Source organism: Sinohyriopsis cumingii, unplaced genomic scaffold (assembly GCF_028554795.1).
Source record: "Sinohyriopsis cumingii isolate HCF-2022 unplaced genomic scaffold, ASM2855479v2 utg000741l, whole genome shotgun sequence".
Lineage (NCBI taxonomy): Eukaryota > Metazoa > Mollusca > Bivalvia > Unionida > Unionidae > Sinohyriopsis > Sinohyriopsis cumingii.
The window spans coordinates 1547129-1668759 of NW_028315927.1; the positions used below are offsets into that span (position 1 = coordinate 1547129).

At 36.5% G+C, this 121631-nt stretch overlaps 1 protein-coding gene across 1 annotated transcript; it reads right to left on the reverse strand.

Annotated features, from left to right (window-relative positions):
• Nucleotides 1–27906: 27906 nt before the first annotated feature.
• Nucleotides 27907–86032, reverse strand: LOC149773256 (uncharacterized). The gene is made up of 17 exons (XM_089946550.1): nt 85936–86032; nt 83809–83944; nt 82358–82680; nt 79893–80027; nt 77569–77707; nt 62362–62499; nt 60934–61067; nt 55380–55556; nt 54547–54590; nt 49862–49899; nt 48171–48271; nt 46837–47004; nt 45352–45395; nt 40615–40731; nt 40013–40126; nt 28490–28588; nt 27907–28157 (listed from the first exon to the last, which is right to left on the reverse strand). Coding segments are annotated over exons 1-17 (1914 nt in total). The 5' UTR covers nt 85938–86032; the 3' UTR covers nt 27907–28152.
• Nucleotides 86033–121631: the final 35599 nt, after the last annotated feature.

Here is a 121631-nt window from a genome sequence, read left to right on the forward strand (position 1 = left end):
ATCAGAGACAAACTAGACCCTGTTCTTGATGCCAAGGGGGTTCGTGGAAAAACCGTTCTGTTAAGTAAAGACTCAAACCCGGGAGTACTTGTTGGGATTGATATACCATATTATGCCAGAGCGTATCCTGTGACCGCAGTCATTTATGGAATTTATCCGATGAAGAAACCAAGCGTTGATAAACTCAAACCGATGAAGGTGTCAGAGTCAAAGATGAATTGTGTAGCTGAGCGAGTAATGGAACATTTTAAAAATGCAATGCGAGGAAACGGCCTAACACCGCTAAGACAAACTAAAATAACAGCGTGGGCGACACACGTAGCGGATAAAGGAGCGTCAATAAATGATGTTGCTGAGCTAGAGCGATTACTAAAATTTCCTATAACGGTTTCATCGTTAACCGGTACGGTATTGTATGAGTGTAAATACAATTCCCGTGGAACACCAATAACTATTATCGATCATAACAGTCACGCCTGGACTGACTCGGTTAGGATCTTCCCGCGAGACCGTGTTGTGAAGTATTATCCGGAATTGCAAAGCAAGGGAACCGCTAGCGGGGAGAGTGCGAGGCACTCCATGTTTGATTTTATTTATCAGATAAGTAAAACCGATCCGGTGTCTGTGTGGTTATTCAGAAGTAGCGAAGATGGAGAATATGATCAGTTTGTGAGACCCGACGGAGAAATATACAGAACAATGGCGTTACAGCACGAAATGAAAAAACTCGCAGAAAAATATCATGCGACGGACATTGATACGTTACTGACACACTGTTTTACTGTCCCCGGTGTTGCCGCACATGTAGCCCGGGAACGAAATTCATGGAGACCAACTCCGAAAAGTTTTCTTGCGGATATCCAACAGAGCTGTGTTGAATACGGACACGGCGGTTTGTGGAATACTCGATATGATCACCGCGGTATGATATCCGTCGACATGACGGCGTGTTATCCAGGAAGTTTCCTTGGGCGTGGAGAATGCAGCGAATATTTTAAACGGTTTGGCCACGTTACAAACTCGATGACAAGAGTTGCTGTAAACGGACCATTGCCTGATTTTGACTTGACCGGATTTGCTTGTGTGTCGTCGTTTAAATTCGCTAAGGATTTACATGTTGTGTGTTATGTTTGGTTTGGCAGACATTTCGTTGAGAAGCGATGGGCACCGATAGTGTTATTGCGATACATGCTTGACAGTCGAATACTGTTGTCGCTGACGGTCAGCGAAGCGATTATATGTTATTGTCGTCAAACCGAAGTTTGGTTGCCAACTCCAACGCCGGTTACGTTAGAAGAAGTCATCGAAGATTGGTCACGAGAACATCCGGAAACTTCTATCGACGCTATCATCAAGAAAGCTCCTGAAGTACTTGAAAATAAACTTAAAAATGACGAAAGCACAGCAAAAGATCTAGGACGAAGAATAATAGGGAAATTCACTCAAGGTGGAGCGTATGATCATAAACAACATCACAGTCGATTAATCATGGACAAGACTGAATTGGATCTTGTTGTCGCTGATGCAGCCACGAACAACATGTTCTGTAACCGCGAAGATGTGTTTCTGTCAAACGGGGAAAAACTAGGGACTGTTTTTAGTTATATCGACGGAGAATCATCTCAGTACACACATTTGAGATCTTCGATGCTAGCTTATGTATCCATAAATTTGTTGTCGATGATTAATAGATTCCCTGTTGTCGCAGTGAGAGTTGCAACGGATTCATTTTATATCGATAAAAAACACTCAGCGCTGTTGGATAATGTTATATCGGATGATCCATCGTGGGGCTCGTGGAGAATAAAGAATGAAATGTTACAAGGATATTGTGAATCAGCTGACGTTGAAATCAAGGATGAGTATCGCAGCGCAGAAATGTCTTCGTCGGGGACAACTTCGTTGTTGCCGCCGGTGCACGATCCTGTTACAAGACACAAAACAGTTTATCTGAACGGGCCTGGTGGTTCTGGTAAGACAACTCGGGCGATTGAATTATTTCGCGGTTCTGACTTGGTCGTGCTGACTCCCACACACAGACTTGCCAGGGAGATGAGGCAACGGGATGTTAACGCGTGCACGTATCACAGTTTTTTCAAATACAGCGGCGGCACGTGGACACCTGAACGAATGGGTACGAAATATATCCCTGAGAAAATAATCTGGGATGAGATAGACACTGTGCCGTTAGATATATTAAAACAGTTTCTGGATTGGTTGCTAAAGAAAAATACCGCAGTGGTGATGTGCGGCGATCATGGTCAACCACCCCCATTTACAGGTGAATCTCCACACGAGTGGCTGAAAACTTTTGTAGATTATTATGAGGAAATAACTAACGATCACAGATCACTCGATGAAACGCTGAAAGAGTTTAAGGCGTTGATCAGGCTACAAACTAATAAAGTCCAGTGTGAGATAATGCGTAAAATAATTCCAGAGACTTCGCTGAGCGACTTTTGGGAAACGTGGAAACCAGGTGATTTAATTGTGGCAAGTAGAAAGATAGTCAGGGACACGCTTCAGCAGCAGTTATTTCAGTTACATCAGAAGAAATTTCCCATGTTGCCAGTGCCGTTGTGTTATAGACCAGCTGATACGCGATTGCAGAATATTGATGTTGATATTCCAGGAAAATCGGAAAAACAAAATTTAGTATTAAATGATATTGTTATCGTTGATGTTGATGCTGTTGAACAGGCACTGAAAATGAGCAAATCCCCGTGGACGCTAGGATACGCTATGACCATCCACAGTTCGCAGGGACTAACTATTTCAGATACAACAGTTTGGATTGTTGATGATCGCATCGAGTGGTCAAATTTAGTTTATTTAGCCGTGTCAAGAGTAAGAAGGATAGCTCAGTTACAAAGAATTGTATTAGATGATGTTATCAACGACAGCATCAACAGATCAATCGCTGATGATACAATAAGAAAGAAATTAGCCGGTTACAAACAGAGCGACAAAAAAAATGGCAGAGAGTTTGATCTCGACGAAACATTTATTATACAATTACAACAACAGCAGAATAATCACTGTGCGAGTTGTAATTGTTTATTGCTGTGGCAGTATTCGAAAAACGACCCAAGGCAATTCACCGTAGATAGAATAGATAGCAGTCGCGGTCATACGCGTGAAAATGTAATGCTGACCTGTCTTGAGTGTAATCGACGCAGAGGTGCTGCTGCAGTTATTTAAGTGATCGAGGTGGTAATTGTGTATCCGTGGGAATCACCTGAAGTTGCTCGCGTTTAAATCCACGCTGAGGAGCAGTCGAATCTAATCTGTAGATTGCGTTTCTCCCAGTTGATCTTGTTATGCTGGATATCTTATGTGTAGTAACACTCCATGTGGGATCGGTTGCTCTTTTTTTTCCTCCTTCTAGTTCGCCTGGTTCGTATAAATACCTAACGGTGACATTACCCAGCAGTGGGGACGCTAGCGTCACTGGCTGCGTTGAAATATGTCCACGTTCGACGCCGGGTATATATTTTTTTGTGATTGCATTTACAGGTCTCATGTTTGTTGTTCTGGTAATTTCATTATTCAGCGCGGCTATCACGTTTGGCAGTCTTGCAACCCATTCACGAGATCTCGTATCGTAAATGAATTCCCTCGCGTACTGGTATCCGAATAATCTCTCAGCGAGTGTTCTATTAAATCGCTCAACAATTGCCTGATCCCGATGAATTTCAGTATGTTCTCGTCGTATGGTAACGTTATGCTGCTTTGTCAGTGATGACACCGCGCCCTGAAATTCCTTGCCAGGATCAACTTGTAATAATCGTGGCCAGTTTAGAGGTCCTCGTTGATAAATTCGTTTAAACGCAGAGGCGACTTCGGACGCTGTTTTAGTCGCTAACGGTTCTGCTTCTTTGTATCTACTAGCAACATCAACTACTGTTAGCGCGTATTTGTATGTTTTTCTACGGACAGTATCATGAGGCAGGAATAGTATGTCAGCCTGATGAACTTCATTGGGGGTACTAACATCAAAATGTGCAAAATTGATTTGTCGAGGTGGTGGTAGGTAGATTTGCCATATTGCTTGTTTTGACAGCCATTTTTTGGCAACCTTGCGTGTTACTTTTGCTGCGCTGGCGAGTTTATTAATTGCTGAGTTACCTCTCCAGTATCCGATTGGGGAATAATAAATCGCTTGCATTTTTATTTAATTATCCAGCGCCTAATACTAATTTAGATTTCATCGCTGATCTTATTAACCAATTAGCGAGTGACTCCTTAAATGATTTATTTTTTATGGCGCTTAGTGCATGAATTAATTTCACATCCGCGATATGCCTGTCTTGTAGATCTTTACTTCGATAAGCAACATCATGTATGTGACACGCTGCGTCGATAGCGTTTATCGGATACTCTCCCGGTTTTGGTTTAGACTGTTCATCAAGTCTGATATCTAGTCGGGTCCCTGGACCGCAGTAATTGTATCCTGGGAGATGCTTTTCTCCGGGATACTTTGCCCAAGGGGTACCTGGAAGTCGTCCGAGGGTGGCTGCGATGTCACCTCCGCTAAGCTTTTTTTTTGAAATCTAAATTTTTTTGTGCCACATCGCGTACACGTACCAGAAAGTGCTTGTCTGTTATTTTTTGTTGTAATGGTTGTTATGTCGTTTGTAGGGGTTCGTGCCTTACACTTCACACAATATAGATCCATAATTATTATTCCTTATATACAAATGGAAATTACAGATTTTTCTGCGACGCGAAGAAAGGAGCCAATCAAGCATAATTCAGTGCTACCAAACTCTATCAGAATGATCATCATAGGACCGTCAGGATCGGGTAAAACGCAACTGCTGTTGAACATGATAATGAAGTGGATGAAGTGGGATAAGCTGTATTTGGTAGCACCATCTGTAGATGATCAGCGATGCTATAATGTTATAAAAGATTTTAATGAGAGTGCAAAAGCGCTGAGTGAAGACGGCGAGGAAGTAGTTGAATTTATCACTGATATCGAAGAAGCTCCCAGCGTTGAAGACCTTAACGGGGAAATAAATAACCTAGTAGTGCATGATGATGTGATGCTGGAAGCAAAAAAATCCTGCAAGAATATTTTCCCGGGGTCGTCATAAAAACACCGATGTCATTTATGTTACTCAACGTTACACACAAATACCAAAAGTAATCAGGGATAACTGTAATCTTCTTGCGATATTCAATGGAGTTGATGTTCATACGCTGAGAAATATTCATCAAACCTGGTGTGGTGGCGATATGGATTTAAATAAATTTAAAAATTTCTTCAGTCATGCTCAAAGAAAACCTCACGGATTTGTGACAATAAATTTACACGATCCCAGAACAAGATACCGTATTGGACTTGATACACTATTTGCAACATAAAAATGTTTTTCCTTGGAAACTCATTTCGTAGAGCAGCAGAGGGGGCTGGACCGACCATGGATTTTTCAATAACGACCCCGCCACGGAAACTGTTTCAGATTTATTGAAGTAACCCAAGTTGTCAGTGCAAACTCAACGAGTTTGTCCCTGGAAACTCGAAGAGTTTTCGAGGGACATTTTTTTTTTGTTTTGTATTCTGAATAGAAGGGTTTATTTCGTCAAAATCGAAGAATAGTTTCATAAAGGGTTTTTGTTTAAAAAGTTAGTTTCGGTCTGTTCTCCCCCTCTGCTGCTGGATATCATATATATTACATACAACTGCTGTAGGTGATGACATAAAAGTAAGTGTTTAGAGTAAACGTTCACTGCTTTCAGGAATTCTATAATACAAGTGATGTTTATTGTATCAAAAAGTTCCTTCATGTCATGAACCTTGTAATACTGATCGCGCGTAGGTTTCAGGTCGAAACACTCTATCATAGAGTGCTTAACAGTGAACGGTTCATTGCAAGAAACGCACTCTGGTGGTTCTTCACATTTTAGTATGTGGGAGTGGGTTATATAAGTATGACCAATTCCGATTCTTGTAATGACTACCTCCTCCCTATGCATGGTTCTGTAGGAAGCAATCTATTCTCCTAGGGTTGGCTTGATGGCGTGAAGTTTATTTTTCACTGCACCATTCCATGATACCTGCCACTTCCGACATAAAGCCTCTTTGATACTAGGTTTAAAATCAGTATATGGTATTTTAAAATCAGTTGGTTCTTGAGATATGGCTATTTTAGTAGCGCGATCTGCTTTTTCATTACCTTTAATACCAACATGGCTAGGTAGCCAGCAGTATACGATATTGGTAGGTACTCAGCTTAGTATTTTTGACGAGAACATTGGTCAACAATGGGTTCTCCAGTTTTCTATTGTGTAGTGACTGAAGTACTGAGAGGGAGTCAGAGAAGATGATGCTGTTTAAAATACGTTTGTTTTCGATATATTGCAGAGCAAGGTATATTTCTCTGATCTCGGCTGAAAATATTGATGTGCCATTTAGTAAGCGAACTTGTGTAATTTCCACAAACGAAGGATGCAGCAGCCTTTTCCTCATCCCTTGATCCGTCGGTATAAATTCTTGTGTAGTTTTTAAATTTGGTCAGGAGTTCAGGATAAGAGTTGCGGAAGACGGAAGGGTTTGTCTCAGATTTTTGTCCATCGTGTAGCGTAAAAAGTACTTTTGGTTGTTTAAGTAGCGAGGATGTTGTTTCGGAGATGGATTATTTCAGAATTTTAGAAAGATCAATTTTTTTACTGTCAAGGCTGGATGATATTCTAATGCCAAAGGAAGGTATGGAATTTGGTTTATTTTCGTATAAGGCTTTGTATTTGGGTTGAAAAACAGCCAAAAAAGCAGGGTTCAGAGGGTTCGATTTTAATTTGAGAGCATACTGTGCGGAGAGCATTTCTCTACGATGTGATAAAGGTGGTTCGTTTTCTTCAGCTAGAAGGCTTTCACACGGGATGTCTTAAATGCTTCCAAAGCGAGTCTTATTCCTTGATGATGAATTAGATCAAGCATTTTCGAATATGACTTTCTGGCTGAACCATAAACAACGCAACCATAGTCCAGTTTGGAGCGAATAAACGTTCTATGTAATTGAGGATGACTTTCCTATAAGCGCCGTAGTCAGTGCGCACTACTACTTTAAGTAGATCTAGAGATTGTAGGCACTTAGCTTTCAAGTTCTTTAGGTGTGGAATAAAAGTCAGTTTTCTGTCGAAGATTATACCTAAATTCTTTGTTTCCTCAACAATTGGAATAGATGTTCCACACAGCGTGAGTTTAGGTTCGTCGTGATGTCTTCGAAACTGACAGAAATGCATGCATACCGTTTCGGATTTCGAGAATTTGAAACCGTTATTACTGGCCCAATTTTGAATCTTGTTTATATTTTGATGTATTTGTCTTTTGATTGTATGCATGTGCTTTGATCGATTACACATTAGAAAATCGTCAAATTATAGCGATCAATCGACACCAGGAGTCAAACAATTGGTGATGCTATTAATTTTGATGTTGAAAATCGTCACAGATAGAATACTGCCCTATGGCACACCCATCTCTTGCTCTTCCAGTCTCACCAGATGATCATTCGTGCTCTGGTGATATTGAAAGCCACTTTGGAAAGGAGATATTAAATTGTTAGTTTCCATGTACCTTTCAACCCGAGAATTGATCATTCGTTCCACTGTTTTGCACACACAGCTTGTGACTGCAATTGGTCGATAGCTGTTAGTATGTGCGCTATCTTTACCTGATTTGGGAATTGGCATTACTGTTGCTTCTTTCCAAATTTTTGGTACATTACCATTAATCCATAAATTATTAAAGATTTCAAGAAGAACTGTTAACGTGGAAGGTGTTTTCAAAAACTGGTAATGTATTTCGTCAGACCCAGTGGATGTATCGTGGGCCTTATTTAGAGATTCCATCAGCTCAAACAGTGTAAACGGTTGATTATAACTTTCTGTGTTATTCGATGTGAATTTCAACCACGTCTTTTCTTTTTTAGTTTTAATCTTCTGAATGCTTCTGAATACTTAGACGATGAGGAATTTTTAGAGAAACTCTTAGCAAGTATATTGTGTTTTCCCTATCAGTTTATTTTGTGGATCGTGTCCCAAACTTTCTTTATAGAGGGACGAGAAGTTAAAGTTGAAACTTGTTTTCGATGATGCTCTTTTACTTTCTTTAATCGTGCGGTGGGCTTTGGCCAGAACAATACAGTACTTAGTTAAACTTTCGGGCGTTGGACAATAATTAAATTTGTTCAGTGCTTCTCGGCGTTGTCTAATGGCCTCTTTACATTCTTTTGTGAACCATGGTTTTTTGGTTCTTTTACAGTTTGGTGAGGACTTGGCCCAAGACTCGAACCCAAGCAGACAGAGGCGAGATGGCAGTGATCCGTAACAGAGAGCGCTTTAGACCACTCGGCCACTCGGGGCCCCGATTTGGGAATGGATTCTTCTGCAATGTCGGTTAAAACAGAAATAAAATATTTAAAAGGGTTATTGTCGTTTAAAACGGTACCCCTGTTGAGCCTAGCTGTGCAAAGTGTTTCAAATTTGGCCCAGTCGGCCTTCTTAAAATTCCATTGCTGATTGCTTCGACAATTGTAGCGACGGTGTTCTTAAGAGAGATTGCAAAGTGACCATTCATAGTCCAAAAGCAGCGATGAGGAACAAATTGTCAAATCTATACACGTGTATGTACCTGTTCCTGGGTGTAAGTATGTTGGTGATTTGTTGTTATATAGATATAAATCGTGTCTAGAAATGAAGTCTTCTACTTTGTGGCATCGGTCACTTATGTGATTTGATCCCCATAAAATGTTATGGGCATAAAAATCCCCGAGTAAAACAAATGGTGCGGAACGTTGATGAACAAGTTTGTCTAGAGTGTTTGGTGGTAAGTAAATAGAACAAAAGGTAATCACTCGATGTAGGGTGACGCTTACAGCAATGACTTGCAGATTTGTATTTAAAGGGATGACGCTATGAGGGGCTCTTTTGTTGACAGCAACAGAAACTCCTACTGAGGCCCTGTCAACATTTTGAGAGTATGTGTTAAACAGGAAGTAGTTTTTAAGTGTAATGTTATCCGTATCTTTCAAGAATAATTCCTGAAGGCATAGTACTGCAGGACCATGTTCGTTTAAAAGGAGGATAATATCATTATAATTGGCTTTAAGTCCTCGACAGGTCTATTGTATAATGGTGTTCTTCATTATAAATTTAAATTGATGATTGTGGAGCTAGGTTAGACCTTTTGCGGAGGCAATTTGTGTGGTTATTTCTCTGGAGGAAGTATGGGTATGATTTCTTTTGTTTGTAGGTCTGGGTTAACATTGAGCGCATGGAGCAGTTTCTTCTGCATCCATGCTCTCAATGTCTCCAAACCTGTTATAGAGTTTAATGGGGTTATCCGACCCCTTTTGTTGCCTGTTTCATTGGCTATTTCGGTGGTGGCGTATTATTAAAGGTTGTCTGAGTAGATGCCGTGTTTTTCTGTGCTTGGTAATGGGGGTGTTAAAGCTGGGTGTTGAATCGTGTGTATCTTGTTGTGTTTGAGCGTCCTTTGTTGTTTTCGGATTGTTCTTCACTATAGTGGAGAAGGATGAGCATGGATGGGCTGTTGTGGCCTGTACGAGTTTTCTGGTTTCTGGATAAGGAATGTTAAATGTGTACTTTACCTTCTGTATTTCCTTCTCCTGTTTCCAGGTATTACAATCCTTGGAATTGGCGTCGTGCTCCTTTCCACAGCTGACACAATGCGGAGTTGCTCTGTAATCAGATTCCTGATGAGAATGGTCTCCGCATCGGCCACATATTTGGCTTTTTGAGCAACGGTCTTCGTGATGGCCGTATTTCTGACACTTATAGCAGCAAAGGGGGTTTGGAAAGTAGATCTCAACCCTCACTTGCATAAAGCCAACTTTGACCACCATGGGTACAGTTGATTTGTTGAAGGTGAGTACATTGGTGTTGGTGTCCTGCAGATTGTTATTACGTTCAATACGTATTCTATTGACTGCAGTGACACCTTCGGTTTTCATCCCTTCAATGATATCCGTGTCGCTTACTCCAACCAAGTGAAGACATCGAATTACGCCTTTGGACGTGTTGAGTGTGGTGTGAACGAATGAGGTCACTGGGATGTCAAAGAATGTTTTCATTTTCTTGATATGTTCTGTTTGACCACGTCGCTGACACTCAACAAGAAGGCAACCCGATTTCAATTTTTTCACACGTTTTTTGTGTTCCGATTGTTCTCGTAATAGTCTTTTCAATAACAAAGGCAGAGAGTGCGGAAAGTGGTTTTGCGGCATATTTTGATTGTATAATCATGAAGAGTGGAAACCACTCCACACTACATGGTTCGTCATCCGAGTCAGATAGAGTTTTGGTTCGTTTGTTTTGATTTATTTTGGAAATATCCATGTTGGTTTATTTAAAATTCAGCACGCGTGCTCCCTGCCCACCATGGAGCCCAACAAGGTGACACTTTTCTAGTAACAGGGATACACAGATGCTATACTCAGTTGATAAAATTACATATGATTCACCAGTGAAGCCAAAGCCTTCTATGCTCGGTAAAATTACCTCCAGATTGACCCGTTAAACAAGCGCTTTCTAGGAAGTCTTCTAAGACATGGGAAAGGACAAGCTAAAGGAATAGACTGTAGGGGTAACGGTAGTATCAAGAGAGATTCAAGAAGAAAGATAAAGACGGTGAGCGAGTAAATAAAGACTTCCTAGGGTTCGGCGGGACCAGTCGATTTGTCGAGACCGGGCCCATCCCTACCACCCGTCTAGAAGAAGTAAAGGCCAAAGTAGTGTATTGCATCGGAAAGCCTCTGCTCAATTGCCGGGATCTTTTCCTCCCGCGACAGGTTGCCCCTACTTAGTCGCCTATTAAGACACGTAGTGAGGACACGTTGAGCCAATTCTACAACCCCAGACCCGCAACAAATATGAATTAAGCAGCAGGGAGAGTGAACAGACCCATTTTGGAGCAAGTCTTTTCTTGAAAATAAAGCTTCATACGAAAATGCATTAAAATACAAAATGAACCCGAAGCCTCTAACTGACCTAGATTTTCTCTAATTGGTCTAGCTCATTTTGTTACTGTATCGTTTGCAGTTCGTGTGTTTCAAATTGTAATTGTGTTTGTTTACCGACCCGGACACTCATTTTTGGTCGCCCTCTCCCTGCTGATGTAGTGTGCGATTAATTAAATCATTAATATATCAATAATAGAATCTCAAACAGATAGATTATTTCGAGAGCAACTAGAGTCAATTAAGAATCATATTCCTGTTCGTGATGTTGTCAAAGAGCAACTACAAGCGCGTCAGGAGTCTCATGTGGAATTTGCAGAAGGTACAGAACAATTATTAAAACCAATTCTCGAACCAACAAAAACATATTGTTGCAGCAGCTGAGGGGGATCAAAAAGCTCTTGAGACATTACCTGTTGATATTGTTGGCCGTCTTCAAACAGCTCAACCACCACCCCAGCAACCTCCTCAACCACAACCTAAAGTTCAACCACAACCTCTGCGAAGAGTCAAAATGAACATCACAGATAAATTCACGCCTAAAGGTATTGCCGCAATCAAAGACTCAAACCAAGTATTTAATATTGCCGTGTTTGGATATCATGATAGAGATAAATATGTTGAACCCGACTTTCTTAAAACTCCAAAAGCTGCCGATTGGGTCAGGGATATATATATATATATATATATATATATATATATATATATATATATATATATATATATATATATATATATATATATATATATATATATATATATATATATATATATATATATATATATATATATATATATATATATATATATATATATATATATATATATATATATATATATATATATATATATATATATATATATATATATATATATATCCACAAATCAGATATGAGCAAGATACCCATAGTTTTGACCTCTTTAACAATACAGTATATGTAAATATTGAAATGGTAAGAAAGAAACGAGACTAAGAGAAGACGAAATGAAGCAGCAACTTGGTGAAAGGAACTAAGCCTCAAAAGCATGGAAGAGAAAAAAGCAGACAAAACAACAAGTGAGCAAGAAGGAGCAACTGAAAGTGGTCTTGTTACTCGAGATGTGGATTACTCCATGTCCCAATAATGTCCTTGCCGATGTTGAGCGAGTAGAAATTCTGATTGGCGGAAGACGAGCCGGTAATAATTTCCCAGAAATTATTAATGAAGCAGCTGATATTTGTCAACGATTATTTACAGGCGGTATCATGGACATTAATCTTTATCGGTTTCTCATCGATGAAATCGTTGATGATTACCACTGTGATTGTGGGTAAGCAATTATATACACGGACTAAAATAAGATGATCATACATAGTGCTCAACGTGGAGAGATCATGGTCAGGGTGATAAATTCGCGATCTGCGGTGATTGACTCGGTGTTGTTGTTCGAAGTTCATTTAGAAGGATAGCCCCAAAAGCAATACCGATTGCAAAACAATTATCAATGAAAGCTATTGACGTTGTTCATAATAAAGCTATTGGTGCTGTTGGTGATGCTGCTAGTAAAGCATTCGCAGCAATCAAGGATAGACTATCACGATTAATACGACGAAAACAGCAGCAAATACAATTACCCAGCACCGACGTTATGCCTTCAAATGTTAGTAAAATAATAAATCAAGCTGTAATTCAAAAACTAGCAGAGTCGGCTGGTGTACCACTATCAGAAAAAGAAACAAAATATAACTGCAAGTTTAATAGCAGGAAGTGGTCTTCGTGTTAAACGATAGCAATTATAATGAAATGTTTAAACTTCTATCTGATCCAGCATTATGACCTGGATGCACCATTTCTCAAAGATGATTCTGTGCGCGATTATCAGTGTTATTCTTATGACGCACTTGAGCCAAATCAGCGTGGACGAATCGAACTTCGAGTTCAGAATACGAGTAGATATTTCTTACCCGCTGAAGCATTTATTGAAGTAGAAGGTAGACTTCTACAAGCAGATGATGCAGGAATCAGAATTGGTTATCAACCTGCTTTTGTTAACAACTGTATTATGGCGTTATTTAAAAGTGACATATGGATGACTGACGGAAGACCCACTGGATCATGCCTGGAAAATGTCGATATTGTCACGACGATACTTGGCCTTGCAAGATACTGCGACGGTAACTCGAGATCAGCTGGTACGTCAATGATGTTTGCAAAGGATACAACTGACCATCCATAAGGCAGAAACGTAAATATAGGCACCGTAAGAAACGCTTATGGGGATGGACCTACCGATGTATTAATATCAATGAACGATGAATTCAACTTTGAATTGGCGGCACGTAGATTAATGTTAAATGATGAAGAAGAATTTTCATGTCTGATTCCATTATCACATACATTTGGATTTTGTAGACATCTCAGAAAGGTTATTTTTGGAGACAAGCGTACAGTTGTACTTGTTAGAAAAGACAACGACAATGTTGCAATTTGGCAACCCGACGCAGTTGGTGAGAGACGAGTAAGACTATAACAAATTTCGTTGTGGATGCCAGTAATAGCTTCAACAATAGATGAAGAAGAACGTCTACTCTCTTTTATGAGTTAAGGTGGTAACTCAACATTGTCATGATTGACAATGTCAACAGACAGTATTGCAAGTGAAGTTGTTGGCTGATTTACATGGTAGATAACATCACAGCAGGGTGTTGCTGCACCGTTACATATAGTTATCGCATTTCAGGAAAATGCACGAAAAAAACACAAACACGAAATCCAATGGCATCTGACACGCTTGGAGTTAGTGAAGTTTCTTTAAGGATAAATGGGTATCAGGAATCATCCGAAGAAGAATTATTGAGTTTTAATTGCAATCATGTAGCACGTGCGTATCATCGGTTGATGACATTTATGGGGCGTGATCAGAATCTTGATTCTGGTTTGCATATATCTCAGCGTGATTTTATAACGCTGTATCTAATCTATTACTTTTCGTCGGAACATCTAGACTTACTCGGGCAATCTGTCGTTGATATACACTTCAGAATTCCTGCAGCATAATAAACACCAATAATACCTGGTCCACAAGTTATTCCTGGTGGTTTCAGAGCAATCACTGTTATACTCACAAACAAAACAATGTTTCTTAAAGGTGTTGATGGACGAATGAGAGTTATTGATGCCCCAGAGGAAAACATGTAATAAAATCGCTCATGATATTATAATGTCATTTGATCATGTTAGTGTTAATCTGACCCCTGGCCAGATTAAAAAGCTTCAATCGAAAACAGCAATGAGCTGTGGAATAAATATATCACTTAAAAAGATCATATCGAAGGTGGTCAAAATAATATATTATTGTCAGAACGTCAATTAGGCACTTCCATAAAGCTAAATATTCAAAACCTGGTGTTAGACTTAATCTTTCTTTGGGTGCCATTAAAGACGCAGTCAAGACGGGTGGTATATTTCCACTTCTTGCAGCTATACCAACGTTAATAGGCGCAGCAGCCATACTTTCTGCAAACGAAGCTGCACTTGGTGCTGTTGGAACTGCTGTTGGGATGGCACTAAAGAAATTAACAGGTCACGCAATAAAGACTTCCAAAAAAAGGTTAAAGGTCTAAGACTACGAGGGAACCCCAACTCGTGGTACGAAAAATGGCTGAGGCTTCCCGGGACACTTCGTTAGACGCTAAGCGTGTCCTTCCTATGTCCAATTTTTATTTAAATGATGCTGACACAAAATTAAACATAAAAACTTCAGCGGTGTTTTTTATGCGTGAATAATTACTAAAACAACCAAACCGTGTTGAAACCGGTATCGTTAATCACGATGGAAGTTCTGGTCCAGGTACTCAAAGAAAGAGTCTCATTCGCGATTGATCCCCGCGAAATTATTTATTTTGATTTGCATGGGTTGGCGCCACCAAAAGAATTTTTAAAATATGTCGGCAGAGTCCAAAGCACTCATCTTCAAAACATTCCCGTCTGGTATTCAACATGACCAACACATACAATAACCGATCCTCCAATATGTGGTCGTGAAGTAATTGCTGTAGTCGACGCTGCGTCAAGATAGCTGACACCACCTCATAAAGTCGTGTACGAGTATACAAGTAGACGGTATAACCGTCTACCGTCGTTGTAAACAGATCTTAAAGTATAATGGTAGATATTTACGTTAGATCTTCTCACCTGATTAAAACTCAGCACAGCGACTTAATATGCAACACTTGACGAGGTAAAGGATGAACTGTCTAATCTTTTGAATATTGCAAATATGGACCGAAATGAATTCGTTGCTTTTCAGGATAAACAAGGACGATTAAAGGTGAGTAATGAATGTTTACAGATTTTATTCTGCGGGTTCCAGATGAAACCGAAGATAACATAGCGCTGTTTGCTAAAAACGGTAAAATTAAAACCTCGGAGGAATCAGTATAACACTCATGGAAGAGATTACTGGACGCATCAGAAGAACTGGAAATATTATGTATTATAATCTCAATATGAGCAAAAATACAATTGTTAATGTGGTAGAGAACCCAAATCAGATGATGATGTGGTTACAAAAAGATGCGTAGACAGCAACAACAACACAATCAGAACTGAGATCAATGATAGTTTACTAACCGCAGGTGATACGATGACTGCTTCTCTCAATATGGCTAATAATACAATTACTGGTCTTGGAGAACCAGAATCAAGCGATGACGCTGCAACGAAGAAATAAGTCGACAATAGCAACATCCCGATGATGACAATCAATGATGGAATGACCACATTTAGATCTGAATACTCTAATCATTTACAATCGTTTATAAACTTTTACACACAAAAAATTAACTGGGTTGTTGCGATTTCTTTGGAAAGCCAACATTTATCGGTATTAAACTCTCTGACATCAAAAAGATTACCAACAGTGTAGCGTCTGAACAAGCAATGTGGACAAGCTTAATAAATCCATCGACCATCGCGCTGAGATTAACGGTATGTATAGGTTTTCATTACTCGGCACTACGACATTTACGAGATCTTCCACAATTTAACGGCGGTATCCACTAACTGGTTCCTCTGGATCTATGTAAGTGACACTGGAGCAAAACGACGACGAAACATTTGTGGTGGAACCCGAAGAAAAAAATTAGATTCGTTCTACTATTGGTGTCTTTAATTAGTCGCTAAACTACAGCCTACTTAAACTATAATGAGCTCCCCAATCAGTATTCAACATTACAGATACAATTAAGTATGGGAGAGGCAAACCAAACTGAAAAATATAGTTGACGAGTATACAGTAAAAGTTAAAAAAGTATCGCAGTCGTGTAGTTGTTGTCATAAATGTGTGTTCGGCGTCCGCTGTTATCGCTTGAACCGTGGTATTGCTATCAACAATAACAATGACAACACCAGCAGTTAAAACAATTTGTGTTTCATGTGCAGCAACTATTGCTGGTATTCTTAATATTATCACCCAAAAAATATTTGCGTGTAGCGAAATAAACTATATAAATATACAATAAAGTTGCATGCAGTTAGGCTAGCATACTCCAAATTATCTTCGTTGATATCATACTTCCCAGTTTCGCACATTACAGAAATGATATAAAGCAACACATCATTGAGCCAATACAACATCTAAACCAGGTTGCATCAGACCTCGAGTTTATCAATAAACAAATCCTTGTACTTGTGATTGACTAAGGTGATCATTAACATATCATAAGTTTCCATAACCCAACGTAAAAACATTAAAACAGTTGTTTCTACGACACTACACGATCATAGAAGAACAATTACCAAATTTTATAGTGCCGGGATTTAATACGGACGAAGTTTTAAAAAATCACTCAACGATGTCATCGATGAATATTGTCCTAAAATTTTCGAGTCATGGAGAAACGTACACCCCCACCCACCCCTACCCCCGAGCAGGTATCCTCAAGTATATCAATGGTCCATACGGTGGCGGCAGGCATATTTTAAGAGGAATTGTAAACATAACATCAACGATCGCAGTCAATCCTGTATGTGATGCAATTAATGGCAGCTATCAATTAGATCTTGAAAAATCCAGTCAGGCCCAGCAAAGATACATTTTATATACATTTACACCTCAAGTACTTCCAGGATATTTGATCGTACAAGGACCCATTAATCCGGTTTATCTGCGATATCAAAATCTGCTGTTTTCTAGGATACATTTGAAGCTTACTAACCATAAAACGGACACACTCTTGATTTGAGACATGGAGTTTTGAATTTGAATCTTTATGAAAGATCACAAAATTATAACGTTCGTGATTGATTTTCGATCCTGATTCCTAATTAGGACAAATACAATAGATGATAACATAATTTGTTACTGATTCTCGTTCAGATACAAGATAAAAGTTACTCAAAATAACGAAAATTAGTCAGATTTTATAATTTGATTTGGTAAATGATACTCAGAATAACGAAAATTAGTTAGATTTATAATTTGATGGGGACAATGTTACTCAAAATTGTGAAAACCCTCATGAAACCAACAAAAAATGCTATTTCATAAATATCTTATAAAAAAAATTCTTCCAATGATCATCAGTCAGATTTCAGATAAATGTTACTTAAAATTGTGAAAATCAGTTATATTTTATAGTTTGATGGGATATATGGTACTCAAAATTGTAAACATCAGTCAGAATGTATCATTTGATAGGGTAAATAGTACTCAAAATGAAGAAAATTCAATTGAAAAAAAGAAAATTGCATAAACAATATTACAACCTGAATTCTAAAAAAATCTGAATCAGAATAAATAGTATAATATGAATAAATACTATAATCCCTATAAATAGTATTATTAGAATAAATATTATTATCATAATAAATATAATTTGAATAAAATCAAAAATTTATTATTTACAGCTTATCGAATTTTACGGGTTGAATGTTACTCAAAATTGTGAAATTCAGTATGATTTTATAATTTGATGGGGTAGATGGAACTTAATTACTTGATGTATTTCTCTACTTGACTTCATTAGTATCGCTGACAAAATTTAGAGAAAGCAAGAAACCAGACAGATTCAGAACAATCACGATTATGTTTCTTCAAAAACCAACCAAAAAGCATTATTCATAGGTATTAAAATTATATATAAGATACAGGCTCTACCTTTATCAGAGTTATATCCCTTAACTTTGTCAGATGATAACGTCATTGACGTTGACCTTCTCTGTCTCACAATAGAGTTATACTCTGAATTAAGATACCGTTGTTTGTATCTCTTTGAAAATGCATATTTGGTTATTATATTGGCAACACGATGGCAAAAAATTAACAAAAAAATAACTTTTTATCCTACGATCGATTCAGCTCTGTGTATTTTGTTACCACCACATTGCACACACAACTGCGTTTCTCTTCTAGTCCCAACACCACACTTCAAACAAGGTTTTGGTCATAGGGAGTCTCTTCGTACCCTTTGGAGGTGAAGTCCTCAAAATTCGTTTACGCAGGCTTTGTTACAGGGAGTTGCAGAACCTATCATTAACCATTTACAGTTATTCTTTGCTTGAAACATTTTAAAATATGGAACAGTTTGAGGGATTATCTACAATCGAACCTTCTAAACATATTTTCGATCTTGACCGAAGAACGCCTGACTAGCGGTGGCGAGCTCCGGTTGAACATTCTGATTAAAAGTTTTCATGACGCCAAGAAAAAATTTTGGGACGATGGTGCTTCTTACGTGTCATCAACATTCAGAATTATACGCGACACCGGGGTGTTGTGGGTGCTAAATTGAATGACCAACGAGCGGCGACGATTATTAATTATCTCGACAGTAAGAGATATTTTCTGAGAAAAAGTTTTTTTATGGAGTTAGACGATACTTGGATTATCCGTGACAAACATGACACTGTCCGTCTTCACATTGGAAATATTGTCACGTGAAATAAAAATTCCAAACCAGGAATGTTGACTAGTATTGGCAAACCGTATTATGAACGAGAGTACCCTATGACCGCATATATTTCTGCCATATATCCGCTGATTAATAAACATAGCGTTCATGATCTCAAAACAATGCAATTTTCATCACTGAATTGTGTAGCCGATCGAAATAGAGAACATTTCACAAACGCGACACGTGGAAACAGAGTAACGGATCTAAGACGTAAAACAGATAAATGAGTGGGCAGAAATAGTTAAAGATGTTGCTGAACTGGGAAAGAAACTAAAATTGCAATAATAGTAAAAACAATAACGGAGGTCCAATTGATATTATTGATTTTAATGCGAATGCGTGGACTTCGGCTATAAAATATACCCACGAAATTTAACTGTTAAGTTCTATAACGGTGATATAATTGATTTTATTAGAAATATCAGTAAAAGCGATCCTGTATCCGTGTGCCTGTTTCAAAGTTCTGATGATGGAAACTAGTATCAATTTGTACGACCTAATACAAATATATATGATACGGAATCTCTCCATGAAGAAATGAAAAATCTTGCGCTTAAATGTAACCATGGCGATGCTAAACAATTACTGAGTAGTTTTTTGACCGTTACATCAGTTGCTGATCATTTTTCACAGAAGAATAATTCATGGAAACCTACACCTTTGGAATTTCTTGAAGAAATACAACACTGTTGTGTGGAATACGGACACGGTGGATTGTGAAATACCAGATACGACTATAAGATATTATCTCGGTTGATATGGTTGCATGTTATCCTGGAAGTCTTTTTCGACTGGGAGAGTGTTCTGTATATTTTTAAAAGATTTGGACATCCAACACACGAGATGACCAGAGTTACGATAAACGGACCTTCACCAGATTTTGACTTGACTGGATTTGGTAGTATTGGGTCATTCTAATTTGCACCGAAGAAACCTTCATCCGAATGTTGATGTTTGGTTTGGTAAACATTTTAGCGAACGCGGATAGGTTCCAATAATTTTATTACGATATATGATTGATGATAAAATGCTAGTATTGTTAATAGTAAGTGAAGCAATTATATCATAAAGTCCGCAGAAACAAGTTTGAATACCACAACAAAATAAATATTATGATGATGAAAATCCTGATATAACTGGTTTTGAGAACAAAATCGCAAAAGATCTTGGCAGAAAAATAATTGGCAAATTTAGCCAAGAAGGATCATTTGATCATAATAGACATTGTACAAAATTAAGTATAGATGATGCTGAACTCGATTTTATAATTACTGATACAACGGAGAGAAACACATTTATCAGTCGAAGTAATGTTAATTAATCGGACGGAACTAAATTAGGTACAGGTGTGAGTTACACTGATGGTGATTCACCACAGTTTACTCATTAAAGATTTGCAATGCTCGCATACGTTTCGATAAATGTATTATCGATGATCAATTGATTTCATGATGCCATTGTTAGAGTCGCCACAGATTCAATTAATATCAATAAAAAAATAGTATTGCTAAAACAACTACTTATCGGCTCTGATACATCATGGGGCGAATGGATAATAAACCAAGAAAAGGAACTTAGTTACTATGAATCTGCCGACGTTGAAATTAAGAATATTTATTATAAAAATAATGAAATATCAAAATTGTCATCAGCACCATCGGTATATGATAATGTGACCAGATATAAGATTGTTTGTGTTAATAGACCGTGATAACTGCTGATCATAGAGAGCTTGATAAAGAATTAAGAGACCTTAAGAAAGTAATCAGACTACAACCTAATAGAATTCAGTGTGAAATAATGCGTGAAATAATTTCAGAAACTCCTATTAAGAATTTAGGGAATTTATGTAGAACAGATGATTTGATAGTTGCAAGTAAAAATATAGTTCTTGATAAACATCAACAACAATAATTTCTGTTGCATAAAGTAAAGAAGTAAAGTTTTCAAATCTACATGTACAACTGTGTTATTGCCCAGCAGATACTCGACGGCAAAATATCGAAGTTGAAATTCAAGGTTGAGGTAGTAAAGAAAATGTTGTGTTAAATGATACAGATTTAGTTCCTGTCAGTGTCGCTGACAGCGCGTTAACGATGGACAAAACTCCATGGACGCTAGGACATGCTATAAGGATTCATTTTTCACAAGGAATAGCTATTTCGGATACTAATATTTGGATTGTTGATGATCGTATTGACTGGTCAAACTTAGTTTATCTTGAAGAATATCTCAGCTGCAGAGGGTTATCATAGACTCACTCCACACAAAATAATAATCAAACTCTGGAAATCAGCGATGATGTAGTAAGAAACCAATTAGCTAGTAATAAGCAGTCTGATAAAAAATAAGCGCGACTTTTGATCTCGATGCTGAATTCATCATGATATTAAAACAAAGACAGAATAATCACAGTAATAATCCAAGACAGTTTACAGTACAAAAAATTAACAGTAGTCTTGGTCAGACACGCGAAAATGTGATGCCGAACTGTCTTCACTGTAATCACAAAAGTGATCGCGGTTGTAATTGAATATCATCACGAATTACTTGTAATTGTTCACGCACAAAACACGTTGTAGAGCAGTTGAATCTAATCTGTAGATTGCAGATCTACCCGTTGATCTTATCACGCTGAAAAGTTGATGTGTAGTCACACTCCAAATAGGGTCATTTGCTCTTTTTATAGCACCTTCAAGTTCACAAGGTTGATATAAATATCTGACAGTCACATTACCTGGTACCGGTTGTTTTGAGAAAGAGTCGTATTGTATATGTTTTTGTGATTGCATTGTTGGGTTTTATAGAAGTTGCACGGGTAATTTTATTATTTAACACAGCTATTACACTTGGTAGTCTTGCAACCAATTCACGAGATCTCATATATTTCTGACTTATTTCCTTCTTATACTGATATCCCAATAACCGCTCAACAAGTGTTTGATTAAATCGTAAAACGATTGTCTGATCACAATGAATTGCGGTGTGCCCTCGTCCGATTTTGACGTTATGTTTTTTCACCAGATATGATACTGCACCAAGACGTTCCTTGCCAGGATCAACCTGTAGCAACTGTTGCAATCGTATACCTCCTTGTGGTCCGGATCTTCGTTGATAAATTCGTTCAAACGCAGAGGCAATTTCAGTTGCTGCTTTTGTTGATAATGGTTCTGCTTCTTTATATCTACTTGCAACGTCAAGGACAGTCAACGCGTATTTATGTGTGAGTGGTTGACGTCTACCAATTTTAATAGTATCGTGTGGTAAAAACAAAATATATGCTTGATGACTTCATTGGGAGTGTTCACATCAAAATGTGCGTATTGAATTTGTTTAGGTGGTGGTAGTTAAATTTGCATATTGCCTGTCGTGCAAACAATTTTGCAGCAACACAACGTGTGACATTTTCTGCATCAGCAAGTGTACTAATCGCTGATCTAACCCTCCAATATCCTTTTGGGCTATAATAAATCGATTCCATAATAATAATAATAATCGGTTGAATTACCGGCTCCTAGCACTAGTTTACCTTTCATCGCAGATTTTGCTAAGAAGCTAGGAGGTTTTCTCTGATATTTTTTAATGGAATTTAACGAGTGAATCCATGTAACATCTGCAATATATCGATCCTTATTTTTATATGCTACATCATACGCTTGATCAATCGCATTTAATGTATACTCCCCGGGTCTTGGTTGATCTCGCTCGTCAAGTCGAATATCAAGTCGGGTTCAAGGACCACAATAATTATATCCAGGAAGATGTTTTTCTCCTGGGTATTTAGCCCATGGAGCTACTTGTAATTTTCCAAATGAAGCAGCGATATTACCACCAGACAGTTTATGTGCAGAGATACATATATATTTGCTTCTAGTACATTTTACACACTCACATGTAAGTGTATGCTTTTTATTTTTTATTATTGTTGTTAATCCACTGGTGGGGGTGGATGCTCTGCATTGAACACAATATGAATCCATATTTATTTATTATATTTCTACAACATGTTATATCATTGATTTCTCAGCGACATCATCCAGAAGTACAAAATTATATCAGAAAAAGTATTATAGGTCCATTTGGTTCTGGTAAGACACAATTATTATTTAATATGATAATGAGATGGCTCAGATGGGATACCTTATATATAGTAGCACCATCTGTAGGTGATCAGCGATGATACGATGTACTTAGAGATTTTAATGAAAATGCAAAATTGTTGGATGAGGATAGTAATGATATTATTGATTTTATCACCGATATTGATGAAGCCCCATCTGCAGATGTCCTCGGTGAATTTATTAATAATCTCGTAGTATACGAAGATTTAATGCTCGATAAACAATCAAATCCAGCTCAAATATTTTCTCAATTCAGACACAAAAACACAGACGTGATTTATGTTACTCAGCGATGTACATAAATGCATAAAGTGATCAGAGATAACTGTAATATTTTAGTTGTGTTTTAATGGAGTCGAAACACATACTCGGCGAAATATTTATCAGACTTGGTATTCAGGGGATATGAATATGATTAAATTCAAAAAAGTCTTTTCACGTGAGCAAGCTATCCAACACGGATTTATCAAATAAATTTACTTGACCCTCTCTCGCGATATCGTGTAGGCTTTGATAAAATTGTTGGTTCAGAAACAGTAGCAGGGAGGGTGCGACCAAAAATGAGTGCCCGAATGGTTAAGCAAACACACATACATATACAAATTTGAAAACACGAGCGGCAAGCGATAAAGTAACAAAATGAGCTAACCCAATTAGAGAAAATCTCGGTCAGTTAGAGGCTTCGGCTTGACGTTATTGACCATGTATTTTAATTTTTCTTATGTAGCTTTATTTTCAAAAACGACTTGCTCCAAAATTGGTCTATTCACCCTCCCTGTTGCTACTTACGAGATAATACTGTTCACAAATAGGTAAAAACTGAATTGTGCTGTTCACGTAACAACGACCACCCCACCGCCCTATTAATTCTCGAAAGGACTGTTATCCAGCTCGCATCTGCGACCATTTCAAGACTTTTTGATAGACGAGGAGTTTTAACATCCTACAAATGGCAGTAAAGAGTTTTCCTCACTTCGAATTGTCAGGACTTGAATAAAGATATCCACAAATAACCCTTTGACTGTTTCTGACAGATAGCTATCTTGACAACCGAAGTGTGATAAAGTGTCTAATTCAGTAAGCTGCGAATTTAAATCAAGCATTGGTATTCATTCACGCTAGACCGTCTTATTACCATTCTAGTACATCCGGCGTTGTGCAAAACCACAACATCATGCCGGTTAGCGATACCTTTTGATGAATGATGCCAATCAACTGTATTACGCCTCGGTCGATCTGAGCATGCACCGTAGTCTCGTCTTCCATTTTTATGGTACTCGTTCTGTTGTTACCATGCGACCAAAACCATCTTAGTTATTGTATATGTATCGCTCTATCCTTCGATAGAAAACGTCTCCTTGTGAACAATTGCTACATGTTTCGGACAGTTATTCGAAGTATGTTCCCCTTCTTTACACGTAACACGTTGCTTACTGGCCAGCTATAGCTACTTCCTTTCCCTAGTACTGAGCTATTACTCCAGTGTCTAGCGGTGACTTTCTCTATTTGGGGTCCCCTCAGAGCGCTCAGAAATAAAATTCTTGGGCAGAGACATTCACTGGGATTTAAAATGAATTCAAAAGTGGAATTATATTAATTTGTTTCACCAAAAGACTGTTGGTACAACAAGCTACAGACCGCCACAGGCACATTCACACCTTCCATCAGCGATTGACTTAATTTGGATATTCACTAAAGTTTTTCAGAACTTTTATTATAAAGAATTGTGTCTGTAATTCTATGATTGTTTGGGGATTTAATTCGCAATGCCTAAAAAACCACTTTTAATTTTCTCGAAAGAAATTATTTGATGAATTTTACAAAGCTTGCTGCTTTTTGATATTTTCTGTTTCTTATTTTAAGAGCATAGACTCGTAACGAATCGGCACATTCAAGACTATTGATACATTAGAACATTCAATATAAGAATTCGTTATGGAGATTCCATTTTTTTTAACATTATGATTAGACTTAACTTTATTCACAATGCCTCCTTTTTCTCTTAACTTTTTACTTTGTAACTTAGAGAAAATAATTTTTTAAATAATTTTAAAGAGTGGTTGGTTTCGCTATTTTCTGTTACTTAGTGAAAGACGAAAAAATGGATGCGGTATCGGTGTCTTGATTTGTTCTATTGGCAAAGACAAAACTCTATCACACTTAGACGGTCAGAAAAGACAAAACTCCATCACACTTAGACGGTCAGAAAATAGCGAGTTGGATAGACAATTTCGGGTGTTGAATAACAATCATGCGGTATTTGAAGTGGCTGACTGAGTGATGGTCACTCAATCCTTTTCGTTGGTTAGCACCTTTGGGTGACGGTCACTGAAAAAGGCGTGAAATATATGTTGATTTTGTATGCTTATCTTTCATAATGTGCAAACTTTTAGACTTTTGTTTGATAATTTCTAATTATAGGACAATGTTCAGTCTTCGTTGAATCCTGTCTAGCATGTTTTCTTTCTAGTTATTTAATCAAGGAGCACATCTGGAAATGTTATACCATAAAGCATTTTTGACTATCTGTAATTATTACTTTTACAATTTTGCATTTTTTGAAAAGTTCCTTTTAATCTCCTCTAAATTCCGTATTAGTGTTACTTTTAACCTCGACCATATTTAGAACTTTGTCCAGGATTTTTTTCTGTCCCCGCTAACGTTCGTATAAGTTGTGGAATTTTAGTACTAAATAACATTCTGGCGATCTAATTTTCTTGTGTCTTTTTTCACTCTCCGCTAATATGCGGCACACTTTTGGAATACTATTACCTCTTTTCGTCTTAGTAGTATTTTTTTTTTATTTTTTCTAAATTATTTCACTCGTCGCTTATGTCCTTTATAATTTCAGAAAAGAAACAAATCCGGACCTTTTTCAGTCCATTTCAGATTCGAAATATTAGAATTACATTTAATAACGTCCAATTTAGTGCTATTGAGATGGTGCCGTTGAGGATAGCTAATCATAACATCAGTATATTATATGCACATTTACTGACACCGACAAAATGATAAATTATATAGGTAATACTTTATATATAAATCTCAAACATGTACATATAGCCACTAGGCAGTATGTCTTTACACACAGTGTTGTTGATAGTATAATCCGGGGTGCTGGATGTTGGCAAAACAGCGTTTGGAATATAACGCGTGTGTGTGTTATCGATAGGAAGAGTGTCACTGAAAACGGAGTTTGGATAATAGAAAAGAGTGAAAAGCAACACGCTTTGTCAAATTCAACAAATAGAATAGAAAGCAAAGTAAAAAATGTAAAACGAAGTTACGATGTTACGAAATAAATCCGAAATAATCCATGAATTTCGATCACGATTTCTAATGACTAAAGTGGTAATACAAAATAAATAATCCAACTCTGGAAGCATTGATGTGCCTTTAGTGGCCTGTGTCGTAGTGATGTGCCAACAGGCTTCTGTTGAATCACAATAATACAGTCCAAGAATGTGTCCTTAATTGAGTTTTATAATGAATACAACTCTTATTTCCAAGAATGTTCCTTTTTATCACTTTGTATTTCCAGAGAAAAATCACTTGAATTAAACAAATTAAATAACAAAAATTCCAGCCCAAATAAGATAGTGGACACAACAATTATATGACTAAGATATTAATTACGAATAAATATTTTTTCTAGTAGAAAGATTATGTAGTTATCAATCTGACCTAAGTTCTCAATGAGAATTTTCTGATACAAAAATTATGTAATGGAAGGTCCCTGATTCTTACAAGATATAATCTTAGTTGTAATTGGAAGACTATGACAAATTATAACATAACATGTACTAAACAACAGGCTGATGCGGCATTTCTTGCGGAATTTGCAAAGTTCAAGACTCAGCTTGAGATAAGCATGGTGTATACGAAACCAAAATCAATTATTCAGGTCAGGTAGAAAATGAAATTGAATTTGGACAAGGTCAAGAATACAATTATGCATAGCATATAATGAAAATGAAATAATAAGAAGCCTAACAAACAAACAGTGCAAATTAAATATCAATGGCAGTATAAGGTGGTGTGTTGGATAGCATAAGACTGGCTATTTGTGTGTTGGACAATAGATGTGGGGTACTGGTCATTATACACGGAGTGTTCATGGTACAATAAGGTTGTTGGCTAGTGTATGAATGGGTGTTTGTCACTACACACGAAGTATTGATATGGGTTTTGGATAGTAGGTAAAGGAATGTTGGTCACTACACCCATCATGTTTGAAACTATAGGTAAGATATAGATCACTGCAGACTCCATATAGAAATAATGTTGGCATATAGTAACCCCAAAGATGTTAACATTGCATTTTTCATAGGGTGCTTTTAGAGCTTCTAAATATTAGGCGCTATACAAAGTCCTCATTATTATTATTATTATTATTATTATTATTATTATTATTATTATTATTATTATTATTTATTATTATTATTATTATACAACTAAACTTTTCTTGTGTATGAGAATATGTATATTTCATCCATATTGTTTTATATGCTACCCTCTCTTGTATGAAAGTATGTTTGTATCTTTGCAAAGATAATTCATTATACAAACTTCGATCCGTTTAGGATTATAGTTATGTGTGTTTGAATTCTTTCTTTAAAGAAAACCATTACTATTCCCGTAGAGGTTATAAATAGTACATCATGCAAACGGACTGGCAGACTCGCCAACTTCTCAATACATTTCCCCGTAGAAGGCTATAATGCATCCCACCCCACTAGATGTCAAGCCTATTATTAACATATGATTTCCGGTGGAGAGCTATAACTAATTCAATGAATGTTGGTCAACCACATCTAGCAATGCTACCATTTAACCTGAATGTTAAATATATGGACATTTATTGTGTTTGCGCTTTTGTATGTGTGCTCGTGTGCGTGGGTGTCCTAGTGTGTGTTTTAATGTGGATGTGTGTTAGTGTATGTGTGTGTGTGAAAAATATATGCAAAACTATGCATTTTCAGAGAAACAAGAATTGACATAAATATTTAATGTTGGCAACACCGATATCTAACTCAAATGATCCTGTTTTGGAAACCATATGAAAATGAGAGTCTGCGCTATCCAGACATGTACATTTTTCTATCCTGACTTAACCTGAAAGTAAACAAATAAATAAAGGGAAAGGTAAAAATCATGAATATATCATTTAAGACAATTCGTTGAATGAAACTTCGATAAGCCAAGTAGCTTTTTTAATTTAAGTTTTAGTTTGCGAACGAAATAATTGTTTCAAAATCATTTTATAATAAAATATATTTTCAACTGATTCTTTCAAAAATGTAAACAGTTGTTCCTAATTTTACTATATTAGTTGGCTTTTGTTTCTAAATATACTATAAACAGACGCAGATTTGTAATTTACTAATTTAGAATTTATTTTACCAAGAAACTCTTAGATATCGCATATTTTTCAAAAATGTACATACCAACAATCGGCGGTGGCGAGTTTGCTCCCCACAGGCCACTTTGTTCGGTGGTGTGTTGGACATGGAGACTGCTTCCAATACTTGTATGCCCATCCAAAACTGAATGAGAATCATATAGAACAACTAAGCAGCTTAAATGATTCATATCAGTTTCTATAATCAATATCAAATGTTGAGGATTGTTTTAGTCGTTCACTTGATCCATACTCTGTCAATAATGCAGACTCCTCTACCAATGTAACCGTCATGGTGATAGTTTGTACTGATTGAAACTTAAGGATTTATATCTGTGTGAGAGCGAGAAAATTGGATTTTGAACGTAGCTTTAACAATTGTTCAGTCATACCACTACAATGTCTATTGCGTTGCCGTTTATAGTGATATCTAGCACTAGGGCATCATGCCACAGACATGAAACCTCATGTCCCACCCAGTTCCTTTCTCCTGACACCAGTCCGACCAGTACTAACACTAATCTCTTAATGCTGAGCGCCAAATGAGTCAGCTGTTAGTACCATTTTTTTACGTATTTGGTATGACTCGTCCGGGAAAAGAACCCAAGACCACCCGCAAATGTATCGATCTGCATTAGCTCACAGGTCGTTAGATTAATAATTAGCTTTAAAAATAAATGTATTTCCTGCGGCAACTCACAGACAGAAATTGGTTAATACGACACACCTATTGGTAAATATGACACATCTATAGGTTAATACGAAATTTATCAACGATGATTTCTCGATTATAACCTCTAAAATTGAACAATACTCGTCAAAGAACAACCAGATTTTGTCGTGTTTATTATTAATATTTGGTTACAAATACTCGCGAATTTGAAAACGTACAAGACAAATGCAATATAACAATCATTAACTTCCGTTTTGGCTAATATGTGCAATATAATTCTTTTTCTTTTTTTTTTTTTCGTCAGAACGAAAAATGTTTTCCTCTATACATGGGTTTCAAACTCACCATTCATTTTAAAGACATTATAAGTTTATCCGAACAAATCAAAACCAAATATATTTACCAACCTTATTCATATTTTCTCCGTACACATGGCACGACTCAGGAATAGGTCCTGTCCTAATTGCCGGTAGCTTCGATACTTTAGACATACTGGTATCAATATTTAATTTGCATTGTTTGTCACTTAGCATTTTTTAGTTTTTTCTCATTATATGCTATTGTAATGTAGCATTGTATGTTGGACGTAACCTTTTCCAGAATCAAGTTTGTTTTCTACTTAAACTGAATTATTTACTTTTTTCTGTAAACAACTAAAACATAACGAAAAATTCTCTACGTGTATGGGTTTAATATCAGAATTAGTATTAACAGAAGGAAATCTGTTCATTTGGATCTTGATCTAGGTTATTGGAATATCCCTACAGTTTATTCAGTGTACCCAACATAGTCTATGTTATTTATCATACTTTTATTAACATATTTTCTAATTATAACTAACATTTTACTTTGTAAAATTTAAGACGTTTCCTAGTGATTATTTTCCATTAGATAACAGTTTTGTTTAGAAGGTGCTAATTGCATCCTCACGTCAAGTAGATGACTGTATAATACTGTAAGTGGAAAAATTATTCATTCGCGATTTAAGAGCAAGCAGAGTCAATTTTGCATTATTGTTGTGCCCAGAACTTCATTTGGGCTGGAACTTATCTTTTCAAATTATTTAATTGAGTCATTTGTTTCCCTAGAAATACAGCGCATTCATAAAATATGATTCTTGGAGAGAGATATTCACTGGGATTTATAGTGAATTCAAACCTGGAATTATATTACTTTGTTTGAACAAAATACTGTTGCAAAAAGTATACTATACTGACCGCCAAAGGTATATCAACAGCTTAAGCGTTGTATTTAATTTGGAGTGCGAGCGCAAAGCACATACTGAAAATATCCATAAAATTAAAACCTTTCACGATGCTCCAGTAACCTGTTTCGCCCACTCTACACTTAATACATCAAAAGGCGTCATTCGTTGCCGTGACTTAGCTGGAGTCAGCGACAAAGAAATCGTCGAGCGAGGGGATGAAAAATGAAACTGTCAATGCAATCCGCAGAATTCGTATCAAACGAAACAACAATCTGCAGGACACCAACACCATTATACTCACCTTCAACAAGCCAACAGTACAAGCTAGAATATCCCTCCCCGGCCCGTCTTTCTCAATTATAGTGAAAAGCAACCGAAAAGCAACGAAAGATGCATCAACCCAAACAAACCCACCTGAATCCCCTTCCGGCTGGAACATTCCGCATTACAAACCCCCCAAAAACTCAATATCTACTCTACCAATATTCAAGAACAGTCCACCAACAAGATCACCAAACAGTAGAAAAAGGCTGAAACAAATGGGCAGCAAAAGGTATTTGATGACCCCATAAAGTTGCACAATAGGTTTGGAGACTTTGAGGATATGGATGCAGAAAAAACTCCTCCATGTTCTCAAGGTGGCTACAGACCTAACAACAAAAAATACAACCCTGTACCTCCTCCAGATAAATAACCAAACAGATTGTCTCCGCAAAAGGTCTCAGCTAACTCCAGAATCTTCAATATAAACTTGTAATGAAGAACACCATCATACAATGGAACTGTAGAGGACTTAAACCCAACTACCATGATATTCTTCTGATTTTAAACGAACATGATCTTGCAGTAATATGCCTTCAGGAAACGTTTTTGAAAGATACGGAAAAAATCACACTTAAAAAGTACTCCCTGTTTAATACCTACTCTCAAAATGTTGACAGGGCCTCAGGAGGAGTCTCTGTTATTGTGAACAACAGAGCCCCTCATAGTGTCATCCATTTAAACACAAATTTACAAGCCATTGCTGTAAACGTCACTCCACATCGAGTGATTACATTTTGTTATATTAACATACCACCAAACACCAACCTAGTACCAAACATTTTACGGGGATCAAATCACATAAGTGACAGAGGCCACTAAAATAGAGGCCTTCATTTCTAGACACGAGTTGCGTCTATATAACACCAAATCACCGACATATGTACACCCAGGAACGGGTACATACACATGTATCGATTTGACAATATGTTCTTCTTTGCTGCTTTTGGGCTATGAATGGAAGGTCGTTGATGATCTTCACAGCAGTGATCACTTTCCAATATTCCTTGAAAATATTAACTCTACAATTGATGACGTAATTCCACAATGGAATATGAAGAAGGCCGACTGGGCTAAGTTTGAAACTCTGTAAAACTAGGCTGAATGAGGATACAGTTTTCAATGTTAATGACCCTATTCAACATTTTACATATATTTTAACCGAGATTGCAGAAGAATATATCACCAAGTCCTCACCAAATTGTAAAAGAACCCCAAAACCTTGCTTTACAAAGAAATGTAAGGAAGCCATTAGACAACGCCGAGAAGCATTGAAAAAATGTAACCATCGTCCGACGCCCCAAAACTTGAAGTAAATATCGTATTCTCCGGGGCAAAGCTCGCCACACAATCAAAAGAAAGTAAACGAGCATCATGGAAGGATTGTTTCTACTTTATATTGTCGTTCCTCCGTTAAGAAAGTTTATCACACGATCCGCAAAATAAAAGGAAAGAGAAAACACAATTCTCTCTGACATCTGAAACTGAACAATAACAATGTTAGTTCAAAACGTGACATAGTAAATGTTCTTGCTGCCACATTCTCCAAAATTCCTCATCATCTAATTATTCAGAAGCCTTCCAAAAATTGAAAACTCAGAAAGAAAAATCACGTTTAAAATTCACATCCAACAACTCGGAAAGTTATAACCAACTGTTCTCACTATTAGAGCTTATGGAGGCTTTTGACAAGGCCCATAATACGTCCGCTGGGCCTGACGAAATACATTACCAGTTTTTAAAACATCTTACAGGACCATTATTAACATCTCTTTTGAAACTCTTCAATGATTTATAGATTATTGGTAATCTACCCTTACTAAAGAACCAACTGATTTTAAAATACCGTATACTGATTTTAAACCTAGTGTCAAAACGTCCTTTCGTCAGAAGTGGCACGTATCATTGAATGATGCAGTGAATAACAAACTTCATGCAATCAAGCCAATTCTAGGAGAATGGACTCCTTCCTACACAATCATGCGTAGGGAGGAGGTAGTCATTGCAAGAATCCGAATTGGTCATACTTACATCACCCACTCCCACATGCTAAAAGGTGAAGACCCACCAGAGTCCATTTTTTGCAATGAACCATTCACTGTTAAGCACTTTATGATAGAGTGTTTTGACCTGCAACCTACGCGCGATCAGTATTACAATGTGCATGACATGAAGGAACTTTCTGATACAATAAACGTAAGTAAATATTTATTCTAAACTTTAACGTTGGGAAGTTTTAAGTAATGTATAAACCGTCCTTTCCATTCAACACCTTTTCATCTGTTATCATTAAGATACACCGTTTACATTCCCCGTTGATCGGGAAGCTTTATTTATTTCCTTTTCCATCTTGTCCTGTTACATTCAACTCTTTGGTTGTATATCGCTGGTCGATACGAAACCTTTTATCACTTTTAAATAACCCTACATATGAACCTTTGTTTGGCGCTAAATAGCCAAATCGTGCTGATGTGCCGTAAAAATATAAACAATCAATCAATCAATCCATAGAAATACAGAGCATTCATTAAATATAATTCTTCACTGGGATTTATAGTGAATTCAAACCTGGAATTATATTACTTTGTTTGAACAAAATAATGTTGCTAAAAGAATACGATACTGACTGCCAAAGGTATATTAACAGCTTCAGCGTTGTATTTAATTTGGATTTCTACTAAAGTTTATTCATAAATATGAAAAATGGGGACTTGTGTCTGTTATTATATGATTATTTTGGGATGAAATTCGCAATCCCGTAAGGTCTATTTTTAATATCATTTTCACTTTGTCTCTATGGAAATAATTGTTTTTCGGAATTTTACAAACCTTGCTGCTTTTCATTCTATCCTGATACTTATTTTAAGAGCTTCCACTCGAAACAGAAAAGTAGGGGATCGTCCCGAAAACGAATATCCCTACAATATTTCATGAAACATTTTTTTAAAATTAAAAACCATATTGTTTTAGAATTTCCTGTGTCCCAGATATTATTTCGCATTTTATAATTTGTTGGTGAAACCAACAAGCTTTTACGGTCTCTATAAACTGAAGATCTTACTTTAAATCCTGCCCAGAAACATTTACATTGCCAATTAATGTGATCTTTCTGAGGCAAAGGCTTCTTTAACAAAGCGAGAAATAAAAACTTTTTTGGTCCAGTATTTGGTCGAAAAGTATATTTTGGATAAAAATACTTTGGATTTGATAGGTAATTCCATATTTGTCTCTAAGTTGCAAATTATCAAATTGAAATTAAAATACAAGAATGAAATAGAGTTAAGAAAGCGTGAGCTTCACTAAAGACAAACGCAATTAGATAACCAGGACAGGGAGAGGTAATTGCAGTTGCTGAAAGAGGAGAGAGAAACAAAAGCAGTTACAGAAAGAAGAAAAATAAATATAATTAGACAAACGAAGAGAGAAAAAATACAAAGACAAAGAGAAATGGAAGAAAGGGAATTCTAATTAAGGTTAAAAGAATCTGAGCAGACAAGTATAATGCACTCCGCCACTTTACACACAAATTCAGGTTTGATTGTATCATAAATATCAAGTTAGTACCCCCGTTTCAGAAGTCAATATTTTCAGGAGCTTCTCAGAATATTTTATTACTAGGTACTTTGCCATTTTCTGATAGGTCTTCTTCCAATGAAAGTTTTCTTATTTGGAGAGTATAGTGCGGCTTTGTTAATGTTACTCTTCAATGTGTACATCTGTCATTAGAAAGTCTCCGAACCAGTGACAGTAGGAATACTATGCCTTTACCCATCCAGGGTATTCATTTTTACTAAGCAATGATCTAGATGGAGATACGGTTGTGGTTCATCACTTTGTAACTTACAAATCTTTTTTGAATCAGAAAGTCAACCCTGTTAAAATAGGAAACCCCTGATTTATACCCAACTTGTGCAGTTAGTAAAGCTATGACAAGAAAGCCCTTGAAAATGATATTGCTCAGACAATCATTTCTTTAGTTCACATCTGTGTTGGTCAGGCGTTTCACGGGGTCACTTTTGCTCTTCCTTTGGATCAATCAGAAGGTATTGATCACAGTGTTCCTTTTTTAAGTACTATTTATCTTTATTCCATTCAGAGTGTCAAAACACAATTACTTGTCTAAAGAAAATACGATCCTGAGATCTTCTGTTTGCTGCAGAGGGCAGTAATGAACCTGTATCAACACAAGTACCTGTTGGCTATTATCTTAAAATTGGGTCCTTGTCAGAAAATGGAGACCATCTTAAGTACCTGCTGGTGACAGGTGGTCGGTGAACTATCAAACTGCGTTCCAAAATCATAGAGACAGAGAATTCTTAGTAGTGTAGATCTTCTCATACTTGTCAAATGGTTAGAAAATCCAATCAGATGATACCTAAGTCTCATCTATAACCTATTTCTGCATTTGACGAAGCAGTTAGCAGAATAATGATAGACTTTAACGCTCCATTACCTACGACCTGGTCAAGCATCCAATACTTGTTGACCATAATGTGCGAATCCAACAAGGTAAATTTCAAGAACATTAACACTAAAACAATAGTAATGGTTTTTATAAAGTTTTATTTTGCACCATTTGGACTGCCCAAATCTGTTCAATCTGATCAAGGGTACGATTTTGTGTCTCGAATTTTCCAGCAGGTTAGGCATGAAAATGACATCCAGCGATTTAAATCAAAATGTGAAAATAACGAACAACAGAATCACAATGGAACATTTCATACCGTTGATTGGGTTCTGTCTCTTTTGCGTATTCATTACAAAATTCTTCACCTTAGGTATTATGATTTTTACGAAGTCAGGAAGCAAATGAGTGAGTTAAATAACAATAATAGTAGTCCTGGGATGTAAATACATTAACGTAATAACGGTATGTTGATATAGATAGCCCATTTAATCATGCGATCAAGCAAGTTGTATCTGTCCCACACTTAATGGATTTAAACAATAAAATGCAGTTGGACTGTAACGCGTTCGGAGTAACCAATCTTGGCTTTCAGAAATTATGAACAATATGGACCAGAAACGTTAACATCTGCAGCAACAACAAAACAAAAAAACTAAAACAGCTGTTACTTGAATATAATCACATGTTTCCAGATGTTTCTAAATGAAAAAATACATTCTACCATGACGCTGAAATCCTAGATTCGCAACCTGTGAAACAACATCCGCAGAGGATGAACCCTCTCAAACAGGAATGTTCGTAAAAAGAATGTCAGTATTTGCTGGAGAATCATTTAATTGAAACGAGTAAACGTGACCGGAGTTCACTATATATACATCTATATATACATGTACCGAAACCAGACAATACTTTCCACATGTGTGAGGACTATGGAAAGGTGAAAGGATCCCTCTGATAAATTCTATTGACAGACAGGATAAAGGTATTTTCGGCATTCGTAACTTCTGATGAATATTATCAATAAAAGGTACTGGGATGAAAGGTTATTCTTGTACATTTCAATGTTTAATGAACTTGGTTACATCTGGTCTATAGAATTGTGATGCTTACATCGATGATGTCATGATCTACACGGACATCGATGACGATCAATAAAAACAATTCGGTAATTTTTTGATAGGCTCACAGATGCAAATTTGACAATTAATTTATACCAAAGTGAGTTTTGTCGTAATTGTATTACATTTTTATGACATATTCCTGGGCATTGGGCACGTTATACCTATAGATACTAATGCCAAGGCTATCTCTGAATTCACTGTGCCTATCAGCAAAAAGCAACTGATGCGATTTTTGGGTATGTATGGATACTATACGAAAGTTTGTTGCAAGTTTTCCATAATTACTGAACCCTTGACAAATGTATTTAGTTTCATAGCTCCGAAAAATGTCAGTAGACTTTTGCTAAGTTAAAGGCCATATTAAAGAGTGCACCAGTTCATTCAGCTGCAAAACTTAGTCAATCATTTAAACTGTCTGTTGATACAAGTGATGTTCGGGTTCGTGCAGAATTGATTCAAGAAGAAAGGAATGGTGTGGATCATCCAGTGTGTTATTTTTCAAAGAATTTAAATAAGCACCAGATAAATGACTCCACATTCGAGAAGGAATGTTTGGTTTTGATGTTGGCATTTCAACACTTTGAAATCCATATTAGTTCAGCTTCTTCTCCGAGTATTGATTTCAGTGATCACAACCCCCTTACTTTTATTGGCAAGATGAAAACAAAATCAAGGATTATACGGGTCAAACTTACTATTGCAGGAATACATTATTGACATCGAGCACATTAAGGAAAAGAAAATTTAATAGCAGGTGCACTTTCACAGGTCTTGTAATGTTATACTGCTTCAGGTATAATTTGTGTCGTTCAGAATATTTCATCTTATCTTTGATCACATGTATATTTGAATAATAGTAAACAGAATGCTTTATTTGTATAGATTTTTCTTTCTCGCTATGAGGGGAAGTGTTATATATATTTTATTTGCATTGTTTGTTAGTTGTTGTTTTTTTAAATTTGGAGTTCCACTTAAGTTTATTCAGAACCTTAAACATTAAGATTTGTGCCTGTAATTCTAGGATTATTTTCGGACTTAATTCGAAATACCGTAAATTGTTTTGTTTTACATTTTTACTTTAACTTTCAGGAAAAAAGTATTTGTTGAAATTTACAAAGCTTGTTGCTTTTTACTCCCTTATGTTACTTACTTTAAGAGCATAGACTCGTAACAATAGAGATATACAGGCTGTGCGCGAAATAGTGCTAAAATATATTTGAAATCAATTTTATATTTGGAAATGACCAATATTGACAATTCTTTACCTACAAACGTATGGACCGAACTGTACACTGGGTATATCCTTACACATTAGGGCCAGAATTTAAGAACTATTCAGATTCCCACGATATAACGATATGCATGCAAGCATTTCCTGGAAATCAAATGACCAATTTATTCTTCGAGTTCAGAATACTTAAAAAATTATTTTAATATTTATTTGTCATAACAGACAAATGTATATCTTACAATAGCTCACGGATACGTTTTAACTCCTCGAGTACTTAGCTCGAAATAACTAAACCAGATCTTTTAGTTGACAAGCCGTATCTATATATTTGAAAACGTTTAACACGGGTTCTGGATTAAAGTTTTACAATAATCGAATTAATATTACTGCCATATGCACTAACGTGTCACCTTCGTATGCCAATATTTTCATGACAAGACTAACTTCATGCTAACTTTACACATTGAATCCGCAAACCTACAACAGATCTCACGCAAGCACTGGTACCATATTGAATCGTCTGAACGTCTCATAGGTATATTTCAGGAAGTTCCTATGGTTGCGTACCGTAGACTTAAAGATATGAAGGACCATCCGGTATGTGCCAAACTATATTCAAACAAGACCAAAGATTCAGGCACGATTCATTGCAAAATGTATGTCCTGATATGCAAGAGCTGTGCAATTCAATAAAAGCTACATTCGCAACAAAATCAAAGCGAACGTCGAAAACCACAACAACTTGGATGGAAATACAATCGAGTGGCTTGTGATTTTACTGATTCAATCAAATCTAGGGGAACCGACGTAAGTAACGATACTGGACACTATTAATGAAAACTCAAGGGGAAATAGGCATAAATAAAAATTCTATAACCTTCCCGTCACATCCTTGACAAAATTAAAGCCAGTCATTATTTTTTGCAACTGACGCAAAATGTGCGCAAATAACAACCCAATAAATCCGACATTTTATTATGGCATTGTCTTTAGTAGTAGTAGTAGTAGAAGTACTAGTAGTAGTATACGCCTGTAAAACAACATCCTTATAGGATGGATCCTCTCTGATATTTAAAGAAAGAAATTTAGTATTTCATGGAGAATGACTTCATCAAACCAAGTAAAATTTGAGTTCGCTTTGTATTCTAGTGCCCATAAGACTTTTCTCATCACAAAAAAGTAAACAGTGTCATCAATAAAGATCTGTTTTAAATTCATAGGATCGATGACTCCAATGACATGATTGAAAAAGCCAAATAATAAGTCATCAAGTTTGACTTTTTGAAGGGATTCTGGCAATTCCCACTTAAGATGGGAGCCACGAAAAAGTTAACATTTGTGATACCAAATGTAATTTACCAATTCATGTCATGCCATTTGGAATGAAGGGTTCCCCAAGTTCTTACCGAAGTTTGATGAATATGGTAATATCCGATATAACTAATAGTAACGCTCACAACGATCACGTCATCATGTACAACGACCCCTGGAAGGACCACATGAAAACAATCCTTTTTAGGGCATGGGGTGGGACATGGTCAATAAAAACCTATAAAAGTTAAAGATAAGGTTAAGACTGTTTCTTAGTTCCTGTGCCACTCAGTAAGAGCAACTGCTGCGGATTTTCCAAGGTGCTTTTTTCAAAGAAATTGAATAAGCACCAGAGGATGTATTCCAGTATAGAGAAAGAGTGTTTGGTTTTGATGATGACTTCGGAACAGTTTCAGGTATAAGTTGGTGGCCTTCTCTATTTTCGTCAGTGATCACAACACCCTCAGTTTCAGTAATAAAATGAAGTACAAGACTCAGAGATTGTTACGATGGAATTCGATGTTACAATCATGAAACATTGATATCTGGCACATCAAGGCAAAAGATAATTTGATTGCGGATGCACTTTCACGTACATAAAATTATAGTAATGCATTGGTTTGTATATATTATTGTACCATTCCTTTTTTGTACTACTTACCTGTTGCATCAATCTTTAGTTTCCTTAAGAAACAAGGTATTACGAATATCTGTAATATATATTAATTTAAATTATAGTTTCATTTAAGTCATTTGGGTTATGACCTTTGTAGCTTGATTCATTAATGCATTGGCTGACGTTTGCTATATTGACAATACATGTACGATAAGTCTAGAGGCTAATTCCTAAATAAAGGCCGATCCCTAAGGTCAATTCAAGTCAAATACGCCATAGTTTAGTTTGAGTGTAGGTCACGAAAACACCACGTGAAACTAGGAGTGCATTTGACATGTGGAGTTATCATGCACGCCTTAGTTCTTTATTGGATCAAAACTTTGTGAAGTTCAGAACATAATTGTTAAATTATTTTAAAATCTAATACTTTAAATGTTCGAAAATATATTTAGTGCTTCAGGTTTTGTGATTTGGTGCTCAACTGGAGACTATATTAGAGAATTAACTTACTATATTGTGACGGGTCAGTGATATATAGCTTTTGTAAGATTCGTGAGAGAAAATCGTTATTTATCATTGTTCGTCTACAAGCAGAATGTAAACTTTGAATCAAGCCAGTCGTAGAAAGAGAACAGTAATCTCATTCATGCTGAAGATGTGATTGAGATTGATAAAACATACCGGTGTCGCAGAGCTTTCCTCTCCAGCCTATGTCGCATTTGCAATGGTAGTGTGGGCCAGGCAAATCAATACACTGTCCATGTTGGCAAAGATTTGGGACACAGTCAGGCTTCTCTTAATATGTAATATACATTGTAAACAACGATACAAAACGAAAATGAAACAATATTTAAACGATATAACTATATATTCTCTATTTCAACAGTATGCTTACTTCTGTCTTCGTTTAGCTGTGTAAATTATTTTACCTTTTTTATATCTACAACAGTTTCAGAGTACAATTAATAAAATATGGAATTTTCTCCAATCAGAAAGGTGCAGCAAGAGCATTACAATTATTTTTCTAGAACCAGTAATTCTAGCGGTAATACGATGAAATTACCATCCTCATAGACGACTGAACGTATACCAAATGTACGAGTACTAACGGAGTGTAAAACAATATTACGGACGCTGGACAATGTGTAATGAGGTTAAAAATACAAATGAGATACATCTTGTCAATCAACAATGGCTCAACGTAAAATCTACTGTTTTAAATGGTAACTTGAGTTGCTTATGCTAACATGTATCAAACTGTATATATAAGTAGGTAATTATACCCATCTCGCAGAATTGTCCATAATAGTGATCACTTGCACACTGGCAACGAAACTTGCTTAGATCATCAGCACTTCTTACACACGCACCACTGACGCATGGTCTTCGAAGACATGGATCTGATTATTGTAGAAATTAGAAACAAGAATATTTCAAAAACAAACGCATGTATTATAAATGTAGAACACTGTTTCAGTTAGGAGCTCGTTTAAAGAAACCGATTAAGTGTCCGTTTCTTTGACACACTGCAAGAAAAATGAATAATTCGATGTGAAGTTTAGATACGTTGAGTGCTGGATGGTTCGGTATTATAGAGGGAAAGTTGACAGGCGATTCAAGATATTACCAATTACCATCAATCTACCATCACCACCTACCATCATGGAATCAAATTATAAATTATATTTGGAAAATAATATGTATGACTGAGATATATTATGATACTATAATCGATCCATATCAGTTGGTACCCTAAATGATGTTGGTCCATTCTATTCTATACCCTAAATGAAGTGGGTCCATAATATTATGTACTCTAAATGAACTAGGTCCATACACTTCCGTACCCGTACTCTCAATGGAGTGGATCTATGTTACCCAGTACTCCAAATGAAGTGGGTCCATACTCTCCCGTACTCTAAATGAAGTGGGTCCTTGCTACTCAGTACTCTAAATGAAGTGGGTCCATAATAATCGCTAGTTTAAGGATGTAGTTTATACTATTCTGTACTCTAAATAAAGTGGGTGTATAATATTCTGCACTCTAAATGAAGTGGGTCTATATTATTCGGTATTCTAAATGAAGTGGGCCCGCAATAATCGCTAGTTTAAGGATGTAGTTTATACTATTCTGTACTCTAAATAAAATGGGTGTATAATATTCTGTACTCTAAATGAAGTGGGTCTATATTATTCGGCATTCTAAAAGAAGTGGGTCCGTAATAATCGCTAGTTAAAGCATGTAGTCTATACTCTTCTGTACTCTAAATAAAGTGGGTGTATACTATTCTGTACTCTAAATAAAGTGGGTGTATACTATACTCTACTCTAAAAGAAGTGGGTCCATAATAATCGCTAGTTTAAGGATGTAGTTTATACTATTCTGTACTCTAAATAAAGTGGGTGTATAATATTCTGTACTCTAAATGAAGTGGGTCTATATTATTCGGTATTCTAAATGAAGTGGGTCCGTAATAATCGCATGTAGTCTATACTCTTCTGTACTCTAAATAAAGTGGGTGTATAATATTCTGTACTCTAAATGAAGTGGGTCTATATTATTCGGTATTCTAAATGAAGTGGGCCCGCAATAATCGCTAGTTTAAGGATGTAGTTTATACTATTCTGTACTCTAAATAAAGTGGGTGTATAATATTCTGTACTCTAAATAAAGTGGGTGTATACTATACTCTACTCTAAAAGAAGTGGGTCCATAATAATCGCTAGTTTAAGGATGTAGTTTATACTATTCTGTACTCTAAATAAAGTGGGTGCATAATATTCTGTACTCTAAATGAAGTGGGTCTATATTATTCGGTATTCTAAATGAAGTGGGTCCGTAATAATCGCTAGTTAAAGCATGTAGTCTATACTCTTCTGTACTCTAAATAAAGTGGGTGTATACTATTCTGTACTCTAAATAAAGTGGGTGTATACTATACTCTACTCTAAAAGAAGTGGGTCCATAATAATCGCTAGTTTAAGGATGTAGTTTATACTATTCTGTACTCTAAATAAAGTGGGTGTATAATATTCTGTACTCTAAATGAAGTGGGTCTATATTATTCGGTATTCTAAATGAAGTGGGTCCGTAATAATCGCATGTAGTCTATACTCTTCTGTACTCTAAATAAAGTGGGTGTATAATATTCTGTACTCTAAATGAAGTGGGTCTATATTATTCGGTATTCTAAATGAAGTGGGCCCGCAATAATCGCTAGTTTAAGGATGTAGTTTATACTATTCTGTACTCTAAATAAAGTGGGTGTATAATATTCTGTACTCTAAATGAAGTGGGTCTATATTATTCGGCATTCTAAATGAAGTGGGTCCGTAATAATCGCTAGTTAAAGCATGTAGTCTATACTCTTCTGTACTCTAAATAAAGTAGGTGTATACTATTCTGTACTCTAAATAAAGTGGGTGTATACTATACTCTACTCTAAAAGAAGTGGGTCCATAATAATCGCTAGTTTAAGGATGTAGTTTATACTATTCTGTACTCTAAATAAAGTGGGTGCATAATATTCTGTACTCTAAATGAAGTGGGTCTATATTATTCGGTATTCTAAATGAAGTGGGTCCGTAATAATCGCTAGTTAAAGCATGTAGTCTATACTCTTCTGTACTCTAAATAAAGTGGGTGTATACTATTCTGTACTCTAAATAAAGTGGGTGCATACTATACTCTACTCTAAAAGAAGTGGGTCCATAATAATCGCTAGTTTAAGGATGTAGTTTATACTATTCTGTACTCTAAATAAAGTGGGTGTATAATATTCTGTACTCTAAATGAAGTGGGTCTATATTATTCGGTATTCTAAATGAAGTGGTTCCGTAATAATCGCATGTAGTCTATACTCTTCTGTACTCTAAATAAAGTGGGTGTATAATATTCTGTACTCTAAATGAAGTGGGTCTATATTATTCGGTATTCTAAAGGAAGTGGGCCCGCAATAATCGCTAGTTTAAGGATGTAGTTTATACTATTCTGTACTCTAAATAAAGTGGGTGTATAATATTCTGTACTCTAAATGAAGTGGGTCTATATTATTCGGCATTCTAAATGAAGTGGTCCGTAATAATCGCTAGTTAAAGCATGTAGTCTATACTCTTCTGTACTCTAAATAAAGTGGGTGTATACTATTCTGTACTCTAAATAAAGTGGGTGTATACTATACTGTACTCTAAATGAAGTGGGTCCATAATAATCGCTAGTTTAAGGATGTAGTTTATACTATTCTGTATTCTAAATAAAGTGGGTGTATAATATTCTGTACTCTAAATGAAGTGGGTCTATATTATTCGGTATTCTAAATGAAGTGAGTCCGTAATAATCGCTAGTTAAAGCATGTAGTCTATACTCTTCTGTACTCTAAATAAAGTGGGTGTATACTATTCTGTACTCTAAATAAAGTGGGTGTATAATATTCTGTACTCTAAATGAAGTGGGTCTATATTATTCGGTATTCTAAATGAAGTGAGTCCGTAATAATCGCTAGTTAAAGCATGTAGTCTATACTCTTCTGTACTCGAAATTAAGTGGGTCTATAATATTCTGTATTTTAAATGAAGTTGGTCCATACTATTCTGTGCTCTAAACGAAGTGCGTCGATACAATTATATACTCAAATATAGTAGGTCTATACTATACTGTACTCTAAATGAATGTGGCCCATATTTTTTGCTACTCTAGATGAAGTGGGTCCATACTATTACGTACTATAAATGAAGTGGGCCAATATTTGTTGGTACTCTAAATGAATCGGCTTCATACTAGTACGTACTCTAAATGCAGTGGGTCTGTACTATGCTGTAATCCAAATTAGGTGGGTCCATACTACTCCGTACTCTAAATGAAGTGGATCCATACTACTCCGCACTCCGTGAGAAAGCCTGCCAGTAGTTTCTCGTCAGTTGGTAGTTCTTTCCGGGGTTTTCCCGGGTTCTTCCTCACCCATTTATACTAGACGCCATGTATAGCCTATATTGTGCTGAAACAGTGTTAAACCCACAACGAAAACAACAACTACTGCTCCGTACTTTATATGTACTGGGTCTATATTAATCCATGCTCTAAATTTACTATTTCAGTACCATTCTGTACTCAAAAAGAGGTGAATCCATACTACTCCCTACTCTAAATGAAGCGGGTCCATACTACTCTGTATTCTAAACGAAGCGGGTCCTTACTAATCCGTACTCTAAATGAAGTGAGTCTATCTTATTCCGTACTCTAAAAGAAGTGGGTCCATGCGATTCTGTACTCTAAATAAAGTGAGTTATGCTATTCCGTACTCTAAAAGAAGTGGGTCCATGCGATTCTGTACTCTAAATAAAGTGAGTCTATGCTATTCCGTACTCTAAAAGAAGTGGGTCCATACGATTCTGTACTCTAAATGAAGTGGGTTCATGTAACTTTGTAGTCTGATGAAGTGGGTCCACACCATTCTGTACTCCATATGAAATGAGTCCATAACCTTTTGTACCCTAAATGAAATGGGTCCATAATATTCTGTGCTCTAAATAAAATGGGTTCATACTATTAAGTACTCTAATTAAAGTGGGTGCATACTGTTCTTTACTCTAAATGATGTGAGTCCGTACTCTAAATGAGTGGGTTCCATACTACTCCGTACTCTAAATGGGTGGGTTCTGTACTACTCCATACTCTAAATGTAGTGGGTTTATGCTATTCTCCACTCCAACCAAGTGTCCATTCCTTAGGTACACAAGAACTTACTCTGCACATTTGCATTGTTTCCTCTTTCAGTCTCAAAAATCTTCGTGAAAGTTATATTGAAGGCATAGTCTTTGTTGTGTGAATTAGCTTTGTATTTGATTTTAAGGTCTATTTTTTCAAAAACTGAAGTGTATGCCCAAGTTAATTTTATTTCTAATAGTTATACATGCAACAAAATTATCTATATGATCAAGTCTTCTTGGTATATGCGCTAAATATTTTGATGGTGATTTTGACACTGAAGGATGTGTATAACGTATATTTTAAACATCAGTACCTGGTGGGATTATTTGTACAGTGATGCACGTATCACCAACTCTCCTGAAAAAGATAAGGAGATTTATATCATGATCAATACTGTGTGTGTGTGTGTGTGTGTGTGTGTGTGTGTGTGTGTGTGTGTTATATTATAACTTTAGAAAACCTGAAGGGTATAATATATACTTTAATACATCTAGGAATGCTTCGAATGCAACATCAAGATTCTGGAAGAGCACGCAATAGTCGCGTTATTCCTTATGGATTTTGGTAGACATGGCAACATTATATTACATTGCAACCTAAAACACCAAGAATTCATATAACATACCATTGATATTGTAAATATATTTGAAACCGTCAGTAACGTTATTGTATATATTATGTAAAATCTTGAAATTGAGAGATTCAAGAGGTTAATAATATTTAAATCAAACTTCAGATGACTTTAAATCCGCCAAAGGTTAAATACTCTAACAATCTAAATAAAATGGATTAAAATGGATTATACTATTTAAAGATCTTATATATATATATATATATATATATATATATATATATATATATATATATATATATATATATATATATATATATATATATATATATATATATATATATATCTGCTAATCTGTTGTCAGGTGTTGGCAACAATGGCGTTATACTGTCCAATTAATGTTTGATGTGCAGCTGAAAGAATAATATAACGTCACCACGTCATTGTGCCTTTTGATACTTTAAGGAACCGTAGTGAAATAGACAATGAGAGATTGCACATGCTTTAATGATATCGTTACTTTGTTCCATCTTAACAATGAAACTTGAAATGTAATACAATTTACGACAACAGTTCTTTAAAAGTCTATATCTAAAATAAGATAAGCCCGAGAGAAAAACAATATCAACGAAGGTCAAATGAAATTAAGTCTAAAATTAGTTTGCCTTACAGTACACCTGCCGCAAACTTCAGATTAGATTCCAATAAAATATTTCACCGTCTATAAATCCAATAAGCATAAATGTATGGTCCATAACCAGTGCATGCTTAATATTTTTAAGAGCTTCACGGAAATTATTGTGTGTACTTTTGGTAAGAATGAATGTTTCTCAATACAAATTTTATGTCTTAAATCCTTACTTGGGACAAATATTTCGATGGATTATAGAGCCGTGAATCAATGACAATCTTGTATATGCCTATACGATTTAATGTATTAAATCATTAATTGCGTCAAATATTTCCATGGATTTTAGTGTAGTTAAATCCCTGACAACCCTGACTATGCCAGTACACTTACAGCTATTAAATCCTTACTTGGGACAAATATTTCATTTCATTCCAGTGCATTTCAATCCATTGCAACCTTAAATATTGGCAGTGTTATTGGGCTATATCTCTCTAAATATCCTGCACAGCGACGCAACAAATGTGGATATGGCCATCCCTGCTGCTCGAAATATCCCTTCACCAGTAAATATCCTTATATATCAAAATATAACTTGCCCTGTTGAATCCATCACTTGCAGGCACACTTGTGGAGATCCAGCCGATGTGTGTCGAACCCTTAGGTCACCTCTACCAACACCTGTAGTAATATTACTTTTTATCTCCTTGTCCATCTCTGTCCAATCCAGGAAACTGCTTACAATCCTGATCGACTTGATGTGGGCACTATAGTAAAGATATAGTAAGTCCTAATGGAATTGATGTAGATATTATAGAAAATATGCACCTAGTCCTAATAGACTTGATGTGGGCAATGTAGTAAAGATATATACAATACAAATGGATTTGATGTGGACACTCTAGTAAAGATACATTAATTTCTAATGAAAATGATGTGGGTACTATATTAAAGATATATTCAATCCTAATCGACTTAATGTGGGTACAATATTAAATATATATTCCTATTTAAATGATACATACCTTGTAATCGAATTTTTTGGCAACATAAAGAATTATATTACAGCATGAATTATTTCTACATTATTGTGTTTTAATCATTCCAGGTGCTTGCGAACATTTCAGCAGCAAGATTTCTTTTCACTTTTAGAGTAAAGTAAAAGATACTGGTCTGAATGAGGGGGGAAATCTGATATTTTTTCTGGCTTGACAAAAGTCAATAAACTTTAAGTTTATAAGCCCACGGTGGAAGAAAAAGCAACTACGATGATTTGTAATTCATATACATTAATATTCTCAAATTCAGATATTATTCCAAATCTTCTCTCTATACATGTTGAAAGTTGTCTTTAGCTTCTGATTTGGTTTTGAAGGATAATAAGGTTTTACTCACACAAAAATGAATCACTCGAACTGTTTCAAGGAAGTTGTTAGTGTAAGCTTAAAGGTTAAGAGGGTCCGTATATGTAGGTGCCAACAATGTGTTGGTAATAACTATGGGTTCTGTGTTGTGCGTGACCTCTTTTTGGCAAATAGTTTTAGCAATGCGAATCAGCATAAGCCTAGTAACATATTAAAAAATTCAACAATAAGGTCAAATCGGTCTTAAATATTAACAATGAACGAATTTGTGTCATAGGTTTCCATACACGCATATGCATTGTTTTTGAGAGGAAGAAAAAAGTGTTTGTTAAATTAAACGTTGGCAAATTATTTTTGTTGTTTTTTAATATGTACCACACTTGAGTTAAGTTTCAGTTAACGTGGAATCGATATTGATATCTGTACCATAAGATATAAAATTAAAAGTACTAATTTATTAAACAAAGATTTCGATATAAATTTTGAACTTGTGTAGGTGACTAAATGTCGAAACATTTTGTTTGATTTTGTTAAATTTATTCTGACGAATTACCCAAAGATGAAAGTACCCAAAGAATGGCGTCTTTGCATAGATAGGAAACGTGCACGTAGAATCCACATTACACCAGAGGACATCCTTTCCAGCAACATTAAAAATGTACGGTGTATCCTGAAAAATAAAAATATCATTTTCTTTGTTGTAAATATCGCACCTTACATGAGTTTTCTTTCATATGAAGTTCTGAATCAAATTAAATAAGTTTAAATTTATCAGTCTTGTTTAGCAATAATAAAGTTTTCTAAATAATGTCTTTACGCGATCATTAATATGACGTTTTGTAAATGATGTCTTTAATGCGATCATTAACATGACGTTTTATAAATAATGTCTTTAATGCGATCTTTAATATGATGTAATTCCTCTCCACTGCTCCCTAATTTATTTTCTTCTTTATATATATATATACATATAGACAGAGAGACAAACAGTCAGACAGACAACCAGACAGAGAGTACTAATCAGATGGCAAATAACAGTCCTTTCAAGTACACTGAATCCTGGAAAGGATACTATGTGTCAGAGATTGATTAAGTTGAATGCAACAAACTGAAAACGACCATTGCACAACTAGTTTCATACTAGCCTCGGCGTTTTCGACACTAAGTGAGTCGTTTTCAAAGGCAAATACCAATCAAAGACAAGACAAACAGAAGACAACATTTGACATGATATTTCTACAGGAATAAAAGCTTGATTGTTTTGATAATTCAGCTAGTTGGCTTTAACTTGATGCTGATATTTTATGTTCAACTAAAAATCGATTATTTATCTAGCCACCTGTTTTATTTTAATGTAATTTGCGTAACCGCATATGTTATCCCCTTTATTTCATTATTTTACCATCGTAGCTCCAACAACAGATATTAATTTTAAAAAATCCAATGAATATATCTCTTTCGAGACCAACAGAGTATCAAGAATGAATGATTCCTAATAATAAATCACTTATATAGCAAGGTAATAAGCATGTAGTAATACAGTGTCATATGAGGCTTTATAATAAATCATTATGTTTTTCGAGTTTCTCAAATTCAGGATACAAATCAGCTGAATTGCAAATGGCTCATTAGAAAATAGGTCAAGCTGACTTTTTAACAGTACCAATGTCCTCGTTGGAGCAAGCGATGTTTATTTGAACTGTTCCAGGGCATCGACCTTAGAAGTTTGTGAATGAAATAGTTTTACGCATTATACATGATGTAGCTGATTCTATGAATGCAGATTACAGTGTTAGATTATTAGCAATACAAATTGTTTAATTCAAACCATGTACGACATTGTAAGTTAAAATATGTAGGACATTGTTAGTTAAAATATGTAGGACATGGTTTATAAAGTTGGGCAGAATAAGGAGGAAAGACATGGTCAACTAAAGAAAAAAGTTCGATTAAAGGTGAACATTATTTCATGAATGTAGTCTTGAGCAGCAGTGGCGTCACTAGGGGGGTGCGGACCGCACCGGGTGACATCATCAGAGGGGTGACATAAGAATGACTGTTAAACCACCTTAGTGACGCCACTGCTGAGAAGCATTGTTGCATCAAAGAGTAAAAGAATTGTACAAACACAATGTTGGAATAATTCGGAATAAACCGAAACAGGAAATATTCCAAATACTAAAGATAAGAGCAGCTTCATGACAGACAAATCTGAGCATGCATACACACTCAACGTATCATGTTGACAGCAAATACATACCAATGGAATTTGAAGTGGCTGACTCATATTTGGGAACTCTGAAAAGAATTAGTATGCCTCGTTTTGTCAGATATTTTTTGGGCTTAAAACAGTAAGAAAGTTTCATGCGAAAATATACAAAATTCATCTAGTACTTCGAATTCCAGTTACTTCATTATAGTCACTACTATAAACTTGCTGTTACAGCCAGACACAAAGGTAATAGTTCCCAAAGCGTAATTAATTGCACAAAACTGCATCTTATTCAAATCAGCATTTCCACAGACGTGATATAAGTATTTCACGAGTGAAACGTGAAAACAGATTTGTCGACATGTAGAGATAATGAGATAATGCACATTTGGGTGGTGTTTTAATTGGATGGTCAAAACTTTTCTGATTTTGTGTATACTAGCAAGCTGTACAGAATGAGACATATAACTAGGAACGCTTGTTATAAGTAAATAGTTAATAAATTCAATGTGATAAAGAAGAATGCTGGAAAATTACCTGTTTAATATGTTCATGTCGATGGCTTGTTTATAACTCCTAACAACAATTTATTAAGCATTAACTATTCTCTGGATGTTCTTCAAATGACAAATAACTATAATTTGAGACATATTTATTATGATCCGGAAAGGACTGATGCCTATACAAATATAAATCAATAGTGGGAATAAATGAGACGGGAGAAACATGAAATACGTTAAATAGAAAGAATGGTTAACTGAATGCTCTACCCACAATACACAAGCATATGAGAAGAAGGTTCTGAACAATAATGTTTTAGTCAATCAGCTGGATAGGTAGTGGCGGGCAGATTTTGTTGAAATGAAATCGTGTGAATTCGCAGCAATTCATAGCAGTACATTTTCACACTGATACATGCTTTTTTTAATTTAGTCATAGCTAAAAGGAGAGATGACATATGCGATGTTTGTCATTTCTTAACATAAATGCACAATGATATTTTATCAGACAATAAAATAGTCGTATGGTAATGTATTTACTTCTGAACATTTTGTAATCCAATCCATTCACCAACTGCTTCCTTCAATATAGTTTCGCTAGTCTATCGTATATTTTGTCAATTTAGTTTTCTTATTTTCAATCTAAGATGATCTGAGCCATCGCGAGAATTTGTTCTGCTAGCAAATGGTAAAACTTCTGAGATCTGAAATATTCATTGTCATCTCTACAAAACTGAGCTTCTTATTTCCTTTTCTTCTCAGATTTGTCATTTGTTAACTTTGGTTGCAGCTTTTTCGTAGATCTTAACAAATTCGTTCTCAAAATTATATTGTGTTTCAGGCATAAATTTATATTCAGGTTAGAATTTTCATCATGACTGTTAATCCCAATATACACTTCTGTACATCTCATTTAGTTCGAAGCCTATATGAAAGTAAAAATTACGTTTGTTAGTGAATGGCACTTTTTCCTTTTCTTCTAAATGTGGATTATATCCTTGGCCTAGTTGATTTTAGTACCCATCGAATTATTTTAGTAATTTTATAGTATTCCATTGCAAGAGAGACACATTTATTTATATGAGGGCAAATAATCAATCATTGAAACAACCACAACCGAGCAAGAAAATCTTAAAATCCACTTTAGATATCCAAACAACATGGTAATCATTAGGTTGATTTAGCAAATGCTTCTCTGACACTTCATTGTGTTCATCATGTGTCCATTAATTGCTTTTATAAGCATATATTTCCTCACATTCGAACCACAACCATTTTCAGGGATAAAGTTGCACAAGAAATCCTTTAATCTTGACCCATCGTAATTATTCATTTTTATCTGTCCATTTTTGTGCAAGTAGTGTCCGTCATTTGCCTCGTAGTATGCATGTGGTTTAAAACAATTCCACCACCTTTATAACTCTCAATCGTTATGTTAGTCAAGTTATACACCTTTAACATGACTATCATTATTTGCTAATCAGGGAGCATTATACTGATGGACAGGATGCTGTTTGCATTTACCGATTCTAACAATGTATATGTCTTTACTTTAATGTTGTGAAGGTTTCAAGGTTCAACTATTTCCTAACATTAATGTATATAATATTAATAATCATTTGTTTCCTATAACACAAGTTTTGTTTTGATGGTAGACATTTTATAATTAAACTTACAATAGGACACCTGGCGGTTTATGATACAATTATGATTTTAAAAAAATCGTAATTGTGTTGTTTCCCAGTGCACCATCGACAGTGGTTACCTCCGTAACAATTATACCTTAAAAATTATAAGAAACAACATACGGAACATCTACTGGCATTTATAGTTTGTTGACTTCTTATTAGTGAGTTTTTTCATGCATAGTGGCTGTTGCGGTATCAATATTGTACCATATTAGTTTGTGCTTAGACACCATTTAAGCGTATTTACAGATATATTGATGTCGTTCATTATATTTACATAGGTTTACACTGATCGTGAAAAAATAGATTCCAACTTTATAGTTATTAGGACTATCATGTTGAACTACAAAGAATATATCAAATATATCATTGTCTTTCTAGTTTCGCTGCTCTAAACGTTTTGAATTGAAATTCTTTAACACATTCAGAAACATTTACAAATTTATTCAAATTATGTCCGAATTGTTTTGATATCATATTTTACCGAGCTTCCATCAAACAACAGAAATGTCCGTTTAAATCATAAACATTTCCATTCTCGTCTTAGAGGCCGTCCTGAATGGGTTGTTTCTTAAGTCTTATCATCAAACTGAGCTTTCACACAGTGCTAAATTTGTCCAATTAATTCTTCAAATATGTACCATTAAAATTCTTGTGCAAATTATTATTGGTATGGTAGTGAAATTAATACTAATTCCCAATTATCATATACAATCTTCATTTTTAGAGTAGCGACATCAATACTCAATGCCAATCATCATAAAAATCTCTAAGTCTCTTCGATGCAAAAATTTAAATATTCAACAAGTCTTTCATAATTTAGTTTATCTCACCAGCATTAGTGTTCAACTACGTAACTATTTTAAGTATCGACGGTTGCTTGCGTTTTTTAGCTCTGTCACGTACCACACATTATTTTGTCATTTTAACCTCTTCATTACACCACTGCTCTATGCTGTAATGCAGTCCACTCTAACAATAATTAAGAAACGACAATTCCCCCTAAATAGCACGCTCGTTGTGTATTTGCTTATTACATATATTCCCTATGTATTCCTTTACGTCAGATTATATTCACGTTGTAGCTAAATGTGAATATTTTGTACCGAAAGTAGAAAAAAGGTTCTTGAAGGGAAGTAATTCGTAAGGGAATAACTGTGCCTTCCAACACACGAGGAAAGCATCTCCCTTTGCCATTGTTGTCTCTGTGTTCAGTCATTATTTACGATGTGAAGGAATGTACAAAATTATTGTTTTGTGTTCACTAAATGTCTTCATAATTGCACTCGCTTAGTCTCACGGATTGAATTTTAAGTTTCTCAAAACAATTTTAATATGTTTATTTAATTTTCAATAAAAATCAAAACGATTGAAGATAATCAATTTGTAATTTCATTGAGGTAATGTACGGTCTTAATTTCGCCTTCTTATAATATGCAGACACTATTTCGCTGAAGAAGATCATAATTTCGTAAATATTAAAAATCAGTTTGCATTATTCGTCATCAATATCCTCGGGTTACGTGAAGAGTTAAATTTTAGTCGTTACTTAAATTCAGGGATTCTATACAGGGGCACCATATTTCCTTCAGTCAATCTTTATTTGGTATTAGAATCGTTGTTTGTAGCAAATACAATATTTAGCAATAATAACATGCAGTTAGGTCCTTTCTGTTTGGTTTTTATTAAAATTATGATAAAATTGTGTTTTAAAAGAATGGCGCTTCATTTTATATCTGGTTCAGTTATCTTATTGATATTCCATTACTCATCTTAAAACGAATACAAATTTGTTATTCCTCTTATAGACAAAAACAGTGAATTATGTTACCTATCAACCACGCCGACTATTTAACTTTAAAAGTCAGTTGCATACAAGTTTTCAACAAATGAATGAGATCTTATGTCGATTTGCATGGTTTCAATTATTTCCTATAACAGGTAGATGTGTTACAATCCTTTGTAGATTAAAAAGTTCTTTTTCAAATTCGATGAATTGTTTAAACGGTCGATTCAGTTTATTCTCAAACTTTGAATTAGCGAAACATTTCCTATCTCCATTTTTCTGACACCAGTTTTGTTCTATATCATGCAGTAACAAAAATTCCGCATATGGAGAAAGACATCACATATAGCCAAAAAAAGCTTTCACATTCTGAGGCTTTTTCATTGTTCGTTATTGTTGACCAAAACATAAATATCAGTTACATCTAAGCACCAAAGATGATCTCTTTAGAACTTTAAATAAGTGACTAAATTTTATGATTTGTAAGTGATATTAATATCATTTTGAAACAAGCAATATGAGGTCTCCACCTTTTCGGTCAAATACCTTATTTTCACTCTCGCCAAATCTCTTTTGATGTGATAGGCACGTGTTATTCCGTTTTGGCATTGCAATATCGATTGAGGATTTATATAACGGTAATCTGCTGAAAAGTCAGAGCAAATGCGTGTTTTGTATATTTGGCTCAAGAAAAGGTATGAAATCAAGGAAAATGTATTTACAGTGGAATAAAACAAAATAAAAACAATATAAACTTACTCCTGACTTCTATCATAAAGCATCGTTGATCAGAAGAATCCATGCTGTAACGGACAAGAAATAAGGGTGTACAGAAACAAAGGTCACTCAAACATGCATGCACGATAAGACTCAATTCACCTATGCAATTGCATGACAGATTTTATGCAAATCTACAAACACATTAACTTTGTATCATATTAAAAATATTTAAGCATTGTTCTCATCATTATTATCTCGAAATTAAAAATGGTTTGCTTTAAAGTTTTAAAACAAAACTGCGAATGAAAAGGTTAGATTTAAATACGGGAGTTCTTTTAAGGACGTTAGTTACCTAATATGAATCATTACATTTACTGATTGACGGTGAAAAAGAAGGTATTTAATGGAACAGGCAATCTGTTATAAACAAGGCAGGATAATGAAATAGCAAGCTAATGTTGATAGTATCACATATCGTCTTGTAAATATCGATCTCACTGTCTATGAATTTGTTTTAGATACCCTTTGCAATAATGATGCTTTAATAATATGACAACACCGAAGTGCAAAAGAAAATCTAAAGCGCACAAACCTGATCTTTGGTTGAAATGTAGATCTTTATTAAAGACAGTATGTGCCATTTTGCTCCCCTTTATGTATTACCATGTATTACCCAATGTATTGACTTGTTTACTAATATGCCCTCTAAATATCAACAACGCCTCTAAACATCTTCGAGCAGGTTTAGTCCTTGTTCAAACACCTAGCCTCTGGATTAAAACTACCCTCCATTTTACATGTAAAAATTGAAGCAAAGTATACAAACCATGAACATTATACTCCTTCATTTGCACCCTCAAAGGGATTCTTACCCGTTTGTGTCTTCTACGTCAACACATACAATGTGTTCACCAATATCAGTGTCAAGAGGGATCCACGTCAGTGTAGCCATTTTCACATTCTGGTGGTTTAAATACAGAGTGTCCCTCACATTGATGATTTGCACGTTCTCTTGATGTAGACCGAGAAACGAGAAGTGATCGATGAGTCTATATATATATATATATATATATATATATATATATATATATATATATATATATATATATATATATATATAGCCAAATGTTTCAACTGATACATTTAAATTTCGATGAAGCGGTGGAAGGTATATGTAAAATGTAAAATTCTGGCAAAAATTGTTTCTTTTTGTCATATACTGTCAGCTGGAAGCTTTTCAACGTAAATTTAAACTTCTTTCTTGCTTGGTATTTATTTGTGAGGACAATTTAGAGTTAATATATTTATTGACAAGCCTTGTCCGAAGCAGTATGATACACATTTGATACGACTAGAACTTTATCATTTAGATGTTATAAATCTTAAAATAATGCAACCTAAAACATATTTTGTTTCAAAACGGTTAAAGTAACCTTTTTGATGATGTGCTAACGAAACCTTAACTTTCAGATTGATAGATACATTGGAAAGAAAAGGAAATATAAATAGTTCCGTTGATATTCTTCGAAATGTTTATTTCCTCCTTCTACCTACAGTTTAGAACAATTGAAGACCACTATACTGGGTCTTCACCATGACTATCCTTTGTTTTCATTTCAGATACCAGTACTCCAACCCAGAGGATACAATTATGTATCAACGAAATATTAAGCCAACAACTCCTCACTACTTAAATAAAAATCCACACAAGGTCACCAAACTAATATCACCATTTTCAAACAACGCACTAGGTCATCCATTCTATATCCTCCATTTGTGTTTTTAAAAATAAAAAACCTATCCATATCTGCCATTTGTGTGAGGTTTTTGATGATCCCAGGGGAAAACAACACCTCAGGCCACCTACCCATGTGCTCCAAATATAAAAGGCTTTATGCCCCCAAATTAAACATGAACAACACCTGATCTCTGTTATGTATATTTAAATTGTATTTACTTGACTGTTTTAATGATTATTTGGGACTTAGCTCATTATACTGTAAGGTCCTCTTTAACATAAGGAAAAACATTTACTTTCTGATGTTTCTAAACATGTTGGAAACATGTACTTCTGTTACATATTTTTGAGACCATAGAGTCGTAAGAGACACTGTGGGCTCGTACGAGATTTCATATTCTGTTAAACATTTCAGAGATTTAAAAAATATTCTTCTAAATTTAAATTAACATTGTTTCGAAAGATTCCTAGTCACTGGACCGGGTTTAAGTTTTACATATTTTCGAAATCTTATCTGAAACCATAAAGCTTTCATAGTGTCATCTGAAAGGGGGAACTTTCTTTATAATCCTACCCAGGAATGGTTAGATTGTTTTGAAATGTTGAATAAGCTTGTTGAACATTGAGATATCTCCTAAATGAAAATTGCTTGAACAAATCAAACTATGCAGAATATTTTTATTCAATATTTGCAGAAAAGGAAGTTTCAGGATCCTAGTATTTTGAGTTTGATCAGTAAATATGGATATGAATTTGTTCGGAAATTGAAAGAATTAGAGTTCAGAAAGATGAACAAAGAGTTCAAATAAAAAGCTTCAGTTCAGTAGGAAATAATGGATATCCAAACACAGAAAGAGGAAAAGGAAAATTGGAGAGAACAAAAAAAGAACATAAACGTTCAAAACAGAGGGAAATGGAAAAAGAAATACAAATGCAGAGAGATCAAAGAGGGAGATGTAGAGAGGACAAGACGAGAGGAAAATGCAAATGCAGAGACATAGAGATACAAACGATATGCAAATGCAGAGAGAAAGATACATGAGAAAGAAGTACAAATGAAGAGAGAGAAATGAGAGAGGCAGAGATGAAACGAAGAGAAGTAACTACAAAAATAGGAAGAGAGAGAGAAGAAATGAAATTGAAATATGGAATAAAAGATATGTGACGCAGGAGTAACACATTCCGGTCAGCTTTTTCACCCAAGCTCAGGTTTTAATGTTTTAAAAATATTTTTTTAAAAACACATTTCTCGCTTTGACCGTTCCTGTGGCCCAGAGGCTAGAGAGTCCGCTTAGGATACAGGATGTCGCGAATACCATACCAAAGACTTGTAAAAATGGTACTAACAGCTACCTCAATAGGCTCCAAGCACTCAGAGATTAGTGTCAGGACTAGTCGACCTGGTGTCAGAATAACTTACATGGCCAAAGGAACAATGGACTTATTTATCGACAACTGTATTTAATGGCACATCTCGTGCATTTTACACTTCACTCTCCGTGAAATAAAGTACTGATTATGATCTGGTTAAGGAGTTAGTCTTTAATGGTTATGAGTTAGTACCTGAGGCATATCAATAAAGGATTAGAAATGATAGAAACGAAACTGCACAAACCTATGAGCACTTAGTTTTTAGATATAATACGACAAGAATGTTGACCAAACTTCGATAACCTCTGATAGCACGTATTAGTTCAAGAGTTCATGAAATGAATCCATAGTGATAGCAAGACCTATGTTCATGATCAAAATGAAGAAACTTTGGAAACTAATGTTCGAGCAACTGACGACTTTTTCTTGATTCACAAAGTTTCATTTCTCAATAAGTCTTCCTCTCACTAGCTTTGTTTTTGGTAAACAGATTATCACAGTCCCATACGAGCACTTCTAAACATTAATCTTTCACGACTTTTAAACACCATATTTCTATAAGGACTGATTAGAAATCCTAATCGCTTCCTATGTATCTCAAAACAGAAGGCTACATATTTCTGATTGCTACATGTTGCTCAGTAAATCAACGTAATAACCGCCGTTTAAATGACCTTATCTCAGAAAGGTCAAGAGATCAGGGACAGGTATTGAGAGCAATACAATACACTGGTTTGGTGAGACAAACCAAAGTCTGATTTTATCATGAAGAAATAACAACAATTCATGTTGAAAAGTTCAGAATTACATATTGGTGATTCTGCCAAGTCTACTGCTACTAAACAAATTAGGGACTCAGGAACTTCACTTATTCTTATATCATCAGGTGTTCGATTTTATCTGAGAGGTCTAGTCTTGTGAAAATGTTGTTATTCAGGGAGTAGAGTGCGGCTTTGTTATTCTCCCTTTCCATTATGTCAGTTTGGTGTCAGACTTATTCTCGGGATATGTGGCTGTTGGAGACGTGCCTTCTTTACTTATAAAGTGTATTCGTCTCTCACCAGAAAATGAGCAAGTTGAAGATAACGTTATGGTTAATTCACTTATAACTGACTAGCCAGGTTTGAACCAGAATTGGATCATGTCGGAAATGAAATCCCTGATTTGAATCCTGCTTGTGTAGTTTCCAGAGAAACGGAGAAATGCTCATATAAATATGATGAAACGTATTCATCTACATAACACGTTTATTGATCAATAAATATATATTTATCACTATGATCCTTTTCCTACTACCCATTCTCTTTATTATAATCAAGCGTGACAAAAGACAATCATTCATTGTCGAAACAGAGCACCATCTTGAGAAATCCTGTTTGGTTCAGAACGCTATTAGTGAATGTAATCAAACTCAGTTCCTAATTTGTTATTTTGTGAACAATTAGGTCCAGATGTAAAAATGGAGACGGATGGTCAGGTAGCTACCAACTTTTTGATCTGAAGTCATATCGACCAAAATATTTTAATCTAGCTCCTGGAAATCAATCGGCAGGTCGTTTAGGAGTCAATAACACTCATCACATGATCTTGGATCATTTTTATTTGCCGATAATTAGAAACGATATTTCTAAGTACCATACATCTTGTCACACTTGATAAATGATAAATGATGGGAAAACCGAAATTGAAGATACCTAAGACTCACTTGCAACATTCCTGCATTTAACGAAACATATATCAGAATAATGGTAGATTGTGTCAGTTACATACCTAAGGTCAAGTTAGGAAAATAATACTTGTGGCCCATTGTGTCTGCGTCCACGATACTTTCGGTAGCAAATCCAAAGATTAAAACTAAAATATTGTTAAATCTTTGATGCAACTTCTTTTAAACGTCTGGCCTTCCAAATCAGTTCAGTCAGATTAATGGTCAAATTTTATGTCCGGAAGGTTTCAAAAATGTTATTGTGTGCATTGGGGAGCCAGCAATTGAAATGTCCGCTTGTGTTGTGACTAAAGAACAGTCAAGAGTGTCATTAAAACACATTCACTTCCACTTTGGATTTGTGACAGAACATTAAAGACTTTTGAGATTTGTTTCACAATTATGTAAGTCGCTCTTAACTTTGAACTTTGTAATTGTATTTCCTGCTTTTACTCAGCTTGTAAATGTCGCTACTTTAGAACCATAATAGTCATATTAAATCAACGGATACCCATTGTCTACTCAAGACAACAATTTTTGCTTGCAAACTACCAAATCGGCATTTATTATAAGTAATAAATACACTTTGCCAAATAAATAATATTTCGACCACTTTTATGCTACATTTTTATGTTGCATCGTACAATTTATTTGTTCTAGCTGATGTTTTCGAGACAAAGATACCGTCGGGTAACTCGTCAGAGACAAGGTTGATTCCCGAACCATTGAAGATAGTGAATAATAGAGCAAGCTCTTAACATAGAACTAAGTCACATTTGTTTTATTTATTACACCTTTGTTTGACATTGCTATATAATTAGGTTTAATAAACTCTGCCAATTGTAGCTCATGTGCAACATTTCACTTCACCTCACTGGTCTCTTTCAACTCTCAACCGCTTTGGCTGCTAGAAAATTGATATATGCCACTAACAGTAAAGGCAATATTCCTTAACAAAGACTGATCACATAGAATATCTCAGATGACCACTGGTTACTGTAGACAGAACATTTGGGTCCTCTAAACCGGAATCATGTTGCTGCTTATCACATTAGGTTCGTGTTCGCCTTACATTAGCATATCACAGTCGAACATAAAGTAACAATAACTAAAGTGCCAATCAATAATGTCGAAGACAAACACCTGTTTGTCTTAATCTGTTCTCTATACTTCTCACTTACACAATCTTATACCTCGATGCTTGCTCTTGTAGAATCCAAACTAATGTAAACTAATGCAGTTTTTTTTTTCAAAATGACAGCTCGAGAATTGTAAAACCAAAACAAATAGATAAATATATGTAAAATGTATTCCAACTTAAGTACTTTCTCTAGCTATATAGTTCTCTATGTCCTCACCCACACCCCAGAATTTTATTTGTACAAAGATTGTCTATCGCTTGTATTCTTCGAATCATTGCTTTATGCGCCAATGCGTTATATACGCATTACGTATATTATTGTCAAAAGGTTTTTAGGTATACGTCAAGACAATAAAGTTATATCCAGTTAGTTATACAATGACTGAAGACAGAAGCGTGTTATCATTGTACTAAGACCTCACTCTGTAGCAAATTAAACATACAGCCATAGACAAAGATGTGTGAACGTACGCTGGTGAGTTCGCTTCTGCATAAACCTCAACTTTCCACATCGAACCGCAATAAACGCTGAATCTGTGGTTGCCCTCAGGGGTCGGCGGAAGGAATACTGGTTCATGGACTTCATCAAGGAATTGAACTGCAAACTGAATAAAATATAAAACCATTGAAGTTAAACACATATGTCCACAAAATAACTTATAATCATTTTCAGCGATGAATAACTTCTAACTAGGCATGTAGCGAGCGAGTGCTGTAAATGGAATAATTTGACACATAATATTGTCATATGGGACATACACTCTTGTCAAGTGTGACGGTATTTCCTTCGCTAATCTATATAAATCATGGATGCCCATGAGATAGTTCACTTTTTTGCTTGATACAATAGACATCCAGTTAAAGAGACGAACAATCTCGAAAAGTTCAGATTTTTTTTCAAAACCCACCACTTCTATATGAACATCGTGGGACTGTGAACATTTTGTAATAACCACGTACATCCGAAAAATGAAGAACTTGCATGAACGCAAGTGCTACAGTGAGGCTTGTGGACTATTACCGTTAACAAAATCACTTATTAATACAATTGATGAGAAAAGAACTTAGCTTAGTTAAACTTGCAATTCAATCATATCTCATTGTGACTTACACGAGGCAACACAACAAAATACATGGTTCAAGTGTGCAGAACCTTTTTTATTGGACATTTAGCAATCACAATTGTATGCCAAACTAGGTGGCATGTTTCATCTTATGCAGGACTTGGTGTCTAATCATGATACAAAATCATGCTAGTTTTCATTAGGTTATGGAATTAAGTTCTTCGATATAAAGTAAACAAATGTGTACCAGACCGACGGACGTAAAAGATGATTCTAGTACAACCTACCAACATTGTTTAAAAGAGTTTTTGAAATCTAAAGTTGGGTAATGTGATCCAGAGGGTTATATTGGAAGTAAATTGAAACTACAAAGGAAGGAAGACTATAGATAATATGTCCATTATTCGCCAAGCTTGAAATGAATGCATTTTTCCAATATGCAGACAAAATGTTAACTAGATAATTGTTATTAAATAAACAAATATTTAAATATGTCACTCTGACATCTAACTCGATGTCACTACAAGAAATATTAATTATCTACATGTTTCTTGAAGTCAATAACTGATTTTTGTGTAGGACAATATTATTGTCCGAGATTTTATATTTCTCTTATACTAATGTTTCATTTAATATCAGAGGAGCTAGCAATGAATTCAAGATGGATTCTATTATGATCCGATACATAACTATTATTTTTCCTACCGCGTATATAATGGACACATCATGATCAAGAACCAGTGAAGAGCAAATCAAATATTTTCAATAGAATTCCTTACCATACTTAGAGTCCCATTTCCTGCATATTTAAAACGAATAAACGTTGGAGAATTACCTGTACAGTACTTGCTGAGATACTTTTAAAATTAATAGGAAAGTCTCTTCTATGGTCACGAAGTATTATAGCGATGGCACCCCATTTACCGTTCTTATATCCTAAACTCCTGCTAGATGGGACCGAAATTATGCAATCCTGTGAAAATAATAATAATAATAATAATAATAATAATAATAATAATATGTATAATCATAATCATAATATGTTCTCACCACATGACACAAAATTATAAAGGATGAAGAGGTATGCATGAAATAAGAACTGAGAACAACGAAATATTAAATTCAGAATGGAATGTTTAATTTGTTAATTTGAAGATAACGAACAGCATAACGTTTTATTTATACCAGGCTGGTTATGTAAACATCTTTTTGTCATTCTATATGCAAAAACATGTATTAATAATGGTGATTTATAAGAGACGGACTATCATGGTTCAGAAAGATTGCATTTTAATTACAATTTGTAAAACTACAGAGCTTATGAAAACTGGAAATGGAAAACAAATTAATACTATATGACCGTTTTACAAAAAGTTAATAGTCACAGAGCTTTGAACTGATTCTCTTTTAGAGCCTCTGAAGATCCTGGTGTATATTGCTTTAATTTTCCCATTTTACTTATAACGTAGACTACATGTCAGAAACGATGGAATGTGTCATGCAACTTGCTCTCTGTAATACTGCACGTATAAATCTTCATAAAACAATTTCCTATATAATGAAATAATTAAAATTATTTAATATTGAGGTATAAAAAGGGATTTATTTTACCCATGTTCCTAAACTATTTATGTGGGACAGATAAACATCGTGTAACAGTATGTATGCGTATCTATTGTTATAGTGGATATTTGCATCTTTAACCATTTGGGTTTTAAAAATTTTTATATAGGCTCGCACAAGAAAACAGTAGGTAAACATTTCTGTTTTACTCTGGGTCCTTATCTGTGCTCATAGTTGTCGGTCATTTTCCATTTCCTCCAACATAGTTTGGAATTCTGTCATGCTAATTACTTTATCCTCGATGACTACTGACTACAAGTTTATAATCGTGATGAGACTACGTTATGTTGTTCCAAGTTTTTCTCAACAGAGTAACCATATAGAAATGATTTACTAGCCCCACCCAGGGAAACGGTTTCTGTCAATATAACCCCCAAAACAATTCTGGTTTGTATGCCTAAAGCAGTTGTTTTGATTTTGATTCCAGCTACACAAAGGTAAACAGTTCACGTTTGTATTTTACACCAAGTACAGGAATCTTGGTGATTTTATTTTCAAGTTGGTGCTCAGGTTGGATTTTATTTCGTGTCAGTAACATTGAGGGTCCATAGTGCTTCTACTAATAATAGTACTTGCATAAGACAGGTAAGACAGTCTGACTTTTTTCAAGTGCAACAAGCACACGCATTTCTATCGATTTATCCCTCCTGAGTCGCACTATTGTCAGAGAAATATATACTTGGGGAATATTTAAATGTGCACGTTCTGTGTGTCAAGCACACTTTTAAGTTCCAACCGAAGCATCTTACGATACTGAATGATGAATTAAACGTTTGTTCCTGACAAGATCTTTTTTCTGTTGCGTTAATGTTGGTTTAAAATATTCGTTGGTGAAAGTAACCGGGTTGATATCAGCATTAAATTCCACTTCCTCATTACGGAAACAATGATTGTGCACATAGTGTTAAAGACAACAATTGAACGATTTCGCGTTCTGATGCAATGGGTTGTTACTGTTATATCGTGGTTGTTCAAACGGTTGATTTGTATCTGTCTTTCAAAACGAATATATTTTAGCATTGATAATTGTTTGATAACACCGTTTTCAAGAAGGTGGAACAAATCGAAATAATTTTATTTGGAAAGTCTCAATGTAGTTTCACAATTGTTTATTGTTGGGCTTTACTTTACCCAGCTGATTTTCACTAAGGCCGATCGTCAATTCATGATAACAAAATTGTTATTCAAAGATCTAACTGGTTCAAATACTCTATCCATTTCCACAGGAGAATCAAGGACCCTCATGCAGCCACCCATGCTATCCAGGAACTTATTCGTGTCAGAAAGAATCACAACATAACATCTGTAATTAGCATTAGCCGCACATACACCTGCATGAAAATACATATCAACAACGACTTGTCTGAAAACTAATCCAGGTGCTTCATTGAAAAGAAGTAAATCGGGTACAACGTATTGGGGTCATGTTGGTAAATTTGGAAACCAGTGTAAATGTTTTGATTTCGGTCCAGATACGATCATATATTGTGATATGCAGTATGATTGTATTATGGTCAAGCATCGTTTATTCAAAAAGTTGACGATGACCCTTTAACTGCAAATAGACCTCAGTTACCTCTAAGTTGTCAAATATTATCTTACTACGATCTTAGCACTTAGTATCTAGCTCTGTAAGCTGGCACGTCTTTTGGAGCGGTAAGACATGTTAAGCGCTTATGTATCATGAGCATTGTACCGCAATTATTACGTGATTGGTGCACATATGTGGTATTAGCGACAAACTAAAGCATCATTCAATAAACGGCAACAAGCATGATTTTGTAGACATCAAATGCAGTGATCCACAATATTAAGTTTTCTAATACAAATCTACCATTTGCGACACCTACACCACGACAAACATATTTCGCCCCCCCCCCCAAAAAAAAAAAAATTAAAAAAAAATTCGAACATCTCTACAAAACCCAAATATGTGACTTAGTGGGATTCCACGCGAAAGTCATAAGTCTAAACGTAGTTGTCCGAATTGTTACAACCACCATTAAAAGCGTTTTGGAGAAAAGGAAAACAGCTTGCACATCTGCATCAGCCTTGTGTAAATGATTTTTAAAGTCGTGTAATTTTATATGTTGAGAATCCTCATTATCATATGTTTCCTTGATAAATATCAATGCTGGACAAGGTGTTCTCATGTAATCGTGGTTGTATCTGGCGAATTCAAGACCGGTCATGGCAATGTCAAGATTACCATCAAATGAATAGCATTCACCTTTGAACAACGCCATTTTTCAGCTCTAAATAAATGCTAAAGTGATATTGGCTGGATAATAATCACGTGCCTTTGTTGTCTTGAACATGATTGCTTTCGATTTCCATGAAGGCCCAACATGGAAGAAAACCTATAGACGTGTCGTGTACTTCTAATTCTATATTTTGTTGATAAGGGACCCTAGCAGTGTACGAATAAAACCGAAAATCTCTTTTGCTTGTATCCACCAATACAGGCAAGTCCATGTCAAACGTAGGATCTGATATATCTTTCAACTGAGTTATTCTGATACGATGTTAATTTTGCCTAATGCCATTTGCAGGACGGTTATAACCCCTCCTCATTACCAGTTTTGGAATCATCTGATCTCACATTTGTGTTTGAGTGGCTTTATTAATAAATTTACCAATCGCGGCTGGAATAATTTATGTTGACTATCATTGTAGTCGGTCTCGAGACTTCTGAATCGCTCAGAATCACAGAACTTTCAACCGATCCACAGCAACATTGTTGATGTTATCAACGAATTGCATTATATGATTAACGATTTATGCAGCAAGTGATCACTGTGCCGTGAGTACCAAAATTCCCTGAACTACTTTATTTTGACCGTTCGGTGATACATTTTTTGAACAGGTTTCAACACGTTTACTGCACGCACTGTTATTATACTGGATCAGTGATGAATGTGCAAATTGAGTCTGGAAAAACGGATTTGCTACCATCACATATATTCTTCAGTGGTATAGGCTTAATTTGTACAGAGAAATCAATGTCGTTGAATTGAATTTTCGTTTTGAGTAGCGGTTAAATAATACATTCTTTTGTTTATAACACAACCTTGTCTTCATATTTTGCACGATGCTGTATTAAAACTCGAACTACAAATTCAACTCGAGTTTAGACACATAATGGCAAAGCCACAATTTCAAGAACATATGGTCTGCATATACTAAAAAGCATTAACTATTGTTGAAGTTGCAAGCAGATATGAAAAAGCGGCGATCTTAAATTAAAAAGATCTGCAAGTGTCTCAGATGCACTCGAATACATTTATGCACATTCACCATTATCATGGCTACGATTATTACAATTATATTCAGGTAAATAATGTAGAATGTATTGAGTATGTTGCTGGATTATTCGTAAAATTTCATGTGTGGTACAGTGATGGACCACACGTTTCCCAAAGGCGAAAGTCGTAACACCGTTTGATAATATCTATCGCCTGGCATCAAATATCGACGAACTCATAGGTAAACGCACATGTGATGTTTCTTCAACCAGATCATATGTTCTGTATGTATCAATGGGCATTGCTCGCGAAGACATTCCACGTAGGTATCTTGCCTGAGATCCCATGCAAAGTAACATGATGAATCACCTTTGGCTTGTTTAATGTTCTTGAATCCATCCACATATGAGCTCATTTTAAGACGAAATCTAGCATGTTCTTCGATTGGTTTACGCGAGCATACGTCTTTTTATTGTTTTTACAAAACAATTCGTGTTCTTTTGGATAATAGATTTTATTCAATTGTTTTCACGAGTGTCTTTGATGGGATATCCGAATAAATGTCATCGGAGGTTGTTTGATCAGCAGCTAGTCAGTGTATGTATAAAGAATCGTGACACGATCCTGGTAAGACTGTTTGGTATTGCCCCAATAAAACTCATAAATTAGTAGCATTGAGCTTTGCTTTTTACTATGAACTGCAATAAGTTCACCATGAAAGTTCGTTCGAGATTCACTTACCGGACCAGCAAAAAAGGCTTCAAAGTTTATGTTGTCCAATGTTGAATCTACTTTGTTATGGTAAATTCTCCATTGTCCTGCCAATCATGAAATTATTCGTGAAATAAATCATGAAACTTATACAAATCTTATATTGCAAAGGAGTTGCTCCCATTTGTTCTAAGATCAGTATTCATTAAATGTACGGGGATATCCAATCTTGCTGACTAAATCTAAGTACTCCGTGGACTTTACTTAAACTATTCCCAAGAATAGAAACACCAGCAGATTTAATTCGTCCACTACATTCCTGGTTTTGGTCCTGATATTTGGAACAAGCCTAGTACATTCTGTAACTTAACGTCCTGATTCATCAACCATTCTGCACTAGTAAGGAGACAGCAACTCAACAGACACTGACAACACTTTTGATGCTAATGGATAATTGTGATTAGCACTGTGAAGACATTCAGTCTATTCTAAATCAACTTCAAAGAAGTTTGTCGCAATTGCTGTTATAATCGTGTACGTGTTTTTGTATTTAAGTATATGCTGGATCAAATAAAGAAAACCTAACCATAATGGTTATTGAAGTAAAGATACATGGTGTAACTGTTTGGATCAGAAGGATTATACCCGTCTATGCTTGCGTTGTTGGCATTCTCTTATCCATTATTATCCATTCTTTTTTTTTCATAACGAAAAGGGCGCTCGAAAAGCAGGTCAAGGTCAATCAACATTCCAACTCTAATTTTGTTTTGTATAGATGAGCAGCACAAGCCATTCCTGGTGACGAGGTGCAATGTGCAGCGTCAAAATTCAACACTTACAAGACTGTGTGCGAAATGTTTCAAATACATGAGCGAGCAACAACAGATAAGTACGCAAATGCAAATCATGATAGCCACACATTGTTTTGCAGCCAATTGCAAAAATAATTATGTATGCATGTTCATAATCTTTTTCTGAAATAATATTTACGTGACACTGATGCAAAAAGTGTTCAATCGGTGGCAAATACGTTTCGGCAAACTTGTCCCGATTGTTCATTTACTTGTATGGGTACACCCATTTTCTTGTTAAAAAGCCAGTTTTAGTGACACCATAATGACTGATGAGTTTTGGCGCTTCCTGTCGCAAAATACCTAACTAAATTATCCCATTAAGAATTCAGAAACTATACCGACTCGATTAATTGTACTTATCCGACTTCAAACGTTATGAATTTTCCCATATTGTTTGGAATAACATTTACTGTTGCCTTTGACGCTGATGTGATTCATTGCATTATATAATAGATATCTTACGCAGCTTATGAAGCATTACAAGAATTGTTATTTGTATTTAAGCTACTCTCAACGCACCATGGATGTGACAATGATTAAGAGCTTTGAAATTCTTGAAGAAGGCAACGTTTAGCAGAAATTACCAAAAAATGTACAACAATACGTTTCCGTATAAAACTTCTGAATATCATCACCTGTGACGTCGGGCGAGGAGGGTTGTTCTCTAATCAACTTGAATGTATCTTCGAACGATTTAAGATGCCCCTCATTGAATCCTTACCACGATACTACACTTGTGGCTCAGTTTTGCCTGTCACATCTGATCACATTGTAATAACCTCCGCAAGGAAGTTGTTCAGCAAGTGGTGTTGTATTTGTTTAATTCTAACTTTGTTTATTATTATTTTAGCCCATCAGCCCCATGTTGCTGATTGGCTAAATAATAATTAACAAAGTGATGACAGACATTTTCAACACAGTCATGACAGCAGCTGCCAAGGACACCATTGGCCTCCATCGCCCAAATAAAAGATTCTGAAGTTGGGTGATGCCCGTAGAGACCTCAAAAACACCAGACACACAACAGGGCAATGGAGTACCGAGAAATAAATAAGAATATCAGGGGGAAAAAACCTGAAGAAAGCAAAAGAAGATTGGATTGGACAAAAGTGCACAGAAATAGGGAGCAGTCTGAGAACAAAATAACAGCAAAAAGGCATTCCAAATTGTGAAAGACCTCACCAGACAGAAACAACCAAGAGTCAGTACCATCCAAGACAAAAATGGAAAATGCCTTATAGATGGACTGAGTATTGCAAAGAACTCTACAACCATCAGTCCACAGGAGACCCAGACGTGCTTGAAGTTCCAAACTCCTCAAATGATGATGATTTCCCCATTCTCAAAGAAGACGTGGAGTCAGCAATAAGAGCACTGAAGAATGGGAAGGCAGCCGGAATAGATTACATCCCAGCTGAACTTATCAAGAATGGGGGATCAGTGAAAAAGCTACTAACAAAAATCTGCAACAAGATCTGTCAGAAAGGTGAATGGCCAACACAATGGACGCAGTCACTGATTATAACACTCCCTAAAAAAGACAATCTCCAGCTGTGCTAAAATTACAGAACTATCAGATTGATCAGCCATGCTAGTAAGGTAATGCTGAAGACCATCTTGAACAGACTGAAACCACAATCAGAAGAAATAATCGTTGAAGAACAGGCATGTTTGCCATTTGCCAAACGAAAGTTGTATTGCCCAAATCGTTCTTTTATTTTAAGGTGAAAGGTGTTACATGTATCTATATTATGTTATTCGTATAACGTACTTACATTTGACTCATTTGAGCATATTTATTTTAACTATTTACTTTTGTGGCTGACCTATACTATAACATTACATACATGTTTTTTTATTAAGTCATAAAGATTATTGTCAAGTTCATGTAAAGAAATAATTGGGACAAAGTACGTTCGGAAATAATTAAATGGAAGACATGTAAACGACACATGATGCTAATAGAACTTCGGTATTCTAGAGGTGTGATACATACGCTAGTTGCTGATTCAACATCATCATCATCAACAGTCGCATGATCTAGTGTGGTCGTCGAGGCACTGTGCTGCTGAACATCTGACCAGTTCCTTCCACTTGTCTCGATCATGTGCCAATGCCTGTGCCTCCGCAAAACTTTTCCTGGCCCATTGTGTGATGTTGTCAGTCCACATTTTACTATGTCTACATCTCCTTCTACCACCCTGGACGGTGCCCTGCAGGATGTTGTGGATAGACTGTTGGCTCTAGTGATATGGCCATACCATTTCAGCTTTCTCTTTTTGACGGTGGTGAGGAGGTCCTCATATTGGCCTACTTTGCGCCTGATGGTGTTACGCACTTCTTCATTTGTGATGTGGTCCATGTAAGAGATGCCAAGGATGGTTCTGCAGCATCCCATTTCATGTGCCTGGATTCTTCCTTGTAATTCTGCTGTCAGGGTCCAGGACACACATGAGTACAAAAAGATTGAGATGACTAATGCTCGCAATAGTCTGATTTTAGTTTTCAGACAGATATTCATGTCTCTCCAGATGGGTCTTTGCTTCGACATAGCTGCCGTTGTTTGTGCTCATATGGACAAAATGTATGCTCTTGATCCCTCTTCGGTGTTTATGGAACCAGGATATTTGAACTGGCTCACTGTTTCCAGTTCATGTCCTCTGACTTTAATCTGGCTGAGATTTGATTGCCACTATTTGTCATCAGCTTTGTCTTCTCAGCGCTTATCTCCATGTCAAATCTGGAAGATATTTCATCCATGTCCTTCACTAAGGTGGCAAGCTCGTCTTCACTGCCTGCCAGCCCATCAATGTCGTCTGCAAAGTGGAGGTTGGTGATGTTACGACCTACAATTTTGACTGTTCAACAGTGGGTTTCCAGAGATTCGCTCATGATGCGCTCTAAATAGATGTTGAAAAGCGTGGGTGACAGGAGACAGCCTTGAAGCACTCCGACTGTTGTCTGGAACCAGTCAACCACAGAACCTTGGGCAATTACTGCACTGGTAGCCTTGGTGTACAGCTGCTTGATAGTATTGGTTAACTTTTGCCCCATGTCGTACTTCTTCATTGTGGTTCACGCTGCCTCATGCCACACTCTGTCAAAGGCCTTTTTGAAACCTATGAACATATGATAGTTGTCTTGTTGGTGTTTCGAGTACTTTTCACACAGAACTCTGAGATTGAATATTTGTTATGTTGTGCTTCTTCCGCTCCGGAGCCCGGCCTGTTATTAATATGAATGATACAATCATCAATTTAAAACAATGCAATAATGTACTTCTATGCATGTGAAAGTACGTTTGCAATCAAACTTTCCTTTCGTTTGATGTATTCGTTATTAAATGAAAATAACATCGGACTCCATTATAACCGTCTTCTATTCTTGTTCTTCATTTATCACTGAAATTGAGGGGACTGTGATCGCTGACGACAACAACTGGTAAAGGAGATGCACTAACTTACACCTTAATATTTTTTAAGGCAATTATCAAAGCCAAACACTACTTCTCTATCGTGGAATAATTTATCTGGTAAATGTTCAATTTCCTTAACATTAGCACACTGGATAATCCACACCATTGATGCCTTTCTGTATCAGCACTCAAACAACCACTAAGTCACTTGCATCTAGAGACACTTAGAATCCACTAGTGTGAAATATGGAGCCGGGAGAACTGGTGCACGTTTGAGTATGGCCTTTAACTTATCACTTCCTACTGACGTTTGTATGACCAGAGAAATTCGGTCTTCTTACTAAGCAAATTAGTCAGGTGTTCAGCAATCATGGAAACATTATGGCAAACTTTCCGATGCTAACCATAACCGAAAATCATACCAACTGCTTCGTATGGATAGCTAAAGAACCTCAGATATAGCCGTAACCTTAACTTATATAGATTTTATTTGACCTTACCCAAAAACATGTTCTATAAAGGTAACACAAGCACAGGAAAATTCATCTTCACCCATGTTGAATGTCAAGTTTTATTCACTGAACCTTTCGAAATATTTATGGATAGTTTCCATGTGGTCGTTCCAAGTGTCGTTGTATGTTATGACGTTTTCGATGTAAGAGTCACAGTTTCCTATACCGGATGTTCACATATTCATGAAATGTTGGAAGGAACAGGGAGAACCCTTCATCGCAAATGACATGACTTTGTATTGGTAACCTCCATCGAAAGCTACAAATTGAAAAGGTCAAACATGGTATCTCCAATAATTCCACTACAGTCATTGATTCTGGAAATGGGCAATGAATCTGTCTTAGTGACATTGTTTACCTTTCTGTAATCAGTACACATACGGAAAGTATTATCTGGTTTCGACATTATAATACAAGGTGAATATTTACGTGGTTCGATGAATTCATAAGAATGTTGTTTTACAGGTGTAGAATTTTTTATTTCAGTTTCTTGTTCCTTCGTGTTGGAATATTTGGAATGACGTGTTCATATTCTTTTAGCAACTGTTTCAGTTCGTTCATTTCTTATGGCAGCAGAGGCGAACGTTTTTGGTACAGATTGTAAAAAAATTCAGAATCGTGAAAAATAATCACCTCAAAGTCACCAATGTCCGATTTCTCATCTCGTTCAAATCTTATGTGTGGGAGATAAGTACTACTAATTTAATTGAACAATTTAAATGCATATCTCTGTCAACATATTCTTGTAGCATGTTAGTGTGGCAAGTTGTTTCTGACATATCTTCCCGAGGCTTGTTATAATGTAATTCAAGTCAGTTACTTTCTTTCTGGTATAAGGACGGAAATACTTAGCCAGAAAGAGATTTTGGTGTTTGGGTAACAGAGCAAAATTTCTTTCACCTTGCTGAAACAGTCTATCATATTAATGTCTGTCATTCGTCAAATTCATCCTTGACTGACCAGACTTAAGAATAGTTGTTGCCTCCTCGTAAGCCTTTAACAATCTGGATTTAAATTCAGAGACATAGCAAAGAAGAGTGATGTCCGACTCTTCAGTTGAAAGAAGTCTCTGTTTCAATAATTTTAATCGTTCACGAACAGTATGTCCTAAAACAAGTTCATAGTGGCTAAAACCTAGAACCTATTGCACTGACTCCCTAATAGCAAACAACAACAGCAATTGCACAACCAGTCTTTTCCCGTCTCAAAGTAATATGAACTAATCAAACACTTTAAAGCCCGATGAAACCTCTCCAAAGCACCACGACTCTCAGAGTGGTAGGCAGAAACTGATAGATGCCTAATTAATACAAGACATACTGGGAAATCTTAGGCATGAAATTAGACTTTGGATCGGAATGGATAGTCTAAATAGAGTCAAACAAAAGCTTTACCAAAGCGTCTACTATGGTTTTAGTTTTTATGTTCCGTAAAGAATAACTTCTCGAAAATGTGTGTATATACACATAATCGTCCACAAGCATTGCTTGATAATTTGGTCTCAGGTAAAGGGTCAATACAATCTTACTATTATTATATTAAACTGTTCGCCAAAGGCAGGAATAGGAGACAGGTGAGTTTTTGGTAGATACTTTTGGGGTTTTCCTACCATTTGACAAGTATGACATGATCTACAAAGTTTAGAAACATGACTTTTAATTTTCGGCCGATAATAATTGTTCAATAATCTTTATTTTCTCCTAAATGACCAGACAACCGAGTTGCATGGGCTAGACAAAAAATTTTCTGGATCAAGGAACAACAGTTCGATAGCTTATTGACGACTCATCACCAGCGGGTGCCTCATGTGGCATCCAGTTCCTCATATGGACCACATTCTTCAAGAAGTAAAAGTTTATATTTGTGTGGCATCCGTTTTGCTACTAGCCATCTGAACAAGTGGGAGATCTCATCTTTTTTCCTGTAAGGCAACTAGTAATTGTCTTTAATAACCCTGATTAGACACAAAAGAATGTGTAACCAAAAGAGCATTGCTATGATCGATGCTTCCTGATTGATTCAAAATAGCTGCAAAAGGGGTCTCATTAAAACCTGATCAACAAGTCATTCACAAAAGCATACTTTAGTAAAGCTCTCGCAACTGCGCAAGTTGGATATAAACCAGGGATTAATACCTCAATAGGATCAACTCTTCTATTCATACAAGGCTCGTCAGTTAGTAGTGGATTAGCCAATGCCTTATGTCCAGTCAAGTCATTACGAAATAACAAAATAACGCCCTCAGTAGGCAAAAAAGTCACAGCTTCAATGCTCAATTGTCCCGAAACTAACTCTTATGAGAACTTAACACAGCTGAGAGGAATATTGACGAATCCTAATTCTATTTTCTGTATTAGAACACTTGCACTTGAAGAAGACTTCTCATAAAAGGGCAAAGCACTTAATAACAAAAGACTCAGAGAAGCTTCTGCGTCAATATTACCTTAATAGGAGTAATTTTATCCAAATCACCAAAGATTGATACTGAACCCATGGGCATGAATGTATGGTAATTATACATAACACAATCAGATATATCTCTTTTAATACATGATCATCACCTCTTGTTAACAAGGACATTTGGAGCAGTTCAATATCTGACTCTTGTTTATTATTAATGAGCTGATAAGCAGCTATGAAATGCGTGACATCTCTAGACTAAATATGTTCTCCTATACGATGTTGCCATGATCTACATTTAACTTTTTCTTGGCAAATATTGAGCGAATGGGTTGTTAAGGTGAACTTGCCAAATCTCTATACAAGAACTCTATGGTCAAAGACTGAGCAATATAAAGGTTAAAACCAATACGTTTTGTAAAAGTTAGCAAATAATTTATTTACATAGAATTCAAAGAGATAATTTAATACTAACTTACAGTATTGTGAATTGAATCATAAGTAGACCTCAAAGTTCTATGGCAAGTCCAAAAGCATAATGTCTTTCAAATAAATTACACTTTTTAATTTATCACGATGATTTAATCTAAAACGTTCTTAAATGAATTCGCAAAAATCCCAAATTTTGATTAAGTCTGAAATGTCAAAAAGCACTTTGCAATTCCAATGAATAATTTAAATAATAAATAAATTCCAATTAAAACTGAACACAACAATAAAACTGATTTTACTTCTGATGTTAAGAAAGCAATTAATAATTATGAAGTCAACAACATCTATAGAATCACAGAACCAGGATGATGGCAATTTTCCAATTCAATTCGTAAACAACTTGCTTCTAGATCATTCCGATTTTCCAAATAAAGATGGACCTTGAACTCAACATATGTGAACTTGCTTACCTCCAAGTTATAATAATCTTAAAATATAATATAAAATCATAGACATTTGTGAATTGTGTAATATGTTGTTTGCCAAACAAAACCCAAAAAAGATGTGAGTAGTCAGGTACTCCTCTAGACTCAGTTGCTGACTAAGGTCAGCTACAGAATACAAATTAAATGTACATAACATACAATCATGGATAAAAGCACAATCGAAACTAAATATGCATAACTATTTAATCAGATCCTCGAAACTGTTGGCATGGTGAAATATGAACTTCAATTTGGCGCACATTTATTAAAACGTCTATCCCGATGTATTGTACCAACATCTCGAAATTCTTTTTAATTCCGTTTTATCATCGATAGCTTTGTGTTATTGCGATACAAGATTCTGCAAGCACAACTGTAAATCCATGGTACTGTGATTTTAAATCCATCCTTGCCATGTTTAAGAGGCATTTTTAAATGTGTACTAAGAACAATATCCGCGATAATTTATTAGAGTTACAGAGCGCTACAACAACGATATAAATCTAGTAATCGAATCTAATAATAGTTGTACAACATTACCTAGTTTGTATGTGTTTGGAGTAATTGCCACGTAATTTTCTAATTCACACTGCGCTATCAAACTTAAATTTCGGTACTCGTAATCGCTATAACTTTTCACGAGTATAACAATTTCAGTTGGAACAGTTGGTACAATACAGTGATGACGGTTTGGGCATTCTTAAGAACGCCCAATAATGCAAGTATGTCAGCTTTTCTTGCAATTTTCGGTGTTCGTGTCGTACGCTACGTACATATTGTTTCATTTACTGTACGGTTTTATTTCCAGACGGGTTTTTCATGCATACTTGTCGGTGTTTCATTTTTGAAGTCTAAATAATTGAAGTATGTCGGCTTTTCGCACACGATTTGGTATCCGTATTGCTGTTGTGCCATTTGTTTTAACTGATCCACAGTCGGTATGCTTATAAGTAAAGATAGTCGTTCTCTTTGTTGAAAGTCCATCAACAACTTGTTTTAATTATTTTTCTCTACTATAATCAGAACCTGCAATAGCTTCATATCTACGTTTTGTGTTTATTTATGTGTCTGTTTCCACATCAACATTATGCCACCACACGTGTGTGTGCAATCACAGGGTCAGCAGATCACACTCGCTAACTGGTTCGTACGGCCGTCAAAACAAATTATATGAGTTTACTCCGATCCCTCATTTACGAAATGGTAGAGCACCTGTAACAACACGATACGCGAGCAAATGCGGCTTGCGATATTTGTAATGGCATGTTCTGCAGCGTAATTTTTATTTTCCAGGACATTCAAATTTGCAGTTATTACATCCTACTGCCATTGAAATATTTCTATATGTGAAGGTGTATCAAATTACGCAAAAATAGTGCAAACATTTTGCTAAAATATTTAATTATCTCATCAAAGTATTCACTCTTTTCATATGTACTAGGTGATCTAGTCAACGTCAGAGATTTCATTTCTCCTTGCGCAACATCAGATAAACATTTATATCTTCTTCTGCTATTAAGCTTAAAAAAGGCTGAATCGCTGATGTTTTGAGGTAAATCATATGTAACATTTTGGGGGTCTCTTTAGAGCATTTTGTGTGATTAATTTAACAAAAGATTGATGTAATCTTTTCTTTAACGTTTGTTAGATACCAAAATAATATTGTGACCAGATATCTCCATAACCTCTTTCAAAATACTATGCGCATCGATCTGCGATTTTTTCCCCATTGATATGAACAACGGCTACTCTACATTGGCTGATATTTTTAGCATTTAACATCAGTACAAAATATTCATGCTACAGGAAAGTATTCTCTGCAGCACAACAGTGTAATGGTAATGGAAATGAATAACATTTTCTCTACGTGAGGACAATATCAAAAGCAGTGTGGTTGCAATCAGTGATACAGATATGTCTGAAAACTGTACCATGTGCATCACTGTCCTAATAAACAATCTTGTAAACCAGAGAAGTGTGATAACAGGGGTTCTGGTGGATACTCATCAAGATCACTGCCACCAGCCCATGACTCTGTTCAATTGTTTTGTAATTTCCAAGTTTCACTGATTATAATCAATGAGTTTGTCATATGTATGTGGCATTTTAACAATGAGCAAGCAAATTATGAGATTTTGAAGGGCGCGACCTATTAATAGATGGCAGATATATATATGCATATCTAGCGTGCGTGTTCGTCGGTATATTGGTATATATTGATTTATAAAACATGAGGCCATGCAAGTAATTAAAGCTTGCAGAATTTGATACTAACTGAAGGTAAATAATTCTAAATAGCATTCCATCCGATTTATGAATTTGAAACTTTAAAGCTTTAAACTTTAAAATAATAATTCCAAGATACCTCTGTTACTGTGACATTCGGAAGAGGACGCGTTGACACTTTCCCAGCTTCAACATATTCAGCCATAGAGCATTTGACATAATCTCCGTCGGGATCTGAAGTCGGTATTCGGATGTAGTTATCTTGTCCGAGAAGAAGCCTAGATTGGAATAACAATTGTCATTTTTAGCTGAAATATCATCATGAGCTTAAAAGTGATATTTAGACAGACATTATCAGATGCTTTCATTTAGCTGAGATAGTGTCCTTCATAGACAATACTTAGAGTTATGGCAAAAGTTTGTTGAAGACCATATTTTATTTTATCTATCTCGAACCGATGTATGCACCCCCATCGAAATTGATTTTTCAATTAATCTAAATAAATACTATAATTTATTTGAATATAAAATATAATAGGACATGCATACATACGTACATGCGTGCGTCCGTGCGTGCGTATATAAGCACCTACGTACCTATATACATACATATGTACACATCTGATTGGAAGGAGCTTTTACAGAATAATATCTAAGAGAATATATATATATATATATATATATATATATATATATATATATATATATATATATATATATATATATATATATATATATATATATATATATATATATATATACAGAAATACCAGCAATTGTAATGACTTCTATTATACAGGCTGCAGTCTGTTTTTAATTATATACAGGAGTATTTACACAGTTATAAACATTAGTGCGCTGTGTCACAAAGTATTTCATTAGTAAAAAACACTACGTCAGTTATCCTCTCAGTGTATTCCACATGCATCACTGCACACTTTCTCAGCTTGATTGTCCTAATATTACCGTCATTCAGTTTTCACTCTTTGGTATGTGGTTCATACTTTGTTCATACGCTGGAGGAAAAAAAAGCACTTCCAAATGCATTGCAGAATTAACACTGTTTTGCCGTCAGCGAATCTTAGACAATGGGATTCAGCCAAATAATAACTTGGCGATAATTCGGGATATATGGAGGATTCAGGAAGTTTTCACGATGGTGAATTTATGACCACGATCTCCTTCAAATATTTCTGGTCACTTTGTCATATTCTATGAGTAGCTTTTTGGTGATTTCAACAAGAGTTTGGTTTTGATCCGATTTGAATACATATGGGACTCGTCTTGCACAAACCTTTTGAGGGTCAGATGATCATTTAGTATATTAAAAGCAGTTGAATAATGTATAGCCATTGTATTATATATATATATATATATATATATATATATATATATATATATATATATATATATATATATATATATATATATATATATATATCCAGAGTGTACGGAGCATCTTCATTAAGTTTCCGCTTCACACCAGTCACTTATTTCCCACAAATCGTAGACGACAACATTCTTCCAGACTGTGAATTAACTTCAAGGGACTCGCGAACATCTTTAAGACGATGAAATCAGCTCAAATTAATAGTATATGAACTAGAATTGCATATTTTATTCAAGGCCTTGCCATCAGTCAGAGAGTAACCTAGCCGTTATCTAAGCCTTGATATCAGCCAGAAAGTAACCTAGCCGTTATCTAATGCCTAGATATCAGTTGAAGAACAACTTCAATGACAGTGGCCTTTACAGTAGGATTACTGCATGAACAGAAATTATTACGACTGCAAGATTCTCACATCACTGTCATTATGCTGTGTTAGGAGCTGTACCTGCAACTGCATGTTAATTTTTAAAACGTTATTTTATATATCCATCAGCATTGAAACTACTGAGCCGTTAGAAGAAATGAAAGAATTACAATAAAATATTCCCACTGTTCAAATGCTCTTATTAAGTATTATCTATATTGAAATCCAAACTGTTCTAAAAGTAACAATAATGTCTTTCCAGATCTTTATACGATGCATGTAGTTGTGCTTGCTAAAAGTGTCTTTTCATATCTGTATACCATATCTGTAGTATGGCTTGCTAAATGTGTCTTTTCATATCTGTATACCATATCTGTAGTAGGGCTTGCTAAACGTGTAGTTTGAGATATTTATATCATACCTGTATTAGCGCTAGCTAAAAGTGTAGTTTGAGATCTTTATCCCATACCTGTAGTAGGACTCGCTAAAAGTGTATTTTGAGATCTTTATACCATACCTGTAGTAGGGCTTGCTAAAAGTGTAGTTTGAAATCTTTATACCATACCTGTAGTAGGGCTAGCTAAAACTGTCCTTCAATATCTTTATACCATACTTGTAGTTGGGTTTGCTAAAAGAGTCCTTTGCGATCCATGTACCATACCTGTAGTAGGGCATGCTAAACGTGTCCTTTGAGATCTTGATATTATACCTGTAGTAGGGTTTGCTAAAACCCTTGGGACTGTTGTTCGGTTTTCCTGTATCGTTTCGTGTATCCGGAAAAGCCTTCGCTTGTAAATGCCATCCGAATTGTGCTTCTAAATGCCTCCACGCAGAACCGTGAAAACTACGTATACATACATACATACATATATATATATATATATATATATATATATATATATATATATATATATATATATATATAAGTCGAACAGATCGCAACCGACGAAAGGTATCAGCCGAAAAATCAGATAAGTAGTGTATCAAAACAGTTGCGTCAATCACATAATTCTAGATAGCATTAATTATAAGTATCACAGTTAAGAAAGTGACGTGGGAATCGAGGTTAAGCATACTAAAAGCAAAGTAGCAATCCCAACAAAAAAAGGATTGAAAATAGTTCGGGACTAGGTGGAAATAACGTTACTAAAGTGAACAATTTTTATGTTAGTTACCTACCAGCCTCATTTCTAATATAACTGTTTGAAGATTTGCTCCGTTAGAAGACGGTGATGATGAAATACTAATTTTATCTGCAAAAATAACCCTAAAACCTCCCAATTATGTTTCCACTCTTGCCTTGGCGCCCAGTGGTAAATGAACCCTCCGACCCCCCACCCCACCCACATCCCTACCGCTCAATCTCTCAAAACGTTTTGAAGCTTTAAAGACGGTAACTCGTAAATGTATTAATGTTTCCTTGAATATTAGACTTCAGTCGAGAAAAACTAAACTGAAATAATTTTAATATACATAATAGTGAATAACATCAATATTTGGTTACCAATGAAAACAGTCATTACAATTAATTGCTGAAACTTTTACAGAATACAAATTGATTATATCATTGTTTTGTTCAATTTGCTAACAAGTATGCAAAAATATGTACCTATCTGCATTATACAGACAAGCAATTCTTTGTGTTTAAGCATATTTGGTTACTTCATGTGCGTTGATCGACTTTCCCGTTTTAGATATCGTTCATTTTCGTTTCGTAAATACTCTTGACATAATATATTAGCATTAAATCAACTACTTGGGCCGACAGTGTGCATATAAAACTCATCTCCACAACAACCCCGTTGTTTAAATACTGTAAGGTGTACATTGCACAGTTATTAGAGCCGAAATCAGTTTTGTTTTATAATCTGTAACTAAACGACTTAAATTTTCAAACAGTTGGAAACAAGTTTTATTATAAAGAACTTAGTATATGTCTAGAAATATATCCATTATCTTTTCAAAATTTTAAAATTTTCCCTATTTAATCCTTTTCTTTAATCTATATCTCCGTTTTGACATATCAAGATACTAAAATATAAAATACAATTGTGAACTTTTGCTATCATCGGACGCTAAATAACTTTGTACATGAATGTATGTTGATCATACCAGCACACCTGCAAATCGTTTTCTTACAATAATTTGTCCTGTCTAGTTCCAATAATTAACTAATGACCAGACCGAAGTAAGGAGTTATTACAGTAAATGTACATATAAAAAGAGATAAATATAATTTAAAAAATTATAGGAGAGAGATAAATATAAAGAGTTTCTACAGGAGAGAGATGAATATCAAGAGTTATTATAGAAGTGAGATAAATATAAAGAGTTATTATAGGAGAGCGATAAATATGAAGAGTTATTATATGAGAGAGATAAATATAAAGAATTTTTCTAAGAGAGAGAGAGACATAAATGTAAAGAATTTTTATCGGAGAGATATAAACATAGAGTTTTCACAGGAGAGAGAGGAATGTCAAATTATTATAGTTGATATATACATATAAAGAATTGTTATAAGAGAGAAAGATAAAGATAAATAAAAAGAGTTATTATAGGAGAGGGATGAAACGAAAATTACAAAACTTCTTGGCTAGTAGTTTCTCCAAACTTTGAAATATCAATGTTGATAAAGCAACTCTGGCTGTGCTTTAGTAGAAACTGAGTTAAGGGCTGTCCAACTTATTTTCAATCAAATGACATCAGAGTTTTCGTCTGCTGTAAAGATCATACAAAAGTCATCACATGTCAAGACTGAAAGTTAGCACTTGTGAAATTATACTATTTTAAGTAGATAACATGTTACCTTGATTTTCATTATATGCCATAATAAAGTCATGATCTCCAAGTAAACATTGTCAAGCTATTTAAAGTTAAATGTAACCTTTTTGAGGAAATCGAATGAAAAAATCTGAAAGCGCATTATAGATTCGAAAATATTCAAAGATTAGAATAATAAGATAATGCAATGTTAGTGTTACATGCCCTTTTGTTAATCGCGTCTTTATTTTGTATTCGCTTTTCTTCAACGGGTGAAGTATATTGAACTAGTATCATTAGCTTTGTCGATGAATGAGACTCAAAGCAATCGAGTTTAATATTTGGCTTTGAATCTTTTAACCCTACCATGACACAATACCCAGTAAAAGTCAAACTTGCTACGCTTCTTACATGATATCCATGTAGCTTGCGTTTGTATTTACTGGAAAGCACACAGCCATCCGATCCTGCTCCCAAAGCGCTTTCTCGTTTACTGCTATCACATTTTCTTTCATCCCGTCATAAATATTCTGGCTAATATCGCTGTCTCGCGAATATCCTTTGCCACTGAATTTGTATTCAACTGTCCAACTTCCAAAGTAGCGATCGTTATTCTCTTTTAAAACGAATTCATTTCTGGTCAGTCTTGTGTCCGAATTTATGGATCCCCTAGAGCAGTGAATGCCACATGGTCCCAACCCCAATACCCATCCACTTATCAAGTCCAGCTGGATCTTTGGATAAACAATAATGATAGTGGTATGAGCAGACAAGTGGATATAAAAACGGTATTCAATTTAATATGTCTGCTTTCGCTAGTCTTTAACATTTGTTTGTTGTTCTATACTAAGGTAGATGTGTTAGCATTGATGGAATTCGTTATGATTTTGTGAACAAATGACGCAGATATAATATCTGTCTGATGAGATGACCATGTTGACAAATATAATTAAGCAGAGATTGCAGAACATAATGATTTGTTGCATTTATAATTAACTGCTGATTTAAACAATATTTGTTGAAATCTTACAGTTTTCTTTAATTGTCTCTATAAATGTTAACATCTTGAAATTCCAACGCACGTGTTTATCATCGTGCGGTTTAGTTCAACATTTATTGATGATGGTACGCGGTCAGAACATGTTAATCAAGATGTCCATATCAGGTCAAATTAAAATGATGTTAGGACCGCAGTATTCTACACGACAATACTCTGCTTAGTATTAGTCTATCTGCTGCACTATAAACATTACTGTGCAAAATAACCACTACGTCGTGCACGACAAGATTTTGGACGATATGCATTAAAATATGCAGAACATTGTCCAGTCTTTAAAAAAACTCTGTCATGTTTCCAGCAAACAAAACACGCAGGTCAAAATAAAGTTCCAAATGTTTGGTTCTTTATTGTTCACCATATTAAAAAAAAAATTTCCACTCACTCATCATTGACTTATTAAAATGGCCGAACCAAATAAAAGCAGGAGACAACGGTCCTACTTCATTATGTTCAACTGTTTCCATCTTTGCAGTTAAATAATGTCAGCCATGTTGATAATTGCATGTGAAAACATTTTTATGTATTCTCTGAAAAACAATTGGTTGACAAAATTGCACATCAATGCGGTTGTGTGTTGATAATGAAGTCCACTCGTTTTTGGAATGAGAATGTAGAAGAAAAATATAATAACTTATTTAAATTACGATGAGATTGTGACACACGTTATCCTATTAAAATTACAATGACATTGTGACACACGTCGCTTACATTATATAGTCCAAAAGTTTTAAGAACAGACGGTGTGTCTTTGAGAAAGAAATAGACAGGAGGGGGAAAACAAATGGTAAAAAGGGGATACAACCTCTAAACCATTCGTTCCATTTATGATGGTGAAACTCATTGAACCTCCCAGGAATTGCCCAGTCTCTGTAGTACTTCCCTCTTGTCCAAGGCAAAACATAATGACCAAGGACAGGAAAGCTTGAAGATGTCTCATCCTAGAAGAAAAGGGACAAATGGAGCAACAGCAGTATACTAATTATACTCAACGTGCACAGCTCCAAAATTATACTATATGCCAATTTATTTTAGATACCAGCCAAGTGCCACGCCCTTAAAAATATTTTTATAAGCAACTTGCTACTTTCTTTCATGACTTATTACCCAGCCGGAACCAAACTCAGTATGTTTCTTACATGACCTATTACACAGTAAGAACCAAACTAAGTGCATTTTGTATGACTTATTACCCAGCGAAAGCCAAACTCGGTACGTTTCTGACATGGTGTATTGCCCAGTAAGTGCCAGACTAAGTACGTTGCTTACATAACTAAGTACTCAGTAAGACTCAATCTCAGTTCGTTAGTAATGTGTTAATCGATGATTGAGATGTGTAGTGTTCATGTAGGTTACCGCCTTCTTTACCAGATGACTTTATTATTTTTTACGCGATCGTCACACTCGACTGTATGCACTTTGAAACAATAAAATGGAATTAGAACAAAAGTGTGAAAATTTTAAGTAGTGATATCTGTATGAGAAAAAAGTATTCATTGTTTGGGAAATAAAGTTAATATTCCTTTTGATCTGGTAAACGAAATTGTCAAGAGCAATCAGTCTTTCCTTTAGAATTGATCGTGGTTATCCTGCATCTTTTCTGTGTGAGCAAACACTACCTCAAGAAAAAGATTACCGATCGTCACTAAACAGTGACATTTTCTGTGGCAGATAGTCTAAGAATATTTTATCCTAGCAGAGATTATTTTATATTAACATATCTCATTCTGGGATTAATATAACAGATCAGTGAAGAGTGTGTAACGGTGCAGAAACGATTAACACACTGTGTCGCTTACATACATGAAAAATGAATATAGTAGCAGTAGCGAAGATCACAAAGGGTTTTGTATAATAATCAAAAGACTGATGGCACTATAACGTACGCACAAAAAAAAATGAATTGTCATGATAAAGAAAACTGGGAAATAGCACAACATCCTAAGAAATGGCGACGGAGTAATTTCGATGCAAAGATTATAAATACTTAGAGTCAATACCCGATGATGATATACGAATTGTTAGCAGGTTACCAGTCTGGAAACAAATACTTTAATATATCTGAAATTCATGTATGTGAGTGCATTGTGTTGCATTCTCGAGACTGTACATTTACATTGATTTCAACAAATATCTGTGCTAATAAAATTTCATTTGCACAGGAAGGTCGTGTTTGAAACTACTCAGTAAACGATCTTACTTGCTAGACCCTAACGTGCCTTGTGACAGATACATTAATAATTACTGAATGACATCACATAAGCTACCAGCCAATAAAGAAGAATGTGGAATGTTCAGTGGAATTAGGAAGCAATTGATATAAGTATATGACTTGGAAAACTATGCAGCAAAACATGCGATTACGAATGTGTGGTAAGCAGGGTGATTGACTGGTTTAAAAACAAACATTTTATAAACGATTGGGGGTCAGGAAATATACAACATATACTACTAAATTGCGGCTCTTGCGTGAATCGTGTAACAAACACTACTCCAAACTTGCACCGTCATTCCCTTATCTCGTCAAACCCCTGGGTCCTTTTCCTCTTGGATTTCGCATGAATAAATTTAACACAGATACAAGTGTTCATATTAATTTACACATACCAAGTGTGTAGACAGAATAAGACTTCGTACAGAAATATGAACTGGCAAAATATTTAACAAATTGTTCAAGTTATACAACCCGTGTAGAGCTTTTGTATCCCTGTTATATTTTAATATCCATTTTATCGTCAGTAACCAGTGCATGGGACTAAAGGAAATAAATGTTATGTACCAGGCTGTTTTTCTATGAAGATACCTGAGCGATTTTGAATCTATAGATCGTACCTAAAGTGCATACAATGTGCGAAATTAAGGCACGCGTTCTTCCACAATATCTACACTGTTCTCTATACTAAGCTCAAATTTGCAAATAGTTTTTACTTACATGCCACGTTTATCTCTAGCACCACGTAGAAGTCCTTGTTACAACTGACCGACAAAACTAATTACACGGCTCGGTATCTATCATATTGACCTGTTGTTCATCAAGATAAGCATAGACATTTTCGCCACTGCACATTTCTGCTGCTTGTACAACATATTCTAAACCAATCCACTCAGTCATATCCCGATTCTCACCCCAACACCCTGACACTCACCTATAACATTAAACACCTAACATGTATGACACATCTTCATAAGGTGATTGGATAAATGAAGTTTAATCAGATTTTTCGAATGTCAGCATTATTGACTTCTTTTTTCAATGAACCTTCGACACCCCATCCACTTCGCAAAATTCAGCGGTACTGTTGCCAAGGGCAAGATACACATAAAGTTTCGTAAAATTCCATCCAGCGGTTTTGGATGAGTTTTGATAACGTACAGTGTGAAGATGATATCACAATATATATCCTACAATTTATACAACAGAGTGGGGATCGTGAAACTGATGACAAAACAAAACTCGTTCACAATTTGACGTCATAGACCTGAGAAAAATATATGAGTTTGGTCTTCATTGTTTTAAAGGATTATTAATAATATCAGACCCATATCACTGAAACCACATATCAACATGGCATGCACTAAAGGTGCCCAAGACTTTGCGAGACTATCTTCTGAACTTTTGGGAGCCCTGGGAAGACAGCACATTGTGATATAGATAAAGGTATATCGACCTAATAACTGACACTATATTTCTTTATTATTTACTTTCATGCATTGGAAATAATACAACACGTTTACACATTTTCATATTCTCTTGATATTAATAAAGTTTTCTTTCTTGTCATTCGATACGCATACTATTTTAAATTAGACTATCATCGAATATGGATTATCATATACACGTTTATTATTCAAAAACAACACTTTTACAGCTCGTTGCATATCCTATCCATGCCACGTAGTTTTGCTCAGTGTATGAGCGTTTTGTTCAATACAATGTAGACACACTCATTTAAGTCTATTTCTGTCTATTTATTTACCTATTTAATTAACCATCCTGTCCCTATGGTTAAGTTAATTATAAATATTTCCCTATAGTTAAGTCGATTACAAATATGTTACTATGGATGAGTCGGTTACAAATATGTCCCTATGGTTAAATCGGTTAAAAGTATGCCCCTACGGCTACGTCGATTACAACTGTCCCTATGGTTAAGTAGGTTAAAAATATGTCCCTACGGCTAAGTCGATTACAAATATGTCCCTATGGTTGAGTCGGTTAAAAGTATGTCCCTGTGGTTAAGTCGGTTAAAAGTATGTCCCTACGGCTAAGTCGATTACAAATCTGTTCCCATGATTAAATCAATTACAAATCTGTCCCATGGTTAAATCGATTCATTTATTTATAATGTTGTTCTGAAGCTTCGTCATGCTTTCTATACTGTGACAACGGTGTCAGATAAGTTTGTGATAGTCGATTCTTTTTAATGCTAAACGTTTGTGATAGTCGATTCTTTTTAATGCTAAACGTGTAGAAAATATTTACTGAAGGTATGCTTCTGGCAGTGTGGTAAATGATAATATTTCGATTTAGTTTCAGCCGTCGGAAACATTTCCGATATACAGTACTTTTCTGCACCTGTGTCATTCTTTAGTCTATTCCGGTTCTGCGACAAGATGACAGTCGGTTTTAAAGTTATTTGAACTTTTAAGAGTTGAGATAAAGTTGGATTTAATTTGATTTTGTTTGAAAACATACACGTCCTAGTATATACGGTAGGGTTTTGATTATAGGTTCGTCATACGTAGCGAGTCATTTATGGGTATTTTGTGTAGCGAAAACAGGTGTTTCTAAGGGTTGGTTGTGCTAATCTACCATCTTTTTAAAAATATTGTTCCACGTATATCTTCATAACCTGAAGTTATCTTTAATATTTACTACATAGTTTAACATCGTTGTTCGTTTGAATTTTTATTCATTTACAAAATGTACTTTATTGCAACAATGTATTGTTAATAAACTAGATGCGACACATTAACGACACAACTATATCCATCATTGTGTCATTCATTGTAAAAATGTTTGACGCGAATTCTTATAAATTAATTGGCTGCGTCTTGAAAACTGCTCATTAGATTCAAACAATATGTGACTTTATACTTCATTTCACTAAAGTATGGTATGTTATTTCAAGGCACAAATGAAAAAAGAGTTTATTTTCCTTTAATCCAACAGGAGTTGGAGGCAAGACATGCATACGAAACTGTCGTTGCAAAGTGTAGTTTTAGGCAATATATTGCATGTTCATCTCTCGGTATAATACCACAGTCAGTAAAATTTAGAGAGGATCAAGGCAAATATACAGTGCATGTATCTATCTTTTCAAATACCTTTCTGTTATTTGCCAAATATAAATTTTGACTGAACTTTCACAAAGTTAATACCAAAACCTGCTCTAATCTTATTTCATTTACAATCGATACAATTATCTTTTTAAGCCTTCAATCAGGTATTATTTCAAAAAGTATATAATTTTTAATGTATTTCTTCAAAATCTAAATTCCATATCAATACTACCAAGGATAATACGAGAGATCTCAAAAAAATCCCATATCAAAATGTAGAATGCATTATTTCCTCTCTAGATGTGTTGATTGGGTTTGTGGGTGTTCAAATGGAAAAAATGTTTTATAGAGAAGAACTAAAGGTGGCTGTATACATTGATCATGATGAATTTCTGACACGCTTGCCCTATTAAAAAAAAAACACATCACAAGCACATCAAATGATGTATATTGCCTTCATTAATCAACCTTCACTTATCTCTGCAAGAATGAAAATATATATATTCGTGGTTATGCCGTTTCTGTAATATATTATTTTCGGTACACTTCCCATTGACCTACTCATTTTAATTAAAATTAATGTAACCGGTCTTATTTGTTCATTGTACAATTTATGTCCGTTTCGGTTTTTCTACACTACATGCGATTTCGTAATTGCAGCTTTGTTTAATTACGTCAGGGACCTTTATATAAAAGGGAAATAAAAACTTCGTCCAGTCTCATCTACATACTGCGAATGCAAATGTTGTCAATGCGAAAATGAACTTGTGGCAACTGCCAACATCCGGTTATTTTGACAACTGTTTTTTTTGCGGGAGGGGGGGAGTTTGTTTTGGGGTTTTTTTTGTATTTGGTTTTTTACAGCAATTGACATATAAACGAAATAGAAATGCTTCTGTGTTTGATCTTTTGTTGATGGTTTTCGATTTTAAAAAAAATTAAAACATCGTTGTGTATTTTACTGTTTATGAGAGCATTATGACGTCAAGTGTTCAAGTCTTTTGTTTGCGCGTTTTTTCTTACAAGATATATGTTTTGATAAATTATATAGTTTTAATACGAGCTGCATTTTGCCAAAGGTGTATACTTGTTTCAAAGGAAGGAAATAACCATCACGCATTTCTAATGTCACAATCTGTCATATGATACAGATATTGTTCTCGATGAATTATTAAGAGAATATAGCGAGGACGACTAAATTTTAAGTGACATGTCTGACAATGATGACTTCAAATGTTTGAGAAAACGACGGAATATGGAAAATACTGGTGATACTAAAACACAAAACTTAAGGAAAGGTTATAAATTGACATAGAGCTATGGAAAATGTAGGTGATACTAGGACAAACAACGTTAGGAAGGGTTATTCATGTCATTCTTGTAAAAGCAAATGTGGGAGATATTTGAACGCGGAATGTAAAGAAGGATTATAAATGGCATACATATATGGAAAATACGGGTGATGTTTGAACATGAAACATATGGAAGAGATATAAATGCTCTTCACGTGGGAAAATTCTGGAAACGATGTATCGGGTGTTTTATGACGCGTGTAAGCAACATGGGTTAAATGTAGGAGTAAATGATCAAAACTTATCAGAGAAAAGCGGTCCAAACCAGAACAAGTATGGATTTAATTTTCAGGTTTTTTTTGGGGTTTTGTTTTTTTCAAAAAGAACTTCTTTTCTTAAATATTAATATTAGATTTAACACTTAAAAACAGTGGAAGATCCTTTACTCAAGTAAAACTAGGAGGTAAACAAAACATCAGTACTTGCGGGGAATGCTCAAAAGTTTCTGGGCGTTTCATTTTTTCAAAGATATTTATTTAGTTTATTTAACGTTAACATTGATTCTGGAAACGATGTATCGGGTGTTTTATGACGCGTGTAAGCAACATGGGTTAAATGTAGGAGTAAATGATCAAAACTTATCAGAGAAAAGCGGTCCAAACCAGAACAAGTATGGATTTAATTTTCAGGTTTTTTTTGGGGTTTTGTTTTTTTCAAAAAGAACTTCTTTTCTTAAATATTAATATTAGATTTAACACTTAAAAACAGTGGAAGATCCTTTACTCAAGTAAAACTAGGAGGTAAACAAAACATCAGTACTTGCGGGGAATGCTCAAAAGTTTCTGGGCGTTTCATTTTTTCAAAGATATTTATTTAGTTTATTTAACGTTAACATTGATTATGGACCGAAAACAACTTTTCAGGCATTTTTACAATTCTCGTGCTTATTGTTTGTTAAAACAAAGGTTTATATCTATTTTCAGGGAAAGATCTCTCGTAGAGTTGTCTATAAACAGAATTCTGCAACTTATTTATGAGGATAGTATTCGATATTATTTTCTCAGGAGCCAGGTTTCCTTTCTAAGGACACGCCGAAGCACAACGACCCGGCCTGTCCTCGCGTAGAAATGAAATCTAAATATTTTGATTACGAGTCATATATATATATATATATATATATATATATATATATATATATATATATATATATATATATATATATATATATATATATATATATATATCGGTAGATACAGTGATTGCTTTCAATATGAAATGAGAGAGAGAGAGAGTTGTGTAAATAAATACTTAACATGCTACATTACAACATATATCCCTCTGTGTGTGTATGTGTGTGTGTGTGTGTGTGTAAAAACGGAATTGAGAATCGGCTTAAATATATGTGCGTTGCTAGGTGCGTAATATAGATGCAACTGAGACAAAGACATATCAAATGTGCAAAAAAACAAATTTGCCTGTGTACTGGAACAAGGTTTACTAACAATATTCAGTATCTACTGTATGTTTTAGTGCCTGGAAGATACTTTTTACCACATCTGTCAAAATAAATCAATTCATTCAAGTAGTTTCATTGGTAGCATCTCACAAGAGAAATGCTTTATAGCCTATTCTTGCTTATACTCATTCTAAGTTTGATCACAGACATGTTAGTTCGGCTTATGAAGTTTTAAATATATTTATTTAGCTGCAATTGTGATAATGAAATTTTGTATGTCATGGTTAGTTCGTTCATTTTATTCTTAGCAGACTAATTTGAAAAAGTGGCAGAAAGCCAATGCAAAAAGCTAACGAATATTTAGCATTTTATCCAAATAAATAAAAATGTGTTCCTTTTTTCAAAACATATTTAGAAGAATGTAATTTCGATCAGTATCTTTCTAAATAATTGATCCATTAGGATTTTAAGACTGAATATATCACAGGATTACAAGTACAGAGTGAGGCAAATTAGAAGAAGTAGGTCTTTCATTTGTTAGAACTAGACTTCTCTATTTACGGTTTCGAATGTTTCATCATTTCCACCTCCACATATAAGTGAATAGAGATTTAGTGGAACATGTCTTCTGTATTTACAGTAGTCATTGTTTCAACAGTTCCAAATCCTTCGTATACGAATAGTATTCAGTAGTATCAAGAATAGTGCTCATATTATCCCTATCTACCATGGAACGATTATAAACATATCCAACTTTACCAAAGTTAGAAATCACACCTTCCATAGTGATGGAATAAGTAATTCATTTGCACAAATTCGGTACTGTCGCCCATAATTACAACTGTACAATTGGGACTTTGAGTTTTAAGATGGACATAGGGTATCAATAGTGTATCAGAACTACAATTCGAATCATCAGCCTAATACAATCCCGCTTTTGATATATGGTAATAGGATGAAGGGGATCGGGGACATGTCACAAGAGACGGTGAATAAAATGTTTTTTTATGTTAACTAATGTAATTTCTGACACCCTAATTGCTTTAATCTCACACAAAGTGCAAACCGTTAATATAATAAAAGACCTCAAGTACACAAATAATAAACCACACAAAAGACCTAAAATACAAATAGACCCAACACAAATACCCAAACCACACAAAGACCTAAACAAAACAGAGACCTAAACTAAACAAAGACCAAAACCACACAAAGACCTAAACTACACACAGACCTGAACAACACAAAGACCTAAACTACACACAGACCTGAACAACACAAAGATCTAAACAACACAAATACCCAAAACCAAACAAAGACCTAAACTTCATAGAGATCCAAGCAACACAAAGAACTAAACTACACAGAGATCAGTAGTGAAGTGGGGCGGTGTAGGCTCAATGGGAATTAGCATTAAAAAACACCTTGGGGTAATCTAGCCTCAATGGGAAATTTAACATTACGGAAAAGCGTGGGGTAATCTAGCCTGAAGGGAATTTAACATGGGAAAAAATCTTGGGCATGTTGAGCCTCAAGGGGAATTTAACATGGGAAAAAATCTTGGGCATGTTGAGCCTCAAGGGAATTTTTAAAAAATTTTTAAAAAATAAATAAATAAAATTAGGGTAGGCAATTGAAAGTCTATCTCTTTTCGAGAGATTGGAGTGGCCCTGAAAAGGGCCTTTGGGTTTCTTCTACTTCTTCTTCTAACACCTCCACTTCTTCAACCATCTTCTCACTTTTGTCACTATTCCTGTCTTCTTTTTCTCCTTTACTGGCATCCAGTCAGGATGGCCTAGAGCTCTAAACTTTTCCTGAACTTTTATTCAATTCTGATTCAGCCTCTCAAACTGCCTGTTTCTTTTTGTTTTCCTCATCCTTTCTTTCTTTACTCCATGTCTCCTTTATCTTCTTTACTTCTTCCACCATTACTTTTCTTATTAATTCTTCAGCTTTCCTCAGCTTTTCCAGACCTCTTTTGACAAAGGGCCAATCTAACCATCTCACCATTCCTTCCAAAAAGCACCTTACTTCTACAACATTATCCAAGGCCTCTTTTAACATTCCAATTTTGACATATTCAGGATTAATAAACCCTCTCAACTTCTTCACTTCTTCTTCAATTAACTCCTCTATCTTCTCCCTGGCTACTTTTAGTTTGTTAGCAAATCCAGACTGTTTCTTATCCTCCATTCTCTTTCAATTCTTTCCACTACATATTCACTATCATCCAGTAGTATGTTTCCTTTAAGTTGTTGAACAGGTCAAATACAGCTACCATTTTCTTTCCGTTATTCCGTAGAATGGTGCGAACGACGAACACTGTGGGTTCTTATAGTTAAAGCGCGGACATGATGGAAAACATCCCCCTAAAACAAAAGTTATATTACCTAGATCATAAGCAAACAACGCGCGGACATGATGGAAAATATCCCTTACTTTTCTCATTTCATATTATCTACTATCCACATACGTGAAGCATCAATAAACAAACCCCAAATCTACTATCCACACACGCAAAGCATTCAAAATTAAACCCAAATCTACTATCCACACAAACCAACTTAAGCTCTTACAAAACCCAATAATCTACTATCCACACAAACGTACGTGAGCGCTTGCAAACACAAACACATACACTCACACTAGGAAAAAAAGAGTCAGTGTTTATATTCACACTACTCTACATACACACACTGGCAAATCGATTGTTATTTCTTTTCTAAAGGTTTGGGTAGCCCTGAAAAGGGCTGTTTGTTTTGAACTCCAGGGCACCTGGTTAATGGTTGCACCTTCCAGGCCTGGCACCACACACACATCTCCTACTCCAATCTCCTTTCACTCTTTTTTGGGGGAGAGCAGAGGCGGAATGAGTGGCTTCAGAATCCCAATCTTCTGTCTCTGGGATTCTGAAATTTCCTTCATGTGTCTGTGTTACAGCCATTCCCCTCTCCTTTTCCTCCTCTTCTCTTTTTCTTCTCTCCTCCTCTTCTTTCTTTCTTCTCTCCTCCTCTTTCATCCTTCCCTCTTCGACGATGGCCTCCGCGGCCAGTTCGTTTAGTATGAGCCTGGCATATTCCAGGTGCATATGAAGTTCTAACAGTTTCGCTAGCCTTCTACTCATTCTCTAGTGTTGATCAATCAACAAGGGTAGCTAGACTGCCGAGCGATTTTCAATTTATATCTAAAGCGCGGACGTGAACGAAAACATCCGATAAACCCAAAACTTATATGACCAAACAACGCGCGGACCTAAAAGAAACACTCACTTTTTTATACTACCCATCACTATTCTAAAAATTTTTACAAGCAATTTAAATAAATATTATACTATTCACATATGCAAAGCAATCAAATCAAAACCAAAATCTACTCTCCACACACCTCAAACAGCAAAAAAACATTATCATTATCTACTATGCACACAAACGTACTTGATCGCTTACAATCACAAACATATACAATCACACCAGAAAAAGAGTCAGTGTTTATATTTACACTACTCTACATACACACATTGGCAAATCGATTGTTATTTCTTTTCTAGAGATTGGGTAGCCCTGAAAAGGGCTGTTTTTTGTTTGCTAGGGCGATCTTTTATATTCTAAGAATGCGACGTCCTCTGACGATAGACTGTCTGACGATAGGTCTGCATCTTCGGAAAGAGAAGAAGAACTCTTTGCTGTCGATACGACAGTCGACAAAGCCTCTGTCAGGTTCAGGTTGCTGCTGCTGCTGTTGTTGTTGCTGTTGCTGCTCTCTCTGCTGTTTCTGAAGTCTGTATTTTTCTGTCCATTCTTCTTTCTCCCTGTTCATTTCTTCTCTAAAGAGCTCTTCTATCAGGTCTTCAGTGACTTTTAACATTCTCACATTCTCTATCTCTTCTGGCTTCGGTATCAGACTGTGTCTGACCCTATGCAAATTCACGTAGGCTTCGTTTAGCTTAGCTAGTCTGGAGCACATCTTCGTAGGAGGATGAGTGACAATGGATGGTTAGACTGGAGGCTACCCCCGGCTTTAAAGTCAAAGCGCGGACGTGAAGGAAAACATCCCTCTACGGTTTTCGAGCCGGAACGTTCAATGAGTGTTATGAGAGGGATAGTACGAAGTCAAAGAGCATGAATCAAGATTCCTATAGCCAAACAAACCACAAAGGCATTTTTTCAAAACACAACATTTTTTTATTCAAAATCACTTAACACTAACAAACAACTATAACATTTTTAACAATAATCAAACAATATAACATCAAATATTTTTTTTTCAAATACCAAACATTTTTTTCAACTAACACATTATTTTGGACAGGGCTGACAACGTTGTGAATGAAATTGTGATTTCCACTGTTGGAAGTCATTAGGCCATTGATGGACACTACGTTTCCTAGCTTGAGACAAAAGATAAGCATAATGGTCACAAAACCATCGATCTACTTTCACATCGTTTCTAGAAGAAGAACGAGGATAAAAATGAGTTACTAAATGTTCTAAGGAATAGCCCAGGCTGCGATGATGCAGAAAATACACACAATATTGTCCACATACCAAGGAATCTGTGCCTTGTAATTTCACATTATTGAATCGGGTGGTCTGAGCATTTCTTTTCATAAAGTCAATGATATCGTCATCCAAAGGGGGCAATCCATACGAATCGAAATATTCCATACATCCTTCTTGAGGAAAGTAGACGGCTACCCAGTGGGTTCTTGGGAGATGACTGTCGTCCGTGTTGATCACATAAGCTTGATGGTCTTGAGGTTTGCGATGAGGGAGTTCATCTTTAGCACAGAGGACAGGATTCCAAGAAGCAGTGTACGAACTGTGGTTCAAAAGATAAAAAAGTTCCCAGGTATCCATTTTTTGTGTGTTTTTTTTTTCTTCTTCACAGGTAATGATAAGTGACCAATTCGATCCTGACTTTTTGCTTGAAAATGTCTGACAAGTAAAAGGCGTTTTGCTCCGACTTCTTATTCTGGTCAAAGAGAGATACGATGCGTCGGCGCTCCAGAGACGTTAATGGAGGAGAAGAATGTTTATCCAAGCCTTTATACCACTCGTTCAACACGAATTCTATCTCGATGTGACCCCAAGCTTTGTCCAGATATTCGTCAAATTTTTCTTCTTCACTCAACATCAGACATTTGTCGTGTTGAATTTGACTGGGATGATCGTTGTGACATCCATAGCACTCTTCCTTGATCAATTCATTCATTACATCTGCCAGGAATGTAGCAAAACAGGAGACTAAATGGGCTTCTTGTTCTGGCCACCTTGACTTCATCATGATAACTTCTTCGTCTTGGGATTCTTCTTTTTCTTCTTCTTCCATGGTCTCCTCACATTCCATGTCCAAAGTTTCTCCACTAGGTAAAGAGGGATAACAGTCTTCCATAGCTTCTGATAATCTAGAATGACTTCTCTCAAACTGTTGATTTCTATGGTATTATCAAATTCTGCATACAGGATGACGTTTACTGTGTTGTCCGGTGGGTCTGCAAACTGAAGTTGCACACGAATATGGCCAGATTTTATAGGGTGGAAATGTCCCTCGTCACTGCCCTGGTCAGGGGTGAAATCGAAAGCCCACAAAGCATAGCCTTCTGCATAATCGTCGTACGTAATACCGTGACTGATGTTGGTTCCTAACTGACCGGTGGCTTCGTACAGGGACAAGTAAGACCTCAAGTAATTCTTCTTCTTAAAGTCAGGTTCGAAATGTCTGGTACACAAGGTCTTGCCATCGCGACTGACTTCGATTTTCTTCACGTTGAAGTGTTGAAAGTTGAAAGGATTTTGATCGAAGTCTCCGTTGAAGGGTTCATTGTTGACCATACCAAGGATTAAACGCCTGGGTAACTGTCCTTGAAACAGATGATCTTCGATAATGGAATGATGGTGAGCGGGAATGGTGAACGTTTTCACTTCCACGCGTCGTATCGGATACTTGGCGGTCGTTCTGCTCAACGTGTTACTGATGTCGTTTCCCACTTTAGGTAACACTTCCACGCGTCGTACGTAGAGTTTGGCCTCCTCGATTTTGCTTTTGGGATTGCCAGTACTACTAATAGCAGCACTATCAGCCAACAAACGGAAAGCGGTACTGCTGAGATTCAGTCTCAAGGGGACATTTAAACCGTTCAGCAAATATTTCTCTTGCAACCACATGTCCAAATGCAAACGATCCATCAGTTCTAGACTCTGTCCATCTTTGATTTTGTTTCGTCTTTCCTCAAAGCCGTCATTGTCTTTACTTATTATGTCAAACTTGGTCGCTTCGTCAGGTTCCCATAACACAAAGGCATTGAGATGAGTATTCTTGGCGTCTATTCCGTACGTCAAGAGATTTTCCAGGTAGGCACGGTAAGGGTAAGTATCCATGCTGCTGCTGACCAGTTTGTTATTCAAGTACAAGTCCACTGAGCTGAGCAAGGAATGCATGAAATTGTTGACGGGAGCTACATTCTCAGTGGCTTCTATTCCACCATTATCCTTATCTAGAACTTTGACTTTCAATTCCAAGTAACTGCTATTCAGATCGATGTAATCGTCGGGCTGTCCTTTGATTTCAAACTCGATGGGAGCGGAATCTGTCAATGAGGAGACAGGGTGAAATTCCACCCACTGGGATTCTTGCATCGTCATCATGGTAGGTAGCATGGCAAACAGATCCAGCTCCGACTTGGTACAAGCGAAAGACTCTCGGTGCATCATTTTTTTCTGTTTCTCAATAATCGAAAACGTCTAAGTCTCGGACGGTTCTTCTTTTCTTTGTCTTTCTAGCTTTAGAAGTGTGAAGTCTGGTGAAAGGGTGTTTCTTCGTCGTCTCTTTCTGCCTTGTCCTTGCTGAATGCCTGACTCGGTAGCGTGCAGGGCATTTATGGTGTTTCTCGTTTTCTCAAAAGGTCTTTACCCGTTTGCAGCAAGACATTTTTGCCTGCCATCATGAAGGCTTCTTTGGGATATTGTTTGTCGATGATGACATTTTGGAGAAATTCTTTGCCTTGCGTCAGTGCCGCATCTTTCAAGGCGTGCAATCCGCGTGTCACCATCGGTTTCAAGACTGGGGCCACCGAACGAAAGGCCGATTTTAACATATCTCCTAAACCGTGTCCTCGCTGTCGAGCAACCCCTCGGTACACTGGATACATGACTTACGAATCGTGAGAGAACCGTTTTCTAAAATGGAGTTTCACCGTGACTTTCCCTTTGGTGAATGGAATCTTTTGTCCTAGATCTCCTTTTATAGCAATGTTGACCGTGTCCAAATAAGACTTACTGACAGGCAAATAGTGAGGATGTACACATTCGCGGTGGACGTGGCAGGTGTTTCCACCTTCCTGGTCATTGGTTGTGGCACTATCCACTTTGAAAGGAATGACACTCAGTAACGGCACGGAGGTGTGTCCCACAACGTTATACTCCACCACATCGGAGTACACAAAGATCAAATTCAGTCCTTGGTTCAGTTCTACAGGGAATCGAAAAAAACTTGTAAAATTCCGTATTGCTGTTGATCTTCGGTTTACAATTTGGAGCCATTTTCGTGTCTCCACCTAAAATATCAAACAAGTCACGATTAAAACTGATGGACAACGTTTGGGTATCCTGAAATTTCATCGGTAAGCGACGAGCCACTTTATGGTACTCCAGGGTGACACTTTTTTTGATTTTGTTCAGGGCTTTGCCAAAGGCTGACTCGAACGTGGAAGCAATGGTATCCACCAAATGTTGGCCACTAAAATAAAACCCTGACGGAATCTTCAAGGTGTAGATACTGAAGGGTGGATTGTTGGATGGCCTTGTGTCCCTTGAAAACCCGATGTCATTCATGGTTTGTTGCAATTGTTCGTTCAGGATTTCGACCTCAAAAGTGTTTTGCTTTCAGTGATATTTTGGATTTGTGTAGGGTGAATCATTTCCACTAAAACCACTTCCCAATGGTCTTCGTGATCTAATTGGATGGCCTAAGGTAATTTGGCCGTGTAACAGCACAACGTGTTGTGGGGAAACACCTCCATGGAACTGTCACTGGGTAAGGTTAAGTAAAATTGGTTTTGGTGATTCCAGAGTTCTGTGACTGTCCGAGGGGTTACTGGACGTCAGAGGCGTATCTCCGCCCAAAATGGGGATGTTGTTGTTGGGATGGTGACTGGCACTGGCACTGGACACAAGGTTCCCGTGGTTCCCGTTGGAAGAGAATTTCAGGGAGGGATTGGGAAGCAGGTAACCGATGCAACTGCTCAATAAAATGGTCCGCAATTGTTTGTCTCCTTGTTGCAAACTCAGATTGGCAATGGCTGCCCCGATGACACAATACACCACAAAGATTTGGTAGAAAAAGACGATTTGCGTTTTAGGCACACGTTCTCCACACCACACCCACAAGGGTTGTTTTTGTAAATCTTGCAGAGAAGAACTGGGTGAAGGAGTGGTAGCAGTAGTAGCTGTGTCTGTGTGAAAGGGCATGATGGTCACTTCTTTTTATAGTCGATGACTTGCGAAGCGTCGATCCAAGAATCAAAACTGGGTGGATATCCTTTCCAACGTACATTGACTTCTTTGACACGTTGTTTGCCCACTTTACGGATTCTGCATTCGAGAATGCTTTCGATGTCGTACACGTCGTCTTCTTTTTTGGTGACACGTTGTAACTCGAGCAAATAAAACGTTCCTTTCAGCACTTCTCCGTTCATGTCTTCCAATTTATAGACGGTAGGATGACGGCCATGCACTCGTCCAGTGACACGAAACAATTCGGTCGTCCAGTTAGGTAAGTAACCTTTGTCGAAAGTGCGTTTGGTTTTGCCAATGCGTCCCCAATCTCCTACGACCAACACTCCACTTTTCTTGGGGACAGCCCTCGTCGGGGACGTACCAAACAGGCGCTCAAACACCAGCACTTCGTTCTCGGGAGTCACTTCTTGCGGGGCACGTCCAATGCTTCGATGGTAAGATTGGTTGTACGCTTGCACCAGGTGCGGTAAGATGTCGATGTACTTCAGAGTGTGATGATGCGTAAAATATTTCCACATGCGTTCTTTCAAAGTGCGTTGAAAATGTTCCACGATGCTGGCTTTGGTTTCGGGATTCTCGGTGGTAACAAAATGAATGTCACGTTTATTTAATTCTTTTTGGAAAGCTTGGTTCAGAATTTCGGTGCCTTTGTCCGTTTGCCATCGAAGAGGGTGACGACCGCTTTGTTTCAACACTCGTTGCAGGGCTCGCACCAACTCGCTGCTTGATTTGGAAGTCAAGGGTACGACCCAGGCAAATTTGGAAAAGACGTCAATGACACAAAACAAATATTTGTAGCCACGATTGTAGCTGGCCAAATGAGAGACATCGGCTAAATCGGCTTGAAATTGATGATCGATGCCTTCCACTCGGTGGGACTTCTGGAAAACTTGCGTCGAATGGGTTTGTGTAAAGTGTAGGTAGCTTGTTCTTGTAACCATCGTTGTACTTCAGGTAAACAGAGACTTTTCAGTCGAGTTTTGGCAGCACGATACAATTTTTGAACTCCTGCGTAACCTGCAGGATGGGAGGGATCGTAGTAAATGCTGGCTAACACCTTCTCCATTTTTTTTGTGTTAATAAGTCACCAACTCTTCGGTGATGCTACTTTGGGTGGGTCGAAAGGGTGGTTTGGAAATGGATTTACGTGTCCGATGGGCTACGGGAGTAGAAGTCGAAGGTAGTGGTGGTGGAGGTGGCAATGGAATGGCTTTGGTGTTCTTTTCTTTTTTCACTTCTGGTTTCCCTTCTTTCTTTTTCACTTCTGCCGAAGGAGGAGTGGACATCATCTTTTTAACCCAAGCTTTCATTTCTTCTCGTTGGGGTGTGGGGGACGGGGTCAACAAGGATGCTGCAATCTTACTTGAACCGGGATCTGCTGACGGTGTTTGAAAGACTTCTCGTATCTCTTCTTCCTCAGGTCTTCGTGGGGTAACATCTCCGGTGACCCCTGGGGATGGCAGTAGTGGTGGTGGTGGTAGTGATGATGGTGCTGGACTTTTCATCAAGGTCTTAAACTCGTTCAGAGTGGGTAGAGCTGTTTCGTCTAAAGCTTTCTGGTGAAAGAGTTGCAGTCGTTGCAAGAGTTGACCGTACTTTTGCGATTTTTCTGTTTCGGACAAATCTTGGGGATTCCATCAAGGACTGCAATTCGTGTTGTAACTGGGACATCTCGCTCAAATTGGGATTGGGAGGTAAATGCGGGTTGCTTTGTTCTTGCCAACGATGGTATTCCATCCATCGTTTGTAAGGCACTAAAGCTAGTTTTCGTCCTTCCATGGGATGTCAGGATCGATTCCGTGGCTCTTTTTCTTCTTCTTGGAGCTTCGTTTGACTTTTTTCTTGGGGAGAAGTTTGGTAACATTAGGATCCCATCTTAAGAGAGAGCGAACGATGACCCCTTCTAGAGTACGGCTCCCTCCAGGTTTCAAAATGATTTGTTTTTTGGTCTGAGTGTCGATGCGGGGATCGGCCAGTTGGGTCAAAGCGACTTTGTTTCGATCAAAAAAGCGTTTGGTTTGATGAGGAATCTGAATGATCTCTTGTAGTGATTGACGTGCTGTCACCGTGAACCATCGTAAGACTTCTTTGAGACTAGCTTCTAAGACACGAGCTCGTATTTGTGGATTTTTTTTCTCGACTGATGCCATACAAGGCACGAATCAATTTGACGGGAAGATGCGTCTGAAGGGACGTCATGTTCAAACTGTGTGAGACAGACGAAAAGTGTCTGAGGTTTTAATAGATTTTTTTTGTTGAGTGAAGTTAAGTCGAGGACGGAGACGTGTACAGGACAGGCCCTCCGTCTTGGCACCAGTGGTGAAACAAGTCGGTACGAAATCGCAAATCATCGGGGGTCGTAGGTTTCAAATCGACGAGTAAGTAAGCGTGTGGAGTTTGAGTGGCATCGTCGTACGCCTGAGTCAGCCAAAGCGTTCCTAACTGTTTGGCTAAGACTTGCACTTGCGATTTATCTCGAGGGCTTTTAAACAAGACCACGTAATACGCATTGAGACTGATGGTGCGATGGGCTTTACTTTGTTGAAACAAATTTTGAGTGATGTAAACGACACTGGCAATTCGGTGATGCCCTTTGCGCGTAAACCACAATTTAATGTCTTCTTCGTCTTCTCCTGACATGTCGTCAAAAATGACCAAATGGGTTTGACGGGAGTCAGAGACGATGCCGTAGTCTTCTTTAGGAATGCCTTCCACAAACACGATGGAATCGCCTTGACTTTCTCGCAAGAGGCTGTACGCCGATTGCCACTCTTTGTAACACCACACGATGCATTGAGTTGGACGATCGATCAAATGATGTTTATGTTCGATCAAACGTTTGACGAATTCGGTTTTGCCTGAACCGCTAGGTCCAGCAATGAGCATGTTAAAGGGATGGCGAAGATACAAAGCCTCCCAACTGGCACGATCTAAGTGTTCGTCGATGACTTTGACAGTGGAGGAAGAGGGAGCAGAGACAGCAGAGGTAGCCATAGTGTTAGGAATGTCACTTGTGACACGAAAACAAACAAGACAAGAGTTTATATACCTTTTTCAGGACACGTTTATTGAATGTTTTAAACATGAATACGAAAGACAAAATACATAAAAGCCAAAGGCTTAAGTACAACGATAAAAGGCACATGAAAACCATCCACGTGGAATAAAAACAAGTGTCTCTACAACATGTTTTGGGTAATGTTCTGACCAGTTCTATAGGGGGTAAGGTCATACAAGTGTCCTCCCGAAAGGGTCTTTCAGGCATGTCCACGACAGTCCTGTCCTGGGTGACGGATTCTTCTTCTTCTGGAACTGTCACTAACACAGGTTGAAAAGTAACTTTTTTCCTTGAACAACTCTCGTGCATACTGGGCCACTTCTTGGGTCCAAGCCTCAAAACCCCCATTTTTCCAGTCACGGACATCTGTCCAATGGGGGTGTAAGTCACAAGCTATACATATATCGTCATACACGTCTTCGGTAGCTAAATGTTGACGAATCTTTTTTCTCATAAAGGCCGAGAAGTATCCAGATGAAAACGCAAGGCTTTGAGCAAAAGGAGTCTTTCGTGACCATTTAAGGACATTTGGGTGGTAAGTACTGTTCGTAAAGAGTCCATAAGGAATCGGCTGGTAAACGAAATCCCAGAAAACAAGTCACTAAGACACACACTATGCGTCGTCCCAAATTGATTGCATACAGTTTTTGTAATAATTGATGGTAATGATCCACGGTTTGAATATGGTCATTGAGTTCCTTCCACGGAATCTGTTCAATCACATGTGATAAAAGTCGTGGCATGGCAACCTGTTTTTATACTCTCTTTGTTTCGGAAACAATACACGTACTTTCTTGCCAGAGATCTTCGTTCTCCAGTGGGAAATCTAAATGCTCCAAACTGTAACCTAAACTTCAAAGTTCGTTTAGAAGTTTCCTCTTCCTCTAAGTAGATTCCACGTAAAATATGTTGGTAATCCTTTAATTTGTCTTCCTCAATGCGTTGCACTAGGTGAATCTCGAAGTAACCAAAATGATGAACACGTGGATCATCGGGGGCCTGGAAGTATTGAACAAGGTCTGACCACTGAAACAATTTCTGACGAATCAGTTCTCTTATACCATTCAGCTACCAATGGTTAAAGATATGGTGACGTAACGGATGAAACTGTTCTTTACGTTTGACTTGTATTTCGACAATGAATTAAAACCATGTCTGTGCAAACGGTACATTTCTTGTGTCAGAAAGAGGATTTAGTACGACCTATTCATGGATACTTTACAAGAGAACATTCGTGCTTTGCCTGTGGAGTTGAGAGAACGCATTTACCGAGAGTAAATGCGTTCTCTCAACTCCACAGGCAAAGCACGAATGTTCTCTTGTAAAGTATCCATGAATAGGTCGTACTATATCCTCTTTCTGACACAAGAAATGTACCGTTTGCACAGACATGGTTTTAATTCATTGTCGAATCTAAATCGTTTAATCACTAATTTACACATTACAATTCGTTCAGAAGTTTCCTCTTTCACTAAGCTGACATTGTGTAAAAGATGTTGGTAATTCGTTAACTCTTCCTCTGGAATTCGATGCAGTAAGTTCACAGTGTAGTAGATAGAATCATCAATAGCAAACCAATCTTTTTTAAAACTAGGGGATCGTTGATCAATGTCTGTCCAATGGAACACTTTCAACTGAATCAGTCCTTGTATAGCATTCAGGTACCAGTGGTTCAAACACCGGTGACGTAACGGATGCAATTGTTCTTTACGTTTGACTTGTATTTTGACCAGCTCTCGGTAAATGCGTTCCCTCAACTCCACAGGCAAAGCACGAATGTTCTCTTGTAAAGTATCCATGAATAGGTCAGTCCGTACAATTCACAATCTTCTCCTAGAGCAAAAGTAATCCACATAGTGAGTAATTTCTGACCACTGCAGTTCAGGGTAACGTCCAAGAATCTCATTGAACTCTTTTGATGTAAACGGTCTAGAGTGATATAATAGGATGAATGCACCCTTGACCCAGAGAAATCTAACACACTGATTGACTTTTTTCACTTTCCTCTTGTGAATTTCTCGGCACAAAAGTTCTACAGTTACCCATTGAGAATTCACTCTAGCAAGTCCCTGCCAAACTTCCTTGTAAAACTTCTCTTGCAGTTCTTTAGGTAATGATTCAATATTGTTTTTGAAATGAAGTTTAAATACTGGTCTCGGTGATGTCCAACATTTGATTCCTAACCAATCTGGTTTCTTCTACTTCAACGACATGGTAAGTTACTTCAATGTCTCGGTCCCACTAAGGGTACGTAATGACAATTCGGTGACCATCGTGCATGTTCTACGTAGGCCGAATCTTGTGGTTCCCAGTGGTGAAGTGACACATCGCAACTGAAGCACTTAACTTTCTCTCCTTTACCCAAGTAGAAAAATCCGGCTCTGGCTAATTCTCCGGGAGTCGGACCTCCCAAATACTTAGGCCATTTTCCTTTGAACGATTGAAGACGATTTTCAAAGTCGCAGTATTCAGACAAACGCACAGGGAACGAATATTCGTCTTTCACATGTTCGTTTCTATCAGGGTTGGGTGACATGGACAGGAGTTTGCTCAGGGCTGGATGACATCCGTAGGGGGGTAAACGTGAAGGTGAACATACACCTTTAAAACGAAACCCAGTAAAGTGTCCAAGAGGACGAGCGGCATCGCTTTCGAATCTCTCAGGTTTGACATGCACAGCATCACTTTCCATGATAGGGGTAGTGAGAACAAAGTTAGTTCCCATGATGCTTTACGGCATCGCTAAGGTCACAGCATACAGCATCGTTCCCATCGCAAGGCTCACAATCGCATTCCACTTCAGAAGCCCCAAACTTGAATTGTGCCTGTCTGAACTTGTTTTGTGTTTCTCTGAAAGTATCCATCTTGTTCGTTTGGTCTTGGTAGTCGCAATGAACTATCGATCTTGCCTAGGGTTCCTTTTTATATACAGACCAATACCGACGTGTCCATACGGTAAGGTGAAATGATTGGGAAGTCGCACTCGCTTCTGGTACACGATTTGATAGACTTTTTCCAAGGGTCGACTGATAATGTGGTTAGTGGGTAAACGTACAATCTTGTTGGGTTGATAGGCGGTCACTTTAAAGTGGTCATCTTCTCTAGACCGCAACGCTTCTTTCAATACATCAAAGTTCACCACTCGACTGGTACGATAATTCAGAGTCAATCCTTTCACTTTACACTTCGTGTGCACTTCTCCTTGTTTGTCCCGGTATTCGTAACCGTAAATTTTAGGACCTTACAATCTTGTCGTCGGGGTGTTCGTCTGTCCAGGCTCCTAAACGGTCTCCTTCGATGTCAGGGTGCTGTTGACTCGGGTGATGAATGTAAATGCAACTGTCCGTGTCAAAGTAGAAGACACGTTCCCCTAACAGTTCTAAAGCTTCGTACAATTTTAAGCGAGCATGAGCTGTCACGTAAGCCGCAATGATGACATTTCCAAAAGGGGTCGTCTTGTACAAACTCCAGATCTTCTTCGTAAATGACTAAGATCAAATTCTCGCGAACGACGTCCACGTGTTTCATGAATTTGGTTTTGTCGTGAATCATCTGAAAGTAGCGGGAAGGTTCGGTCAAATATTCCGTCTTGGGTAAACACGGTCATTGTGCCATTTTGCCCCACAAGGAATTTAACATCACTTTGGCAAACGATCGCCTGACTTCGTTTTTCTCGATGTGGTCTAAACTGATGCCTTCTTGTTCCCGGTATTTCTCTTTGAATGTCTTTTGGTCTACGGGAGTGTGACACCGCGACAGATAGCCGCTGACTTCTTGTTTCAGTTTCAAAAAGGCATCCACGTAGTCTGCGAAAATGCCTTTCTGACTGGGGTCACCCTTGTTGTATTGTTGTGTCTTGGGAAAGTGACAAATTTCGTACACTTCTAACAGTTGGTATCCCATGTCCAGAGCTTTGAACAATTATACGCTGACCCAGGTTCCCGTCAAGGCCCGTTCTTCCTTGGGTGTGCTGACAAGGTTGATCTTGGTTGCACGTTTCAGCACAAGTACGGCACAAAGGAAACATCAGTTTGCCTTGGTAATGGTGAGGTAAGACGGGGTGGTACAAGTCCGTGGGACGCAAAACTTTGCACTTGATCAAGCCTTCGTATTGTCGAATGTTTTTCAGGTCGATGTGTTCCGTCAACAATTGTGGGTGTCCTGCAGGAAAGCGACAATATTTGCACACGTAGGGATACAGCGAACACACGTCCAAGTATTTCATTTCTTCTCCTTTCTCTTCGTTGGCTTGGTACAGCAAACAGGTGGCATTGGTCCTTCCTCCGTGCAAACTATCCCTCGGGTTCAGCGGGTCCATGAACTGGTAACTTTCCACGAGGCGTTTAAACTCGGGATCGGTTTTCAAACGGTGATCGTACTCGTGTTCCCACATTTCCACCACTTGGTATCCTTCCTGTTCTAACTTTAGGCGTCGCTGACAAGTGTCCTGGTACAAGTCTTCCATGGTCCGTTGTAAAAACTGATTTTTACTGCCACGGTCAGGGTAACAGACGGGACATCCGTGAAATAAGCAACCGTTAAACTCGTACACGATCTTGGGGTTTTCTAAGTCCCAGCCATCGACCGAATGCGTTCCGATGGTCGCCTCGCCCCCTCCGTTGCGGGCATGCTGAATCTACTTGTCTTCCTTGTCGCACATGTAATGTAACCAGCGTAGAGCTTTGACCGAGTATCGACGTTTGATATAGTTGGTCGTTTCAGGACTGATGACAGCCACGGTATTTTCAGGCATGAATCGTTGCCGGTACACTAAGGAACACGCTTTGGCAATGGTGCAAGCTTCTTTCAAAGGATCGACCCCTCCGTGTTCCATGAACAGTTCTCGAAATTTTCCACAGCAACGTCGTAAAATGCCCACGTCGGAACGACAATACTTTAACATTTCTTCCTGAAAGTCGAAGGGGTCTGAGGCGTGAGCCTGGTACCAAGCGTAGAAAGTTTCTCGTTGTTCGGTACGCATGTTGTCGGGGTCGTAGAGTGAGCCTCAGGCAAATCGGGTAGAACGGCATGTTGATTGGCTTCCGTATTGAAAAAGTATGGAAAGTACCCTTTAGCCATTTCTGTCATTCCAAACGTTTTAGGCATTCGACTCAAAGGCATGGCCATGTAACTCATCGAATCTTTAAACTGCACTTGTCCTACTTGAATGAAAATGATTTTGGCTCCGTTCAAAGTCACTTTAGGACGTTCGGTGCCATGTTCCGTATAGCACCTCAAAAGACACTGTCCATCGTATCCGGAGAAATTGTGAGCCATCACCGTGGCATGACGATGACAAACTCCGTAACGTTCGATGTCCTCTTGGCTCCATGTCTTGACGATGGGGTGTAAGACCCATTGTGCAAATTCGGCTAGCGTGTTCGGTCCCCGAAAGATTTTTTTCATGCCCTCCAGGAATCTTGCTGCAGTGAGGGCAATAACTCAAGATAGGTTCTTGAATGCACTTCTCACACGCTCGATGAGCCACGCAGAAATTAGGAAAATTAGGAATGTGAATGCCGGTCTCTTGCATGCATTCAAAATCGAAAAAGATGAAATTGCCTTTCTTCTTGTGACCATCGTCTTTCCCTGGTTGGGGTCGGTATTTTTGCACGTAGCATTGGTGTTCCAAGTCCACGATGTGGTGACAAATGTGACATTTTTTCTTTCCTCGACATACGTGTGCCTTGGCATTATTGGTAAGGATGCCTTGTCCACACGTAGGGCACAATCTCAGCAATTGACAAGCGCATTTCTTCTGTGAACCTTGCGTCTTCAAATGTTGTTGGTAACAGGCAGGGCTGACAAACGTGCGCAGACAAGCTGGACAATGCACTGGTTCTTGCCCTTCGCTCAGACAGGGTGAAGAGGCCAAACATCCTGAGCATTTCGATCCGCAATGTTTGTGTTGCTCTCGATTTTTATAGCCATTGTCACATTTCTCACAGTAATAACTGTATCCCAGGAATCCAATGATACTGGTAATGGTATCGAAATGGTCATCGTGATGATAAAGGTGAATGTATTTTCCATCCTTAAAGTCTTTCCCTCGAAACAACAGAGGCCCACGCACTTCTTGAGGGTACACTTTAAAGGTGCAGCGTGGAGCTAGAATATCTTGCAATTCTTGCATTTCAGGAATGCCACAGGGTTCGTCTTTGGGTAAACCGACTTGTTGTAACAGGAGTTCTACTTCACTTCGTTGTTTGGCTCGGTCCGATTGTCGAATAGTTTTCCAGGCTCTTTTCCATTCTGCCGTGTCGTTTTTGTTGGCATAGGTTCGTCCCACCACGATAGCCCTGGCTAAACACATCTGGTCTTGAGAATTGTGAATTTGGGCGAGACTTGTTTTGGTGCTGCGAAGGTTGTTCACCAATAAGGTCTTTCTGCGTTGTCCGGTCCCTTGAGGAGGACAGACGTGGGTCATGTCCAGTGTAGCTTTTCCATCGGTGATGTCAAACTGGTCATTGGATTGTTGCACGTGTTGAATCTTGTCCATGACTTTGGAAACAGTCAATTCTGCAGGGCTGCTAAACTCGATCCAAACAGGGGATTTCAAACCGTCGTGTTGTATGGAAAGTCCAAGCGATCGTCTTCTTTGGGTTGACATTGTCTCTTGAGCGTGGTGAGCAAACAACCCCACATCTCGATGATGAACCCTTCTGCTTTCTCTAACGGTATTTTGGACTTGAAATCTTTAAACTTCACCGTGTATTTGTAAGCCGTGGTTCTAAATTTTCTAGAGAGACGCTTCTCGGTCTCTTGAATGGAATAGTATTTTTCAAGGTTGACTAAGCGTGGTGAACTTTGTTTAGAGGGTTCTGATTCTGGTTCACTCATGTCCTCTTCAAAATCACTGGCATGAATTTGTGCCAAGACTTCAGCCCTGGTACGAGGCGATAGATCACGTTTCTGCCTCTTACTTTCTTCTTCTTTCTCCTCAAATGAACTGGATTGTTTCATCTTGAAAGCAAAAAGTCAAATGACTAAAGTTTAAACACTATGGGCTACTTTACAGTCATGGCAGACCAGCGTATATAAAGAGTGTGTGTCTTGTCCTTTCACTATTCATTTCACTCTCTAACCGAGCACAACGATGGAAGAGACTACCCAAATCGAACGTTTCATCAGAGCTTTGCGAGGGGTCATTAGAAAATTTTCTTCAGACCAGTCGTCGGACTACTCTCCTTCCTTTCGAGATAAAAGTGAAGATACTTGCTATATCTGTCAGAAGAAAGGGCATTGGTCTTCAGAGTGTCCAGACCGTCAAAAAAGAAAAAAAGGGGTGAGAAAAGACAAAAGTCAAGATACCTGTTATTATTGTCAAGAAAAAAGACATTGGTCTCCAGATTGCCCAAAAAGAAACAAGAGGAGTCAGAAGAAGAGAGGGATTCTTCAGAGGAAGAGGAAGAGGAAGAAAACAGACAGGTTAAGAAAAATAAACAGGAGAAGAAAAGAAGAAGGGAAGAAAGTGAGGAGGAAGAGGAGGAAAAGACCGTGACTGTAAAGAAATTTAAAAAAACAGAGAGAGTGAACAATGAGACAGATGAAGTTTATGAACTTTTTAAAGTGCTATGTTGTGAATTATGAATTGGATTGTAAATATTTATAAAAGAATAAATTAGGTATAAAAAGGTAAGTGTCTTTGGCTTTTGATTTTAAAATAAGAACGTACACTCACACATTCATACGCAAGTACTATAGGGGTAAAATGGGTTTTTTGAGTTATTGGCAATTGAAAGTCTATTTCTTTTCGAGAGACGTGGGTGGCCCTGAAAAGGGCCTTTTTCTTGTTGTAGGGGTGAGTTTAAGCAATCATCTTTAACTGCCTTAAGCCTTTGCCACGGCCAAGGCCTACTTCTGGACTGCGTACTGTTGATAATAATGATTTGGTTGAAATCACTAAGGGTGGCACGGTAGGCTTAGTCACAGGGTTGGAGTGTTTAGCTCGGGAAGGTCGTATTCTCTTCGGTCGTAATAAAGAAGTCTCATACATTTGTTTCAGACTTAACTCCGCTAAAATGTCTAACAGTACCGTGACCGTTTGATTTTCACACCCTTGTTTCTTTGCTGCTACTTCTTCTTGTTGCTGTTTTTGTCTTACCTCTTCTTCTTGCTGTTGTTGCTGTAGAAGAAAAGCTTGTTCCGCTTCCTTTTGCTGTTGTATAAATTTCTCCAATTCTTCTTTCTGTCTCTGTCTAAAATTCTCCACGTGCGGTAATGAAGAAGGTGACGAAGGTTCCGGAGCAAATTCTTGCGAGGTAAGAAAATCCATAAAATCCCAATTCACCTCTTCTGAAAGGAACTCCGGGTTCCCTTGGGTGCTCTCCACTGCTGGTGCGCCCCAATTTATCGTTTTCTGAGTTTCCGTCATGTTGAATAACTGTCGCATGAATTGACTGCGCACAGGCGCTACCGAATCTATATAGACCACGTGACGTCACAGACTGCTCTCTTCGGATTGGATGCGGGCTGACTGAATTTTGTAACGCGTGTTTGGATTGGTCAACGAACTCAATCCGTTTCAATCCTTCCTTTCCCTATAAATAAGTGCAGTTCACTGCATTCCTTCACTTGTTATCGGCGCCTCAACATGTGGACCGACGTCCAATCTTCAACGCTTGTGTCAACGATGATGTTCCGGACGGACATACCGATGTATGTCCGATCCGAGTGGACAGTTGTCCATAGGACCGACACGAGCCTATGGATACGTAGGATTTACGTGGAGAGGCAAGGATGCCTCAAAAGAGTTTTAATCTATGGACCTACCATTAGACGAAACCTAAGAAGAAGAAGATTTCGCAGATGCCCTTTATGTTAAGGGCATATTAAGTTAAAACCAAAGGCCCTTTCCAGGGCCATTCCAATCTCTCGAAAAGAGATAGACTTTCAATTGCCTACCCCATTTTTATTTATTTATTTTTTTAAAATTTTTTTAAATTCCCCTTGAGGCTCAACTTGCCCAAGATTGTTTCCCATGTTAAATTCCCTTGAGGCTAGATTACCCCACGGTTTTCCGTAATGTTAAATTTCCCATTGAGGCTAGATTACCCCAAGGTGCTTTTTAATGCTAATTCCCCTTGAGCCTACACCGCCCCACTTCACTACTGAGATCCAAACTACACAAAGACCTAAGCTACACAAATACCCAAACCACATAAAGACCTAAACTACACAGAGACCTAAACTACACAAAGACCTGAACTTTACAAAGACCTAAACAAAACAAAGAATTAACCACTAAAAGACTTAAATTACACAAAGACCTTACTAAGACCTAAAATACACAAAGATCTAAATACACAAAAGGCCTAAACCACACGAAGATGTAAACTAAACAAAGAGCTAAACCACGAACACACCTAAACAACACGAATACCTAAATTACACAAATAATTAAGCCTCACTAAGATATCAGGTACACAAATATTTAAACTACACTGATATCTAAGCTGAACATGAGATCTACTCTTGCACTAATGATATCTGTGATCGTGATAATAATGAAAACAGTAACATTTAATTGATCAAATTGGCATATACGAAACTGCTACTAAAGGAATTCAACAATTGGGACTTTGAGTTCTAAGATGGACAAAGTGTACCAATAATGTATTAGAACTACACTTCGAATCATCAATCCCACTTGATATATTGCATTAGGATGAAGGGGATCGGAGACACGTCACAAGAGACGGTGAATGAAATGTTTATTTATTATGCAATCTGATGTAATTTCTGACACCCTAATTGATTTAATTTCACACAAAGTACAAACCGTTAATAGAATTAAAGGCCGCAAGTACACAAAGACTAAACAACACAAAAGACCTAAAATACACAAAGACCTAAAATACATATACACCCCAACATAAACACCCAAACTACACAAAGACTTAAACTACACAGAGACCTAAACTACACAAATACCCAAACCACACAAAGACCTCAAGAAAACAGAGTCCTAAACTAAACAAAGACCAAAACCACATAAAGACCTAACCTACACAGAGACCTAAACTACACAAAGACCTGAACTTTACAAAGACCTGAACAACACAAAGAATTAACCACTAAAAGACTTAAATTACACAAAGACCTTACTAAGACCGAAAATACAAAAATATCTAAATACACAAAAGGCCTCAACCACACGAAGATCTAAACTACACAAAGATCTAAACCATAAACACACCTAAACAACACGAATACCTAAATTACACAAATAATTAAGCCTCACTAAGATATCAGGTACACAAATATTTTAACTACACAGATATCTAAGCTAAACATGAGATCTACTCTTACACCAATGATATATAAGATCGTGATAATAATGAAAACAGTAACTTTTAATTGATCCAATTGGCATATACGAAACTGCTACTAAAGGAATTCAACATTTCCAAAACCATTATTTACGAAAATTTATTAAACATTATGAGTATTCAGTTGGAAACTCCTTCCTCCACGGAACTTACCTTAACATATGAAAACCGCAAAAGTGGTTCATTGATGTCCTACATTTTTTTTAAATACTGAGTTCGGTACACCCCATTCTGCACGAGCAAATGCCTTTCAAGGAGAAATACCAATAAATATTAAGCTCACTGGCCAGGGTACTGAGACACTCGAATAGACAGTAAATTTAAACACAAAACTTCTCTTCATGGAGCTGTCCATTTTACGGGAGGAAATTATTAAGCAGTAGAATTACATGAATTATAAAATCATATTGTTTTCCCTATCATTGCTTATATGATATTTTGTTTTGTCCATTAGATGCTAAAGTATTTCTTCTACATTTTACAGATAGTCAAACCTACGCCATATTGTCTGTTTTCAAGTTAGCCGTTTTATAACTGAATAGGTAGGCGAATTGAATTCACCTAAATGCTACATATAAAATGAAGAGAAAACGTTCCAGTTCTTAAAGCTCTAAGATTCTTCTCGTCGGATACAGACTGGCATACGAACCTGGTTATTATAATAATAATCTTGTATAGTAGCCCGGATGAAACTATTTAGAATGTAATAATCAACTCCACATACCCGCATGAATAACGTAACTCGTAGCATTTCATGTGACCGTGTCGCATTTACTACATGATATTTAGCACTTGTGTTACTGTTTAGAGAGGATGTATATTTGAGATCTGAAGTTCTGTTTGGGAATTTGCATTCGTCCCACCTGTGCATTCCCAAATAAAAATACCTCGCCTAAGTGAGACAAAGTGGAATAGTTTTGTCAGTCGTGGTGTATATAATATTTATAAATGATGTACATGCGAAAAATGACCTTGAAACAAACATTAGATCCATAGCTGTTGAAAATCCAATTCTGGCTGATGATATACCACTTCTGGATACTTATCCTAGTAGTATAAATTCAGGGGTTTCTGGCTCAGATCCCTATTTTGTACTTGGGCGTCCAGCATGCTTTTACATCCCTCCCCCGATCAACCCCCGGGTTAGTCTAAACGTATTTGAAAACAATTTCGTTGAGGCAACAAAATTGATTTCATCATTGATTACTAACCTGGGATCATCTTGACAATCATAATCGTCGTTGAACAAAAATAGAGTTTGACTCAGAAACACCCCTTATATAAGACTACAGCGATTTTCCGAGATAGATTACAAACAGTTTACCACATCCATTTTTATTTTGTCTAACACAAAATGTAACTGTACTGTAACAACCAGTCCAAGAAAATCCACCTTGCTAAAGTCAATACTCTCAGACGTTTTATATCCTAAAGCGAATGTGTTGATGCCATCGAAATAATATCGCTTATCATCAAAATTACGCAATCCAGATTTAATAATAACATCTTTTTCAATATTATGACGATTAGATGTTCTTGTCATCATCTCTGCATAACTATAAAATCAGTTTAACGCAGCTTTATAATGATCAAATCCAATTGCTTTACCTACAACATTTCTTTTTATACATTTTGCTCCTTTCATGAATTTGTTATCAGATAATTTTAGACACATCTTACTTCACAATCCCGTAAACTCGACGGTGAGAACAAAATTTATCTCATCTTTAAACTTTCCTGTTACTTTTTGTTACAGTGATATCCATTGTTTCGGGAATATAATGAAGCATCAAATAATTATGTTATCATAAAATTTGCTGTAAATAGCATCAGATTCTTTCTTGTACATTAGCGAGTCAGTGTCTGTAAATAACAGCTCTGCATCAAGCCATTGAACAGTAACAAAGTCATGCTTGAACCAATAAATCAACGTCTCTGATAGTTCAAGTATTGCCATCCCAACATAAACTGGCTTGTTCAACTTCAGGTTTGGGTTTCTGTTATGATTTTTGTAAAACATCCTCATACTTACCAATTCATCTGATGCAGCAAGTTTATTACGATCTAATTATTAACTTGCTTTCTGATATTTTCCATAGTCTTGCTGAAGACGCTGTTGTTCATGAGCTTGAAAAACTTATTTTCAAATTAATTATCCTCTCGCAACTGCTTTTCGGCTAGTATTTGATGCAATGTAATCTTTCATTCAGCGCGATTGAATACATTTTAAAACTCGATAAACTTTTCTTAATACCAGACCATGATCAAGCGCCTGTTCATATTTATGTAATGCAAAACGTATCGCCGTTTATCTAGCAGGTTAGGAACTAGTTTCTAAACAATAGAATTGTTTCTGATAGATTTACACTGCGAATAATTTCGTTGTTTTTCTGATAACATACCATAATCTATAAAGCAATGACTCTCAAAAAAATGGATAGTCATTACGATTATCATGAATCTCAGCAGGATAATCAAGATCAACTTCTAAGAAATAACTAATATCAGGATGCAAGCATCCCTCAACTATATTTTTAATATAGAAAATACACGACGTGATAAGGGGTAATTTAAGCTTTAACGACCAGTCTGAACTGTGCTATCAACAAACGCTGTTACAGACGAAGACATGTCATTTCTTTCAATCTCATCAGCTGCGAAACATTCTAACTTTGATCCTAAATAAGTAAAATCCGTTGTATATGGTACTACTAAATAGGCCTTTTCAACAATAACATTAGATGATATTATCTTTCATCGTCCAGCACTTTCTGATTGCGATTTGTGTGTGTGTGTGTGTGTGATTTGGATTTTTAACGTAGCTTTAAACATTTTTCAGTGATATCGCTACGACATCTGCAGTGTAACAGTTTAAAGTGATGACTAGCACTGGGGCATCATGCCGCAGATATGTAGCATGATGTCCCACCCAATCACAATATCCTGACACCAGGCCGACCGGGCATAACACTAAGCTCTTAATCCTGAGCGCCAAGCGAGGCAGCTGTTAGTACCACTTTTTTAAGTCTTTGGTATGACTCGGCCGGGGATCGAAGATTTGTGCCAACTAGCAATTTGTTAAGCAACAATTGACATACCTGTTTAAAGTTTCTTAATCGTATTCAACAAGGATTTTACCATTTCGTATCATATGATCAAAATCTAGATTATTAAGCAAAATCATATTATTATTTTCATCGAAAAATTGTTTTTTACTAATCCACTTGAAAACACCATATTCATACTCTGGGACAATGCATTATCTTAAAGATGATTTGCGTAAAGTTAAACTATAAAACTTGATGGCGCAGTATTATCATAGTCGTGGAAATATTTGATTTTAGCACAAGCATATATTTTTTGTGTTCTGAGGCTCATTAGGCCTCTGATTCCTCGTTTGATAAAACAGAACATGTCAGGGTATGTTAGCAATAACAGTTTTATTCTACTATGTTTCAGTAACGTGTCCAAGGTTAGTCACCGTGCTGAGCAGTACCAGGCAGAATCTATTCCTCAGTTTTGTGAGCCCTTACGTCTCAAAAACATGTAAATATCTCTGTGAGCAAAAGCACATCTCTAATCAGATACAGATCATCATAATTACCGAATTTTTGCACAATCAAATTCATTCTAAATCTTATTAGCTTAATCATAATCATCATCGCTCACGCTTTCAAGATTTACCCGAGAATAAAACGATTTTTTTTCAGGTAAACTTTTCTCATTAAATCCATTCCACTCGTCAAGGTACTTGTATGGAAGGATACCTTTTCTGATCAGCAAATAAGATTTTTTACCGAAATACCCTGTCAAATTATCGCAGCCTTTTCCTAGCTCGTCCAACAATGCTGCCATAAACTGTAAACTATCAATAAATCTTATCTTGCCAAGAGTAACTGAGATATACTTTTCAGTATTGTTTGGAACGACCTTTATTTTATTGTTGTTGATGATTTTCAGGCGATTGATAATATTCTCGCTGTCGAACTCTACTACGATAATATGCGCATCAAACCCATGAAAATAGCAAATGACGATAGGAACGAACACTGGTGATGTATATTTCAAATTACATTTGTCGTGAGCTGGACCTGGATACTTTCCAATTAAATGACAATGATCTTTCACACGATCGTGAGGCGCAACCGTCTACTAAAAATATGAAATATATATGCTGCAGTAAACTCGTTTTCTTGTTTTATCGTTAACGACTTCATCACTGTTGCTTACTGAGCAACATCATGATGACATCTACCTCGTAGATAATATTTATTAAAAGCCAAATAGCAGAATCCGCTCCATGATAAATTTTCATTGAGTTTGACAAACTTTTATCAGCAGCGCAAACAACTTTATAAGCAACTCCACATCGTACATGCTCTTGTATTTTTCTTGTCGATGTTTTATCAGGGTTATTTTCTGCTTCTGATGCTAGAAGTAAAATAGACTCTAAATCAGCATAAATTATAAAAGGAATTTTCATCTTATGTCTGTAATTTGTAAACTGACACAAAAATACTTCTTTTCTTTGTGCCTGTTATACTGTTCTCCGACTATCTCGTTGCAGTTCTCAATCAACGCGTAGGGCTTTTCGTCAGATAGAAAGTTTATTGTTGTTTGTGATGCTCGATTGCTGATGTCTCTAGGTAGATCTATTGTGACTCACCATAACGTTCGAATACGTTAACACCTCCTGTTATTAGGAGATTATTTTGTGTTTGAAACTTTGAAATTGGATTCTCAGCAACAGGAATGTAGCCCTTGCTAAAAATTTAAGTCGTTAGATTGACTAATGTACTTTGAGACTGTCATCATTTATTTTGACTGGGAATAACGCCGATAATACTGCCTATTGAACACACATTTTTTATCGCTGTTCGAGATTTTTGTTTTGTTTGGCAGCTCGACATATCAGCTACTTCGCAGTGGATTATATTTTATATTGTGGATTAAATTTCTCTTATTTAATGAAACAACCAACCTGAACCAAATGCTATGTTTACTAACATATTTCATCAGACAACGATATTAAATCTGTACCCGATAAAACGCCGATGAGATCTTGATAAGGATAATCAAGTTCTTTCAGTTGTTGTTCAGATGAGATATTAAGCTATCAACAACGAACAAAAAACTGCACAAAAATCTTCCGACCATAATGCGCGTCAAGCTCAGATTTAATAGTTGGCAATAACAGAGGATACAAGTTCATGGCAGAGAAATTTTCTCATACAACTTGATTATCAAGTTTTCAGCTGTTATCGAACTCAGCAAATGCAGTTAAAACATTTTAGTCTGATAGCTTGCTATCGGCATCGAACCTCTTTTTGCAATATCAGCAGGTTTCATTATTGTCTTATTATTGTGTTATATATTTCTTTAACTGAGTGTGCCATGGAAACTGTCCATTAAAGATTAGAACTTTCTATAGCAAAATTATGAAAAATTTATACCAACAACCGTTGATCTCGAGCGATCTTGCAAGGTACCAGGAAATATTTTGGTGCCATCCTAGATATAATCTTTTCGACGGCAATTAACATAGTGTTGCGATAAATATCCCAGCTAAAAACTTCGATCCGAGTATTAACTTCAGCGGGTTCTGCAATTCGAGTGAAAGGTGAAAATAACACTGAACATACAAAACTTTTCTTACACAGTTTTATCTGTACTTTGTTTAACAACGATATTCTAGATAGACTGCGAGTTTTAATGTGAATGAGAAAGTTATCGACAACAATATTCCTAACCCTAATTTGCAGGATGAATTTCAGCCACATCCTGTTTATGATTTGTATGAGCCTAACGATAAAGGCATTATCTGGAATGTTGAAACAAAGAATGTTGTTGGAAATGCTGATAAATTTGTTTGATTATGAGAATTAGAGGTACACAAAATTACCGTGTCAATTATAAATCACATCTTCTTTTGCATGAGGCTTGTCATGGACTCATTGCAAGTATCTTAGTCAACGATCATCTCAACAGCATCAGGGATGACAATCGTCCTGAATATTTAGACATTGTTATCATTAAAGAAAATCCAAGACGTGGGAAGCGGCATTTTAAGCTTTAACGACCGGTTTGTCCTGTACATTCAACGAACGCTGTTACAGACGAAGAAATGTAATTTCCTTCAATCTCATCAGCTGCGAAGCATTCTAACATTGATCCCAAATAAGTAAAATGCATTGTATATGGTACTACAAAATCCGCCTTTCAAAGAACAACATTAGATACAATTATATTTCATTGTTAATCAATTGCTGATTAAGATTTGTGTGTGTGTGATTTGGATTTTTAACGTAGCTCTAACAATTTTTCAGTCATATCACTACGATGTCTGCAGTGTGGAATTTTAAAGTGATGCATAGTTTCGTTTGCAATAATTGGATTTTTAGTAGCTTTGTTTGACGAGATTTTATGCCTAGCGCTGTTGTACTCGGATCAAATCCCTTGCAGATCATCAACATATCTGCTAGTATATTTTTGCTGTAAAGTGTCTGTAGATCTTCTCTTTAAGAGCGCTAATAAAAGATTCAATAACTACACGCTTTCCCACATTCACTATCACATATTTTAAAATAGTATTCTTTTTCAGAAACTGCTCAAACTGCTTATTAAACAAACTTTGCGCCATAATCAGTTCAGATTTTATTTGGTTTTAACTCAGTTTTAACAATGATATCTCTTGGTGAATTTTAAACAAAATATTTTGTTATCGTTCTCCTGAGAAACATTTGATAGATCTGCCAGATATATCGCCCAGATAACATCAACTACAATTGCGATGCTCTTTCTTCGAAGAAACCTTTTCTTATGCTTATGTAGTTGAGCAGCAAGCTGTTCCGACTCAAATGACTCAGGCATACCGATTCGGGGCTTGCCAAGCCCAGGATTATATCTTGCTCCAATGATACCCTGCACAAGCCTTCGGTCAAATCTCTCTCGCATGTTAATCGGTTTATCTCTCCTAGTTCATCCAGAATGACCTTATCACAACCAGTCTTATCATCTTCGTGGTCGCGATAACGGATATAATGTTTCATAGCAATAGCGTCAACCTGATTATAAGGTTCTTGTCCTTGCAGGGGATTGTCATCGTTATCAAGTTGTTTATCAAGTGGATTATACGGTCCGATATACTTATGTCCGTATAATGACCAATTACTGCTGGGTTTCGGTAATTTGCCAACAATTGTATGTATGTGCTCCTTCTAATGTAAATGTTACCTCAATATCAGCTGGCTACCAACAACTCCCTCTTTTTCTGACATCAAAGTGAAATATCGGATATAACGTCCCAAACCCAACATAGATTTGACTTCCAGTGTCAGTATCAGGATATTTTTTGCATTGCCTCTTTCAGATACATTTTAGCTCGAGATACATTTATGTTATCGTCATCTGCAACGCTAAAGGCTAGTTCACTTTCTGGGTATTGTCTAGAGTTAATCCTTGTTGCTAATCATATAAGACAGGTTTTCAAATACTCGTTTGTTTGTCAATTGGTATACACCATCTGCGCGAGCTTGCGTCTAAAACACAATAAATATATGTCTCAGTAGTTGCTAGGATGGTGCTGTTGTAATTAGCCATGTGTTGTTGTTGTAGGGTTTAACGCCATTTTTCAGCACACGATAGGTTATACATGGCGGCCAGTATTATTGGTGGAGGAAGAACCCGGGAAAACCCCAGAAAGATCCACCGACCCACGAGAAGCTACTGGCAAGCTGTCTCACCTACCCACATTAGCCGAATCCGAGACTCGAACCCACGCAGACAGGGGTGAGATGGCAGTGATCCGTAACGGAGAGCGCTTTAGACCACTCGGCCACTCGGGGCCCCTACCCATGTGTACCTAACTGTTATAAGTATAGCCTGTCGATATATATTTATTTCAAAGTAAATACGTTTGAAAAAGCTAATAATAAGTCGTCAAGTTCTAGTTTAGAAACGGTTGGTACTATCTTTGGCATCCACTATGACAGATAATTGTTCCTAAACTCTCTAACTTCATCATCATTAGCGTGGGCTATAACTCCCAAAACTATATTGTTGTTGTCATTCCTGTTTAAGATTATAGATTATTTCGCTACATAAAAACGTTATTTACGTCTTTACAAAACCCAAATATACTTGACAGTGGAAGAAATATAGTAACCTGATTACCATGATCAGTAAAAGCTTTTCGTTTAGCAAATCCTTCGTTGTACCTCTCCTGGAGAAGATATGGTCCTGCTAACCTGATTGCATGACCAACATCACCAGCAGCATTGTTAGCAGGATTAACTGCAAGATTAATATATTACCGATACCATAAATGCTGACTTCTGTTCTAAACTCGTTTGAAATAGCTCCACCAGTTGATGTATATTTGAACCAGAGCATGTTTGTTGCTCAGCAACATCTATTGTTTGACTTGCAAGTTGATAACGAGCACTTTTAAATAGTCCCCATCCATTGTTTAGCAGAGATATTTCATTATTTACAAACGTGACAGTGCTCTGCGGTCTGCTCTTTGCTCTCGATATTAAATTGTTGATATCAGCTTCTCCGTTAGGCGACGAAAATATTTTAGTAATTGTTGCTAACGCTGCAGTAGTTTCTGGTGTGGGTGCTATCGTTGAAATAATTTTTATTTATTGGTTGGTAGGCACTCCTTTTATTTTATCTGCGATCTTTTCCCCGACTG

Coding starts and splice junctions, on each gene's coding strand:
- LOC149773256 (XM_089946550.1), bottom strand. Junction 55,557..60,933: donor GCAGAAGCGAACTCACCAGC/GTACGTTCACAC, acceptor ATATATATATAG/ACTCATCGATCACTTCTCGT. Junction 47,005..48,170: donor GCAAAGACGCCATTCTTTGG/GTACTTTCATCT, acceptor TCTTTACTATAG/TGCCCACATCAAGTCGATCA.